The sequence below is a fragment of the Sminthopsis crassicaudata genome, chromosome 5 (genome assembly GCF_048593235.1).
Source record: "Sminthopsis crassicaudata isolate SCR6 chromosome 5, ASM4859323v1, whole genome shotgun sequence".
In the NCBI taxonomy this organism is placed as follows: Eukaryota; Metazoa; Chordata; class Mammalia; order Dasyuromorphia; family Dasyuridae; genus Sminthopsis; species Sminthopsis crassicaudata.
The window spans coordinates 204,888,780-205,032,958 of record NC_133621.1 but is presented as its reverse complement, the minus strand read 5'-3'; the positions used below and the strand labels follow the sequence as shown (position 1 = coordinate 205,032,958).

Here is a 144,179-nt window from a genome sequence, read left to right as displayed (position 1 = left end):
ACCTACTTTTAATTCTTCTTTAAGAATCAGTAAGTGGGGGCAGCTAGGTGTGCAGTGGACAGAGCAGCAGTCCTGAAATCAGGAGGACCTGAGTTCAAATTTGGTCTCAGACACTTAACACTTCCTGGCTGTGCAACCCTGGGCAAGTCACTTAACCCTAATTGTCTCAGCAAAAAAACAAAGAGTCCTTACTAGTGGTTTCATTATAGCTACAATGTCCCCAGAATTACTCTCTTTCCTAATCATGCCCTTATCCTCAATTGTTTCCATATTGATTTTAATGTATTTCTACATCAAATTGTGTGTACTCTATGCTCCTTTGTCTTTTTGATCAGAGTATGGTTCATCTGATTCCCAATGGACTCAACCTTTGTTTCATGTTTATATACTCTTTTGGGATAAGGGACTCTATGTGCATATATGTGTGTAAATATATATACACATACACACACAAACAGTTCTGTAAGTTTAGATTTGCAACTACTATTGTTGTGTTTGGTGGGGACAGTTAAGTGGCACAATGGAAGAGCACTAAACTGGAATCAAGAAGACCTGAGTTCAAATTTGGCCTTAAACACTTACTAGCTGTGTGATTCTGGGCAAGTCTCTTAACCCTGTTTGCCTTAGTTTCCTCTTCTATAAAATGAGGAGGAAATGGCAAAGCACTCAAGTATATTTTTGCCAAGAAAATACCAAATGGGATCATGAATAGTTGGACAGGACCGAAAAATGACTGAACAATAAACATAGTAATCACAACTAAAACAGAATGAAGCATTGAAAATCACAATAACCAATGTTTTTGTTTATATGGTGTTTCATGTATATAATATTGGCAAGATCAGATGTTAAGTATTCTATAAATAAGAACTTCTTACAGCATATTTGAATACTCTTCTCAACCCAATTATGAGAAATAATAAGTTCCTCTTCCCCTTCTTCCTCCTTTCTTTGCTAACATATTCCTCTTTTTACCTTCCCTTCTCTTTAGACCCTCAGAACAGAATCAATCTACCTCCAAGACCTGTGTTTTTTCATTTAACTTTCTAAATACCCTTTGAAGTAATTAAAGTTTCTAAGTAACACTTTTTCCTCCTATTATCATATTAGCATTACATCAAAGTGCCTAGCACAAAGTAGGTGCTTAATAATTGTTGATTGATTGACTGATAAATCTCCTTCCAATTGATCAAATAAATTTATTATCACCTTGCCCTTAGGTGGAACCAATGGGAAAACTCAACTCTGAAATCTTAATCTCACAGAGGTGTTTAAAATTAATTTTAAATCAATAAAATCTATTCACATCTGGTTAATGAATAGGATTTGTTCTTATAGGGGAAAATCTTCATTATCAATATAGCTATCATCAACTAAGAAACACCATAGAGAGATAATTTACAAATGCATGTCACTTAAACAAAAATTCCTAGATTCTGGAAGATTGGAACATACTGGTTTCACCTCTGAAAAATGTCAACTTATATCTATCTTCAGAGAAAGAACTAATAAGAGTCTGAATGCAGATTGTAGAATACTTTTTTAAAAGTTTCTTTTTAAAAATCTGTGTTCTCTTTTGCAACATGGCTAATATGTGAACATGTATTACATGACTGTACATTTATAATCTGTATCAAAGTACTTTGCCTTCTCAAGGAGGGGAAAGGGGACAAGAGGTATGGAACTTGGAATTCAAAAATTATAAAAAATGAATCAAAAATAATTTTTTACTTGTAATCCTAATAATGGAAGAAGCAGGAGCTACCAAAACATTTGAACAAAATATTGGACAACATATAATGGTTAGACAACCATTAGGCAAGAACCAGCACACCAGGAGTGCAGAATGAGTGGGGCAGAGGCATTGTTGTCTGTGGGCACTTGCAGGAAGATGGAGCTTTTGATTTGGGATTCCAGGTCAAAGGGGAGAGCTGAAGTAAAGCTAGAGGCACCATTCCTTCCCCATCCCAGGATTAAATATGCTTTTCCTAATACTTCTCATTAAAAAAAAAAAAAAAAAAAAAAAAAAAAAGAACCAGAACATAAGAACCCAATAATAGAAACTTACTATGGGAATAGAGAAGATGGGAGCTCATCTTCAAAGGAGGACACTAAAGTAAAAAAAAAAAAAAAAAAAAGCTTCTTCTACCCCAAAGAGTAATGCTAAATGGCTCCCTTCCAAGAGAGAATTTATGTAAGAACTCAAAAAAAGACTTTAAATATCAAATGAGAGAGACTGAGGAAAAACTAAAAAAACTAAATAAAAGCCAAGAAAAAACAAGAAGATTATGAAAAAAGTTAATCAACTAGAAAGAAGATACAGAATTTAAAGAAAATAATTCTTTGAAAATTAGAATTGGGCAAGGGGAAGTGTTAGGATTACTAAGTGAGAACTGAGGTTTTCTGGACAATTACAAGGTGAGAACTCAGGTTGACTTGATAGAGGGGGCAAGCTCATTGGCTGGGGTGGTTCTTCCCAGAAGCCCTTGCATTATCCCACGCCCATTCTCTGGGAGGATAAAAAGAGACAGCACTGGGCACAGAGAGCAGATCGGCCTGGAGAAGGATAAGAGCTGGAGGAGATTCAGAGCCAGGATTCAAGAAGAAGACTGTGAATTGCATCAGGCTTGACGGGGCTCTCTGCAGGAAGGGAAGTCACTTCTAAGGACAAGAGTTAACAGCAACTGCCTGGAGACAACGGTTCACTACAGGAAGAAGAATCTGTCTGAAAGATTTGAGTAGACACAGCAGATCTCTTCCCAGAGAGCGATCCAGCAGCTTCTAGAGACGACAGCTCGCTACATTTGGCGCCCAACGTGGGGCAAGGACATTTGCTTATCCTGACAAGAGGAGCTAGAACAGATCTTCGCAATTTGGCGCCTGAACAGGGACAGACACGGTCCTGATTCCAGTGGAAAAGCTTCCGATCTAGATCTCAGTCTCTCTGACCCAGAACCGTGAGTAACGAGGAAACTTTGTTAAAGATTAAGTGAGCGTGCTAATAGATAAATAAGGAATTTAACTTGTTACGGGCTAAACCAGGAATCTCTTATAGCTGAAATGGGGCAGATGTTAGCTATATTCAATCCCTGGACCTCAGCCGACTCATCCCCAGCCCCAGAAGCAACCTCAGCTCCACCCCCATTCAGGAGTGGTACTATAGAGAGTATAATCAACATAATTGAGGAGCAGAGTTTACTTGTAACCTGGGTACAGATTGCTAAACTCTTGGCTGCATTAAGACGCACATCCCCTTGGTTCTTAGAGGAAGAAAAGATAGATGTAGATAAATGGAAGCTAGTGGGATATGAAATGAAAGAATTTCAAGCAAAAAATGGGCCTCGTTCAATTTCTGCAGAAGTATTTTATATCTACAACATAGTTCAATTAGCCTTAAACTATCAAGCAAGTTGTAGGAGAAGGAAAAGTTCTAAAAATGAACAGAGGAGGAAGTGTGAGGAAAAAAGGAAAGATCAAGATCTTTCCCTAGAGCAAGAGGATTTAAATGAGGAATTATGGTATGATTCTCTTGAAGAAGCTTCAACCCTGCCTAGAGAACAGATTATTGACAGGCCCACATCAACCCCACCTTCAGAGATGGAGGAAGAAAGAGGGGAAGAGGCAGAAACACAAACAGAATTGCCTGTGAAGAAGCCTAAGCCTATGACAAGATTAGAAAAAGCATTGGTTAAAGCTAAGAGAGAAGGACAGGATATAAGTGATTTTATACATGCATATCCTGTGATTGAAAATACTGACTCTGTAGGTAAAAAAAGGAGAAGATATGCACCTTTAGATTTGAATACAATTAAGGATTTGAAAAAAGGTTGTACCCTTTATGGGGCTACATCAGCTTATGTCAAAATGTTACTAGATGGTTTGTCTTATGAAGTCCTAACCCCAAATGATTGGAAATCCATAGCAAGGATATGCCTGGAACCTGGAGAAAATTTATTATGGCTTTCAGAATTTCATGAATTATGTAAAATTCAAGTCAGATGCAATTTGGAAATAGGAGTTAACACACAATTCACTTTTGAGCACTTGGCTGGTGAAGGTCGGTATGGAGAGAATTCAGAACAGACTGATTATACCATGACAATATATGAACAAATTGCTAAGGCTGCAATAAAAGCTTGGGGTGTCCTTCCTGGACAGAAAGATGGTGGAGAGGCTTTCACTAAAATACAGCAAGGTCCCAATGAACCTTTTGCAGATTTTGTGGGACGTTTGCAAACTGCTGTCAAAAGAACTATTGGAGAAAATTCAGCTACAGAAATAATGACCAGACATCTGGCTAAGGAAAATGCCAACGAGATTTGCAAAAGAATTATATGGGGATTAGACAAAGATGCTCCTTTAGAGGAGATCATAAGACGCTGTGCTACAGTGGGAACAAATGCTTTTTACACCCGGACAATGATGAATGTGGAAAGACAGGGTCCCTCCTGGCAAGGGACTTCTAGAGAAACTCGGCGATGTTTTCAATGTGGAAAAATTGGACATCTAAGAGCTCAGTGTAGGTATGGAGATACAGTGAGAAGACAGGGTGAGAGAAGACCTAAAACCCCATGTCCAAAATGCAACAGAGGACTCCATTGGGCATCAGAGTGTAAACTAATTCAGGGAAATAGGATGAGGGGCCCAGATCCAGGGCCCCAGGCAAAAAAGACTTGGGGCATGATGGCAGCTGATGTTACACCTAAAGAGCCTTTAGAAGGTCAGGACTCTGATTTGATCAACCAGCAGAAAAGTAATCACATGGTAGAAAGGGATTACCTGATAAGTGAGCCAAAAGGCAATCAGATTGCAAAAATGGATTACACTTGGGGAGAATACAGGCCTTATAAACCAACAGGGCTGTGCCCAGTGCAAACAACTCCAATGTAATTGTCAGATGATGAGAAGATATTTAGAAAGTGGTAAATAGAAGGTAATTAGATAGGTTAACTGCCTGGGAGAGAGGGTTTGCTTGTATTTCTTCAGCAGGAGAAGGAATCAGATGGGTGCCAACGAGTCATATTCGCCTTGTCCATCAGAGAGAGACAGAAAAAGAGAAAGGCCTCAAAATAAAGGAGAAGATCTAAGAAACATCTGACACTGAAAGAGCATGGATAATAAGAAGACTGTTAAAGAACTTTAAAAACCAGCAGGAATCATTGGACTTCCTCACACAAGATGAGACTAATGGACAATGGACTTATGGACATTTATAAATTTTCAATTTATGATTATGTTATATACTTCTAGCATGTGTTACGTTACTATGTTACTATGTGCTTATGTAATTTATGTAATTATCTGTAATACTTCCCATATTGATGGATTTATGTTTCAAGGTCATGACTGTCCTATGTTCTAAATCAAAAGAAAGGGGGAGATGTTAGGATTACTAAGTGAGAACTGAGGTTTTCTGGACAATTACAAGGTGAGAACTCAGGTTGACTTGATAGAGGGGGCAAGCTCATTGGCTGGGGTGGTTCTTCCCAGAAGCCCTTGCATTATCCCACGCCCATTCTCTGGGAGGATAAAAAGAGACAGCACTGGGCGCAGAGAGCAGATCGGCCTGGAGAAGGATAAGAGCTGGAGGAGATTCAGAGCCAGGATTCAAGAAGAAGACTGTGAATTGCATCAGGCTTGACGGGGCTCTCTGCAGGAAGGGAAGTCACTTCTTTGGACAAGAGTTAACAGCAACTGCCTGGAGACAACGGTTCATTACAGGAAGAAGAATCTGTCGGAGAGATTTGAGTAGAAGACACAGCAGATCTCTTCCCAGAGAGCGATCCAGCAGCTTCTAGAGACAACAGCTCACTACAGGGAAGCCAGTGAAGATATGAGACCAAGAAATAACAAAACAAAATATAAAGAATGAAAAAAATAGAAAAGTGAAACATCTTATAAGAAAAACAACAGATCTGGAGAACAGGTCTAAAAGAGACCTTATATTTATAAGAATACTTGGACCAGTTGAAAGCTGTGACCAAAAAGAGAATCTTGACACAAAGATACAAGAAATAATCCAAGAAAATTGTTTTGGAGTGATAGAACATGAGAGGAAAGTAGAGATAGAAAAAATTCACTGATTACCACTTCAAAGAGATCCTTTGTGGAAAACACATAGGAATAATATTGCCAAATTTCAAAACCCCCAGAGCAAAGAGAAAATTTTACAAGAAACAAGAAAAAAAAGCAATTCAAATATAGTGGGAGTTACAAATAGAATGGTACAGAAATTATCAGTAACCACAATAAAAGACTGCAGATCTTGGAATCATATCTACCAGCAATAAAAAGAATTTTGGCCTGTGGTCAAAAATATCATATCCAGCAAAATTACTTTATGTTAAATGAAAAAAAAAAAGACATTCAACAAATTTGAAGGTTTTCAGGACTTTCTCTCAACCAAACTTAAACTTAATAGAAAATTTAACATACAAGATCAATATCAAAGATTATTTTCAAGGAACTAAACATGGACAAATTATGTTTTTCAGATGGAAATGTATATTATACATTTAAGATTGACATCAGCAATTGGTTAGCTCAAAAGAAAGGATTGGGCCAGAGTTATGTATGATCTGACTCTGAAAAGTAAACTCAGTAAAAATAGTAATTATGTTATACAATTGAGGTGCAGAGAAAGAATAGATAGAGCCTTTAGAGGAGAGAGGAAGGCTAGTAGTTCTAAAAACTTGCATCATGAATGGGATAAATAGGCAGTATTACATACATACCACAAAGGGCATGGAATCTTCCAAAAGCTATAAAGTAATGAGGGCAAGGATAGGATGAAGAGGAAGCAAAAGGTGGGGGAAGAAGACAAGGGAGGGATCCATAGGTAGGGGAGACTAATAGCAAGGCCAAGGTAAGGAGCAGAATTAAAGTAGAAGAGTTAGCAGGAATAGTAAAGAAGAGGTACATACAAACACTATCAAAGATCTAGAGTAAAAATTATTAGAAGAAAAAAAAGTAGGGCTAGTAATCACTAATCATAGACAAAGTCAAACTTAAAGATTCAATCAAGAGACATCTACCTTTTATATCAGCCATAATAAATATTGTTTTAGATGTATATGGGTAAATGTATATGTCTCTTTGGAGATATATATGCAAGTAGCTCTATATATGTGTGTATACAAATATATGTATATGGGTATGGGTCAGGATGGATGTGAATGTATGTATGTATCTATATATGTATACATAAATATTTCTGTGCTTAACTATAACCTGCTTGGAGATGGTGGAGGGGAAGGGGATGAAAAAGGAAAAAAAGAATAAAGTTTAAAAAAAGTGTATAGTAGAAATTTAAATAACAACTTACAAGGAAGCAAAGATTTCTTTCATGATTATAATTTCTATTACATATTCTTTCTTGAAATGAAAATTTATTGTTATATATTTTGAATTCTCCCTGATGTTGTTGGGCACATGCCAATATTTTATTTTGTTTTTCATTTTCATTTTTTTTTTATTTGTATTTAGTGAAATAAATCATAAAAATTAAAAAACCAAAACAAAATGTATTCATCATTCTTTATTTAAAATCCATGATACCCCTTTGGCAAGACATGGAGAGTAATATGCTTTACCTTCTTTGTTCTAGTCCTTTGTCATTGTATTGATCAGAGTTCTCAAATTTTATAAAACCCTTTTTCTTTGTGATATTGTCATTAACTTGTTTTTCTTGATTATGCTCACTTCACTTTGATTCATAGTTTAGAGAGATCTTCTTAGTTTACTATGAAACTATCCCATCTTTTTGGACTGTCTTTAGGAAATTTCACTGTTCTTTTTATGACTTCAAATTTCTTCTTGAACAAAGGCTTATCTTTTTAGCACTATTATGTTTCCCATAATTCTACATGGGTGCATGTCAAAGAATACCCGTCTCCAAAAAAATTAAGTTGAAGAGTGGCAGATAATGAGTATGAGTGGACAACATTATATACTGCAAATGGGGAACTTAAAAGGAAAAAGGATGTAAATCATCAGAAAAATTTATGACCATAAAAAAATTCTTAATGAGAATTAGTGCTGTCTAATGGAAAGACCATATATTCAGTTGGTATTTGTGCAATATCTAGAAATCTAAAGTAAGGCTCAATGGACAAGAGTTGCAAAGATATGGATGGTTTGAGACTTGTACCACTGCAGGAAATAACCACATTGATAAGGTTACAGACAATTGAAAATATTCTTCAGAAAGTCAAAAAAAATTCTGAGTAAGTTGAAAAGGCTGTAGAGTTTGTGATCTATGTTGTTTATGGACTAGGCTTAGTTCTTCTAGTTTAAGTACTCTTATAAAATCTTGATTATGATAGTGCTCCCACAAAACAAGAAATATGAAGACAATTCAAATTTACTTAAGATTCTACAACTACTGAAAATTTTCCTTTAAAATAAATTACTCACACCTTGTTATTTCAATGGTTATAATGGAATGTGGGTCATCTTAGGAATTTTTATCTTTGATTACAATGGAAAATGTATTGCAAAACATTTTGTCCCCTCCCAGATAAACTTTGTTTCTTACCATTCAATAAAGATTAGTCAGTTATCACAAATTAAGCCAGATGTAAAGATGTCTTTGGACTGTAATGAAAGTGTCCATTCTGGATGTGTTTGAGTAGCTGAGTTAATAAGTATTACAAAAAAACTTGAAGTTTGTTTTGAAGCAAAACAATGTTTCTAGAAATTGTGCAATAAATAAGAAGTTCATCTCGGAAAAGTACTAATGTGTTAAAGCCCGACTTTAAGCCCATTGCCTAACATACATAACATAGCTGTGGAATGCTGGGGAACAACAGCTGCTGATAGACCAGCTAAGTACGTATCAATAGAAATGTGACTTTTTTTTAGTAGTTCAAGAAAACTGATAGAACTAAAATACTTAAACTGGCAATAAACCGCAAAATAAATTGCACCTATCTCAGACAAACAGGATTTTAGTAGAGGTGACTGTCATACATATACTGCTGGATAATGACCAAAACCTAAAGAAACTGACAACACTCCTGCTTCAGCTGGTTGTGCTCTCCTTCCCAAATTACTCTGTACTTACCTGCTTTGTGTTTATTTGAATTTATTCACTTATTTATTCTGTATATACTTATATATGTGCTCATTGTCTTCTTCATTAAAATGATTTGAAGAGAGATGGTTCCATACTCTGTACTTGTATTGCCAGAACCTTACAAGAATGCTTGGAACATAGTAGGTACTTGACAAATGCTTGTCAGTCAATTGTAATTGATTGAAAAAAATTATATGCAAAACTACATTTGAAATTCCATGGCTAACGAAGGGTCAGGGTGACAAGTATTAGATGTACAAAGCAGAGATTCCTCATCAGCTCTCTAGTGAATTTTGGAGGGCATCTTTCCAGAGTAAAAGGGAGAAATTATTTCTTTTTTCCCCCTATGGTTATGGCACTATAATTTCTGACTGTAATAACATTTATGGAGTGCCTATTTTGTATCTCCTCCTGAAGACCAAAACAAAAGACATGACCCCTTGCCTCATAAAGCGTATACATTAATAATTATGATATAATATAGAATATGCCCTAAGAGAAGCACAAAGTCCATATGGTAGTTCAGAGAAAGGAGAGATTACTCTGGGTTCAGGGAATAAGGGAAGGCTTCATGAAGCAGACATTTGAGATGCCCATTAAGGAAGTAGGAAGAATTGGCCAACTAAACTGGAGGTGGATATGATGGCAGGAAGAACCAAGGATTGATAATAAGCAAAGGCATGAAGTACATCAAGTCCCCAATGGAAGATAAAGGTAGAAAGCTAAGTTGGAGTAAAATACTGAAAGAACATGAGTGTTAGGTTAAAGAATTTGCCCTTTATTTGGTAGGTAATAGGGAGCCATTTTTTTGTTTTTAGGAAAAGGGACATGATTAATTAAGCAATCTTTCTAGATCACAAGAGACTAGAAGCAGAATTAGTGGAAGACGATGGGGTCGGTCATTAAACCTGAGCCTCAGTTTCTTTTATAAAATAAGGCTATTAATAATTTCACATTAAACTTTTTAGGATATTTTTAGGGACAGCACTTTGTAAAACTGAAAAGGCTATACAAATTTGAATTGCTGTTGTTAAATATCTTCACTTGGATGTCATTTTTGCCTTCCTTCTCTCCCCTCAAATATAAACATGTGCATAAAATCAAACTCATCATGTTTGGAATTAAAACAAACTTTTCCACTTTTGTTATTGTCAGGAGTTGTTTTTTTCAATTTTTTTTTTCTCTCTTCCTTTCTCACTGAGCAGTTGAGGGAATGGGTGTTTGGTTGAGGTAGTAAATATGCATTTATTAAGCACTTTATATATTCCAGTCTTTACGCTAAGCACTAGGGATACAAAGAAAGGCAACAACAACAAAAAAGTCCTCAAGAAGCTCGCATTTTAAAGGGGGTTACAACATTATGTGCAAAAAAGATATAGATAGGACAAATTGGAAATATTAAGGACAGAGATAAAGGCAGAAAAGAGCTACTCTCTTTTACATGAACTTCTCATATATGAAGTAATATTTTCCTACAGCTCTTCCTTTCTTTACTTCTCTAGGGGTAGAATAAGAGGTGATTATAAGATTCCTGAAGTGACTATTTCAGAACAGTTAACCCTGTTCTGTTACAAATCTCATCAACCCTGCTAACTCTTAATGCCTAGCAGAATCCAATTCATTTATTATTTCTTGCTTTGGGGAAGCTATTAAAATATTAATCAACAGAATTTCATTTTATACTCCCAACTGAGGTCTCAGTGATTAAACTAAGAATTTTCCCCACCATTGTAAAAAATATATCACAATATAAAATCTCCTTCTCCTGTTATACCTTAACATATATCATCTTTGTAGGTTGCATTTATTTACCCTAAAAAACAGACACAAATGAGTAATGTAGTGAAAATTCTCTAAGAATATTGTGTTAAAGAATTAGTTTCTTTTTTAAACAATAAGTAAAACGAACTTTTAAGAATCATGCATTGGGATATAAGCTCAGTTCTGTTCATTAACTGGGGTTCAAAAGACAAAAGACAAAAACAGAGCCACCAAATGTGTTTTTAGCAATGGGAATAGCTGAAGGAGCAGCATTATCCATGGTGGTCTTAGAAAGCAAGCTCCAATAACTGGGTCATCCTTTGTAGCTATAGAAAAAGAACCCAGCTCTTGAAAGGAATCATTCTTTACTTTTTCCCTAGAACCTCTTCTAAAGCCCACAGGAGTATTTCTCTTCTTTCCTCATTGGCAATGGCATTTTAGATTAAAACAATTTGGGAAATGCTGCACCCAGTAAAGAGCAGGTACAGAGAATCCAGCTGGAGTGTTAGGTTGTGATGATTAGGTCTGAGGGGCCCAAAAGAGCAATCTGTCCAGTAGGTCTGACTTGTCCAAGGGGAAAAATGTGAGATCATGAGAAAAGATATAGGGACACTGCAATGAATGAAGCATGTGCTCCAATAGCTCCCCGCATTCAATCAGTCAACATTTATTAAGCATCTATGTGTCAAGCACCGTGACAAGTGCTAGGGATACTAAAAGAGGCAAAAGATAGTCTGTCTTCAAGGAACTTACATTCTCATGAGGGAGACAACATGCAAACAAATATATACAAAAATAATTCAAAGAGGGAAAAGCATTAAGATGAAATTTTGGATGGGACTAAAAAGGATGTGAATAAATAACTTTAGTTACATAATTCCAAATTGTGCTCCAGAATGTCTGGATCTTAGTTTTGTTGATAGCTGTCTATTGCGAGAGATGAAGTAGCTAAAGACCAAATCAAGTTTTTTTTTTTTTTTTTTTTTTTTTTTTTTTTTAGTGACCTGGTTATATGAAGTGTACATATAGCTTTTTGCTGCTTCTATAATCTAATATATATATATATATATATATATATATATTTTTTTTTTTTTTTTTACCTTGGAGACTTCAGACCTTGAAGGCCTACTTAAACCATCCCCCAAATAGCTATTGTATTTATCTTTATCATAAGTCAATTTGGTAGTGTGGTGAAAGTGAATGCTTTTTATAGCATAACACTGGGTTTCCTCCACTGAAGACTATGGGCTCTTCCTCTGTAACTTTTGGAGGAACAGAGCTAAGACGGGTTCTTGAAAACTATGCCTGCAAATTCTGTTCAAGGCAAATAGGTTACAAATACAACAAACTGTGTCTACCTCACAGATCATGAGACTCATTCACAGTAGGTGGCTTGGCCAAGATTACTTTTGTGCTCCCAGGAACTCATTAAACTTTCTGTGGAGGACTAGCTGGGTTTTGATTTTTGTACTGAAAGAATACCCATGATTTTTTTAAGCACTGAATTGTTATTAGATTTATTTTTATTGTTTTATGGCTTTGTATCTTCCTCCTCTGGACAGGTATTAACAACAAAATGAGGGAAAGTCCAGCTTCCTCTAGAAAGCATCAAGAGAAATAATACATTAAATGATCATTTTTTTTTTTTTTCTGAGGCTAGGGGTTGCCCAGGGTCACACAGCTAGGAAGTATTAAGTGTCTGAGCCCAGATTAGAACTCGGGTGGCCCTGAATTCACGGCTGGTGCCACCTAGCTGCCCCATAATACATTAAATAATCAGTAGCATATGGATAAAAGAGGAGCGTAAGGTAAAGTTTTTAGGCTTGTATAAAGGAGCAGGCTGATTTCAGAAAAACCTGGACTTAAAACATGATCCGATGCTGAGTGAAGTGAGCAGAATCAGGAGAGCACTGTAGACAGTAAACAGCACGATTGTGTGATGATCAACTCGGTGGCAGTACTGTGATGATCCAAGATCATTCCAATAGACGTGGGATGGAAAACTCAGAAGATAATGCAAATGGATGCGTACTATTTTTACTCCCCCCCCCCCATCTTTCCCTTTTGTTTTTCTTTCACACCATGAATAAAATGGAAATATGTTTAAAATGATTATAGAGATATAACATATCAAATTGTTTACTATCTTGGGGAGAGGAAGACGGAAAAAATCTGGAACTCAAAAATCTTACAAAAGTAAATGTTGAGAATTATTTTAACATGTAATCAGAAAAAATGAAATACTAAGGGAAGTGGGGGAGTAAGTAAACTGTTACAAATAATCAAAAAATGTATAAAGATTATTTATTGCAGGTCTTCAAGGAACTCCCACGGATTTAATTCCTTCCAACTGGCAGATTAGCAAATGGGCAATAATTTATATCAGGGGTTCTCAAACTACAGCCAGCCTGCTGAGGACGTTTATGCAGCCCTCTGGGTTACGGCTTAGGGGCGGAGACAGAGTGTGAGGTTTTGTTTTTACTATAGTCCGGCCCTCCCACAGTCTGAGGGACAGTGAACTGGCCCCCATTTAAAAGTGTGAGGACCGCTGCTTTATCGGTTCAGACAGGGACCGAGGACATAGAGAGGTAGCTATAAAGCGCTGTATAACTATTACTGAGAAAGCAAGATTGGGACCCATCGTGCTGACAATAAAGCACGTAAGAGGGAAAAATCTGCCGTGTGGCCTTCTGCCCTTATTCTCACTTTCAGACCAAACAAATTCCCTGCGGTCCCTCTACTATGGACGCTTTCTCTAAACTTCAGCTTGGTCTCTGTTTTTAATCGTTCTTACACAGGGTCATTGTGGATTTTTTTTAATAATTATTCTTAGCAAGGCTGCGAAGTTCGTTGCTCTCCCGCTCTACTTACGAGGAGCTGTGTATAAATACAAATAACGACGTTCGACGGGATTCCAGCCGCCCCGCCGCCCCGCCTGCGCGTGTACTATTCTGGGACGCGCGCAGGACCCCGCAGAATGTAGCAGCGGCTTCTGGCGGGCGGGTGAGGGTGAAAGGCGTGCGCGTGCGAGATCCGTGCGGCTTCCGGCGCGGGTCCACTTGGTCCCTAGGTAGCCGAAGGGGGAGGGGCACGCGCCTAGCGCGCGGCTTCCGGCGCGGGCCGTTGGAGGAAGAAGGGCGCGCGCCCGCTGCCGACGCCCGGCAGCGCGCACGAAGACTGTGCGGCTTCCAGCGCGGGCCCGCTCGGGGCTTCCCTAGGCGCGCGGACGCCGCCGAGGTCTTTCTCTCCCTCCCCCCCACAGCCCTCCTAGGGTCCACGAAGCTGGGCATGGCGCCAGAAACCCCCATCCGAGGGCTGTAGGGCCCCGTTCCGCCAGGGGAGCGGGCCGTCGCCAGCACGGCCAGAAGCTCCCCTCAGCTCTGGAGCCGGAGGTGAGCCTGGGGCCCTGGGTCACTAGGATTAGGTAGACTCGGTGCCTCGCCTGGCTTGGCGGGTCGAGGGGCGCCCAACTTTTCTGGGGCTTCTGGGATTCGAGCCATGAGGGTGGGGGCAAAGGGGCGGGTTTGAAGCCACCGGCGGGAAGGGGAAGGACGAACCGGACGGGATTGGGGAGGGGGTCTCCGCGTCCGGGGCAAAGGTAACCGGAAGTCAGGGCCGGCGAAGGGGCGGGCTCTCCCGCCTGGCTGGGGGACAGCGAGAACAGGTGCGGGTTCCCCTGCAAGCCCGAACAAGCGCCCCGGTCCGTGGGGCTGGGCCGGCCCGCCCGTTGAGTCAGCTTTTTCTCTTTTGGTTGGTCATGTTTGGACACGTCAGGAGGCGGACGTCCCGGGGAGCTAAGTCCCGACTTGTCTGCTCGCTGTGGGTATTTAAACTGGAGCCCGAGTGACGCCGTTACTTGCCGGCTTTTGTGTTTTCTAGGAGCTGTGGTCTCCTGTCAGATCCCAGAGAGTTCCTCCCGCCCTCATCCAGGTAAGCGCTGTTCGCTCCCCGCAAGCCGCGGCTGCCGCATTCTCTCCTGCCCTTTTCTGGGTCGTTTACTCCTGTTCACTTGTAGCCCTGCTTCGTCTTATTTCGTGTCTTTCTTAAACGATTTAGGTTTTCTTACATTTGTGTCATTTGTGTTTTTTCTTTTCCTGATTTTAGGCAAATGTGCAATACCAAAATGTCTTCTGACACAGAGGGTGCCTTAAGCACCTCCCAAATTCCGGCTTCGGAACAAGAGGCTCTGGTTAGTATATTTATCCAAAGTACTCTGTTTCCCTCCGTCCTTCTGTGCATGGGGCTTTCCAGTAAAAGCAAAAAACAAAAAAAATCATCATTTGGTCTTTCTCTTCTAAATACATTAATTGATAAAATTGCCCCTCAAAGAACTCTGTGCTGAAAAACCAGAATCCTAATTTTGACGTTTAGCCTATTTCTGATAGCATTTACGGAGTAAGGATCCTCCCTCCCTCCCTCCGCAATAAAAACTAGCAAAGGAATTGACATTTATACTTTAGATTTGTGCCTCAAGTCTTTCTCTTTCTCCACCACTTTTAGCTGTTTTGGGAAGTCTTACAATTTTTAGGTTAAAATGACTAATATGACTGGTCAAGATGTACTTCATGATAATTTTGCATAGCATGAAATTAAAGATTTTTGGGAGCAATTTTTTCTTTTTCAGTCTACTGGGTTTATTACATTTTAAATTAGAGAAGTCTTTTTTTCCTTCTTACTTAAGGGGTCAGTCCTTTAACTTGTATATTTTATTGTATATTGTATATGTTATCTATACTTGTAGTAGAGCTTATAGTAGACACTTGCTGACTGGCATAAAAAAGTTGATAAAAAGTTCAGAGGTTTGTGATCAGGAATTGATTGATTCTATTATTATTATTATCTGTTTTGTCTGTTAAAAAGGATTATAGATAACTTTTTACAAAAGTTGATGTTTGTTTACATTTATTATATTTTTATATTTTAAAGTTGCTTCTTAAATTAACATTTGTTTAGTATTTGAATATGAACTTATTTCCATAAGCACAGGTTTTATGGGTTTGTTCTCAAGTTGTGATCTCATAGCTCCACAAGTTAAACACTGTAATTGTTAGTATTTGAATGGAAAAAACCCATAACAGTGTGCCTATTGTTGTCTAATTATGATCCAGTAGGTTGGTAAGAACTAGAAAAAAATTTTCTTTTAACTTGAACTACTTTCTGAAAAATCCTGAAGTTAGTTCGTTCCTTCCTTCCTTCCTTCCTTCCTTCCTTCCTTCCTTCCTTCCTTCCTTCCTTCCTTCCTTCCTTCCTTCCTTCCTTCCTTCCTTCCTTCCTTCCTTCCTTCCTTCCTTCCTTCCTTCCTTCCTTCCTTCCTCCCTCCCTCCCTCCCTCCCTCCCTCCCTCCCTTCCTTCCTTCCTTCCTCCCTTCCTCTCTCCCTCCCTCCCTCCCTCCCTCTCTCTCTCCCTTCTTCCCTCCCTCCCTTCCTCCCTTCTTCCCTCCCTCCCTTCCCTCCCTCCCTCCCTCCATTTCCTCCCTCCCTCCCTCCATCCCTTCCTTCCTTCCTCCCTTCCTCCCTTCCTCCCTCCCTTCCTCCCTTCCTCCCTCCCTTCATTTCCTCCCTCCCTCTCCTCCCTCCCTCCCTCCCTTCATTTCCTTCCTCCCTCCCTTCATTTCCTTCCTCCCTCCCTTCCTAGCAATTGGGGTTAAGTGACTTGCCCAGGGTCACACAGCTAAGAAGTATTAAGTGTCTGAGGCCAGATTTGAACTGAGGTCCTCCTTATTTGCAAATAAAATCTAGTTAGGTGCTGTGAAGAATACTAAATATAAAAAAGAAGTCTCCAGTCCTTATAATTTACTATCTACTAGAAATTAATAAACCGAGTAATTTCACACCTTAAAGAATAACATAAAAAGTTTTACAAGTTATTATGATGGGTTAAGATAAATCACAGGTTTTTTGTTTTTTTTTTTTTTCCTAAATTTTTGACTTGAGAGTTGCAGGAGTTTGTCACACATTTATTTAGTAGTTTATAGACAAATATCTCTGGAGATACAAAGGAGTTTTTACATTCCTATCTATAATCCAACCTTCTCATTTTATAGGTGAAGAAACTGAGACCCACAGAAGTATGTGACATGCCCTAGGTTAAACTGTAGTAACTTGTGGAGCAGGTATTTGAACTCAAGTCCTGTAACTCCCAAGTTTTGTGTTCTCTGTAAGCAAAGTACCCAGGCTCTAAAGAAGCAGCATAGCTGATAGAAAGAGCATTGAGTGAGGAGAGAAGAGCTAGGTTCTAGTTTGAATTCTGTTATCAGCTCATCTTATAACCATAAATGCAGGATGCTTTGCTTCTCTGGACCTCATTTTCTTCATCTGTGAAATTCTAGATACTGTGATTCTTTTATAGACTTCTATGATAGTCCATAAAGTGTCTGGATAGAGAATAGATTAGGAACTAATAGGGAACTTAGAAAGATTATCTGGTCCTATTCCCTCATTTTGCAGATGAATAAGGTGTGAGCCCCAGAAGTTGCAGATCAAAGTTTTGAATCTGAGTCCTATGCCTCCAAATCCAGTACTACCATACCATATTTTATAATTTCATTTATTTTGATTATTGTTTTCAAGTATTAAGAAAATTGTGGTTATAGAAATATTTTGTAAGTATTATGGATCATTTTTTACTTTATAGGTTCGACCAAAACCATTGCTATTGAAGTTGTTGAAGTTTGCTGGCGCACAGAAAGACACATTCACAATGAAGGAGGTAAGTTATATTTAGAGACTATAAAGGAGGTAAATTGTATTTCGAGATGAAATACAGATAAATTTCTTTTGTTCAACCTAATGTAGAATGCAGTAATGGTGAAATAGTTGCATTGTGGAGAAATTTTTTCAGCAGCTAGAGAGATGAGATAATGGAAGGAATTTGACTCTTCTTATAGGTGTGTAACACTTTAATATACTGCTTTTATTACTAATTGGAAAATACTAGTATCAGGTTTCAAGTGGAAGAGACAGGGAGGTCATAGGGAAGATAATGTTTGTAGCTTGAGTACTATTGAGGTGATTTACCTATGGACACTTTGTATAATATGAATAGCATTTTAACTCATGGATTATTCTTCTATTTACAGTGATATCACATCCAAAGTTGTGGTCTTCTTCCCAAATTCTCTTCTGTGGAATTATCTTTTCCTTTTCCAAGTCAGAAATTTTATTCTCATCATGTTATTTAAAAATAATTTTACACTGCTATGGTCATTATACTACTCTCCTTCCTTGGGGTAATTATAATTTTCTTTAAAAAGATCTTTTTAGTCCAAAAGAATCTCTGTTGGAATTTTGATGGGTAAAAGAGAAGGAAGGAGACTTAGCAGAAGTCTTTGGTTTTACTGTATACCTATTGTGGGTTTCACTACTTTTGCCTTGATTCAGTGATCATATAGTTGGGTAAGCAGGAGTTAGGGTGCTTTTTTCCCTTGAGCTTGATCTATCAGAAGAGATGTGTCACTTAGTTGTTCACCAGGAAGAAGAAAGAGGAAGATTATCTTATAAGATTTTTATCATTTTCACCTTCCCAATCAGGGAAGTTCTTATGTAGTATGTGTTTCTAGCTTATATGCTTCTTTAGAATTCATCAAGTTAAATAGCTTTAAGACCAATAATTTAGGTTTTACTCACCCTCCCCCCATTTCATATTCTGCCTCGAAAGAAATGTTAGATTTCAATTTATTGTACATTTATGAAGCGCCTAGTACATGCAAAGGTTTCAGAGACAATGAAAATAGTTTTGGTGTCGAAGAGCATGCTTTCTATTGGGAGATTGGAAATACAGCGTTTAATTAACTATTTGCAAAAGGGATTAGGAAAAATTGTAAGGCTTTCAGAAGATGACACTAAGATTGTGTCTGGAAGGAATCTAAGATTTCTGAGCTTTAGCTAAATTTAGAGAACCAGAATTAGGCCAGATTGGGTGGAAAAGAGAGTACATGAATGAAAGGATGTGTGAGATGTTTGGAAGGAGAAGCAGCAGTTAGAAAGGATTTTAGATTCCATGTTCTCAGGAGTTCATTTTTTACTCTAGAGCAAATAATACTGAAGTAATATGACTGAACTTCTGTGTTAGGAAAACTATTTGGCAGTTGTATGGAGGATGGATTGGAAAGGGAAGATTAGAACTTAAAAACAAAAAAACAGGAAGTTATTAGAATAATCCAGGTAGTAGATAAGGGTCTAAGGTAAGTGGTGCTTATGTTAATCTGAAAGAAGGGGATTTAATGAAAATAGAGTTGAGAAAACTTGACAACAGTGTGGAATTAGAGAGGGGGTCAAAATTAAGGTTGTCTTGAGTTTGTGCATCTGGGGTGACTAGAAAGGGGGATGGTGTTCAGCAGAAAGAGAGATGTTTGGAATAGGGACAGATTCAAGAGAAAAGATGAGTTCTTTTGGCATTTGGATATCATTCATTGGAAATGTACTGTAACCCAAGAGATTATTTTTGATAATACTGATTTTGTAATTATCTGCATAAAGATAATAACTGAACCCACGGGAGATTGAGATAACTGAGGACAGTCTAAGAGAGAGAGAGAGAGGAGAAAAACAAGACAGAACTTTGGGGATTTCATTTTATTAGTGAATGAGGAAATTGACAATATTTAGAACCATCACAGAGTAGGAGCAGAAGGAGAGGAAGGGAAAGGGGAGATTCCATAAGAGCAGGGGGTGTCAATAGTTGAAAGTAAAAAACAGAGGGAAGAGAGGGATTAATCTACTAGTATATATGTAGCAGTGACATGTGGCCAGTCTAGTGAGACTCTTAGATCTTAGGGTGTATATTCAGGGTTGTATTGGGAAAGTAGAGAGGGAGAGAGCAGAACCCACACTTATTTAGGAATTTAAGTGTATGATATAACTAGAATGAGAGGAGACAGTAGGGGAGTACTTGGTAAAGTTTTTAGGTTTTTAGTTTTGGCATTTATGAAAACAAATATCCTTGAGTATAGATAAAATTTAACTTGCCCTTTCAATGAGATCCCTGAGAGGTTGTTTTGTGTTGTTAGTGAGCTGATAGTTTCTCTCATGGTGATGTGCTCACAGGCTCTTGAGCTTTGTGACTGCAATGAACAGAAACTATATGCTAAATCCGTGTAGTTAGAAAGTTCTTGCAATTTAATCACTTTTGATGGACGTATCATCTCTCAGTTATCTGAAACAATTCTGTGAAAAGTCCGGATTTTAGAGGAAGGCAAAAGCTGCACTGCTCTCGCTTCATCAGACTTACTTTAAATGAATCATACTCAATTATTAGTAATCTCAAGGACAGTGTGATAAGTTGGAGAGTATGCAGAGAATTTTGAGTTCATGACTGATGAGGTTCAGTAGAAAGAATGGGATATGTTTAACCAGGAGAAGAGACCACTTGGGAGACATGACAGTGAGGTTCAAGCACTGAAAGGGCACTGGACTTGTTTCACACAGGGCAGAATTAGTGCAGGGGTGGAAATTGCACAGAGGCATTTAAGCTTTAAGAAAAAAGTTTCTAATAGCTGTGTCAAGCTGGAATGGGCTGGCTTGAGAGGTGGCAGACTACCTTTTCATGGAGGCCTTCAAGCATGGGCTGAATGATTGCTTGTGGGTATGTTACATTGGGGATTCCTTTTGTCTTTGACTTAAATTATAGAATTGCTCTTTTTGCTCCCACTTTTCCAAATCTACCCCTGGTGGGAAGGCTATCTTTTAATACACAGACTGCTTATACTTTCTTATGTGCGCACTTCTCTCTCTCTCTCTCTCTCTCTCTCTCTCTCTCTCGCTCTCGCTCTCGCTCTCGCTCTCGCTCTCTCTCTCTCGCTCTCGCTCTCGCTCTCGCTCTCCTTGCATGTATTTTAGATTATAGCGTTGGTTTCTCAGTATTTATAAATTTCATTTCTATTTCAGGTTTTATTCTATCTTGGCCAGTATATTATGTCAAAACAGTTATATGACAAAAAGCAACAGCACATTGTTTATTGTTCAGATGACCTTCTTGGAGATCTATTTGGGGTACCAAGCTTCTCTGTGAAAGAACATAGGTAGGCTGTTTCTGTTGATTCACTCCATTTAAAAATCTGGCTATGACTTTAGGTTCATTTTTTTAAACTTATAAGGTCATCTTTGTTTAGTGAAAGGTTTTTATAATTATATATCATGCTAAGTGTCATGAGAGTCTTAATTAGAAACTTTATGTTGTTTTATGAAAAGTTCTGAAATTTAATTCTTCAGCTTTGCCTTACTATATCCTTACTGAACCATTATAGGTTTCACTACTGCTATATAAAGAGCCTATATCTTAGCAACTTTCAAAAGTACCTATTTCCTTTTTTGACATGTTGTCATGAAACTTTGTTTTGATATTTAAATGGAACCTAGAGACCAAGTATTTTCTTTACATCTGGAATTCATTATTTTGCTTGTACGTGACATATTAATTTGATAATATAGCTTCTGTTGTGTATGGTTTACTTTTTAAATGATTTTTTAATGGAAGTTTTATACATTCTGTTTATTTCCATTTTCCCATTCAGTAATTTTATTGAAACACTAGCAGGCACATAGATGATAATGTTAGTTTTTCTCTTCTTTTGAGAACTAGAAATATGATGACATGTATGGTAATCTCCAAATATATTTTTCATGTCTGGTTACTTAAGTGATTTTTTTTGTAGATGTTAAACAAATAGAAAAAGAGCATGAAGTGACTAGCTTAAAATTAATATTAAAGTAGAAACAAAATTGAATAATTCTTTATGAGAAAGGTAGAAATTTTTTTCCTGTTTTGACAAATTCAGAAGAAACTGCTAAGAAGAATATAGTTTTCTAAATCCTCAGACTAAAAAGGCTGTCTTTATTAGCTTACTTTAACACTCATTAAAATAAATCAGTTCTTTATGTAGCTTTGAATCCTATTGGTAGTATGCTAGATTGGCCCTAATATGTCAATTCAGTTTGAAACTTGTTTAATAGCAAAACCCTTTTAATTTTTTTTTTTCAATAGCATTTTATTTTTCCAGTTACATGTAGTTTTCAACATTGGTTTTTGTAAGATTTTGAGTTCCAAATTTTTTTCTCCCTTCTTCTCTTACCTCCTCCCTTCCCAAGACAGCAAGCAATCTTATATGTTATACATGTGCAATCATTTTAAACATATTTCCATATTAGTAATGTTGTGAAAGAAAAAAAAATCAGATAAAAAGAGAAAAACCGTGAGAAAGAAAAAACAAGAAAATAAAGGTGAAAATAGTATGTTTCCATCTTCATGCAGTCTCCATAGTTTTCTCTCTGGATCCATATGGCGTTTTTCATCCCAAATCTATTGAAATTGTCTTGAATCAGTGTATTGCTGAGAAGAACTAAGTCTGTCATACTTGATCATCATATAATCTTGCTGTTATTATGTACAATGTTCTGGTAGCATAACTGTTTTAAAATGTTTGGTTGTATTAATTTGAATTCAGTCACTATGCAGATTTTCCATTACAGTTGTATTTTTTTTTTTTTTTATCCCCCCCATCTAATTCCCCTCCAAGGAGATTATATGCAATGATATCTAGAAACTTGATAGCAGTCAATCAACAGGGTAAGTTGATTTTGAAAGAATTCCAAAGCATTTTTTTTATTGTTGTTTACACTCCAGCATTTCATAACTAGTTTTCATTAAATACTGCATTAATGATGTGGAATTGTAGATTTTAATTTATTTTCATAATATATGAATTTTCATATTCCTCATATATATAAATTTAACTTCATTAAGTTGGAAATTATTGATTTATTTTGAAAGTTGGGTAATTTACAAGTCCTCAGTTTGTAGAAGTAATCAGGATAGCCAGAACTTAAACACTGATGAGTGGATTTCATGTCCTGATTAGTGATGCATTACTTTTTATTAGGGGTCCTAGTAGCACCATTGAATAAATATTTACATGTTTTGGAATACTAACAATACCACATGGATCATTGTGTCTGGGAAAATGATAATTTGCTTCTCTATCCCCAGTGTGTGGTTCTGTTTCAGTATAGATAATTCAAGATTTTGCCTTGTCTAACCGGCTTCACTTATCCTAAGAATACTTCTGGAGGCAAGATTGGTTTTAACATTGACTTGAATTAGCCATTACTAAGCTTGAATGTCTGCCTTATACCTGTTCCCTAACTTCTGACTGAAATCTTTCTCCAGAAGACACCAAAGCCCATTCCATAGATTATTACAAGACACAGATGCAAGATAAGACATACTCTTTGTGTTAAAATCAAGTTAAATTAAAATCAACAAGCTCTGGAATGCAGAGATGATAATAGTAATTGACATCTTTATATAATGCTTGTGATTAAAAACTATCTTAAATAATAATGTCATTCAGAGCTCCCAGCACTCAGTATAGGTCTGGGGTAGTCTGGCTATTGTCCATGATTACCACTAAATAGTGGAAGAAGAAAAATGTAAATTTACGTTTCCTGACTCTAGTTCCAGTAAATTATTTGTTGTGCCAAGCTGCCTATGCCTTTGAAGCTTATAGGTTGCCCAGGCATTACTTGTGGTTGGGTCTGTTCATTTCGTTTGGGCTAGAACTAGACTTAATTATTTTTGCATATGTATTTGTCTCTTGCTACCAGACTCTTTGCAGCTGTAATATAAAAGAAGCTAAGTGAATCCTTCTTATAACTATTAATGACTTTATAGCTATTAATTTTATTTTTCATCTCAGGAGAAAAAAGTAGGTTGGTAGTACTACCTTCTAATGTTGGCAAATTGGGCAAAAAGTTAGAGTACTATGTGAAGGTCAAAGAAATTAAATGGAACTTTGGACTTATGATATCTCAGATTTGAGGGGAATCTGTCATTTCCTGAAGCAAACAGAATTTATATTAAGTCCTTAAGTCTTGTGTTATGAATTGAAATTACCTAAATTGATCTTTTTGAGAGGAAGGATTTTTTTTTTGGGGGGGGGGAACGGGACACCAATGAAATTGGTGTGAGCTTCACAATAAAATGTGGAGTTCCTATCAGTGTTGTGTCCTCCCAAAAAAAGCAGGCTAATTTCTTGCTCCAGACCCCAGATGCTATTGAGTCCCTCTCATTTTATAAATGGGAAACCTCAGGCCCAAGGAGGTACAGTAATTCCTTGTGTCACAGTGGCACAGCCAGTATTGGTACCAGAGTCCTCTGACTTTAAACTTGCCTCTCTTCACTGTATACATTTCTTTATCTGTTAACTTCATTCCTGCCTTATACTTAATAGCTTCATACTTAGCTTTGAAAAGCTTCAGTAAAATAATTTGTCACTCAAAAAAAACTTGATAGTTACCTGTGCATATCTTATTGTTAAAATACCAGAAAATTTACTTTAAAATTAGAAAATTAAGATACTAATTTATTTTGAATTATGAGAGTTAATGAATTCCTGGATTTCCACAGATATCATATCTTCTCTTTTGTTTGTTTTAAGTTAGACCCTGATTATTATTTCCAAGTTCTTTTCTTTGAAACAACCTGGACCTCTAGTTGCCACTGTCCCCTTTGCCCAGAATTTCTGCTACTTTCTGACTTCTTTGCAGCCCAAGCTCTCTCCCCATATCCTCTGATTTCTGTCCTTGATGAAAGATCTAGTATTATCTATATATGGGTAAAATAGCCATCCATCTATCCCCACCCTTCAGTTATCTAAAAGAAAGTTACTCATAATAGAGATTTGTGGCACTATTTCCTAATGCCACATTTAAAAATAATTATTATATTGTATAATAAAAATTTTGGAGCCTTAAATCTATCAAACCAAAATATATTTAACCCATTAAGTTGGAATGGTGATATTCTTGTTTTGGGGTATGGAGATATAATTAATAATTTTTAAAGTCTTTATAAATATAGAAATTGTATTTTCAGATATTATTTTCTATGTTCTAAATGTTCTTTTCCCCCCCAAAACAATAATCTGTAAAATTATGCTAATATAGTGGGCTATTTCACTCTCTGTGTTAATAATGATAATGACTGACACTTAAAATATGTCATGTATAATATCAATTAACCTTTCAACATTTATGAGACAGGGTACAGTTATATACCTTATTCAATAGAGGAAGAAACAGGTTTAAAGATGTTAAATAACTCCTATGATCATACAGCCTCCCAAACTTAGCCAAAAGCATAAATTCTTAATTTTTAAATTTTAATGGGGAAAATACTATTTTAAAGAAATGCTTTTGTGCCACCTATTAGGAACATATTTGACAAAGATTTCAACTGCATAAGAGGTTCATGTCTTGCTGTTTTTGTTTAAATTATCTTTTCGAAACACCTTATTTATATTTCTTTTCTTTAGAATTTTCTAGTCCAAACACATCTTCAAATGAAACCAGGTGTCAGCTTGAAATCAGAAGTGGTCAAAAGGTGATCTTTAAACTTTAATATTTTACGCAGTAATTCTTTTACACTGGAAAGTGTATGACTTGTACCTGAATTGTATTCTTAAGCTTAGTATTTATTTAGTACCTTTGTGTTGAATACTTAGGAATCTATGCAAGAAATGCAGGAAGAGAAATCATCACCAAATTTTAATTCTAGACCAACTACCTCATCCAGAAGGAGAACACATAGTGAAACAGGTATATAATAAGTAATATTTAACTTAATTTAAAAATTTTGTTTCATTCATTCCTACCTTGAAATTGTTTTACATTGATAGTAGTTGATTTAATAATCATTGCTGAAAGGATTACTTGTTTGGTAGGCTGATGAATCTTTTGAGTTTTTTTTCCTTTTCATTTTTATATATAATAAATGCTTATTTATTTAACTCTCACTAATTATTTAAATTATTTCCAATTTCTTTCTTATTAATGCATTTTAATCTTACTGAAGTGTGTTTTAAGATTTTTTTTTTTTAAAGCCACTGATAAGGTAACTTCATTTGAGAAAATAAAAATGAAGATATCTTTGGATAGAAATGTAAAAGGATACTATTATTTAGAAATGTGTAAAATTACATATATGTTCTCACTATACTGTACTTTTCTTAATAAAACAAAAAATTAAGCACACACCCTCATAATACATTGACATATAAATTGCTTACATGAACTATTGTACTAATATGTTACATACATTATAAGAACACAAGAATAGAAGTGAAAGTATGACAGATAAAAAAACAATAGTTAAGTTTTTTTAATGGTACATAAAATAGTAATATTTTTGGTGAAAGCAATTGAATATACTTCTTTATCTTTGAAAATCCTGATAATTTAAGGTACATCATTAACATCATTAGTAAAAATGGGTAGAAATGAATATTTTAAAGAATTTTAGTAACATCAAATTATTTTGGTTGACTTTCTGCCTGATTTAATTTCATTTCATTGTATTGTTATGTTTATCTTTTAATATGACTGATAAAAAGCTACTGCTAGCAGTAAGAAATGACAGCTCTTCCAGTTTGTCCATTGTGCCCATGCATTATTAACATTATCTTCAATCCATAGTTTCTTTCTGGGAATCTTTTTTAAGCTACTTGTCTATTTTGTGAGGGTTAGTCTAGATAAACCCAGATAATACTGTAAATCCATTTAACCAGCTACAATATGTTATATGCTGAAAGCAAATAAAGGAATGAAGGTGCCAGTCTCAATCCTTTTGTGTGCTGTTTCTCCCACTATTCCCTTAGAATACCTCAGATGTTAGTCATAATAAGTGACCCATCTTAAGTAAGGATATTGGTACTAAGCTTTATTAAATATTAATAAAGCTTAGTTTTGCTTTTTTTTTTAAAGTCATAGAAGTAAAATCTTTTTAAAAGTAGCTCTTGAGGCAGCTAGGTGATGCAGTGGATAGAGCATCTGTGTTAATATCTGCTCTCATCAGATACTTAGTACTTCTTAACTGTGTAACCTTGGGCAAGTCACTTAACCCCAGTTGCCATGGGGGAGGAGGGAGGAGTAGCTCTTACTTATTTTGATTAAATTAAATTTAGATTAATTTAGAAATTAAATGATTAAAGCCACTTTTGCAATAAACTTGTTTTGTTCTTTTTTTTGAGATAACCAACAATAAAAATTCATATTCTAGAAATATGGTATTTGTCAACATAGAGGATTTTATTTTTTTTTAATTAAAAAAAATTTAATTTTTATTCTCCTGTAACATGTAAAACAGTTTTTAACATTTGTTTTAAAAACTTTTGAGTTCCAGTTTCTCTCTCTTACTCCTCACCCTCACCCTCCTCCCATTGAGAAGGCACATGTGGAGTTATGTAAAACATTTCCATAAAAGTATATTGTAACAGAAAACCGATTTCTTGCCTTCCTTTTCCCTCAAAAGAAGAAACCTTTAAGAAAAATAAAGTTTAAAAAAAGTATGCTTCAGTCTATATTCAGACATAATGTCAGTTCTTTCTTGGGTAGGAATAGCATTTTTCATCATCATTTTAGAGCAGTCTTGAATCATTGTATTGTTGAGAATAGCAGTCATTCACAGCTGATCATTTCCCAACATTGCTATTACTTTGTGCATGACACATTTCACTTTGCTTGAGTTCATGGAGGACTTTGCAGATTTTTCTTAGAGCACTGTGCTCATCATTTCCCAGAGAATAATATTCCATTATAATCACATACCATAGTTTATTTAGCTATTCTCCAATTGATGGGTATTTCCCATCTTTGCTTATTTTTATATTTTATATTGTGTGTGTTGTGTATGTATGTGTGTATACATATGTAATAATATGTATATATTATACATTATAATATTTTTATACATAAGTCAATATACATACAGATACATACATTTTACATTTAAATACATACGTACACACTATATATATACACACACACATATATATATATGTATTATACCTATATTGGTCAAAAGAAATATATGATATTATAGCCCTTTGGGCATAGATCATATCTTTTGATCATTTGTCAATTGGAGAATGGCTATTTTTTATTAATTTGATTCAGTTTCCAATCATTTGAGAAATTAGGAATTCATCAGAGAAACTTGCTTTAAAATTCTTTTCACAATTACTATTGCTAATTGCATTTCTTCTTGTATATTTCTGTCTTTTCACCCTGTTCTTTCTCAAAAGTGTTTTGCTTCTGTCTACTTCCTTACTCAATATGGCCTCTTCTGTCCCCTTCTTCCCTTCTTGTATCCCTTTCCTCTGCTATTTTCCCATAGGATAAGATAGATTTCTATATCATATTGGGTGTAACATACAGTAGATTTTTTTTTTAATTAAAGATTTTTATTTTCAAAACCTTACAGAGGATCTTAAAGATGAAAACCTCTTTATGAATTTTATAAATTGTTACTTATGGAGAAACAGTTCTGTAAAAGATATAATATTAGATGGTTTTTTAAAAGATTGAGAAGTTTCAGTAGAGCTATTTTTTTTCTTTTCAAACATTTTTGTGTTGCCTTTTAGTTCATTATGCCTATAATTTTTGATGAAAAAAGTTTCAATATAAATGTACATGAAGCATGGTTTTTAGCTAATAATTATATAAATTAACACATTTTCTCTTATTTTCTTACAAAGAAGAAAATTCGGATGAATTGCCTGGTGAAAGACACAGAAAACGGCATAAATCAGATAGTATTTCCCTTACATTTGATGAAAGCTGTGCTCTGTGTGTCATAAGTGAGATATGCTGTGAAAGAAGCAATAGCAGTGACTCAACAGAAATCCCTTCAAGTCCGGTAATCATTGCTTATTAAAATAGATTAGATAACTTGTTAGCAAAAATGTAGGTAAAGGTGGTTTGAAAGAACTTTTTCAAAGATAGGTGTGAGCTTTTAAACTTGAAATAATATTTTCTGTTTAAGGAAAGCAGCTGTATAAGATTATTTAGGGATATGATTTGATGATAAAATTATTAAACTTGATGAAAGACATTTAAAAGAATCAAACTTAAATAGATTTTAGGAACTTGTAGCAATTTCATTCTAATGATTGGAAAAGTTTAAAAATCAAGGGCAGAACACTCCCTCCCATCCTCCAATTTGAACTTAGATATCTATTGTTCTTATGGGTCTGAGCATTGTAGCTGGTTTTAACTACTAGGATTTGCATGTTTTTTTGGAAATCTTAGTTACAACTTAAGGCAATGCCTTATGTTTCAGCTACCAGCAAGTAAGTCATTGTTAGTTATATTCACCACCTACTCACCTATCACATATAGTGTGATAGCTTTGAAAATGAGAAAAGTTCAGATTTAGCTGGATGGAAGAAAATACTGATGTGACATTATTATGTATGGCAAGACAGTATATTGATTTCCATGTAAATTTAAGAGACATTTTATTTAGTACCTACTGTGTTCAATACTGTGGGAGATGTTGATGGAAAATTAAATCATGGCTTTGGTTTCCAATTTGTCCGTCTAGCTGTCTCATATCTTTGAAGTTAACTATTATTTCAGCTGTGTTCCTAGCTATTTCACTATGTAACTGGTTGTAAGTATCCTTGATACAATGTCTTTTAATCAGAGAACCATAGATTGAGACATCCTCTTGATTAATTCTTTCCCAGTTTAATTCCAGGATGTCTAATCATTGATCATTCAACCTAAGTGAAGATTTTCTCTGGGCCATTGAATACTCTCAGTTTTAGGAGATTTTTTTTTTTTTTCTTTTAGTTTGAGCTAAAATTACTCCTCTTTAATTTTTATCAGTTGGATACCAGTCAAAACAATTATGATGTTGCCTCCATATGGCAGTGCTTTATATGTTTGAAGATTACAGTATCCCCTACTAAATGTTATTTTTTTCTAGGCTAAACATTCCTGTTTCTTTTAATGAAACCTGTAGTGATATAGAGTATTTCTCCCATCATAGTCATATTCATACTCCAAGTTGAATATTAACTTTTCACCATTTCTTCAAACAATGTAGTACCCAGAATTAGATATAATACTCCTCAAATGCTTGTCATCGTATAATGTAATTCTCAGCACCTTGTGGTAGAACACTTTTTTTTTTTTTGTAATCTTACCATGTGAGTTTATTGATTCCAAATGAGTCCCAGATGAGGAGGCATCCTCTCTAGTCATGCAAATTAGCAGCTATTCTGTAATTTAAAGTCTTACAGAATTGCTTGGAGCACTGAGTTCTGAGACCAGCTCTATTTACTATTTGTTCTTGAGTTGGTATCCATGGACCCATCCATGTATAGATTTCAGGTTGCCCATGATAAGATTTAAATGAGAAAAAATTACATCTTTATTTTCATCAAATTTCTAAATGAAATTTAACATTTCCTTCAATTACTTTAAAATAGTCTTCTGAGGAGGGGGTCCATGGGTTTCACTAGACTGCATGATACAAAAAGGTTAAGGACTTCTTCATTGTAACATGCTGCCTCTCATTGGATACTTTTAGTTCCTTCACTGATAGTAGGTAACTTTTATGAATTTTTTTTTCTGTTCTTTAACTGATTTAGAGCCTTGATCAGTCTGTGGGAATCTGGAGTACCTTTTGCTCCGTTAAAACTTAGGCTACTTTCATCAGACTCTTTGGAACTGGGCTCAAAATTTACTCATTCAAACTTGGATCCCAAAATTCTACCCCTACTTCGAGGGGCAGGCCTTATGAGAGAGAGAGGAAAGGCTAGTAGATTACTAGTATAGATTGAGTCTGGCCAAAGTCCTTTTTTAGATTTTTTTTCTCCTATATTTATGGATGAGGAGAATACAGGAAGAATGGGGGAGTTTTGCTGGGTCAGAATTGAAAGATTTGGGTTTGCTATCAAAGTCTGAGAATATAATAAAGGAATTGTGAAAACAGTATTAGGAGGAAAAGGGATTTGGTAGGCTATTTGGAGAAAAGAGGTGGCAACTGAGGGAAGAATCGATTTATAATAATAAAGGGATGAATCAGATCCCTTGACTTGAGATCAAAGTGGTACAGCTGAATTGTTACGAATAATTTTATTAATTCTTTGTTTTACATTGCCACTCTTTCAGTTTATATTTTCTCTTCCCTCCCAACATACATATATACATATATATATATATATATATATATATATATATATATATATATATATATATATATATATATATATATATATATATATATATATATATATATATAGTAACAAAGAAAAGTAAACAATACCAACTGTCAGCAGTTGTGTTTGACAGTATTCTACAGCATTCTAAACACACAGTTCCTTATTTTCTCAGAAAGAAGAGAAGTATATTTTCTCCTGGGGAGGGACCAGTATTGGTCATTAGATTTTAAGTGTTTGCCTTTAAGTGTAGCTTCAATTCACTTTGTTTATCATTTGTATATGTTGTTTTTTGAGCAGCTATATGGCACAGTGGATAGGGTGACAGGCCTGGAGTTAGGAAGATTCATCTTCCTGAATTCAAACCTGGCCCAGAACGCGTGCTAACTATGTGGTTTTGGGCAAGTTATTTAACCCTGTTTGCCTCGGTTCCCTCATCTGTAAAATGAGCTGGAGAAGGAAATGGCAAATCATTCCATTATCTTTGCCGAGAAAACCCCAAATGGAGTCATGAAGATTAGGACACGACTGAACAACAACAACAATAAATTGTTTTTCTGCTTCTGCTTACTTCATATTTTGCATTCATATTAGTCGTGTTTTTTTTTTCCTAAATTTCTCATTGTTTTTCATGTTACAATGATATTTTATGTTCATATTCCACAATTTGTTTAACTATTTCCCCAGTTAATGGACACTCATTTTGTTTCTAGTTTTTGTAACTGCATAAAGTGTTGCTATGATTGTTTTTCTGTATTTGAGAGTTACTTGTATTTTTTTTTTTTTCTCCCCTGGAGCTATGCTGTCAGCATTGGGATCTCTGAGTCAAAGATTATGAATGACTTAGGGGTTCCACATTGTTTTGCAGAATGGTTGGACCAGTTTATAGGTTCACCAATAGTGTATTCATCTGTTTGTTTTCTCCATATATCCTTCAGCATTGACTTTTCATTTTTTATTATGATTTGCTGAGTATGAGATGAAACTGCAGACTTGTAACTTTGTATTTCTGTTATTAATAGTGATTTGGAGTATATTGTATGCTTATTCACAGTTTGTAATTCTTTTGAAAAATTGATATCCTTTACCACTTAACCATTGAGGAATAGTTTTTTATAGTTAATTTGTGGTGGTGATGATGATGATAGCCATTAGCATTTATATGGTGTTTTAAGGTTTGCAAAGCATTTTACAGACATCTCATTTTTATGAAGTATTTAATACAGTGAATTTCCCCATTGATAACTTACTTTCTTATTCCTGACAATCATTGTTTCATGATTGAGAATCATTTAGTATCTATCACTGGTGTTAAAATAGGTTTTTGCATCATCAAGCAATTTAGAATCATTGAATCCATGATCTTATTTTCTGAATGTAATCCATCCCTACTTAATCTCATCTCCACTTCATCCATATCCAAATTCACTTTCCCTCTGGAACACCTATCCTACAAATATTGGCAAACTTATTTGATTGGCCATCTGGCCAATCTGGCATTGTCTAGGTAATATTTTAATCCGTTATTTTTTCCTGTTACGGATGGTTAGACCATTCTCACATTGCTGTGAGTTTATTTGAAATTTTGTGTAGTGTTCCAGGGGATGATGCAAATCGTAAATAGTCTATTTGATTAGAAGCATTTGGATAGGCTTGTAATTGATAAGGAATTCTTTGTTCAGACTTTGTGTAATAGTACATTTTCTATTATGTGTTATTTGCCATTAGTAATCAATGAATATTATCCTTATAGTTATATTTACTTTGGAGCCTTATGTGATGTGATTTTGATATGTGCCTCCCTTCTTCAAGTCTGTGTTTTGTTTTATTAAGTCAAATTCTTTTTTTAAATCACTGAATAATAGCCAGGCATGATGGTGTACATCTATAATTCTTGCTACTGGGGTAGGCTGACGGATCTTCTTGAGTTCGGGAGTTCTGAGCTGCAGTATGGCTGAAGCTATTTGTGTGAGCTAAGTCCAGCACCAGTGTGGTCAGACTTTGGGAGTGGAAGACCACCAGGCTACCTAAGGAGGAACAAACTGTCCCAGATCCATAGACGGAGCAAACTGAAGTCAGTTTTGGATCAGGCTTGTTTAGTGGATGCTGTATGTTCTTCATCTTGGACTGGTTGAGGAGACCCACTCTCCAAAGAAGAAAAATCAGTGAATAATAAATAGTGGGGGTATTGTGTTGTTTGTATCTTTGAGGCTTTAGAGTTGACTAAAGTTGTGGTTTTTTGTAGAAAATTGTCTAAGAAAATAACCATTTTGTGGTTTTTGTTGAGGTTACTATGGATATGAGCATGTGGGCTATTTGCATATAAAAGGAGTGTAAGTTGCTATCTTCTCAATTCCTTCCTATTCCTCTCCCCACATATTTTTGTTTTGGTGGGGGAGGGGGGTTGGAAGGTGGAGAAAAGCAAGATCAACAACTTTTTCAATCTTTAGGAATCTTTACCTCTTGGTTATCTTGTTATAATTGATCCTTGAGAGCTTTAGAAATTGTTTCCCATAGCACAGATTTCTTGTATATCTAATTGGCCAATTCCAGTAGCTCCCAACTTTCTGATTTTAGTATAATTGCCACTTCTTTACAAATTTTATTGTATATGAAGTCTGTGGCGATTTCATATCTTGGGAATGATATACTTACCATAAAAATTCTCACAATTCTGCTATTTTATGTCGCTCTGATTTCCATCTGGTTTTATCTGGAAGTTCGTTCAGGATGAGCTGGTTTGATCTGGATCTCAAAGCAGCTTTGTTGGATTGTTTTCTTAACAGCTTTTCATTGTTTTTGAGGTAATACTGCTTGTAGTCTTACAGCATTTTTCTGTAGTTTTACAATTGAGCTTGTATTCAATTGGTGTTGCCTTTGACTGCCATATGTGCCAACTTGCCAATGAGGTAGTGTTTGTTGGTTGAGGCGATTTCTGGGTTTTTTGTTTCTTTCACTACTTTGTTGTGATGACTATTTTACAAGAGTCAAAATTCTAAGAAATGGGATTAGTGAACGTCTGTGAAGATGGAAGAGTAAAAGTTCAATGGAGAACCTTCCTTCTAAAGATCCCAAATGATCCAAAAATCTTCTGTCAACAAATGCCCCCAAAAGAGAGAGAAATAAACTACTATCATTTTTTTTGAAGAGAAAAATTTTAGGGAAAAAATATCCAAGGCTTGAACAAACAAGAGAAAAGGTTCTAATACAGTCAAAATGAATTTGAGAATAGAAGCATAAGCACCAGATAGAGAAGTATATATATTGCAAAACAAAAACAAAACTTTTAGGACACAGTGGATATTGGAAGAGTGGATGTAGTGAAGAATTTAAGAAAAAATACCAGAAGGAAAAAAGAACTGAATGAGAACTTTGGATACCTTTCCTGAGATTTCTGAAACAACAGCTTAGAAATATCTGAAGAAAAGGTAAAATTTTAAAAATAGAATTATTTCCTTGGGGGACAAAACTGAAGAAACAGAAAGAGAAGCATAGTCAAAAAATTTCACAACTGGATAAAGATACAGAACAATTGGATAAATTGAATCCAGAGGAAAAAAGAATTTTAATGTTGTCAAAGTTTGTGGAAACAGAAGAAAAAAGTCCTTGAAAAGCATATAGGGAAATTTAAATATATTGAAAAAAGAGGGACAGATTATAAATCAGCGGAAGAGTTAATCCTAATCAGTTCACCTAGGTACATCATTGTCAAGCTTCATGACTGCTATAAGAAGAAGATGGTTTTGCAAGTAATTTAAGAAAAGCATCTTATACTAAAAAACATCAGTTTGAATTATATATTTTTCTACTAGAACAAAGGAGAAAGGACAAAATCTGAAATATTTTATTTCTAAAAATTAAAACTATAAAATTTCATCCCAGAACCAGTTTAGTTTCCCATTTTGTGCTGAGTCTCTAATACAATCTTTTTGAAGACAAAAAGATGGGCATTATGAGTCTACAGGAATTTCAAGGATTTGTGGAGGAGAGAGCCAGTCTTAAGGCAGCTTTCCAACAAGAAGGAAGATCATCATCAAGGTATGAAAACCAAAGTGAATTTTACAATTTAACTCAATGTAATCACCATAGGAAGATAGTAAGTCATATAATTACATAAATATTTTGAGTTTTAAGGGTGAGGGAGAAGGGAGGAGGGAAGAAGAAAAATTGATTATAAGCATCAAAGGTGAAGAAAGTGGAGAATTAACAGCAAAAAAATAGGAATGGAGAAAGGAAAAGCAGTTTTAATTCATGTCTAAATGGGAGGGATAGAGAATTTGAATTTTTAAGAAACTAGTAGAATTTAAAGAGACCCGTGTTTATTTAGTGTGATTACTGTGTATTAAGATTGGAATTGGATTAAAATGAAGTAAGGACATTTTTGTTCCTTTTACCAAAATGGTAAAAATAAAATATGATTAAGGATAGGCCAGAATTAAGATGAGAGGTTGGGCTAGAAATGGTGATAATGGTGCTAGCCAGTTTCTTAAGTCTGTTTCCTATGTTTTGGATTTGATAAGATTTGTAGGAGCTACTGTTATATGCAGTGTCTGTACTTTTATTCTTCTTATTTGTTGCTTATTTCAATCTCTTATCTGGTTAACTGATTCCACAGACAGCTGATTTGATGTGATTTGTTTCCTGTCTGTTGAGAAATGGCAAATTTAAATTTTTAATGTTGTTTCTTACTTGCCCTGTTTAGTGCCTTTCAGCTCTTCCAAACTATATTTATCATTTGATTTATATATGGGATTCTTAGGAGTCCACTTTGACTTTGGCTTTTGATTTCTTGATCCTAAGCCATATTTACCAGTATAATTTTCACTCTATACCCTATGATAACTTGTATTTTGAAGTTGTTGCATTTCAAAGTATATACTGATTTAGCTTGACAAGAATGTTGTCAAGTTCTTTAGTAGAATTTATCTACTACTCTCTGTAATAGATATTGAGACATAAGCTAGTTATCTTAATGGTGGTACATTTGCTTATGTTTATTTTGAGTGCTAATGGATAAGATGACCGAGTCTCTTTTGAAATGATTTTGAGTATATTGTGAATCCCACACAGCCAGCTTTTTTATTCATTGCCTCCAGAGTAAAACCTATAAGCTGCTCACCCATTTAGATGTGTGACATCTTTTACTATGCTATTCATATTTATGAGAATATCAAAATGGATGTATTAATTTTCTATTTGATGTCAATTTGTTGGGCATTGAACATAAAGTGTAAATTTTTCTTGCCAGATTGAGATTCTACCCTTTCTGAACAGCTATGCCTAAAGAAGTCATATAGGTTTAATTAGAAATAGGAAATGTTTATCTGTTTTCAGATAGTTAATTAAATGCATGTCTTTTCAAACCTTTCCTTAAAATGCTTTATGAATTGTAAAAACTGAGTTGCAGCAAAATATTTGAGAAGTAATATTCAGAAGCTCAGTTAATTATGTTAGCTTAATCTCTTTGAATAAAAAGATGTTCTTTCCTTCTGGTTCTTTGTTACTAAAATAGTGCTATAAATATATATATTTTTTAAAATATGGGGCATTTGGAAACTTAATTCCTGTCAGTATTATTGACATATGTAGTACCCACTTTGTGACTGAGATACTATACTTCAGCCAGCATAGAAAAAAAAATGCATGGTCTTTATAACTCTGGCAGTGATTAAGTATGATAATTCAGTTTCCAACTTGATACTTTTATGTGCTAATTAAAATTTTTTTTCAATCTTAGGTAAAATAGGTCTGTACTTAATGCTTATCTGTCCAAGTGGGTGCTAGCTGTGGAGATACAACAAACTCATCTTAGTTTGAGTTTGGTTACTATTTATTCTCCTTTAAGAAGCAATCACCTGTAAGTCAGATATGCAGGATAGTCTCTAGTGAAGCTCTTCTGTGATTTAAGATTTTTTAATTTCAAGATTCAAGATTTCTTTCTCTTGGAGAACTTAGGAAATAATAGCAAATGTTCTGCTGCTCAGCTTCATCTGTATCCTCTGGATAAATGACCAATTAGAACATAGTGGCATTCTTTCCTTGTCATGCATTTAAACCTTCTTTTCTACTCCCCAAAATTTGCAATGTAGAAAGTGGACTAGGATTAAATTGCCTAAAACTCTTTTATTCTCTTAATGAATAAAGTGTTAAAGTTTTCTCAGTATTCAAAAAGCTTTAAAAAATTATTTCTCAAGCTCTTTGTATGCATGCACATGATGCATACAGAAAATTTGTAAACCATTTTTTTTTTTCAGGGAAAAGTTGGAAGTGAATTTTAATTCAGCTGCATAACAGATAAATCATAGTGATTAAAAAGGGCATGGGGAAAAGAGGAGTAAAATTTGAGGAAGGGATGATAAGTTTATTATGGAATTCTCCATGCTAGAGAAATATGGCATCAAACACATTGGCTACTAACTTGGCTGTACTTAGGACTGGAGCGCTACAAACTGGTGATTGTTGTTTGTCCTTCGTTTTTGAAGAGGACCATGATATTAGGGAGGTGATTCCATGACCTGCAAGTGAATTGGATTTAAGTGAAGGAGGGCTGGGCAAGGTCACCTGCTGTACTTTATCTTCCAAAGCCTTGTGGGTCCAGTGGTCATATATAGATCAGGACCATTGGAGATGGCCCTGGAGGTATAATTACTGGTGACATAAACAACTTATGTTACAAATGGAGAATGTGGACTTCTAGTAGAAAAACTAGACATATATGTATGTAATTATAATGAATTATAATTGGAGTCTCTCCAATCATATCTGGATGATGGACCAAAGAAGTGGTTTGTTGAAAACCCCTTCCACCTCTATCTTCTCTGGGATATAGATTATCAGGTAGGGGCTGATTACTTCATTAAAGTATTTTCTTTAATTTTGATCTTTGCATTTTTCTGTGCAAAGATCCAAAGTCCATAGAAGTTGCAGTTAAACTGTCATATAGTTTCCATTGATCTCTTTAGTGAGATATTACTTGTTTTTTTCATAGTTGATAGAATTTAGAAGTAGGAAGGCACTTTAAAAATATTTTAGTAGACCTCATATTACAGATAGGGAGACTGAAATCTAAGCAGTTAAGTCACTCAGATACTGATGACTGAAGTAAGATTCAAATCTAAATTTTTTTTTAATCCTAAATCCATTGTTCTTTACATTAAACCATGGGACTAGATCTCATTCCACCATAGGATCTTTGTCACACCTGTCTTGATTAACAAATTTAATAGATCTGGGGCTCAGAGTCTTAAAAAAACCCATCTTTAAACCTTATCTTGTACAAGACACATAATACTGGTGAACATTAATCTTTCCTGATTCCTGAAAGTCTTAGAAATAACTCAGAATGGGAATTGTCTCAAAATTGAGGATTTTAAGAGGGTTTTTTTTTATTTTATGAATAATCTCAATCTAGATTAACATGAATAATAGAATAGAATAATATGACCAATTATTTGAATTTGAATGGGCAAGCTCTCTGGTAAGTGCTAGAATTTTGTGAATTGGACCATTCTTTTACCTCTCCAAATTCAACCTGAAATTCTATTTATTAAACTGTTCATGTTTTCAAGTCTACAGATTAAACACCAAGTATGCACAAGTTTTGTGCTAGGTTTTGTACGGGAAGCAAGATAATGTGGAGATTAGTCCTTGTCCACAAATATGTAATTTACTGGGAAAATAAGATGCACCTGTGATAAGTATAGGGAAGTAGAATATTGAGGCCAAATGGATAATTCAGACAATGAGTCACAAACATTCACAGCAAACAGATCATTTTCAAATGTGTGATTGGAAAAACTTCCCAGGAACATGCAACTTGAGCTGATCCTCAAGAACTAGAGAAGAACGGGATATGACTGGGAAGGGAGCAAGGTTAAGAAGAAAGGTTAGAGCTAAAATTTGGAGATAGGGACAGGCTCGCTGGAATTGGATTTTGAGGTTGAAAGTGTTTTAAACATTTACATTATAGAATGCCAGGATAAGGAGTATAGGTTTAGACCTATTTTGTACAAGGAAAATATTTTAGGAAGAATTAGTCTGATGTGCTGTGATTGGATTTGAAGGTGGGAAGGGAATTGGACAAGCAAGGGGGGGGGAATTAGGAAGTTATGGGTCATTTTTTTTTTCTCGAGTTAAAATTCCTTTTCTTTTGTTTAGGATATTGATACTGGTGTATTAAGTGAAAATTCAGATGATTCAGTTTCAGACCAATTCAGTGTTGAGTTTGAAGTTGAGTCTATTGATTCAGAAGATTATAGTCACAATGAAGAAGGACAAGAACTCACAGATGACGATGATGAGGTAGGCAAATTGAAATTTTAATTCCAACTTTTGAATGTAATGAATGAGTTACTTAAAATCCCTGAAATTTCTTTCTTCCTTCCTTCCTTCCTTCCTTCCTTCCTTCCTTCCTTCCTTCCTTCCTTCCTTCCTTCCTTCCTTCCTTCCTTCCTTCCTTCCTTCCTTCCTTCCTTCCTCCCTCCCTCCCTCCCTCCCTCCCTCCCTCCCTCCCTCCCTGCCTCCCTGCCTCCCTGCCTCCCTCACCTCTCATGAATAGAAGAAAACCTCACATTTATTGTATTTGAAAGCATACAGTTTGTTTACCTTATAACTGAGAAGCAGGTAGCAAAGCATTGTCGTTCCCATTTTATAGTTAAAATTTAAAAAGGTGAAATTGCTTGCCCTTTACTCCATGTGGCAGAGTTGATCTGGACTCTGCTTTGCTCCAAAGCCATGTTTCTGTTTGGTTGTGGGTCAATTCGTCATTGTCAGAACACAACTTGTACTAAATCTAAGAAACTAGATCTAGGAAACTATGGGTAAAGTGAAGTAAAAATTTGTATTAATGGAATCGTTGGGCCTTGTTTTAGATATACCAGGTAACCGTATATCAGGCAGAGGAAAGTGACACTGACTCGTTTGATGAAGACCCTGAAATATCCTTAGCCGTAAGTATAAAATTTTCATTTTCTGTGATACCAAAAAAAAAAAAAATTTGGCAACGAGGTATGAATTTGGGGTTAGGATTAGGAAAATGTATCTAATGTTTTAAGAGGTAAGAAATTTTTAAAATTTACTTTATTTTTAACATTATAGTACGTATTAATGACTTAAAGCTGACATTTCTTACTACATATTATTGAAGCACAATTAAAATTTTTTTCTTAAATGTTCATTTTTATATTACAAACTTATAAGATTTCCTCTTCATTAATTAACTGATGTTGAGGAAGATTTTGTTCATGAAACTATATGATGTTAACTTCTTGTTTAATATTGCTAATTAGTTTTTCCTTATAAGAGTAATTTAGTAAGAAAATGGATTTTCTTATGCTAAATAAATTGTGACAGGTATTCCTGTTATAGAGAATGTCCAAATCATTGACATAACAGACCTGTTTGAGAATTGTAAAAACACAATCATAATGTATGACTTGAAAAGATTTATTTTAATTTTATTTTAATGTTGTAAAACAAAATTAAAAATTAAGATGACTTCTTAATATTGATATATTGAGATCAAGTTGATTGAAAAGTTTTAGATAATGTCCTATATATAAATATTTTGAAGTACATAATCTACATAAACCTATCAGTAGTTTTATCTCATCATGCTAACAGAGACTTTAATATTATATACTCATGATTTTAGAAGTACTTATACATGATTTTATAACTTTATGATTTCATTTTAATATTAAAAGATAACATAGACACTAGGCAAGCTTAGTTTTGTTTAGATGATGTAATCATTTTTGTTTTTAGTTGTCCATTGATGTCAAACTAAAAACGGGTCACTGAGCTGTACATCAGGATCTCTGTGGGCTGCATATTGACTTAGCTTATGTTTTTTGTTTTATTGCATTTATTTATTTTGTAACATTTCCCAGTTACATTTTAGTCTGGTTCAGGGAGTACTTGGGAGTGTTGTGCATCTGTGAGATGTGTGTTTAACGTTTCTGGTCTAATCTCTAAACTCTGTTAGTCAGAGAATTTTGCTTTTAGCTATCCATTATTTGCTTCATTCTTTCCTACACTCCTGCTTCTCTTCAGACTGAACCATATTGGTTTGTTAGTGAATCGAGGTTCATCTTTTTCTTGTTCTTTTAATTTACACTGTTGTTGTATATATGGTTCCACTTATCTTTGCCTCATTTCATGCAGTTCTTCCCAAGTTATTCTCAAAGTTACTGTTTCTTATTGTGCAACCCTATTTTGTTACATTTGTATACTACAATTTGATGACTACACATTCTATTCTTTGTCACTGAATATGAATATATGTATTGATCACTTTGCTTTTCTACCTGTGTCTCTCACTATTTTCTTTCATGGACTCAGTGCTCCAGCTAAACTGGATTATTTGGTGTCTCTTGAATGTGTCTTGTATCTCATTACTTTTGTTCAAGTCATTTCCTGTTCCTCGCATGTCTATCCGGCTAAGTGATACAGGGAATAGAGCGCTGGGCCTGGAGGATCTGAGTTCACATCCAGTTTTGGACACTTGCTAGTTGTGTGACGCTGGGCAAGTCACATATTCTCTTCCTGCCTCAATTTTCCTCACTATAAAATGGGAATAATAATAGCACTTATTTTGCGGGGTAATTGTGAGGATCAAGGTAATATTTGCAAAGTACTTAGTCTTTTACCAAAAATATTTTTCTCTATTCTTGTTTCTTGTAAGGTATTAATGAGAGATCTTCACTGAAGTCTTAGCCTTGTTATAATATTATACAGTGATCCTGAATTCTCAAAAGTTATTCCACTGAGACTCAGGCTCTAGCAGAGTCTTACTAAGATGAGAAGTCTAGGCCTAAGTGTGTTCTCTCAGGACCAACCCAACTAAATTTAGAGAAGTTTATCACCAGAAGTGATAAATTTGGGAGACCTAATAGTAACTCATTAAACTTTGTGGTGTGGTAGAGTTATATTTATGTTTATATTTATTATTTATATTTAGCGAGATTTTGCTATGTGGGTGAAATCATAGATTACTGAAGTAAAAGAGACATTAAAGTTAGGCCTTAGTATTCAATAGGAAGAGATTGCTTACATTATTTATCCGTGTAAGTGTAGGTAGAGCTAAGCAGTTGATAAACTTACAGACAATCAACTGTTTAGTAGTTCCCAAACCTATTTCAAAATATTTTCTCTTCCAAACATTCACTTTCTTAATGTTTCCATTTCACTTTGTCCCCGAAATAACTAAGGATTTATTTTAATTTGCCAGACTTGTTTTAAAAAAATGCAGATATTACTTGGGGAGGTTTCCAGAGCTCAGGGTCATTACATTGCTTTTATTCAGGCTTTCTTCCTAACACATCTTGATACTTAGAATAAGAGTTTAGTTTCAGGTGAAAATATAATTAATTTGGGGACATGAAGAACATTGGAGGCCACATATGAGTGAAACACCAAGATGGATCACATTAGAACATACAGGGAGATTTACCAAGAGAGATGAAAGAAAAATTCTCAATGGTAATGAAGATGTCAAACACAAGCTTTACCACTAGGGCTAGCCTCAATAGTGCAAAGGAACCAGACTATCCACTAGATGATTTTTATTCATAATTCTAGCCATCCTCTCAGCCTTTTCCACTTTGACATTGTTTGGTGCCTAGTATTATTAATTAGACTGTATTATATAAAAATAAAGTAGACTTTTCTGAATTGGGCCTGGAAACCTTGTTTCCATTTCTAGCATTATTTCTATTCTAACATTTATTCTTTTCAAAAAAATTGGTTTATAGCAATTAGCACAAACTATTTGTAAAGTGGGAATTATCTATGAATATAATTTGACTAGTTTGCTATAAATTACTTTAATCTCTATTTTATCAAAGACAGGGGGAAGTAGAAGGGGGAAAATGGTTGCTAACAGATTCTTCTGAACACTGCACAATAAAAATAGACATGATGGCTGATGGATATTAGGAGATCCTGCCAGAATTAAACAGGGATGAATCCCTATGAAAAAAAGATCTACAACTAACAGAATTTAGAATGTCTTACCATAGAATCTCTAAAAGGTAAAACAACTAGTTAACCACAATTTCAGTTTTTAGAAGTTAGTTGCTAAGAGTTAAGGGTGAGGTAGAATATGAGATATTGCAAAATAAGCTACAAATTCTTTTCACTTTTTTTTTTTTTTTTTTTTTTTTAAAGCTTTTTACCCTCAAAACATATGCACGAATAATTCCTCAACATTGACCCTTGCATAGCCCTGTGTTTCAGACTTTCCTCTACTTTTCCCTCCTTCCCCCAGATGGCAAACAATCCAATACATGTAACACAGGCCAAAATATATGCCAAATCTAGCATATTCAGCACTCTATTTATTATACCACTTAGCCAGATAGACATGCAAAGAACAGGAAATGGCCTGAACAAAAGTAATAAGAATTACACAATTCTCTTGCTGCACAAGAAAAACCAGATCAAAAAGGAAAGAAAGTGAATAAAAAAAACAAAATGCCAGTGAACAACAATAGAAAGAGTGAAAATGCAAAATCTTTTTTCTATGGCAAAGCAAACCTATTATTATTAATATTAATAGATTGACTAAATTGTTATAACTAGCATTGTTATTCGTAGCTGTTTTAAGAACTATCAAGATTAATTCTACTTCTTATTTCATTGCAGGATTATTGGAAGTGTACTTCCTGTGATAAAATGAACCCTCCACTTCCTCCACATTGCCACAGATGTTGGGCTTTGCGAGAAAATTGGCTTCCTGAGGAGAAAGGTGAAATTTTGGATAAAGACAAACTAGAAAGTCCCATACAAGGGGAAGAAGAGGGCTTTGATGTTCCAGATTGTAAGAAAAATAAAATGAATGACTCTCAAGATTTATGTGTTGAGGAAAGTGATGAAAAGATAGTACAGACATCAGACTCTCAAGAAAGTGAGGATTATTCCCAGCCATCAACATCTAAAAGTATCATTTGTAGTAGTCAGGAAGATAATGGAGAATTTGAGAGAGAAGAAGCACACGATAAAGAAAAAAATATGGAATCTCTTCTACCCCCTAGCACAGTAGAGCCCTGTGTGATCTGTCAGAGCCGACCTAAAAATGGTTGCATTGTCCATGGAAGGACAGGACATCTTATGGCATGTTTCACATGTGCTAAGAAATTGAAAAAGAGAAATAAGCCTTGTCCAGTGTGCAGGCAGCCAATTCAAATGATTGTGTTAACTTATTTTCTCTAAATGTACTAAAAGTAGAACCATAGAATCCTGTATATGAAATGCTCTTAAGAATGTTCACATATGACTTACAAAATTTATTTAAAATTTTATTTTTGTACATTTTTTTTCTGAGAAAATGAATATTTTAATCCATTTTAGTCATCTCTAGTGCAGTTTGCTTTTTGGAAAGAATTTTTTTATTCTTTTAGGGAAAAAAAACATTTTGGTTACTGTTTTTTTTTTTTTTTTTTTTTTTTTTTTTTTTTTTTTTTTTTTTGCATTATTTTTATTAGTTTTCATTTGTATTACTTATAGAGGCAGCAGGGTATAGTGGATAGAGTACTAGTCTGGACAGATCTAAGTCCAAATAACCACATTGGACAATTGAAACTAATTTGATCCAGGATGAATCATTTAGCCTCTTTGTGCCTTAGTCGATTCTTAAGATTTATCTTCTAAGTCAGATAATTTGGGAGTAAGTCATAAACACTCATATTGGGTTTGTGGAAACTAGCTCATTTACTGTGTGCATCATTAAAAATTACTAGTTAGAAGACTGACTGTTTCTATTTGTTAAATAGTTTTTAGAGTCTTATGTAGTTGGGACTATCAGAATTTTTGAAAATTTTGTGTAAATTATAAATTTAATAAATATTATTTAAGTTTAATATTGTTGCCAGAAGGTAGCGATGAAAATGCTTGTTTTTGAGTTGCAAATAAGATACTCTTCATAGTTTTGATTCTTTGAAGCTTTTATCTGTTTTGAGTTCCAAGAATCTAGAAAATATCTGTTGATAAAAACCTGATAGTCCATTTATTACTTCGAGATCTTTTGCTATTGTGTATATAAACACAATCTTTTGTAAAGTCCATTTTAATTAATTCTTTTTACATTCCTTTGCCACCAGAAGGACCATACTGGGCAGATATTTTTAAGGGCCTCCAGTGCAATTTAGTGTTGACCTTTTGACTGAATACTAGCTTACCCTAGACCTCACTTAGTTAGAATTTGAGTTGGAAAGTGTTTGTTTTTACCAAGTTGAAAATAATTCAGATGTGACTAAATATATTATCTTGGTCTGGATATATGGCCCCGGGTAGAAGGTCTGAGTTTTAACATAATCAAATCCAGTTTTAAACTTAACAAATTGGAAGCAGCACACATAAAAGCACATTCTTATAATAGAATTTTTTTTTTTTTTTTTAATTTTTATTTCCTGGCTAAATGCCAATTAAATGTTAGGTTAATATTATTGTTAAACCATTTGCGATATGCTTGATTTTAATGTGTTAATATTTGGAGAAATCAGTAACGATTATTTAAAACAGATAATTAACGTGAATTTCTACTTTTCCATGCCATTGAAGGTGAGCTTTGATCCACTTTTACGATTTTGGATATGGGCACTTCCAACATAAATACATTATGACTTGTCTTTTTGGGAGCAAATTTACCTTCATAATTATTGTTGCTTAGTCTGTGGATTCTCTGAGCCACAGACTAATTTGCTGACTGGAAAGCTAATTTAAATTTGGAAATTTGTCACAAAAATTCATGTAGCTAATTGAAAGTTCATTATAAATGTGTTTGTGAAAATTAATAAAGAAAATAAAATACACAAAAGCTGGTTTCTTCTGTTTGAATTGAAGACTGGTAATGAACCAGATTGCTAAAGACTCAGATCATTTCCGTAGAATGTGTGTTCCAGGGGTGTGTGTGTGTGTGTGTGTGTGTGTGTGTGAGAGAGAGAGAGAGAGAGAGAGACATACACACACACACACACACAGATACAGTGCCATTGAGTACAAATAGGGCAGGACTGGGGATGACCTAAAAGGAGATTTCAGGGCAGCTAGGTATCTCAGTGGATAGAACACCAGCCCTGAAGTCTGGAGGGCTTGAGTTCAAATGTGGCCTCAGACGCTTAACACTGCCTAGCTGTATGACCCTGGACAAGTCACTTAACCCCGATTGCCTCAGGGAAAAAAAAAAAGAATTACAGATTTCCACTTAATATAAAGGAAAATGTCTTGACACTAGAATTATTTAAAAGACAGACCTGACTGCTTTGAGTGGTAGTGAGTTTTTCATTGCTGGAGGATACTGTAAATAGCATTCTTGAGTTCTGTACTAGGACTGCAATATAAAATGGCTAAAAGGAAAGCAAAGAAACAAAGCAATTAGAACATTAGTATAAATACTATAGCTTTGAATAGCTGTGAAACAGATTTGTATAGATGTATATACACAGAATATCGGCACTGGTTTTTTGTTTTTGTTTTAGAAATAAAATGAATTGGGGGAAAATGGAACTGTAATGGGTTTGAAGTTCACAAAGCATGCTTTAAAATTTTAAAATTATTTTTCCTCTCATGGGGGGAAAAAAAAGGTAAAACAAAACATGCATAGTCAAGCATAACTGATTCTTAAATTGGCCAAGTCTAATAAATAAGATTCAGGCTGCACCCTAAGTCTATCACCTTTGTGCCAGGACTTAGGTCACAGTTTCATCACAAATTTTCTGTGTAGTGTTCTCTTTGTTCGGTTTTCTTGGGGTCTCTGGGAGCAGCCTTTGTTTCAGTTCAGAGCAATTACCACAAGAACAGCCAGGTGTTAAAGTCCAAATCCTTTATTATTTCAAAGTCCTCTCTCCTTTCCTGGGGCCTGGTTAGCTTTCATAGAGGCCTTCTGGAGTCTTGATTTCAGTGGAGAAAATGCAGGAGGAGAGCCTGCCATCAAGGTGGTGAGAGATGGGATGAATGTGTCCAAGTCCAAGGGCTTGTGCTTCAGCCTCCAGTCTGCTTATTGTCTCTAGCTCTCTCTCTGAGCCTCCTCAGTCTCCCAGGAGCCTGAGTGAAGATTGAATGAATCTCTCTCCTTAGTTCTGAGAGCTTAAGCTCCTGCCTCCAGTTCTCTTGTCTTCTCTGCCTCTGAATGAACCTGGCTGAGGCTCTAGCTTATGTGCTCTACATTGAGTATAAACCAATCATTATATGACTAGGAAACCATTATTTGTTGTAAGATTAAATCAATCATACTGAACTTAGAGAACTTAAGCACCATGCTAAACTAGATAACCATTTGTCTCATCAATTCCACTTAGTACCTTGTAAGAATCCTTATTTCAAGTTCAGAGTTCTGGCCCATAACACTTCTGCAAGTGTGTTTCGCCATTGTGGAACTCTTTTTTAAGTTTTTCAGACTTGTCTTTACAATGTTAAAAATACATAGGTTTTTTTCCTTGGTACTCAACACTTAACTTTGTATTAGATCAAAGAAATCTTCCTAAGTTTCTTCTAATCATATCTTTTATCATCCTTTTTATATTTCTTATAGCACAATGGCAATTCCTTTATATGTTCATATACCATAATTTGTTCAGTCATTCTCCATTTGGTCAGTATTCCCTTAGTTCCCATTACTTTGCCAACAAAGAAATTGTTATTTTTTATTTTTTGTTATTTTATAACAAAAGAAATTATTATATTTTTGGACATTTGGATTCTTTCTTTTAACAGTATATATTTCTAATATTAGAATTGCCATATGTAGAACCAGAAAAGTTTACTTCTCTTAAAAAGATAAAAACCCACAGCTTTCAAAATACTTAAATTTCTATTATGTACACATGTAGACAAAATACTTAATCACTTTTTTTTTTTAGGCAAAAACATGTAATTAAACAAAACAAGGAAAATTGCCAAAAAGGTTTCCTTCATTTACACAAGGGTAAATTCACAGGTTACCACCCTCCTACCAGGGAGGAGGGGATACTCACATAGGAAACACATATAACAATTCAAGGATCTCTCTAAAGGAGATGGTAGAGCTACTGAAGTCCTCTGAGTAATCAGAATCTTTTTGGCTGAGCTGAGTGGACAACAATTTACTTTTAAAATAATTTAAGATTTTTTCCCAATTAAACATATAAAAGAAATTTTAATATATTTTAAAAAATGAGTTCCAAATTCTCTTCCCTCTTTCCCCTCATTGAGAAAGCAAGCAATTTAATATAGGTTATACTTGTGCAGTCAAACAAAGTATATTTCCATATTAGTCACGTGAAAAAAAGCAGGCTCCTCAAAAAAGAAAGTTAAAAGAAAAAAACATCCATTGTACCATGTTCAGACTCCCAATTCTTTTCCTGGAGATGTATAGCCCTTTTTTACCTTAATTTCTTTGGAATTGTCTTGGATTATTGTATTGCTAAAGATAGCTAAATCATTCATAGTTGATTATTGTACACTATTGCTGTCTCATGGTTCTACCCATTTCACTTTGTATCAGTTCATGTCATTTCAGGTTTTTCTGGATATATTTCACAATAATATTCCATCACAATCACAAACCACAACTTGAATAGCCTTTTTGCAGTTGATGGTTACATTCTCAATTTCCGATTCTTTGCTGCTATAAATATATTTATACATATAGGTCCTTTTTTTTTTAATCTCTGGGATACAGATCTAGTAGTGGTACTTTTGAGTCAATTTTATAGTTTATAATTATAGTTTGTAATATAATTAAATCATAATAATATAATTTATAATTTAAAATTGCATAATTTTATAGTCTTTTAGGCATAGATCTAAATTTCCAGAATAGTTGAATCAGTGTTTCAGTTTTTCCACATTCTTGTCAACATGTATGATTTTTCTTTTCTGTCATATTAAGCCAATCTTATAGGTATCAGGTGATACCTCAGAGTTGTTTTAATTTGCATGTCTCTATTCAGTGCTCTAGGATAGGCCGAGCGAATATAATTAAGATGACAATACTCCCTAAACTAATCTATTTATTTAGTGCTATACCAATCAGACTTCCAAGAAACTATTTAAATAACCTAGAAAAAATAACAACAGAATTCATATGGAACAACAAAAGGTCGAGAATTTCAAGGGAAGCAATGAAAAAAAAATTAAGTGAAGGTGGTCTAGCTGTACCTGAACTAGAACTATATTATAAAGCAACAGTCACCAAAACCATTTGGTATTGGCTAAGAAATAGACTAGTTGATCAGTGGCATAGGTTAGGTTCACAGGGCAAGATAGTGAATAAAAATAGCAACCTAGTATTTGGTAAACCCAAAGATCCCAAATTTTGGGATAAGAATTCATTATTTGACACAAAATGCTGGGAAAACTGGAAATTAGTATGGCAGAAACTAGGCATGGACCCACATTTAACACCACATACTAAGATTAGATCAAAATGGATCCAAGATTTAGGCATAAAGAACGAAATCATAAATAAATTGGAGGAACATGGGATGGTTTACCTCTCAGACTTGTGGAGGAGGAAGAAGTTTGTATCCAAGGGAGAACTAGAGACCATTATTGATCACAAAATAGAACATTTTGATTACACCCAATTAAAAAGTTTCTGCACAAACAAAACTAATGGAAACAAGATTAGAAGGGAAGTAACAAATTGGGAAAACATTTTTACAGTTAAAGGTTCTGATAAAGGCCTCATCTCCAAAATATACAGAGAATTGACTTTAATTTATAAGAAATCAAGCCATTCTCCAATTGATAAATGGTCAAAGGATATGAACAGACAATTTTCAGATAATGAAATTAAAACTATTTCCACTCATATGAAAGAGTGTTCCAAATCACTATTGATCAGAGAAATGCAAATTAAGACAACTCTGAGATATCATTACACACCTGTCAGATTGGCTAAGATGACAGGAGCAAATAAAGATGAATGTTGGAGGGGCTGTGGGAAAACTGGGACACTGATGCATTGTTGGTGGAGTTGTGAAAGAATCCAACCATTCTGGAGAGCAATCTGGAATTATGCCCAAAAAGTTATCAAAATGTGCATACCCTTTGACCCAGCCATACTACTACTGGGCTTATATCCCAAGGAAATCCTAAAGAAGGGAAAGGGACCTGTATGTGCCAAAATATTTGTGGCAGCCCTTTTCATAGTGGCTAGAAGCTGGAAGATGAATGGATGTCCATCAATTGGAGAATGGTTGGGTAAATTATGGTATATGAATGTTATGGAATATTATTGTTCTATAAGAAATGACCAACAGGAGAAATACAGAGAGGCTTGGAGAGACATCAACTGATGCTGAGTGAAACGAGCAGAACTAGGAGATCATTATACACTTCAACAATGATACTGTATGAGGATGTATGCTGATGGAAGTGGATATCTTTAACATAGAGAAGAGCTAATCCAATTCCAATTGATTAATGATGGACAGAATCAGCTGCATCCAGAAAAGGAACACTGGGAAATGAGTGTAAACTGTTATTTTTACCTTCTGAATCCAATTCTTCCTGTGCAACAAGAAATTCAGTTCTACACACATATATTGTATCTAGAATATACTGTAATATATTTAACATATATAAGACTGCTTGCCATCTGGGGGAGGGGGTTGGGGGAGGAAGGGAAAAAATCTGAATAGAAGTAAGTGCAAGGGATAATATTGTAAAAAATTACCCATGCATATGTACTGTCAAAAAAAAAGTTATAAAATGAAATAAAAATTAAATTAAAAAAAATTTGCATGTCTCTAATCAGTAATGATTTTTGAGCATTTTTTCATATTATAGCTTTATTTCATTTGAAAACTGCCTGCTCTATCCTCTGACCTTTTGTCAATTAGGGAATGGTTCTTATTTTTACAAATTTGACTCAGTGCTCTATATATTGAAGAAATGAAGCCTTTATCAGAGAAACTTGCTATATAGATTTTTTATACTTATAATTACTTTTTCCCTTAACATTTCTTTCCATCCCATTTATCTTATTCTTTCTCCTTTCACTTGAGCCTTGTGTTTGAATATTAAATTTTCTATTCAGCTCTGTTCTTTTCATCAAGAATGCTGGAAAGTCCTCTATTTCATGAAATATCCAATTTTCCCTGATGCATTATATTCAGTTTTGACTTGGTTGTAATGCCAGCTTTTTTGCCCTCTAAATATTTAAAAACAAACAAATCTTTTTTTTTTTTTTTTTTTTTTTAAAGCACCTTCATTTCCCTTCCTGTTTTGACAAAAGACATTATTTGTTTTTTCTGCACAGGATTTTAATTTTTATCCTCTAAATTGGGGCCTTGCCTATAAGGGAAACTACTCTTTTTAAACCACAAGGTGGAAGCACTAACTTGGGAAAATTCTAATTTAATGATGCACATTGGCTCAAGTAACCCATGTGGTAGTTGTACACCAACCACTTTGATACTGAGAAACTGTAAAAGAAAAAAGAAATATTCCTGGAGTGGAAAACCAAAGACGGGAAAAAAAAAGATTATCAAGATCAGATTTTAATATGTTCATTTTCTCTAGGAGTTTATACAAATGGAACTTTTAAAAAATCCCTTAGAATTTAAAATCTTTAAGCCAATTATGAGCTAGGTTCAGTAACAGGCATAAAATGGACACATATAATTTCCAATTTTGCAAATAAAGAAACTGGTACTTCTAAGATCTGCTTATTTAGATATTGATAGGTAATACTCATTTTCTTATGTGAGTAGAAAGCTGGTATAAGGCCTGTAAAAAATCTACTTTGATAAATGAACATAACCATTTTTTCCATTAAGTATCTGGATCTATTATTTTATTGGTGTGAAAACTAACTTGGTGATTTGAAAACACTCTACTAATGGTCTTTCTTTCCTAGATCTCCTGTCATAGTTACAACAAGGATTCTTAGTAGAAAAGATACTTCTTTTCTAACTATCCAGTAACTGAATGTATCTCTAGTATACTCTGGATATTGAATATCTGGATGTTGTTCAAAATCAACTTGCATTGTACCTAGAATAACATTTGTGTTTTATATATATATATATATATATATATATATATATATATATATATATATATATATATATATATATATATATATATATATATGTATATATATGTATATACATATATATATATGTATATATCTATGCATATAGATATATACATATAGATAGATAGATATATATATACACACACACACAAGTCCCTTCAAAGCTAATCTAATTGGAAACTAAAATTACTTTTTTTATACTTGCACAAATGTTGAAATTTATTGAGAATCAGAATTACAATACATCCTGCCACCAAATTGCAGTTCTTATGGCTCCTGCCTCATGGGCTTATCATTTAGGAGTATATTTGATTAAATTCTTAGCTTCAGAACAGAAACAATACCCTCAAAACAACAATTTATATTCTTCTATATAATATTTTATATAGAATTTATATATTATTTTATTTTTCCAATTTCATGTAAAAACAATTCTTAATATTTCTTTTTAATAAAATTTTGAGTTCCAAAATTTTCCCTTTCTTCCTTATTCTCCCACCTCCCTAAGATGGTATGCAATTGATATAGATTGCATATGTGCAGTCACATAAAAACTTTCCATATTAGTCATGTTGTGAAAGAAGAAATGGTTAAGTCTAATCATAGTTGATCATTGCACAATGATACTGTTATTGTGTATTGGTTCTGCTCATTTAATTTTGCAACAGTTCATGTAAGCCTTTCCAAATTTTTCTGAAGTCTGCCTGGCACTCATTTTTTTTTTAAATACTTCTCTTGAGCCTTGTATTTGAAACTTGCCTTTACTGTTTAGTTCTAGTTTTTTTTTTTTTTTTTTTACCAGAAATGTTTCAAAGTCCCTTATTTCATTACCTATCCATTTTTCCCCCTAAAAGATTATGCTCAGTTTTGCTGGGTAGTTGATCCTGTAGGAATCATTTAAATGGAGATAGCTAGATAGTTTGTTTCTTGAACTTTGATTAAGAGGTTTGTATTAGAATACTGTTTTTCTAATTTCATGTAAAAGCAACTTTTAATATTCAGTTTTATAAAATTTTGAGTTCAAAGTAGTGTGCAATGGAAAAGGGACTTGATTTTTAAATCTCTCTTCTAAGGAGCTTTAGCCTTCATTCATACTAGAATTAGGAAGGTGCAGCTGAAGCCTTCCAATCAGAAGACCACTATTGGTTTCTTTTCTCTGATCAGTTCATTCCTTTCAGTGGGCCAACTCGGAGCCTCCTTCTAATTTACCTTTCCCTCCAGCTCAACAACAAATAACAAAAAACCATTCACAAATATTTGTTCTGTTAGTTGTAAAACAAATAGTTCTTATTCCATCATCTTTCAATCTTTAAACATTTATCATGTTATTTTTTAAACTTTTCAAGCCTTAAAACCAGTTACATCCAAATGAAGTGAGAAACCACAATGTCTTGTGACCTGAGTCCTCAAACTGGTCTGTTTTATATTCTGTGTCTCTCAAACCTTTCTTTGACACTTGTATTTTATTAAATTCTTAGTAAATAAATTTGTTTTCCTGCTCCTTTAGCTACCAAACTATTCACATACAAAAGGAGCACAAGATCTATAAGGAGATCTAAGTAGTAGGAAGATTCTAAGTAGTAAGATCTACAAATAGATCTAAGATCTATAAATGCAAAAAAAATCCATTTTCTATCCCCTTTGACAACCAACTTTGTCTTCTTACACATTTTTTCAGCAGCTTTTGTTAGTAGACAAATTCTTTGTCCTTTTCAGCCACCAAATTATTTACCTGATATTTGTTTTTCTTTATGCAAAAGCTTTTTTCTGCTCTTCTCAGCAAATAAAAGTAGAATATGTTGAAAAGTCATTACATAACATTAAGATCTTGGAGTTAGAAGGAATCTCTTTAGTCTAAATCCTAATCAAATCAGGAGTTTCATCCAAAACACTCCTAACATATCCAGCTTCTAATTATCATTAGTGATGAATATTATAAAGTTTATATGAAACATTTTAAAATGGATGAGATAAGGAAGTAATAGTTGACCTTATGATTGATAGGCTCATGAATAAAGCAGGATAACTCGGTCAAGCCTGTGCTGTTGAAAAATCCCTTCGACAATTCTGGGGATGATGCATTGGAGAGAGGAGAGATTGAAATAAGAAAACTAAGAGACTATTGCAATAACCGAGAAGTGTTGGGGGCCTAAACTAGGGTGGTTGTGTTATGAGAGAAAGTAGAAGGATTTGAGAGGTAGAGGTAGAATTGACAGGACTTAGATACTAGCAGGAGTGAAAGTGAGTAGAGAATGACTGAATTTGTAAACCTAGGTGACTGGATTTATAGTCCCCCAAACTCCTGGATTATTTTCTACAAACCATTATCTACTTGATATAACCATGTGATACCTCTAGTATGTTCTAATTCCATGAACTAAAGTATAGGAACTTAAGATTTATTCCAACTCAATTTTCATCATCTTAGATTCTAAGCTTATTGTGATCTTTTTGGATCTTGAATGATCATTAAAAATATTAGCTATTTCGAGAGGGCGGAGCCAAGATGGCGGAGAAGAAACACACGACTCAGTGAACGTCCTCACTCCCTCACAACCAATTAGATAAATTAAGTCTCAAAATTAGCTCAGGACTGATAGATACCACAAGGACTGGAAGCACGACTTACCAGCTGAAGAGAATCTGGAGTTTCAACAGGAAAGGTCAGTTCTCAGGGGAGGAATAAGAAAGACCAGCACAGACGGTGGGGTAGGGGCACACTGCGCCCATTGCGCTGGGAAGGGCTCTGGGATCAGAGAAGCCACTGAGGTAAAGGAATCTGGCACAGGCTGTTAGCTCTTCTCTGCTAATTATTTAGCAGTTCAGAAGAGAAAGCCAAAATATTTTAAAACTCAGATTAGATTCCCCCCCCCCCCCCACCCTGGGGGTGACTCGGCAGACTCGGCACCAGGGGGTGTGGCCTCAGCTACCTCCTGAGAATAGTTAAGAGACTGACAAGTGGGTGGATACGGCCCAAGGCAACACACACTGCCTAGCTTAGCTGGAGGGAGTGGAACTCAGCTCCAGGAAGTCCCAGAGAAGCGGAACCTTTGAACTAGGGACCGCGGTTTCTGGCAGACACTTCCAGTCTGAGCGCAGGGGCTTCTCACGTCACCTGCTGCAGACGTCCACTCCCCACCCGGACACATAGGCTGAGCTTCTTGCTGTCTTCACTATTCTACGCCCTCAAAGCACAGCAGTGCTAATCACCTCTGAGGCACTTCCAGGGAGGGGGTGGGGAACTCTCTCCCAGAGCTCTCTCTTAGCGCGGGCGCAGGGGCCGCTGCATCCATCCGGTCTGGGAGGAAGCTGGTAAAGAAGTAAATAATTTCCTACCCCAGGGACAGACCCCAAAACATTTTTTAAGTATGAGCAAAAAAGCTAGAAAAACTATAGATTCCTTCTATACAGAGAAAGAGCGGGTATCCAACCCCGAGGAAGTTAACAGCAAAGATTCAGAAGATAACAACCTAAAGGGGAACGATTCCTGCCCCCCATCACATAACTCTCTCCTAGAAGAAGCTCTTAAGAAATTGAGGGAGATCGAAGAAAAATGGGGCAAGGAAAGGGAAGTTATGATAGAGAATAACAACGTCCTGAAATTGGAGTTGGAAAAAATAAAGAATTCACAGGAGATGCAGGGAAACAAAATTAGTGAATTAGAAAAGGTTAAAAAAACACAGGAAAGTAGGATTTCTGAATTGGAAAAGATAAAAAAGTCTCAAGAAAATAGAATTTCTGAATTGGAAAAAGAAAATAATTCTCAAAAAAAAAAAATTAGGGAAATGGAAAAAAATTCAATAGAGCAAAACAATTCATTTAAAAACGAAATTGGGCATTTACAAAAAGAACTAAAAACTGTGAAAGAAGAAAATAACTCCTTAAAAGTCAGGATGGAACAAATAGAAATGAATGATTCACAGAGAACCCAAGAATCAGTCAAACAAAACAAAAAAAATGAGAAGCTGGAGAACAACGTCAAATACTTACTGGGAAAATCTATAGACCTGGAAAATAGATCTAGGAGAGATAATCTGCGGATTATTGGACTTCCAGAAAACTATGACCAAAAAAAGAGCCTAGATTCTATTTTACAGGAAATTATCAAAGAGAACTGTCCAGAGATAATAGAAACAGAAGGGAAAGTAGATGTGGAAAGAATTCATCGAACTCCTTCTGAAATAGACCCTAAAAAAAGAACACCACGGAATATTGTGGCTAAGCTGCAGAATTACCACACAAAGGAGAAAATCCTGCAAGCAGCTAGAAAAAAACAATTTAAATACCAAGGTGCCACAATAAGGGTCACCCAAGATCTGGCTGCCTCCACATTAAAAGATAGAAGGGCCTGGAACCTGATATTCCGAAAGGCAAAAGATCAAGGACTGCAACCAAGAATGAACTACCCAGCTAAGTTTAGCATCTTTTTCCACGGAAGAAGATGGTCATTCAATGAAACAGAGGAATTCTATATGTTTCTAAGAAAAAAACCAGACTTAAACAAAAAATTTGATCTACATCCACAAGACTGAAGAGAAACAGAAAAAGGTACACAGAACCCTTGAGAACTGTAACTCTGTTGTGGGTATATAAAAAATACTCAAGGATAATTTGATTTTACTGATATAAAAGAAAAAAAGGGGGGTGTAGTAAAGGGAAGGAGGTCGGTTCAGAAAAAGGGGAAGAAGTGATAAAAAGAGGGAAACTACATCCCAGGAAGAGACATAGAAAATACACCATATCTGAGGGAACTTAGTGAGGGGGAGAATCATTGTGAGAATCTTACTCTCATCAGAAGAGGCTCAAAGAGTAAATAATTAACATATTTGTTTTTCAGAGAATTTTCTCTCACCTCATTAAAAGGGGGGAGAGGAAAAGGGAAAAGGAAAAGGGGAATAAGTGAAGGGACTTGGAGGGAGGGGGGAGGGATCCTAAAAAAAAAAAAAAAAAAAGAGGGAGGGTTGCGCGTCACAAGGGGGGTCTGTAAATTAAATATCGGGGAGGGGGATCAGGGGGGTCAAGGGAAAAAAGCATAATCTGGGGATAATACGATGGCAGGAAATACGGAATTAGTAATTTTAACTGTAAATGTAAATGGGATGAACGATCCCATCAAACGGAGACGGATAGTAGATTGGATCAAAAAGCAGAACCCTACAATATGTTGCCTACAGGAAACACACTTAAAGCAGGGAGATACATACAGAGTAAAGGTAAAAGGTTGGAACAGAGCCTATTATGCTTCAGGTAAAGCCAAAAAAGCAGGGGTAGCTATCCTTATCTCAGATCAAGCAAAAGCAGAAGTAGATCTCGTTAAAAAAGATAAGGAAGGAAACTATATCCTGCTGAAAGGTAGCATAAATAATGAAGCCATATCAATACTAAACATATATGCACCAAGTGGTATAGCATCTAACTTTCTAAAGGAAAAGTTAAGAGAACTGCAAGAAGAAATAGACAGTAAAACTATAATAGTGGGAGATCTCAACCTTGCACTCTCAGATTTAGACAAATCAAACCACAAAACAAACAAGAAAGAAATTAAAAAAGTAAATAGAACATTAGAAAAACTAGGTATGATAGACCTTTGGAGAAAACTGAATGGCAATAGGAAGGAATATACTTTCTTCTCAGCAGTTCATGGATCCTATACAAAAATTGACCATATACTAGGACATAAAGATCTCAAAATTAAATGTAGGAAGGCAGAAATAATAAATGCCTTCTTCTCAGATCACAATGCAATAAAAGCTACATTCAGTAAAAAGTTAGGGGTAAATAGACCAAAAAGTAATTGGAAACTGAATAATCTCATCTTAAAGAATGACTGGGTGAAAGAGCAAATTATAGAAACAATTAACAATTTCACCCAAGATAATGATAATGATGAGACATCATATCAAAATCTTTGGGATGCAGCTAAAGCGGTAATAAGGGGAAATTTTATATCTTTAGAGGCTTATTTGAAGAAAATTGAGAAAGAGAAGATTAACGAATTGGGCTTACAACTTAAAAGGCTAGAAAAAGACCAAATTATAAACCCCCAACCAAAAATTAAACTCGAAATACAAAAATTAAAAGGAGAAATCAATAAAATTGAAAGTAAAAAAACTATTGAATTAATAAATAAAACCAAGAGTTGGTTTTATGAAAAAGCCAATAAAATAGATAAACCTTTGGTAAATTTGATCAAAAAAAAGAAAGAGGAAAATCAAATTGATAGTCTTACAAATGAAAAGGGGGATCTTTCCACCAATGAAGAGGAAATTAGAGAAATAATAAGGAGTTACTTTGCCCAACTTTATGCCAATAAATTTGATAACTTAAGTGAAATGGATGACTTCCTCCAAAAATATAGGCTCCCTAGATTAACAGAGGAGGAGATAAATTGCTTAAATAGTCCCATTTCAGAAAAAGAAATAGAACAAGCTATTAATCAACTCCCCAGGAAAAAATCCCCAGGGCCAGATGGATTCACATGTGAATTCTACCAAACACAATTAGCCCCAATGTTATATAAATTATTTGAAAAAATAGGGGATGAAGGAGTCCTACCAAATTCCTTTTATGACACAGACATGGTACTGATACCTAAACCTGGTAGATCGAAAACTGAGAAAGAAAATTATAGACCAATCTCCTTAATGAATATTGATGCTAAAATCTTAAATAAGATATTAGCAAAAAGACTTCAGAAAATCATCTCCAAGATAATACACTATGATCAAGTAGGATTTATTCCAGGAATGCAGGGCTGGTTTAATATTAGGAAAACTATTAATATAATTGACCATATTAATAATCAAATTAATAAGAACCATATGATCATCTCAATAGATGCAGAAAAAGCATTTGACAAAATCCAACATCCATTCCTACTAAAAACTCTTGAGAGTATAGGAATAAATGGATTATTCCTTAGAATAATCAGGAGTATATATTTAAGACCGTCAGTAAGCATAATATGCAATAGAAATAAACTGCAACCTTTCCCAGTAAGATCAGGAGTGAAACAAGGTTGCCCACTATCACCATTACTATTCAATATAGTACTAGAAACGCTAGCCTCGGCAATAAGAGCCGAGAAAGAGATTCAAGGAATTAGAGTAGGAAATGAGGAAATTAAACTATCACTTTTTGCAGATGACATGATGGTATACTTAGAGAACCCCAAAGACTCTGCTAAAAAGCTACTAGAAATAATTCAAAATTTCAGCAAAGTGGCAGGATACAAAATAAATCCACATAAATCCTCGGCATTTTTATATATCACTAACAAAATGCAACAGCAAGAGATACAAAGAGAAATTCCATTCCAAACAAATGTTGATAGTATAAAATATTTGGGAATCCATCTACCAAAGAAAAGTCAGGAATTATATCAGAAAAATTACAAAACACTTGCCACAAAAATAAAATCAGATTTAAATAATTGGAAAGACATTCAGTGCTCTTGGATAGGCCGAGCGAATATAATAAAGATGACAATACTCCCCAAACTAATCTATTTATTTAGTGCTATACCAATCAGACTCCCAAGAAACTATTTTAATGACCTAGAAAAAATAACAACAAAATTCATATGGAAGAATAAAAGGTCAAGAATTGCAAGGGAACTAATGAAAAAAAACTCAGAGGAAGGTGGTCTAAGTGTACCTGATCTAAAGCTATATTATATAGCAGCAATCACCAAAACCATTTGGTATTGGCTAAGAAATAGACCGGTAGATCAGTGGAACAGATTAGATACAAAGGACAAAAAAGGGTACATCTATAGCAATCTAATCTTTGACAAACCCAAAGATTCCAACATTAGGGATAAAAATTCATTATTCGGAAAAAACTGTTGGGAAAACTGGAAATTAGTATGGCAGAAATTAGATATGGATCCACACTTAACACCATATACCAAGATAAGATCAAAATGGGTCCATGATTTAGGCATAAAGAGGGAGATAATAAATAGATTAGAGGAACAGAGGATAATCTACCTCTCAGACTTGTGGAGGAGGAAGGAATTTATGACCAGAGGAGAACTAGAGATCATTATTGATCACAAAATAGAAGATTTTGATTACATCAAACTAAAAAGTTTCTGTACAAATAATACTAATGCAAACAAGATTAGAAGGGAAGTAACAAATTGGGAAAATATTTTTAAAAACAAAGGTTCTGACAAAGGTCTCATTTCCAAAATATATAGAGAACTGACCATAATTTATAAGAAACCAAACCATTCTCCAATTGATAAATGGTCAAAGGATATGAACAGACAATTCTCAGAGGAAGAAATTGAAACTATATCCACTCACATGAAAGAGTGTTCCAAATCACTACTGATCAGAGAAATGCAAATTAAGACCACTCTGAGATACCACTACACACCTGTCAGATTGGCTAAGATGACAGGAACAAATAATGACAAATGTTGGAGGGGATGTGGGGAAATTGGGACACTAATACATTGCTGGTGGAGTTGTGAAAGAATCCAGCCATTCTGGAGAGCAATCTGGAATTATGCCCAAAAAGTTATCAAACTGTGCATACCCTTTGACCCAGCAGCGCTACTACTGGGATTATATCCCAAAGAAATACTAAAGAGCGGAAAGAGACATATATGTGCCAAAATGTTTGTGGCAGCTCTTTTTGTTGTAGCTAGAAACTGGAAGATGAATGGATGTCCATCAGTTGGAGAATGGTTGGGTAAATTGTGGTATATGAAAGTTATGGAATATTATTGCTCAGTAAGAAATGACCAGCAGGAGGAATACAGAGAGGGTTGGAAAGACTTAAATCAACTGATGCTGAGTGAAATGAGCAGAACCAGAAGATCACTGTATACTTCAACAACGATACTGTATGAGGATGTATTCTGATGGAAGTGGAAATCTTCAACATAAAGAAGATCCAACTCACTTCCAGTTGATCAATGATGGACAGAGGTAGATACACCCAGAGAAGAAACACTGGGAGGGGAATGTAAATTGTTAGCACTAATATCTGTCTGCCCAGGTTGCATGTACCTTCGGATTCTAATGTTTATTGTGCAACAAGAAAATGATATTCACACACATGTATTGTACTTAGACTATATTGTAACACATGTAAAATGTATGGTATTGCCTGTCGTCGGGGGGAGGGAATAAGGGAGGGGGGGTAATTTGGAAAAATGAATACAAGGGATAATATTATAAAATATATATATATATAATAAAAAAAATTAAAAAAAAATATTAGCTATTTCTTGAAGCTTTATACTATCTTCTTTAATATCTTCACACTTTGAGAAGCACAGTACCATTCCAGCAATTCCTTTATTCAGGTGGCTGTTTGTTGAAGAGCATAAAATCAAAGATAGCTCAAGATAGCTCCTTGGACAACTGTGCTAAATAACCTCTCAGTTTGATACAATTCATTACTACTTTGGGTTTAGTCATTCAATCAGTTCTGAAAATCTGTCTTTTTGTCATTTAGCCCATCTATCTCTTCATTTTAGAATAGATAGCATTTATAAGGTTTGCAAAATAATTATCATGCACAAGGCCAGGTGGAGGTATAAATATGGACTTTCTTATCTGTACCTATCTAGAAAACTATGTGACTCTCTAGGTTATGAACCTGGGCCATTCTGCATAAAAGATATTAATTATGCTTATTGAAGACTTGGATTCATTTGAGTCAAAAATGTTGGAAAGGTTTCTTGTCATGGAATGGATTAGCAGGATCTTTAATGGGGCTTCCTATAACTGCTGCAAATATGAGCTTTAGTTGTTGTTTGGTCATTTAGCTGTGTCTGACTCTTTATGAACTCATTTGGGGTTTTCTAATCATTTTTTTTTCTCCAGCTCATTTTATAGATGAGGAAACAGAAGCAAAGAGTTAAGTAACTATCTCAGGGTCACAAAGACCTTTTCTAAGACCTGAGGCCAGATTTTCATTCAAGATTAAAGTATTACTCCAAACCCTGTGCTCTATGACACTGTACTATTGAGCTACTAAAAAATTTTTTATTTTATTTATTTATTTATTTATTTATTTTTTACTATACTGTGGTCCTCCTTGTCTTTGTGTTACCATTATTTGAATCCAGGACCTCTGTTATATATAGGGATATTTGCTGGGTCCAAGTGTAATTGTTTTTGCTGTGTCCTGATTTATTAGATCAGTAACCATATTTTTATTTTTATTTAAAAACAATGATATTGGCTTAACATAATTGAGTAATTGGTGAAATCAAAGTAGCTCTCTGCTTCTGTCACTAATATTTTATTGGATCCAGGTTTCATAGGTACGAGTTCTAACACTATCAATACAATGTGCAACCTACTCATACTTGCTCATTTTTTGATGATTCTTGTTCTTTTTTCCCCTACAAAGGATCGACCCAACATGCTAAAGGCTCCATTTCCTCTATGGTTTTTTCCAGATTATATAAGTACCAATATAGCACATAGGCTGTTTTCTTGCTTTCATTGCATTACAAGTTCCCTCTTCCTTTGCCCACTTCTAATCATTCCCACTTAATGAAATCTTGGTCCATCAATGTATATACTCCTTTTGGTCTGCCTGCATTTTTTTTTTCATTTTACAGTGTAGTGTTTCCAGATTTATCTCCATAAAGCATCCCCAAGAAAATACCACTATTATAAAAATTGCATGTTTTGTCAGGTTATCCTCTTAGAATCATTAAAAACACTATATTAATTTCCTAAGTTTGGTCTAGTCTGTTCTAATTTTGGGCATAGAGTAGCTTATTATCTTGGGTTGTATATGAAACAATGATACCTTCAAGGGCTAAGTCATTGGCTTTTTTACTTCATAGGAATATATATTTAGAAATGGAAAATGCCTTTGAGGCCACTTAGTCCAATGCCTTCATTTATTCTTAAGGAAACTAAAGCTTGGAATATTTAAAAGTTGCTTGCCTAAAGTTAAAGTAGGGTTGGAATTTGGTCCAAAGGCCTCTCATTCCAAATGCATAATCTTCCCAGTACATATTTCTGTTGTCTTTTTCTAGTTCTTTTCCCTTTTATGTCAGTTTTACTTCTAGAGGTTAGGAAGATTTTCTAAACTATTGTCTGTTTTTATAGTTCAGTATTATTCGGAACTCTTTGTGACCCTATTTGAGGTTTCCTTGGCAAAGCTGCTGGAGTGGTTTGCCATTTTCTCCTCCAGCTCATTTTACAGATGAGCAAACTGGTATCTGAGGCCAGAATTGAAGATGAGTCTTCTTGACTCCAGTTCAGCATACTCCATCTACCTTCCTGTGTTTTTTAATACACAAGTTTAAATCAATGAGCTTGAAAGTGAAATCTTGACTCAGCTTACAACCCTCAACCCTGTTCATAACTATATTGTAAATACTTAAGATGACCAGAAATTAAAAAATATTCAAATGAAAATTTAGTAATATTTTATGTAATTGCATGACCAGTTTAATCAAACAGTCTTTCTTATGCAATGTACTTTTCAAGATACATGTAAAGACAAAATATCAAAACATTTAGTTAATTCAGCCAGAGCATATAAGAATACTTCATAAACTGTGTACATTGACACATTACATTATAAATACAGATATAAGGCTTTAAGACAGTTTTGCTATATATATTTCCATCCTATTGGTTTAAACAAATGGGAGGAAAATGGAGACATTAGGAGGTGCCCCCCCATGCTGATTAACTATGGCATAGTACCCTTAAATAAAGTGCTAATAGCAGTAGGGAAAGCTGGGGAAAAATTAGTCCTGTTGGACAAAACTTGAATCTTCATGATTCATCTCCCAGTGAACCATAATGACTAATTTGTTTTCAGAATATAGTGATGTACAATTATATATTCCTTCTGTTAGAAGATTAGATAATTTGGTTCCTTTCCATGTGGTCCCCTTTTTGTTTTTCTACACTTTATGCACCTACCAGTTTCAAGGCACAGACTCAACATGGTCTATATACCTTGTGACCACTTCAATATGACAAGAAAAATTAAATCAATTCACCTCTTTGGGTGAATTTTTCAGAGGATGTTTGGCTCACCAGAAATGGATGGTATTTTTCTCATTTCTTATATAGGTCAAATCCCATTAAAGTAGAAAATTACATGACTAAGGAAAATGACCAAATTTTCCCATTTTGGTCCATACATGGACCAGAGCTCTGAAATTAGATTTCCTTGAAGAGATACTGGTGTGCAATAAAAAACAACATCAATTATGGCCCATACCCACATTTTATTTATACAAACCTATATTCAGAATACTTTTTTGGTATTCATATTTTATTGTATTTTGAATATTGCTTGAAGTACGAGAAGAGAGATTTTACTTATATGACTATCCTTTACAATCATATTAACTGTAATGGTACTTATAGTAACATACTATTTAAAAAGCACCAATAATAACAATAACAATAGCAATAATATTTGGCTCAGTAAAACCATTGTTTCTGTATTTATTTACTGACTAACGCTCTACAACCGGGTTGCTTGTGAATGGAGACAGCATTGCTCCAGGACATGTCTCCATAAGAAGATCCAGGATCCTACACAGCTTCTGAGTAGGGGCCCCTAGTATTGTACTCCTGAAATCCTACTCCCATGGTTCCATTTGCTCCTGTAGCCCTTTGCCAACTCATGGGTGAATCCACCATATTTCTTATAGAAGCAGCAATGGCATTAATTCCTAAGACAGTTTTTAATCTCTTATATCTTCCATATGACCTCTCATCTTCTGTCAGAATTTCTGACCTTTATAATTTTAGCATGACAGACAAATAGGAGAAGTAGGTCCAAACTGGAAGGACAGAAGAAAAATCTGCTGGAAGCATTAAGGATAGAGAAGAAAGGAGAAAAGACTATTTAAAAAAAATCCATTGTTTTAACTTTAGTGAGACAATGTCTAGCCTTATCCTGATGTAGTGATTGGTCATCAAAGCATGTTTCCATATTTTACTGTGGTCTAGCCAGCCCAAGTGAATTTTGATCAATAACTCTAGCATTCATTTCTCTAAACCCTACCAACAAAACCCCAAACAACTTTGTTTCCCTTTACCACCAGCCTCCATTCCTTAGCAAAGGCCTTACAAGCAACCTTAAATGTTAATTGATTGATTTTGATCTCATTCTTATGAATTTATTTGAAAATTCCCATTTATTATGCAAAGCAGGTTCCATTTTTCTCCTTAAAAGAACTACTTTGTACTTTTTAATTCTTAGGTTTCCCAAGATGGCTTCAAGTCTAGCAGCAGTGCTAATTGAGAAAAAGTAGTGGAAGCAGCTAGCACTATGTGCTTTCTATTTCATCTCTTCCTTTATTTCTGATAGGTATACTCTCCACAAAGTATTTTTGGGGCTTAATTCAGCTCCACTAAGAATTTCAGGACTCTTATAAGTACCCGTTAACCTTCCCAAATTAAAGATTTTCCTTCCCAAGTATACTCCTCAAAGAATAATAGAGGTGAAGAGTAGCAGAGTTAAGATTTTGATGGTTTGAGCTGCTAAAGCTGATTGTTCTAAAGAAGGTCCAATGTGCTTTGGACCATTTTTGCAGTTAGGTGAGACGTATATGACCCTCCTCAGAATAATATAAGTTTAAAAAATAATAATTGAAGTAAACACTAAATTTCATTTAGAGTTTGAAGAAAAAAATTTGATCCCTCTCCCAATTCTCCATCTCAAATTTATGGTCCTGAAATCAATCTTAAGAAGTCCTATTCTAAAGGCTGAAAAATGAGTGTTTCAGAGGTCAGAGCTCCCAAGTGACAAGGTGAAAATACACTTTGATGGTCTAGATGACAGATGTTTAAGACCGAAGGCAGGTTTGATAGACCGGAAGATGATTCCACTCTCCCCAAAACTCCCATAGCAATGATGGTCTGAGCTGGTTCTGTTGGTGAAAGTCCAGCAAAGACTTACATGTTCTCTGATCCACCTTAACTGACCTCCATTTTGCAATTTCTGAGCAGCATCATTTTGGGCATGATTTTGGCATGGCTTTATGGATATCCTACCACTATTACTGAGGCTGAACTGGGCTATTCCACCTAGTTTGATTCAGGAATATCCAGCTCTGTGGGAAATAAATTCCCCCCCTGAGGGGAAAATCCAAGGAGACCAGGCAGCTAACAAGACAGAGAGTGAGCAAGACTGAGGTGGTCTGGCTTGAAGGGAGGTAATTCTTGATACATCTTGGAATGGGGGTGGGACGGGGTGGGGTGGGGGTGGGGAGAGAGTGCAGTTCTCACGGTTTATTTTAGGTGAAAGATAGATACAAAAGTCAATAAAATCAAGGTGATAAAATGTGACTTCGGTCTACCAGAATGGCTCTTAAAATACATGTAAAGAGGAACCTCAGAACACGAAATCCGGGTGTTCACAGAATAATTCACTTGGAAAGGGAAATGAAAGTCCACCCTAAGCGCATTGAAGTTCTCAGTGTTTTCTGGTATGGTCACTTGCTTTAGGACTGATGTATATCCAGGAACTGTAGCCTGAAAAGGAAAAAAAAAAAAATCATTTGACCCCATTCAGATGCCTTACCTTGCTAGCATGTCCTGTATGAATGATGAAGACAGCATTTTGGTATAATTCCTGAAAATATTTGTTGGACACCTCCCCAGAATCCTTCCTGAGCTTTCCAGACCCTGAATAGGAATCAAGGCTGACAAAGAACTATAAAATGGAACAATGTCCAGACATGTGGCTGAGAAGTAGAAAACAAGAGATTAATTATAATTCTACCCTGATCTTCTTCTGGGGATGGTGACCTGAGCCCTCAGTAAAGGCAAAAAAATGGGCTCCAAATTTGCACCAAAGAGAATAAGTGTTCCTGGCTTCCTCCCAGGAAATGTCAAAATATTTGTAAACAAAAATAAGCAGAGAGTCAACTTCCTAGCAATTTACCCTTTCTGCAGAATTAATCTAAGCTTGGGGCTTGAATGCCTTCCAAAAGAACTTTAAACAGGTCTCTATGTTCATCTTGGGTAATTGGGATCAGGGTTTGATTTCTGACACTGAGGACCGTCACAGGCAGGATTGTAACCTATCCTGGCGTGCGAGGGCACTGACTCCAGCACCCCAGAATTGCTCTTTCCCCCAGCTTCACAGGGGAGCTATTCATCAGCATCCTTTAGATTCAGCATACATACCCCTGCATACAGAGGGTGGCCTATGATCTTCGGATTGTTTAATTAGCAGAGGGGAAAGAAGCCCTGTCACTAGCTGGCTGAACCAGTGATCACCTTATATGAGCCAGAGTTAAGGAATAACCAATTAAAATGATCCTTGGCTGTTCTATTGCAGATTGATAGCTCATTCAGCCAATGATTGGTCAAAAGGTGGGGAGGTAATCAGAACTCTTGGCTGATTGACAGCTCATTCAGTCAGGACAATGGTGAAAAGAGAGAGAGAGAGAGAGAGGTGGGGAAGCCGGAATCAGATCTTTACGTAAAGCACTACACTTGTACAAGTTTATTGATTTGGGGGGCTCCGAAGTAGATAAGATCCCTGTCAGTGTCTTTATTAGGATCTTTGTATTGATCATTTAAAAATTTATCCCTCCCTTACCCAACAAACCATCCCTTGTCACAAAGGGGAAAATAAAAGCAGTTTAGCAAAACCAACAGCTAGCCCATAGAACATTTGGTTCTGATAATGTACATAATTTCGTACTTATTGTCAGTCTCCCACCTTTGCAAAGAAAGGAGGGAGGCAACACTAACATTTTTTTCTCTTTTTTAAAATATATGCAGATAGTTTTCAAAATTCACCCTTGCAAAACCTTGTGTTCCAAATTTCTCCCTCCCTTCCCTTCCATCCCTCCAATATATGTTAAACATGTGCAATTCTTCTATACACATTTCCACAATGACTCACATCAGATCCAAAAAAGAGAGAAAATAAAATCAGATCCAAATCTGATCCAAAAGAGAGAGAAAATAAAAAGCAAGCAAGCAACAACAAAAAAATGGCAAAAATACTAACACCAGTATTTCTTAAGAGGAAAAAATGGATCAGAAAAAAGCCTGCAATTACATTCTCATAACCCAAAATACTGTATGTTCATAACCTATGCTAAATGTAGCCTGAGGCAGGGGGGAGAAATCCCAGAATGTCAGCAGGAAGAGATCTTGGACATCCTTTAGTATAACTTGTATCTGACCAAGAATGCCTTACAACAGCCCCAAGTGGTCCAGACTACCTTTGGAAGCAGCATCTTTCAATTCTTGTAGAGCTCACACTAGTTCCCTTCATATCAACTCTAAATCTGTATCCTGGGGCTCCTAATTCTGCTCTCAGGGCTAAGTAGTTCTTTTCCAGATGACAATCCTTCAAATATCTAAAGACAATTACTTGTGGTTCTTTCCTCCCTCCTCCATTTTTTCTTCCAGGAGGTAAACATCTTGAGTCCTTTCAACTGATTCTTAAATTATATGGATTTGAAACCTGCCTTTCACCATCTTACTTTGATTTAAAGGGTAATTTACTTTATCAATGTTCTTTCTTAAAATATAGTACTCAAAATGGAATGCAATATTCTATATATCTTGCTAGAAATTCATATCTAATAAAATTCTTATTTCTGATCTTCAAGGTTTTACTGGCCAAACATTTTATAAGAGCTGTAGTAACCATAGGCAATTTGTTTTTTAAGGAAGGCTGGTTAGTGGGGCATAAATAATTCAATACCTGGTATGTATGAGTGGCTCCTTATATAGTAGGCTACATGATAATTTTTTGATTTCCAATGAGGACTCATAATCTAATAGTTAAAATGTTTGCATAGATTTTTAATATTCAAAGAACCTAGAATGAAAAATCCAAAGCAGCAAGCTTAATGTTTATTAAATGGGCAAATAATTTGGTATAAGTTATGCAGAATCCCTTGAGGTACTGGCATATCTTTATATTCAAGGAAGTTTATACATTTAAAGTTGCCTCTGGTATCACAGAGAACAATTCATTACATTTATTAGATTTACTCTACTGGGATGTATGGGTTCTAGCCAAGAGGAAACATCACAGTGAAATCTAATGTATACAGAAGGGACCATCTCATTACTTTGGGGAAAAGGAGACCAAATTATTAAGAGTCTATGTATCACAGGTAGAAGAGATCTTTTGTGTAAGAGGAAATTGAGGTTTAACAAGTATAAGTGATTTGCCCAAGTTCCCTCTCTTAGCTGATAAATGTCAGAGCTGGGATTTGAACTCAGGTCCTCTTTTCCACTATATCCTACTGCTTGCTTCTCTAATCACAAACAGCATGAAGATCCACTATCTTCTGATCCAAAAAAAGGAGGAGGAAGATCTCTTTTGAAAGGGTAAAAACCCCTTTCCCTACCTCCTATTCCCTTCAAATGAATGCAAAAATCCTATTTTGACAGCATATAGTGGAGATAGTAGGCAGCTAAGTAGCGCAGGGGATAAAGCGCTGGGATTAGAATCAAGATCTATCTTTCTGAATTCAAATCTGATCTCAGATAATTACAACCTGGATGACTCTGAGCAAGTCACTTAACCCTGTTTGCCCTAATTCCTTATGTGTAAAATGATTCGAAGAAAGAAATGGAAAATCACACCAGTATCTTTGCCAAGAAAACTCTAAATGAGGTCACAAAGAGTTAGACATGGCTGAAATGACTACTGAACAACAAAACAACTCCTTATTGTTGTTGTGGTCATCTCTTGACCTTCAAGCCACTGCTCAAACCTTCTCAATGGTTTGAGTCCACAATATTTCATTTTTTTCTCTCCATTTCATTCTCTTCTATCATCCTAGGAATCATTAGTGTCCATGATAACAACCCTTCTTATAATCTGACCACACCATTTCTCAACCTAAAGACCCTTTCCTTGTGTTCCAAATTCCACCCCTCTTCCCTCCACCCTTTCCCCTAGATGGCAAGTAATCCAATATATGTTAAACATGGTAAAAATATATTTTATTGTCTCTTGAAAATGCAATACCCCAGATCTTGAACTTTGAAATTTCTCTCTGATTGTGACCTTCTATTCTTCTACGTCTTTTACCCTCCCTAAATCTAATCTGGATTTTTACTTATGGCTTATTATTAGTCTCCTAATTTATATTTCACATTTTGGCTTTATTTATCTAATCATTTTATTAGGCTTTTTTTTAATCTACCTTGGAATCACTTGACACCTTGTGTAAGGTTTCAAACATCCCTAAGTGAGTCAGACTTCTGGTTTCTGCTTCAAGGTGTATTGCTGGTAAATGCCACAAAATGAAAATGAACTTTCACCTACTATATAAAACCTCCCTCTCAACTGTTAGATAACTTTTCTATCTTGACCTTAATTACTCCTTACCTGGCTCCCTACAGAGATTGTTCTATTCTAAACCTTATTTTTTCCCTTCTTCTATCCAACTAAACCCCACACTGAGAAAACAGAGATTATCTGAAAGGAGCTCTATTATCTCTCTTCCTAAAAACCTTTCAACATCATCTCTCCTCTGGCTACAGAAAGAAAGGTTCCACAGTCTTAAATAAAGCTAACTACCTTCCTCTGTGCTCTTAAACTTACTTACTCAAGTACCTAAATATTCCTCTCATACTTCTTTAAGAATTGTCTTTTTAGCTGGTCTTTCTCATTTGCTGATAAACATATTCAAGTCTTCCTAATTCCAAATATACCTTGATTTACTATTCTACTCTATTATCCAATGTTTCTTCCCTGTCACTTGCCAAATTTTTTTGGGAAAAACCCCCACAAACTACTATATCTAATTATATGATTTCCCAGGCTTTATTCTCCAGCTCTGATCTCCAATTCTCAGCTGCAGACCTGCATCTTCAATGGCCTCTATTTCCCCCAGAATGTCCCACTTAAAATTTACTATGTCCAAAATGGAGTTAATCATTTTCCCCAATATATTTGCTCCTTCTTTATACTTCATACTGTCTATGGCAGGGTTCTCAAACTACAGGCCAAGGGCCACATGCGGCCCACCGGGTTATGGCAAATGGGCTGAGGGGCGGAGACAGAGTGTGAGTTTTTGTTTTTACTATAGTCTGGCCCTCCAACAGTCTCAGGGACAGTGAACTGGCCCCCTATTTAAAAAGTTTGAGGACCACTGGTCTATGGGAACACAATTCTCATAATCTCCCAAGTTTGAAATACTGATGTTATTCTTATCTTTCTTACTGCTTCCATTTTATCAGTTAACAAGCCCATCTTTGCAATATCTCTTGAGTCTCTTTCCACTTCTCTAGTTCCATTGATAACTACCCTACTTCAGGTCACCAGTTTAGACTATTGCAAAAATCTTTTTTGGCCTTTCTTCTCGCCCTTTTCTAATCCATTTTTAAAAATCCTGCTGCTAGACTAATCTATGAGGATCCATGAGTAGAAGTAGATTTGGGCTGGATCTAGGATGAAAAATATCTTCTAGCAATTAACTGACTAAAAGTGGAAGAGGCTGCTTGATGAAGCTTTGGGGAAAAAAAAAAGATCTCGAGTTTCCAGTCACTGGAGAGCATCCATCAGACACTAGATGAAAATTTTGTTAAGGAGGGTTTCGATTAGGTTACCTAGAAGACCCCTTCAGTGCTGAGCTTCTTAAATTCTAAATATTTGCGATATAGTATGTCTTTTTCCCAAATAAAAATGCCAACTGTTCAATATTTCATGTGACTTTCTATCTCAGGCTTTTTAGAAAAATCACTCTTTGTTGCATTATGTCAACTTTATCATAATCCCTTCTATTTTGAGGCATCTCTAATTTTTTGGACTTTCCTGGTTTACTTTTAGTTGCCATCACTGCCTCTGTCCAAATTGCATCTCTATAAGGACAAGTCTCATCCCAGAAAGTTAGTTACTGTTTTCTATAGTTTTTTTTCCCTTTTTTTTTTTTTTTTTTTTTTAAGGTTCCAGGAACATTGTTTTAGAGCCAAGTACTCCTTCTTAATAATAGTGTCTCTGATGTCAAGATCATTGAAATCTGTTTGGGGAAAAGCTGTCTTTCCAAAGTGAGTTTGAACCACATCACATTAAATGCTTACATTTATTGTATAGGATCCAGGCAGAAGAAGAAGATAATATTCTCCAAATTTGTTGGTTCTGTAGGGGCAAATATGGTTCCTGCCACTAGATTCCACTATTGCGTTTGGTATTGGATTATTGTTCACATCAAAAACTTGACCTTTAACACCTGCAAAAAAAAAAAGAAAAAAAAAGATAAGGAATGAAAATCTCCAAATTTTTATAATCTATGAGAATTTTTTTTCATTTAAAATATTGAGCCAACTCCTATTAGAAGCTGTTTAGATGAGATAGCATTTTGTAGAAGAAAAATCCCAGCAATTTTAACTTTGAATAGGAAACTAGGGAAATGTCTTTGATTTAGAACTTGCTAAGACCCAATTGGTCCTGGCATCTGTAGGTGGTTAAAGGTAAGAGGGGAAAATTTTAGAGGAAGAGCAAAGCTATCCAATGGTTCAAGTTATGCCCAAGGAGAGAAATCCAAAGACCATGAGAGTTGAAGATGGAGGTTACTGGAGATTACTCCTTAGCTCACCTCCCTCCACCCTTAATTCATCTGGAAATGATCCTCCCCCCCAGCCTCGAATCGACATAAACTCCTTAGTCTTAAGCATAGAAGCCAGGATAAAGGCTCTGTCTCTCAATGCTTTGCTGCTATTTCAATCAGGAATTCAGCCCACTGAGAATTCTCAGTATCAAAATAAACCCTTTTTTTTGCCAACTTAAAAAAAAAAAAAAAGGTGGATGTCTCTAGGATACCAATCCAAAACTCAAACTAGGAGGTAGGAGATAGGAATGGAGATCACCTTAGGCAGTTCAAAAGCTGTGGACTGAGCACCATTATGTATGTTACAAAGTTGGAGCAGTAGTTGCTGATGAGATGACAACTTTCCTATCCAAAGTGATGCTAGTGATGGGATGATGGCCATACTTCCACCTTGCTCTCTTGAATCTTATTGTCAGACTAAAACACTGCGAAGATACTATTTTACAACCCATAGCTTTCCTTTTTCTTCCTCCCTCTCTCTCCCCCTTCCCCCAACAAAGAACTTGATACAAGGTATACACGTATAACCAGATTGCATATTTCTTAATAAGTCCTTTGGAATTGTGGTCTGTTATTTTGTTGATCAGAGTTCTTAAGTCTTTCAGAGTTGATTATATACTGTTGATATTATGTAAACTGTTCTGCTTCTGCTCACATCACTTAGCATCAGTTCATCTAAGTCTTTCTGAAACCATCTCCCTTCTTTTCTTACAACAGAATACTATTTCATCACATTCAGGTATCAGAAATTGCTCACCCATTCCCCAATTGATGGGCATCCCCTCAATTCCTAATTCTTTGCTATCACAAAAAGTTGCTATAAATGCATTTGCACATATGGGTCCTTTTCCTCTTATTAACAGCATGTGAAAATATGGAAGATAAAGAAAGTTGGGGAATGAGGTATTAGCTATCAGCATCATCATCATAACTAGCATTTTGTATAGCACTTTAAATTAAGGTCTGTAAAGGTGTCTTATAAAATCTCATTTTATCCTCACAATAACTAAAGTATTTTTAAAATTATCATCCAATCTAACAGATAATGTTCACCTCTCTGAGACAGAGAGGTTAAGTAACTTTCTCAGGTCAAAGGGTCTCTGAATGGGACCCAGTGGAGATTTCTCAAAAAGTCTATGAGACAGAGTAAGTCAGATCTTAGGCCTAAGTCACATGATCCTTGTTCCTAGAGCGTGAAGATCCTTGGGCCTCAGGTTGCAGGAAGTCATATGGTCTCTGGGCCTAGAGGTCTCTAAAAGGTTAAGGCCCTAGGTCAGCTATAGGAAGTGACAAAATTGGTGATCATTAGGATGGAAAAAGTCCAGACTGTATCTACTGGTGAACTAAGCTTCTCCCAGGTTTTTATAGTCCATTTTTTTTTAGATTACTGGGTAGCTTTGGATCACAACTTGAATGTCAGTTTTTGTTTTTTTGTTTGTTTGTTTTTAATGGGAAATCTAAGGGCTCAGTATGGTTTCAATTTAAGATTTCTTACAATTCTGAGATACCACTTCACACTTCTCAGTTTGGCTAAGATAACAGGAAAAGATAATGATAAATGTTGGAGGGGATTGAGACACCAATACATTGTTGGTGGAGTTATGAACTGATCCAAACATTCTGGAGAGCAATTTGGAACTATGCCCAAGGGCTATAAAACTGTACATACCTTTTGTCTAGCATCGTCTCTACTAAACCTGCATCCCAAAGAGATCACAAAAGAGGGGAAAGGGACCACCATGTGCAAAAATGTTTGTGGCAGCCTTTTTGTAGTGGCAAGAAACTAGAAAATGATTGGATGCCCATCAACTGGAGAATGGTTGAATAAGTTACAGTATATGAATGTTATGGAAATTATTGTTCTGTAAGAAATGATCAGCAGGATGATTTCAGAGAGGCCTGGAGAGACTTACATGAACTGACGCTGAGTGAAATGAGCAGGACCAGAAGATCATTATACACGACAACAAGATTATGTGACGATCAACTGTGATAGACTTGGCTCTTTTCAACAATGAGGTGATTCAGGCCAGTTCCAATAGATTTGTGATGGAGCGGGCCATCTTCATCTAGGACTATGGGGATTGAATGCAAATCACAACATAGTATTTTCACTTTTTTTGATGTTTGCTTGCTTGTTTTTTTCCTCTCACTTTTTTCTTTTTGATCTGATTTTTCTTGTGTAGAACAATAAATGTGGAACTATATTTAGAAGAATAACACGTTTAACCTATATTAGGTTGCTTGCTATCTAGGGGAGGGGAAATGGAGGGAGGTAAAAAGAAAAATTTGGAACACAAAGTTTTGCAAGGGTAGATGTTGAAAACTATCTTTGCATATATTTTGAAAAATGGAAAGTTATTATTAGAAAAAATTTAAGACTTCTTAAAAATGACTGAAGATTGCTAAATAGCTCCATAAATTATCTGAAATCTCTTTAGGCTATAGACCCTATCACCTCTAATCTTCTTCTAGTCCCAGAAATGACATTTCCTAATAGATGAAGAGATTTCTCATCTTAATTGAAGTTTCAGCAGTAGGGAGCAAAGAATATAAAAATGAGGGATTAGGTTAGATACATTCTAAAGCCCCTTTTAACTCTAAGTCCTATGAGAACTTTCAAAGAAGGCAGAACCTGGCTCTAGTACCTGTACTAATTCACACTGTGGGACATCAGCAAAACTAAGCTCTCCTTTCTCAGTATCCAATGATCTAAGACAATTCCAAAAGACACCTGATGAAAAATGCTATCCACATACAAATAAAGAACTGTGGAGTTTTTTTTCTTCTCTTGGTTTTCCCCTTTTCTCTGATTCTTTCAATCATGACTAACGTGGAAATATGTTTAATATGATATTTATAATCTAAATCAGATTGCTTTCTATCTTTGGAAGATGGGAGGGAAAAAATGGAAATCAAAATTTTATAAAAATAAATGTTAAAAAAAAGGAAAAAGAAAGAAGGAAAAGGCATTCTAAGAAAGACCCTGAAATCAAAGCACCAGAAAAAAGTCCTGACATTGGTTGCAGTTACAGTGGGAAGTATTAGTCTAAAACCACAAGAGGGCAGAATTGCTGCACCAATCCATGCAGTCATTTTATTCATTTGTTAATTTTTTTCAGCAATAAGCCAGAAACTGGAAACCTTCAACAAGAATCTGGGAGAAATATGTCCCTTCTCCTCCAACCCTGACTGTAGGATACCATAAAAATATTACAGTTAGCTTGCAAGGACTCTATTTCAAGATTCTTGAAGGATAAAACACAAACTATGATTTTTTTCCCCAAAAAAACAGGCTTCTTTCTATATAAAAGGAAATTATGAAATCTTGAGCAAAAATGCTTCCCTTGTTCTTACTGAAAGTTGGAAGGGGAAAATGCACTAGTGATTATATCTTTCTACTTGACATGATCTTCATTTATTGATTTACTTAATTCAAGGGATCTTTGTCTCATTTCTATGTTAGTGTTTTCTCATTCAATAAAACCCTAGAATGGTCAGCATAGCAAATATAGTCGGCTAGTCCCTCTTGCAAGCAAGAAATGACTCCATAGGTTAGATTTTGTACCAATCACATTCTGTGTGGATAAACTACACCTCCCAAACTGAGGCCCAGAGAAATAAAGTGATCTGTCTAACGACTCAAATGGAAATAAGTAAAAGAGCTGGGATTGAAACTCATCTTTTGGCTCCTCTATCGACTATTGGTTGGCTGAGAGTAAATCTATGAATTAGAGAAAAGACGAAGGATTTATTTGGTATGGTATAGGCCCAGAGAGATCATTTGCCTTTTCCATAGCCCACTTCCTTACAAAGAGGAAGCAAAATGAAGACATACTTTTTTTTGGACATGGACACCATGGTACATTTGTTTTGCTGTCCTATTTTTGCTTGTAACAAGGGTTTACAGGGCATGAAGGAAAAAAAATAGGGAGAAAAGTTTTAAAGAGGAAATCCATAGGATGAAGAGAAAAGAAATGAAGTGACTGGATATGAAAGATTAATGAATTTTAGAGTCATGATAGATTGGTTGATTGAGGGAAGAAAGATTATATATGTTTCATAGTGAAACCCTTTTAGTGAAACTTATATCTTGTATTTTATGACTTTAGAAAGCAAGCTTAGAGGTCAATTAGCCTAGGAATTAGGTAATTTTTTTCTTTTATATACATTTCTTATTTTATTTCTTATTATTATATTATTTACTGTATGTCCTCCTGCTTCTGAACATATATTAGACAGTACATTTGTGTGACATAATTCACGTGAGAGACAATAGTATAGGAGGAAGGGGAGTGGATACCCAAAGCAGAAGAAGAAGCCACATACCCATGTCCAAATCCAGGGAGTCAAACAGACCCTGGGGATTAAAGTCTGGAGGCTCGGCACTAGGCACCAGAGATCAATTAAAGCTCAGAAATTAGTGTAGGAAAAAAGTTTCAGATGATGGAAAAAAAACATAGAACTTACATAATACATATTATATTTCATAAATATTTTCATAAATGTATTTATATATACATATATAAATATATAGCACATATTTATTGAAATAACGATATAATAAATAAGAGAAGTGATCCCTTCTCCAAAAAAGGGATGACACAAAAAAATGGTTGTTGTTGAAGCTAAGGCAAGAGCTTGGCAAAAACAAAATAAAAAACAACCCTTCTCTTTACTTGACACTACAACAGAAAAACATTTGCCAATTTCTGATCTTTCTTCTGGGAGGACATTTTAAATAGAAGCAGATGACATCAACATTTGACAAAGTCAAAGAGCTTTACAAATCCCATACAAATAATGACTGAGTGACAGCTGGAACTCTGAACTGTAGATGATCCCAGTTAATATATTGCTCTTTTGTTCATTGTATTTGACTAGCAGCTGTGGGAAATACTGGCAAAGGACTTTCCGGAAGCAGGCTGGTTAAAGCCCCATGATACCAGCTTGGATGCATTTGGCAGGATTTGCAGGGGGACAGGGGTGCTGGAACCACTTGCTGGTCCCTTTCTACCTTGGGAAAAAATATGGACAAAATGTCACCAGGAAGGTGTCCGGTTACCCCCTTGGATTGTTCTGGTTCTCAAAAACCTGGTTTTGTCACTCACCATCTATAACCTTAAGCAAGGGATTTGAACTCTTAGCATCAGGTTTCCCAACTATGAAATGGGGAAAAGAAGATTTGTATTAGGGAAATTAAAGTGACATATGGACTGTTGTAAAGGTCAAATAAGAGACTATATATACTAATATATAATTATAATTATAAAGTATTATATATATACAAGTGAATTCTTATTTTTTTTTCTATAATGGATAATAATGGGTTGCCATTAAGTTATAGTAGGATGGAAGTTCAGGGCGATAGGACAGTATCACCTTTTTAACTTTGTTATTGTAATGTCTACTAGAGTCTTACACACCAGAGACTTTTAATAAATATTTGTTGAGTGAAAGTCATCTCTTTCACTAAAAAAGACTCTTAATACTTATCATAAGTATTCTTGTCTTGGGACCAATTTCCAAATGGCTTGATATTTGAACTTAAAGCCTGCTGGAAATCGGTAATTTTTTGTCTTTTCTTTTACCCCAACTGGCTGACATAGTACTTCCCAAATATGGCAGGACCCCTTCTGAACCAAAAAAATCTTCACTTTTAGTTAATGTCTATTAGGAAAAACTATGATATATGAAGAAAATACCACTTGACAAGTTCACAATCACAAACACAAATCCACAAACACCCACAGGTTTTGCTAGAATTACACTTGGTGTTAACAAGGAATTCATTTGAAAATTTTAAAGACCATAAGAAATGACCAGCAGGATGAATACAGAGAGACTTGGAGAAGTTGAACTGATGCTGAGTGAAATGAGCAGAACCAGGAGATCATTATACACTTCAACAACAGCACTATCTGAGGATCAATTCTGATGGAAGTGGATATCTTTGGCAATGAGAGGATCCAAATTAATTCCAATTGATCAGTGATGAACAGAACCAGCTACACCCAGCGAAAGAAATGAGTATGGACTACAACATAGCATTTGCACTCTTTCTGTTGTTCTTTCCTTGTATTTTTGTTTTTCTTACCAGGTTATTTTTACCTTTTTTCTAAATCCGATTTTTCTTGTGCAACAAGATAACTGTATAAATGTGTATAATATACTGTATTTAACATAAATACTTTAACATGTTTAACATGTATGGAACTACCTGCCATTTAGGGGAGGAGGTAGAAGGAAGGAGGGGAAAAGTTGGAACAGAAGTGTTTGCAAAGGTCAAATGTTCAAAAATTACCCATGCATATGTTTTGTTAATAAAAAGATATAACAATAAAAAAATAAAGAAAATCTTACAGACCTAGATGAACCTGCTTTATGTAGTCAATTAGTGAGTTTTGGTTACTCTTCCAGAAGTCTGCGAGTGTTTCTTCAGGTGGATATTTACAGCATGATACCTCCAATGTAATTTCAAAACACTGGGCCCAGATGTAATTGTAATCTTGCATTCCACCTAAACAAAAGCATTCAGAAATGGGTGAATTAGGCAGCTGCAAATGCCTGTGTTAAAGGAAAAGAAAAGAGTCTTATTTTCCTGCCATATTGATGGCAGAGGACATGGGTTGAATTCTGGGTTTTGTGCTGAATTCCTAGCAAGTCTCTTGAACTCTCTGGGCTTCAGATTCCTATCTCTAAAATGGGAAGGAGGGTTGCAAGTCAAGACAAGTGGCAATGGCTTGGCTGGGGATGCAGTACATAACCTTTGTATCTTTGATGTCTGACCAAATGCTCCATAGCATCTGCGTCATTTGTCTTCGTAGCTGTTAGAAAAAAATTGTTCACATCTGCCCATTCCAATGGAGTCTTCACATGCTTGGGATGTGTAACTCTATGTCTATCCCTAGCTCGTTGATGGGTTTGAGACCTGTTGGTTTAACTTGGGAGGCAGCCACTGCACATACTATAGCTTCTTGGGGCCACAAGTTGAGAAGTAGATCCCTGAACACCCCCATATACCTCATCAACTAGAATACAGCGACAAAACTTGACAACACAATAACTAAGGGCACAGGAAATACTCCATTATGGTTCTTAGACCAGTCTGCTGAAATATATTCACAAATGACTTCATTTTACATAATTCTCATTACCAAAAGGATTCCTGCCTTAAAAATGATTCATTGTAAGGTCCTTTTTAAAAGAGGTCTGCCTGAAATGCACTGGAAACAGAATTAAGTGACAAACATTGCACGTGTTTTTTAAACAATTTTTGTGGGGGGAAAATATCTCTTCTTAGACATCTCAGGGTAAATCAGCACCAGAGTAGCCTTCTGTGAGAAAAGCAAGACACAAGTTCTGCCGCTACCCATGGAAACTGAGATGCTATTGTTCCAGACAATGATGATCTTTTGCCTCTCATTCCTGCATATATTTTTAAAAGGACTATAAATTCAAAGTGCATCATTTTTATTTGATTTTAACTTAGAATCCTAAAAGAGTTAGAAAGTCTGAATGTCAAATATCTTCTATTTGAAGAGATTTTTAATCTGGGACCCCATGAATGCTCTAAAGTTTTCTGTAGATAGAAACCACAAGGTCCATGAATTCTGGATGGAAAATGATAACCTCATTTCAATATAATTGAATTCAATATAATTGGTTTCCTTTGTAATCTAATGAATTTTATGCATTTAAAAACAGACTGTCAAGTAAGTTCATGAAGAAAAGATTAAGAACCTCCCCTGGACTAATCTAAACTCTACTTGAAGAATGAATGCCATCTAACAATCTTCCTGACAAGGTTTGTATGAGAAGGGTTCCTGCTCTGATTTACACACAGTCTTGTGGGATAGGAAACTTTTATGTTGAACTGAATCTGCTTCCCTAGTACTCCTTTTGTGGCTAGGCAGGACAAATGTAATTCCTCCTTCCCACATGTTAGCCTTTCAAACATTTGAACACAACACACTTCCTGCCAAACTCCCCATTCATCAGTGTGAAAGATACAACCCATCGAGAGACACACATGGGAATGAATCCCAGAATAACTGTTGTGTGTCTATGTTTCCAACCAATCCCACGCAATATGGGTTTGTTCTTATACACAAGAAGTAAGTTTGCCTTTAGGCCAGAGAAGATTTTTCTTCTAGGTGTAAGGAGAAAAGTTTATATCAATAGTGGGGAGGGAGGTGACAGAATCCTGGAAACAGAGGGAGCAAAGGAGGTGAAACTCATAGAAAGACATGCTCAAGACATGTATTGATCTGGCTAGGTTATCAATCATATGTCTGCTTGTTTTGTATTCTTTCACATAGCTGGCCCAGAGCCATCCTGCTATAAAAAGTACCAACTGCTGTGTCTGTTCTCTGACCAAATGAATGGGGAGGGAGCTATGAAAAAATGGCTAGCAAGGGCTATATTTTGGACCATCAGCACCTTGAATTTGAATGAATTAACATCCAGGCTGTTATTTGCACAATCAGACTTCTAGAGGAAGGGACTTTTTTCTATAGAGTCTGAGATACCAAAAGATGTTTCCATTTTCACATTTCTGTCTGGATCCCTGATGAGAAGAAACATTTTATTTTCTAGGTCAAACACAAAACCATCTATACTCTGTTAGCAGGGGATTTTCATTAGTCTCAAAGGCCTGGGAGGAAAGGGGAAGTATGTGTCTCTGCATAGGCTTAGAGAAAAGAATACATCATCTTTGGATTAAAGAGATAAGAAAAGAATAGAGAAAAACTAACCTTTGAGTGGGTACCACGTATACCCATTTGTGATACCATTGCGGAAACTCGCACCATTTTTGCAGGAGTTTCCTTTGCTCATTTCAGGATTCCTTGAAGAGTAGGTATATGCAAGATATTCGAATACATCATTATCTGGGGTTAAGCTATGGCCCTGTTTTGTCCCGGTTTCTGTAAATGCAAGATAGACACATACATAGCAATAAAATCCAACTTAAGCTGAGGAAGGCTACAACCTAGTCTTGACAAATCCCTGCGGCAGCAATGCAATCATCCCATGTACAGAATGACATTAATGGGTGTGTTATCTTCAGGCAAAGCAACACATGACAAGATAAACCTATGATCAGACTAGGAGCAGGACTAAATTCACTAAGCATTTACTGGGCAGAGAAAAGGCAAGAGCTAAATGAAATTCCTAAAGTATGGAGAACACTGTCTGCCTATATCTCACTCCAGGGAATGCAATGGCTCTTTGTTGTCAGAAAATTTTGAGCACGTGGACAGTTGTGTTGGGGTTTAACTACTTTGCCACCCAATCAAAGCCAGAGATTGACAAAAGCTTTGGATTCTGAGCCCAATCCAAAGCCAGGAGAGTTTTTCTGCATTCAAAGAAAGAAGTCGAGTTGTTTTTTGTTTGTTTTAAAGCAGCAAGGGACAAGTATCTTCAAACTCAAATTTCCTGTTTGTTTTAAGTTTTATGGCATTACAATTACCTGGATCATTATTTCTCCTTGCCCAAACTAGTCAATTGGAACATTGAATAACATTTCTTCAATGGGCTGCTGGATCTTAGACATCCTTTGTTTAGGTCATTAGGGTTATGGGAGCTTACAGAAGGATCTCCAAGGTTTCTCTGGAAACACTCCAAAGAGAAAAGGAGCATCTAAATATGGGGTCAGGGTGTATATCAGGCAGATGGAAATTTTGGTGATGAGAAGCCATCTTCCCTTTCCGCTTTTAACCCCTGCCATTTGGAAGAAGGGAGAAAGTATTATGGTGGCTGAGAAGGTGTCCTGTCCCTTCCCTTCCCCTCCTTTGGGTTCTCACAGCTGCCCCTCACCCAGTGAGTCTGTCTTCAGTCAACTGCAAGAAGATCTATATAATGTAAACATAACTAAGTTATATAAGAAGTTTTATGGAGAAGTATCTTCAAAAGAATTTACTGAAAATTCAAAGGGCCAAGATGAAATTGTTGAGTACTACTTAGCAATCCATTTATCAATTGACTGAATCTCTCTCCAATTTTTTTCATTAATCTATATCTTAGGCAACATATTGCTTTGCTCACTTTGCCTTTTCATGGGCTATAAATTGACATCCATTTTTTAGGAGTTTATTTCAATAGGAGATTTTGTTTCCCCTCCACTTTGGAGGAACGAGTGGAAATAATTTCCCTTTCCATAGCTTCTGTGAAATGCCTGGTTACACTCTGTAGAGGGAACAGGGGAAAGAATGGATTTTCTTACCTGGGACACCATTATCAAATGGGTAACTGGCCACCAAGGCTCCACCATGTAAATTAGCTGAAAGAACGAATGTCTCCGATTTCAGCCAGTTCTTTATTACTTGAGTCTCAGGCTGTATTGGCTCAGAATTATTTTCAAAACCATCTGGGAAATTCCTGTTCAGATCATATTCATTTTTATTGAACCTTGAAAAGAAAATACAAGAGTTTTGGAACACATTTCTATATATTAAAAAAAATTGTTATAATACCTGGAGTAACATTATAAAGGGATCTCTCCTATGAATTTCAGGTCCTAGAAGTAACAGTGACTGTAAACTGGGTCAAGGGCATTGAGCCTTACTTCCCATAGACAGAGATTAGATGAAATAATGAGTGTGAGACCAATTACTTAAAATACTGATACAAATAATCAGCTGGTTGGTATCCCAGCTTCAAGTCTCCCCCCCATTCTAAACCACCCTTCACTTAGCTGTCAATGACTTTCTTAAAGCACAGTCTTATCAAGTCACTCCACCCTGCTCTTCCTTTACTCAGTAAACTGCAAAAGCTCCCCATTATTGCCAGGTTTTATATAAACCTTCATATTGGCTTTTAAGACCCTTCACCAAGTCCTTTTCTACCTTTCAGATCTTACATTTTACCCCCTCTCACATTTTCTAGGATCCAGCGACATTCACTTTGCTATTTTCCATACATTCCCAAAGGACACTTCCACCTCCTAAATCACTGGCTGTGATACCACGCTTTGGATCCTCATCTCTCTCTTGGTTTTCCTGACTTCCTTCAAGTCTCAATTCAAATCTCCCTCCTATTCCTAATGCTTTATTTCCTTTCTAGATTTCTCTTAAAAAAACAATGAAGAATAGAAAGGGAGCACAATTGTCTGTTGATGATTCCTCACCCTCACCATGTGATCAGCCCATTTCTTCCATTCTAACATTTCTTTGAGGGTATCTTTGAATCTAATTCTTCATAGTTCAATATCTGCTGCCACATTATGTTCATATCAACCATAGACCTGTCTATTGCCTTTTGTGTGAAAACCATTTTAACTTTTTTAGAGATTATTAATGACCAGCAATCATACAATGGCACTGAAGTCATTATGGTAATAAAAAGAAAAGTCTTTGTTTCTGGAAGAAGCTAGGAAGTCATTAAAGGAGCTTTGCCATTTTCCCAAAGACAATCAAACTTATTTTCTTCCTCTTGTTCATTTGTACTAAGAGAGATTACACTAATGGTCAAGTTCTATAAGCTGTTCATCTAACTACATGTCATAAATTGGCTAACAGATATTCTTCATTCATTCATCTGACATTTCCTGTATGGCCAAACTCTTCTGAGTGGTTACTAACACTATCCAGGGGGCTCTGCAGTATTCTAGGGCTTGAGAGAAGCTGAAGAAAGTTGCCCACAAATAGATCCATTGAAAGGATTCCATGCCATCAATATGGAATCCCTCTTCAACTTGATCTTGGCTCTGTATCTTTTTTATGACTCAAGACAAATATTCTTAGGTAAGCATGAATCAACTCCTCATTTTCTGCCTTATTTGAGATCAATGATAAGTGTCTGTCCCATCAAGAAAGGTTCTCAGCTGTCAATAGCAATCTTGTATAATCTTAATTTATGTTTTGCCTTACTAAGTTGAAACACATTCCTTGCCTTCTTAATGAGTGAGAGAAAAGCTGGAAAAAAGAATTGAGTACTTAAAATTTTAAAAAAATGAATGCTAAGATTATTTTTATATATATGGCAAGGCATAGAGGAACCAACAGATTTGTGACACTGCACAAACTACTGAATTTTTCAGTGCTTCCAAAACAAAAATGTCAGATCATCCTAGCTCTTATTTGGGTATTTTTTGTTATTGTTTAGTTATTTCAGTCACTACCAACTTTTCATGATCCCATTTAACATTTCCTTAGCAAAGATACTGAAGTGGTTTGTCATTTCCTTCTAGAACTTATTTTACAGATAAGGAAACTGAGACAAACAAGGTTAAGTGATTTGCTTAAGGGTCACACAGTAAGTATCTGAGATCAGATTTGAATTCAGAAAGATGAATCCTGATTCAAAGCCTGGCACTCTTTTGGGTGATATCCAGTTGCCCCAGATGCTGTTTACCACATTAAGAAAAGGTAGATAATATGATCTTATGTTCATAATTATCCTAATATTGAACCAATTCTCAATTCCTAGTACTAATCCAATGCAGTTATAGTGTATGATTTTTAATGTTATTGTAGTCTGCATATATTTAATTCAATATTGCCATCAATTTTTATTGGAGACATTAATTTTCAGGGTTCTTTTTTTCTACCTTTTTTTTTTTTTGCCCATTTTAAGTATCAGACAACATCAATCTCAAGCAATGAGGCCATTTTTCCCAATTCTTGGAACCAAATTTACAAAATTCAAATTTTCCTGATTACAGGAAAGAATTTCTTTGAATGCTTGAAAGAATTCACCTAAAAAAACCATCTGATCTGGATTTTTTCACTTTGATTTATGATTTATTCAATTTCTTTTTTTTCTTGTTCTGGCAATGTGGATAATTTATATTTTAAAATATTCATCTATTTTGTGATTTTTGTTCACATGTAATTGAGCACAGTATTCCTAATAATTTTCTTTATTTCATTTATTATGTCTTCCTTTTTCATTTCTGATATTGTTAATTTTATTTTCCTTGTGTCATTTAATCAGATTAACAATAGATTATCTATTTTAGTCTTATTGTTATTAAAAGGGCACCTGATTATACTTATCAAGTAAGTCTTTTTTTATTTCAAAATGTCTATTATGTTTGTTTTTTGTAAATTTGTTGATTTTCTGGTTCTTTACTTGCATGTCAAATACCCTGATCTGTTCTCTTTTTCGTTGATGAAAGGGTTTAAAGAGATAGATTTTCCTTTAACAACTACTTTGGCTGCATTCCAAAAGTGCTGGTATGCTGTCTCATTGTTTTCCTTCTCTTTATTGAAATTATCTACTGTTTCTATGATTTAGTCTTTGATCCACAACCTCTTAAGGATTAAACTATTTAGTTTCCATTAAGTCAACTCTTTCCTAAAATGTCCATTATTGATTATAATTTTTATTTTGTTGAAGTCCAAAAGATTCTGATCTAAACTAGAAATCTATAACCTAAGTGGTCTATTTCTAATCCTAGCTGAATTTGTCCTTTTTTTTTTTTTTTTTTTAAACTAAGGCTTCCCTTGCAACCATTGCCTTCAAAGTAAAAAGTTTTTTTTTAAACTTATGATTATTCCTTCCCCAATCATAATTTCCCTTTTGTACTCCCATTTTTTCTTTTCCCTACTTGTTTTCCTGTTGAACAAACCAGATATATATAGGATAAAGACATTTTCATTAGAAAGAAGGCAGTGGTAGTATGAAGGGGGAGATTTTAGTAAAAGATGGGTTTTTAACTGGGATTTAACAAACTAAGAAAACCAGGAGACAGAGAATGAGGAGGGAGAATATTACACATATGGGGGACAGCCAATGAAAAAAGTTTTTTAGTTTTGAGTCTTGAATACTGGGTTGACAGCATCCATAAATGAAAAACCTGTAATGAAATAGTCAGCAAAGATAATTCTGAATTTGTTTCCTGTTTTTTGCTCCCAGTATGAATTAGAAAAATATGATTTCATCAGTTAAAAAAAGTTTGATTTTCAAAATACTACCTCAACCTCCATTTCTCCCTTTAATGATCTTTATTTTTCCCTCCACAGCAAACTCTTAATTTCCAAATTTTCATAGTCTGTCCTTCTCTTGTCCCTTTCTTCTTGCTTGCCTCTCACTATGCCTTTGTGATAAGTATTGTGTGTGGGAAACAATACTGATCTTCATCAAATCCTGGATGTACCAACTATTTGGGCACATTCTTTAGAATTTTCCTCACTTATAAAATGAGGATATTGGGCTTGATGGCTTCTGTCCTGCCTTCCAGCTTTAGAACATCCAGCATCCTATGAATTCTCCTTTCCATTTTTTTGAGTCACTGGTTAAAAAAAGCAATGCTAGGCAGAAAATACTGCTTCCCTATAGCAAAGCCAATGCAGGATGTACAAACACTCAAAAATTTACGTTCATGGACTTAGACCTGAAAGAAACCTCAGACATAAATATGTATGAGTATGTTATTATTATTATTATTATTTTGCAAAGCAGTTGGGGTTAGGTGACCTGCCCAGAGTCACACAGCTAATAAGTGTTAAATATCTGAGGCTGGATTTGCTCAGTCCTTCTTACTCCAGGTCTGGTGCTCTATCTCTTGTGCCATCCAGCTGCCCATCAATGTCCTCTCTAATAGAGTAGGACCCGAAAAACTGATTTGCTTGCGGCTGTTCAGGAATAGCATTGTCTTTAAATCTTTAAAATCAAATTCCTAATGCTAAATCTAATGCTTTCTCCGCCCACCACCTTCTTTTTCAGAGTTATGCTGATGTTCAACAAACAGTCAGTTGTTCTGCCCACAAGAGTCAGGCTTACTGACAATGCCCTAGACGTGCCAGGAATTTGGTTGTATTGGGGTGACATGAGAGAACTCTTGATATAAGTGACTCCATTCTGAATTTGTAATGAATGGAATATGTATACCCCAAGCACTTAACTGCGCACATTGTGCAGGTATGAGAAATGTGGGAAAATTTTATTGCATGGCTAGGAAAATGGACTATTTGCATATGCGTTTAAGAGATCCTTAACCAAGGATCTAAGTTACTTACACTGATGAGAAACTCAGATACAAAGAGTTTTCTCACAATTGTCTGAGGGCCTTTACCAGACTCTTCTGACTACTCCTACAGCTGTCAAACTTGTGGGTGTGTGCTCCTGGATTATCTGAAGAAAGCCCCTGCTCCTGAGAGGATGGCAGAACCCTCCACGGACCTCAGAGTTTGACATCCAGATGAGATAGCTGCCCCAAGCTTCAGGACAAGGGCCGTGTACACTGTTCTAGTTTTTTACTCTTTTATTTTGTTATATGCCCAACCACCAAAGCCTAATTCAGGTTTTCTTCCTCTACATTCTTGACGCCCCCCCACTTTTCAAGTGAACAATGACTAGACAAGACCTATTCAACTCAATAACTTGTCCTGGCTTCTTATGGAATCTTGGTGCACACCTGTCTGTCCTTTATTGGCCAGAAGGGTAGGGTACTTTCAGATCCCCTCCCTTTGTCTGAAAGGGGGAAATGTCAAGATATTAGGAAATATCCCGTTTTCTAGAGATAAGACCCAGCTAGCAAACTGCCCCGAGTTAACCGATGGTTCCTGAGCTTGAGGAAGCATCAACAGGTCCAGACATGAAGCCTTGCTACATACAAATTTTTTTGTTACTAGATAACCTCACCTACTGTTGCTACATTACACTGTTTGACTCTGTCTAGTCACAAATATATAAATCAAGGTTCAGTTACACTAAAGCAGGTATTGCCACTAGGGGTGGAACCCCAGTACATAGGTCCCTCCTTGCTTGCAAGTGATTTCCCTTATTTTAAAATTAAACTTCTGTTTGATTCCTGACTCTCCTGTCTCTAGCCTGCTCTGTTTGGCTGTGGCCATCTCCATCTTAAGAAGTTAGTTGAGACCAGTTGACACATTCAAATTTAGGATAAAAAAATAAATAAAAATGCTAATTGGTCAAATTCCTCTTAAAAGTGGATGAAAGTGAGATAATTCTTGATCATCACAGAATGGCCCAGGGGTGCTGTGTGGTTTGAGTCCAGGCAAAAGCTAATCAAAGCCAGAAAACCTACATAAGCATCTATGGTCCACTGTTGTGATTTCTGTCATTCTGGTGGTACTAACAATGTTTTGGGCATCCTGAATGTAATGGTGATCTGAGGACATTCCCTATTACAGAGTTCAGGAAATTTAGGAGATTTCTATTTGATGATATGAAATTCTTTGTATGATCTTTTTCCTTCACATTGAAGTCAACTGAATGGCTTAAGCAAATAGGAGTATATATCTTGACTGAAGTAAATAAAAATAATTTGACCAACTCCTTAAGTGATTTCTCTCCTTAAAGGATAGGTTTTTGGGTTTTTTGGCCACTTGTTTGCAATAAACCCCCAGAACATGTTCTCAAGAAGTCAGTGAAAGAACCTCAATTTAATCTCTCTATCTCTCCCTCTGCTCTACACACATGTACACATATACAAGCTCTCTCTCTCTCTCTCTCACTCACTCACACACACACATACAACCCTAGGAGAGAGAAAGTATTTTTTTAACTGCATCATTTATTCTTTTGGCAATCTCAAGAAACCTGTGGACTTCTTAGAATAATGGTTTTAGGATAAATTAAAAAAAGAAAGAAATGTGAAATTTTAGTGGAGATTGAATGAAAAGAAGATTTTTCCCCCCTTCCAAGTTAACAAATTTCCCTCCAACAGGTGTATAGATCCTAGGAAAACCTGATATACATAGAGAACCCAGCCCACCTTTACCTGCCATTTGAGAAATAACAGTCTGGTATTTCAACAGATTCAAATCCATCTGGATTCATAGTAGGCATGATGTGTATCCGAGTGTTATTAATCAGGCGGGTGATTTCAGGGTCCTTTCCATCATTCTTAACCAAGTGGTCTATCAGATGGAGGAGTAACTCCCGTCCTACAGTCTACAAAGAAGAAAAATTGAGTTGAATGAAACCATCCCCCAAATTCCAAGAGATTAAGTACCACCCAGGGACATAGATTTTCTCCTTCATAAAGATCAAATGGACCAATTACTGCCAAGAATTTATAAGTGTGCCATTCATAAGTATTTATTAAGTGCTCACTATGTTCTAGGCACTATGCTAAGTACTAGAAATAAAAAAAAAAAATTACAAAAATACAAAAAAAAAAAAAAAAAAAAAAAAAGGCAAAAGATAATCCCTGCCTTTGAGGAGCTCTTACACACACACACACACACACACACACACACACACACACACACACACACTTTTTTGAGAGAGGAGAAAACATGCATACTACCATGGATAAACAAACTATATACAAGATAAATAGGGTATAAACAAGAGAAGAAAGGCACTAGAATGAAGGAGGACTTGAAAAGGCTTCTTATAGTAGGTGAGATTTAAACTGGTAATGGGAAGGAAGTCCATGAAGCCAAGAGTCAAAGATGAGGAAGCATTTCAGATATGGAGAAAATGCCTGGAGATGGAAGATGGAATGTTTTGTATGAGCAAGGAAGTCAGTGTCAAGAACATATCTCTTGGAATTACTGGGGATATAAACACAGAGAAAAAAAAATCTCTGCCCACAGAGAGTTTGCCTTTCATGAATGTAAAGGCATATATAATTGCAAAATATAAAATAAATATACTGAGTCATTAAGTAACCTATATTCAATTAGTTTTAGCTCAATTCAGACACAGAGGAGAGGAAAAAAAAGACATGTTCCAGTTCTAAAAAAAAAAAAAAAAAAAAGAGAGGGGCACATAATTGGTGCAGTGGACAGAGCACCAGCCCAGAAGTCAGGAGCATCTGGGTTCAAATCTGACCTCAAACATTTAACACTTCCCGGCTGTGTAACCTTGGGCAAGTCACTTAACCCCAATTTCCTCAAGAAAAAAAAAAAAAACACAAACAAGCAAACAAAGGGCTGGACTGGAAAGAATATAGGGACTGAAACTGGAGGTCCTAGATCTGCAAATGACCATCTTTGAGATCTTGGGAAAGTTATTTATACCCTTTGAACCTCAGTTTTCTCATCTGTAAAATGAGTTTAAATTAGGCGGCCTCTTAAGTCCTTTTCAGCTCTAACTCTAGGGTCTCATGAATTTCCTAAAATGAAAAAAAAGTTTAAAAACACACCAAAAATAAACAAGATACTTGTAGCATGTATGAAAGAAGTACTCAGATTTTAAATGCTTGGAATGAAATGAAATGGAAGAACCAATCTGTCAGTTCTTGTAACCCACACAAATGAGCTTTGATTTACAGCAATGCCATGGAGTGTAAGTGAAAAGATGATGTGTACTATTTATTCCAAGGAAAAGTCTTCCTGAAAAATGCAAAAATTAAAGGAAACAAGCTCTGATATTGTTTTTTTTTAACTTACGGCAATTAGGTTGTCAAGGAGGAAAAGTTAAACCTACTACCTCATAAGATTTTTGAAGATATTGAATAGAATTGGGCACCACATATCAGGAAGGATGTGGATAAGCTGGAGGGGTCCAGAGGGAAACATCAGGATGCTGAAGGCCTTAAGATCATGCCATATAAAGCTCAGTTAGTCTTTAGCCCCCCCAAAGGGAAGACAAGGTAGAAATGGGAGCATGATAGATAACTGTCTTCAACAAAGGGTTTGCTTAAATTTAGGTTGTTAAATGTGTTTACCAGTCTGGTTCTGCTTGACTCAGGAGGCAGAATTAGGAAGAATGGGAAGAAGTCAGGAAAAATACTGTTAACAATTAAAGCTATCAAAAAGTGGAACTCCCCCCCTCCAGATATGATGAACCCAAGACTCTGGTCTCTTTTCCCTCATTACTTCATCTCTTGACTCCCAGCTTTTATATGGGCTGTCTCCCTTGCCTGGAATACTCTTGTTCCTCATTTCTTCCATTTGGTTTCGATAAAGTTCTAGTTAAAAACCTGTGTTCTAAAACAGGAGTAGGGAATATATAAGGCTTCTGAAGTCAGTTGCATAATCAATCTTGGATGATGATGAGCTGAAAGCCAGGTACAACTACTTCCCACCGCTTGAGTTGTATAAGTTGATGATTTTGTATGGCTAGCAAATGATAATATAAATATCCAAATGACCCTTGGCAGAAAAAAAAGTTCCCCATACCTAAAGGATGCATTTCTTGATTTCCCCCCTTAAGTATAGTATCTTTACTCTGTTGATTCAAATTGACATTCTCTATATGTTGCTTGTCCATAGTTGTTGGAAGATCTACTCCATTAAACTGTGAACGCCTTGAGGGCAGAATCTGTTTTTTGTCTTTTTTTGTGTTTTCAGTGTGTTGTACACTACCTGGAACTTAATAAATACTTGTTGACTGGACTTGGATAAATAGCTTCAAGAGGCAGTGGGATTTTTCTCATCGGAGGTTTCAAAGTAAGAATTGTATAAGCATTGGATGTGCATATTCTAAAAAGAATTATTATCAGCAAGTATAAGCTGGCTCAAACTCTATGAAAAATACTTAAAATAAAATTTAAAGAGGTCCTGCTAATCCCAAAGGTTCAGGATATTTGGTAACTGTAGCCTGGAGGTGATTAACACAAAAAGAACATAAGCACAAAAAGTAATTTTAAGAAATGAATTGACAGTTTAAGTAAATTGGGCACTTTGCCCAGAATAAAGATAGACTGTCTAATTGCCCTGTAGGATCGTATAAAATCTAGAGAATGAACATAAATAATTTCTTGGGAAAATGTCCCTGTTTATCTAAAAGTCAGTGTATTTTGACTATTTTTTTCCTACATTTAACTTATTATTTTTGGCGTTTGGAGAGAGTATGTAGAAAAGTTAATATATGGATCTCTTTTCCATATACTTCAGCTGGAAATATTCAAAGCCCTCAATTGCTCTATGATCTCCACCCTGTAAGCTTTGTCTGCCAGTGAGTATTGTGACCCAGCCACACCTTTCTCATCCTGTGTGGTTCTTGTAAATGTCTCTTTCGGAGGATCAATCCCAATGGACTGTCAAGAAACCAGCCAACACTATGTAAAAATGATTGAGGAGTTTGCTGTTTTGCTGCTGAACTTTGAAAGATTTGAGAATGGGGAAAAAAGACAGGAAGAAGGGCTCCTAGTCACTCAGTCCATGTCTGTCCCTGATAGTCATTCTGGCTAACCTGAATGTTCATTAAATAATGAGAAAGGAAGATTGTTTTGAAATAATTCCTGGGGAAAAGACGAGAAGCTATCAACAAAAGATACTTTAGGATGACATTCCATTTTCTATCTCCATGGCTTTCATCATCTTTGCTTCTTAGAATACTCAGCTCCTTTCAAAGGTCAGCTTTAGTGTTCCTGCCTATATAAGGTCTTTCTGATTTCCCAACCATTTTATTTGTATGTATCGTGTATAAGTTTTTAAAAAAAATTTACATACATGGGCATGTTATTTTCTTCTATAGAATCAATGGCAAAAAACAATGTTGTTAATGTTTACAGCATACAGCACAGCATCTGACATCTTTCCTGCTGACTTTTACACTGACTTTTAGATAAACAGGGACATTTTCCCAAGAAATTATTTATGTTCATTCTCTAGATTTTAGTCATTTGAAGTAAGCTCATTTGAAGTTTTCTTGATAAAGATACTGGAGTGATTTGCCATTTCCTTCTTTAGCTCATTTTACAGATGAGGAAACCAAGGCAAACAAGGATAAGTGACTTGCCCAGGGTCATATAGTAAGTGAGGCCAGATTTGAACTTAAATCTTGCTGACTCAGGCCCAATCCTCTTGGCCACCTAATTATTCTTTGATGTCTAAGAGGTGCTTTAAAAATTCTTGTTGATGAACATCTACTATGATGACAGAGCTAGAATTCATACCATAGAGAGACTTAGAAATAAGAATCTCTCAGAAATAGGGGTGGGGGTGGGAAAAGTCATGATACCTGTGTTCAAATATCTGATTATCACATAGAAGAGAGATTTAAATTTGTTTTATTTGATATTCAATGACAGAACTAGGTTGGTTCAATGGGTGGAAATTATAGAGGCAGATTTGAAGTCAATAAAAGGGAAACATTACTTGTAAAATGGAGAAACCTGCCTTCTTATTAAGATTTGTCATTGGGTGATTGTGGTCGTAGTGGGGGGCCTGCCATTTTATAATTTCCATTTATAGCCTACTCCCCTTCCCCATAATTCTATTTTCAAAATTTATTTTCCTTTCCCTCAACAGAGCAGACAAGGAATCAGAAAAGAACCAAGAGCAAGGCCTGTTTTAAGAAGAGATGGGGTTGGGGTAGGGTGATTCTCAGACTTCTTGTGAGCTCACAAGAATATCTGATTTCAGGACAGAGAGATAGATAGGTCCCTCATATTAAGAAAGATGGTCTGGAGAAGTCATTGAAAAGAAAGGCATCCTTGATAGCAAAATATAATAATGATTCCTTTTCTGACCCCCAAAGGCATTTTCTTTCTTTGCTAGAGGATGTTCATATGCAAACCAAGGCCCAAATTAACTAGGGAAAAACCCTGTCCACACTTTGTTGACTTAATGTTTGAAAAAGGAAGTATAAGTTTCATCTTAGAAATAATTTGTCCTCCTTGCTTTCAGAAGGGCTACCTTCTCAGGTGACAATGCTTTTATAAAGAAACTCTCTCACCCTTAACTCCCAATATCAACAGATTCCATAACAAACATAAGAGGAGATTGTAGAAAGAAGAGGAGAGAGGTCCTACTGATAATGGGCACTCTGATTAGGCAAAGAGTTGTCTCTTAGGGTTTATTAATTTTCTATACTGTAAATAACCTCAGATCACCAAAAATGTCCACTTGCAAACTACTTTAAGAACAGCACCAATAAGCTATTATCTGGAGATCAGAGAGTATTCAACACTATCTAACCCTTATCATAGCTTAAACAGTAAGTCATTTGAATGAGAAGTTAGGGGGAAAACCACAGCACCAATTTCCCTTTTAAAGGCAACAACCATTTAGAATGATGGCCAATTCTGGCCATCTCAGTTTCTCAGACACAGACAAAAAAAAAAAAAAAAATCCCTCTCCCCAATAATAGATAGGACAGCAGCAATAATAGATAGAAATAGTAGCTAATTAGCAAAATGCTGTTAAGAAGTATCTCATAGATTATTAGCCCAATCTTTTCTTCCCTCCAACTTTTTACTGCCTCCTATTTGTAGATTGTGGTATCTGCCCCAAATAGGTAGCAAAATAGTGAGTGAACCCATTTATACAATACTGTCACTGAGATGCACACATTTTGTAACCCCATTGACCAGTGGCTTGATAGAAAAACACTAATTTTTAGAAGGAGTGAGTCTATTGGGCCTATACTCCAAAAAGATCATAAGAGAAGAGAAAGAACCCATATGTGCAAAAATGTTTGTAGCAGCATTTTTTATAGTGGGAAGGAATTGGAAACTGAGTGGATGTCTCTCAATTGGGGAATGGTTGAATAAGTTATGGTGTATAAAGGTAATGAAATGTTACTGTTCTATAAAAAAAGATGATTTCAGAAAAGCCTGGAAAAACTTACATAAACTGATGATCCTGAGTGAAGTAAGCAGAACCAGGAGAACACCATATATAGCAACAGCAAGATAGACTTAATTTTTCTTGGCAATGCAGTGACCCAAGACAATTCCAATAGGCTAGGAGTGGAAAATGCCATCCATATAGAGAGCTATGGAGATTGAATGTAGTCCGAACCATAGTTTTTTACATTTTTTTTTTGGTTTGTTTGCTTTTTCTTCCTCATGATTTTGTCCCTTTTGATCCAATTTTCCTTGCACAACAAATATGGAAATATCTTTAAAAGAATTATACATGTATAACATATTTGCTTGCTGTCTTGGGGAGAAGGGAAATAAGGGAGATCGAAAAAATTTAGAACACAAAATCTTACAAAAATGAATGTTGAAAACTATCTTTACATGTATTTAGAATAATAAAATACTATTGAAATAAAAAAAAGAGGAGTGAGAGAACCATGACACAATGAAGGGGAAGTGGCCAAGGCTTCTAGCTTCAAATTTGTTCTCTCACTGTGTTGAGAAAGAGTAGAAAAATGTATATACACATGAGTTTATTTCTTTTTTTTTTTTTTTTTTTGCAATATTGTGTGATATGTAGTCAAGGAACTCAAGTTTAGAACAGGGGTATCTGAGGGAGGAATTTTAAATGAGGTCTTCCTGGCACATGGCCAAGAACTGTATCCACCACATTACCTGTTGCCTCAAGTAAAAATTATAGACATAACCAAAGACTGTTTCATGAGACTCCAGAGGCACTACCATCAGATATAATGTAAATACCTACGGCATGTTCAGAATATGTGGGACAACAATGAAAATTGTCTGTTAGGACATTTAAAAGAATTTCATTTTTCTAAGCTCCAGAGCTGAAATCCCAGCCCCAAACTATGCTTTAGTCAAAGAACAATGAATTGCAGCCAGAGCATAGGGATCCCAATGCTGACTCTTGTGTTTACATGGACCTTCAGGCTCTAAGTCAGCATACTTCACCTTTATTGGGGATCATGGATTCCTTTGGCAGTGTGGTGAAATCTAATACAACTGTGGCTCATTGTTTACCTTGGTAATGGAAGGAAATGCTAAATTTCATTTGAAGATTAGTAAAAATAAGATGTATCTTTTTTTCCCTCCAAACAAGTCATGGGCTCTCTTGAAATCTATCCACAGACTCCAGTTATGGAACTTCTGTAGAACTCTATCTGGGGCAACTAGTGACAGCTTGGGCAGTGAGTCAAGAAAAGATGGCAGGATTTTATGGGGATACTTCAATGTCCAAAAGAAGGCATCTCCAATAATGTATATGCTTCTGTAACTTCCAATACTGCAGGCCCTGTTTGAATGTTATATTCTTCCTTGGCTCCTATTACTGGTACACAGTTCCTGGAAACCTCCCGAACAAGGTACATAGGATTTTTACACAAGTTCTGTTTATTCTAATACACTGCTACTAACTAGGAAAGACAAGTCAATGTTTGTTGTCTGGTTTCAAAATCTCACCTAAAGATAGACAGGGGAGTTTCTCAGACTCAGACAGGATTTCCTTAGAAGTGCTGATCTAAAGTGGCATAAAAAACATCAGAGAATAGTCACAAGCTGCTGAAAGGTGGAAGATGTTTGTGTGAGGGCAGGGGGAGGGGAAGGGAAAGATAACCTAACTTGTTTTGCTTTCAGATTTTGAGTTCAGAGGGTTAACTTCTCAGTAGCAGGCTGATACCTCTGAACCAGTGGGAATTCTGGGCTAAGTGGAAAAACATATGTCTTCTCTTTAACAGAGATTCAGGAGGTCCATGTTCATCCAATGTTAGGTAGTAAAAAGGAAAATTTGGTTGCAATCTGTAATGTTTATGATCATCCCAACAGCTTTGCTGAAATAATTTTTTTTGGGAGGGGGAAGGTTAAAGATGGTAATTTTTTACTTTAAGTATATTTTTATTTTGAACTTAAATACCAGTTAAAGAACACACATATACACCAAACATAAAAGGAGATTGCATGATACCATGGATTATCATTTCATATTATTTACTTAAAAAAAAAAAAACAAAACAATCTTATATAATAAATTGTTTTAATGGACAGCAAAAAGATAGTCATTTGACTAAAATGCTTTTCTCTTGCCCAGACCAATGATGTCAGCTCATAAGAAACAGCATGGCAAATTTGGCAAAATTTCCACTGTGGATTGCAACTTCCAGCTTTCCTGAATAGAGAATCTATCTTGCTATAGTTGGAGAAATTGGTATCGGAACTCCATCAATAAAGAGAACCATGTTGAGCTGCATGCTTAAGAAAAAGAGGTAGATTGTGTCATAAGGGATGGGTCTGTTTATATAATATAGAGTCTTGCATTTTTTTAGGGGAAAAGGGTAAGGGAAGAGTTAAGCCCAAAACAGGAAATAATATCAAAGCAACTCAACTCTACTGCAAAGGCAGGTGTTGGAATATGTCTGCAATTTAACATTTCTTGAAAATCAGTATATTTTGTAGGGTATTATATGTTGGATAATAGTTTTTTCCTGTTTATATTTGTTTTTGGGAATTACCTTTTCCCTGCCTGTGGATGACTGATGTTGGCAATATAAATCCACCCACTTCAGTCTGATAAACAGAAAACATGCAAGTTGCCACATATTTAAAATATTGCAAAGGAAATAGGGGATAACTACAGGGAGGCACCTTCAATCCATTGCAAAAGATTCAGTTGGGAAAGATAAAGAATGATGAAATGATGACTGTTTTGTAATAGATCCTATTGGCAAACCAGAAAAGATGCCAGATACTTTGGATTATAAGCCCATGGAAGCATTAAACATCCTTTATTTAAAGGACATAAAAAACATTTCACGTTGGGTTAGAAAATTTTGCTTTCTCTAAGGCATTCATTTGATTATTTTGCTCCTAAGACTCTTGATTTCAAGCATAAGATAATTATAACTCCATATGGCAGATTTGGAAAATTCCCATGAGCCACTGAGCAGATTTCTAGGGCTTGGTGTATGGAAACCATGAGTCCTTTCCTCCCAAAAGTATTAAAAGTGGAATGTTGCCTCAGGAGATTTTAGATTGCTTGAGGAATGACTGTGACCTTCAGTATAATGAAAATGATGTACAAGCAACTGTTGTGTCTCTTTCTACTAGCCAAGTCAATAAGCATTTATTAAATACCTATGAGCACTGTAACATGTGCTAAGAAAACAAAGAAAAGCAAAATTAATCCCTGCTCACAAGAACACAATTTATAAAACAGAACTACCTATATACAAGATACATATGGGATGTATAAGAAGTAATCTTCGAGGCAAGGCACTAACATTAAAAAGAACTGGAAAAGGCTTTTTGGACAAGATCAATGACAAAATAAGAGTGCAAGGAATTTGAAAGAAGAGGATATTGTAAAGTTGAATTGGTTTATCAAGTGTTATAGAAGAGGAAGGGATTAAAGTATAATTGGTATAGAGATCAACCAATAAACATCTACTGTGTGTGCTGGACACAGTGCTAAGTGCTAGGGTGGTATCCTGGAAAAAGCTAATCGATAAGAGCATTAGAAATTATGGTATGTATTTAGAATAGTTAAAAGATGAATAAAAGATTATAATCACATCAGAGTTGATGAATGTGGAAATAGAGCTCTTGTGAGTGATAGCAAGATCAGAGATATAACATATACATATGAGTAGGGTAGAAGGATGGGTCATGGAAGTAAATAAGTTGAATAACTGAGAAGTTAGAGAGCTTGAGAATATATTAATATGTACGTTGAAGTTTCCTAGTATGAGAGTAGAAGTTGGAAAAGAAAGCCTCAGAACCAGAAACTAAACTTATTAAGGAAGAAGAAATACCTGGTAGATTAGAGCTACCAGAATCTTGGATTGGGTGACAAATATGTATTGAATGAATCTCAAAGAATATAATTGAGTGATCAATGTAGAGGAAGATCATGAAGGGGCCATGTTGAGCCAGGACTATATCAGCATCTCCATAGTGGTCAGTGAATTAGGAAAATGAATAAAAATGCAACCAGTGATGGAAAGAGTGGTTGGATAGCGATGACATATCAGAACTGTTCACTTTCCCTGCTTCTTCTTTGGAATTCAACTTCTTTGTGATTTAAGACCTTAGCAATCCCAAATATAAGCCAGTTAGAGCAACGCACACAAAAGATGATTCTCTTAGAGATGCAGTGGAAATCTAGATCTCATACATACCTCATCACCATGCATGTTAGCGATGTATTTAAACTCTGGAATCCCAATTTTGTGTTCTCTTGGAGATCTTCCCACAACAAGAACCCATAGATTTCTGCCTTTATAGGGGAAAAAAAGAAATTAAGAATAAGTGATCTTTAAAGAAACAGTTGATATATAATGAAAATAGCACAAGGAACAGGAAATAGAGGGGAAAACAACTTTGTCTCACTAGAATATATTCTGTCCTTTTCTACTGTTAGGTTCTAACACTTTAATGTTTACATTACATATGCAAGGCAAAAGCCTTCCATTTTTAAACACAATTTTTTAGTTTTTCCAGGATGAATGTTTTAAAAAGCATAAGAATTATAAGGATTCATGGTTAATTTTCAGAAATATTTAGACATTTTATAGTCTTAAGCCAGATCTCATAAATTATACAAATAATATTCCTTTATACAGTTTGTAGAAAGGTCAAATGCTTTTTTCAAAACCATCAGTTGGTTGTAGAAGACAGATGGCTGTTGGAGAGGCTATAAACAACTTTAGTCAGAAATTCTCAACAGAAAGAATGTGAAAAGACAACATCAATAACATCGATTCCAGGAGAGGATTTTTTTCCTCCAAGTAAACACATCCAAAATCTTATTCAAATGTTTACAAGACTCCATCTTTGCCTGATCTTGACCACACAGTTTTTACAGAATAATAAAGAATCAGAAGCTGGCATGCATCTCATTTGATCCTCATCACGGCCCTAGAAGGTGGATAGTCCAAGGAATAGAAAGCTGAATTTGCAGATGAGGAAATAGAGAGGTTAGGACTTGTCCAAAGTCATGCAGAATTCAGCAGCTATAAATGGAGTCAGTGAATAGAGCACTGGGCCTGAGACACTAATTAGCTATGTGACCTTGGGCAAGTCACTTTACCTTGTTTGCCTCAGTTTTCTCATTTCTAAAATGGGTTGGAGAAGGAAACCGCAACATCACTCCAGTATCTTTACCAAGAAACCCCCAAATAGGGTCATGAACAAATGGTCATGACTGAACGACAACAAAAATGACTCCTTGTTAGTATTCTTTCCATTATAAAACACTACTCCTCTTCCAAAACAAACATCACTGAGCAATTTGGGATCAGTATTAGGATTAGTTACCAATATATTCTAATGCCTTAATTCCAAAGTATCATTTAAAAAATAGCTTTTAAAAAAATTATTATTCTAGCTTTTTATTGACAGAACATATGCAAGGATAATTTTTTAACACTGACCCTTGCAAAAACTTCTGTTCCTGCTTTTCCCTTCCTTCCCTCCACCCCCTCCCCTAGATGGCAGGTAGTTCAAAGTGTCATTTTTTAAAAATCGGGGGTTAAGGACTAGATCTGGAATCTGAGTGACAGAGAACTCCAGGGTAAAGAAACTTCTTCCACTCTAATGCAGGCCAGCATATTCTGTGTAGTCTAAGAGTCTCATACATAAGCATCCCCATGAACAACCACGTTAACGTTTATCTGTTTTGTTGCATTTTTATTTGTATCGTTCAATAATTTCCAATGCCATTTCCATTTGATTCTGCCTCACTGGGGAGTACTCCTGACTGCAATGTAGCCCATATATTGGACCCCTCTGGCTTAGGGAATGGAAAATTACATCCTCTGTCCATGGTTAGTAGCATCTAGCCCTATGCTTAGGGAAGTAGGAATTTAATTTAATAAATGCTTATTAAACTGTGTAGAATGTTATAGACTCAGGGAGGAGAGTTTGATAGCTTACTGAGTCAGTTTGTATAGGGTTGGGGATCTCATTTTTCTAATTGCTGCACTCCAGGGTGGAATGTACCTTTAGGTTATTATTTATTACTAATCTTATTTAGCATTTGATCCCTAGTTTGTTTTTTGTTCGCCTTGGGAAATTACTTAAAGAGTCTGAAAAACTTTTATCCACAGGAGATAATAAATTATTACTTATTTATTAAGTAAATTAACTATTAGTTACTGGAGGGAAAGAGTAGCTACCCAAGGCCTATCCACTCGACCAGCGACAAACTCTCTCCAAAAGGAGCTCTGTGTATAATGAAAAGATTGTTGAACTTGACATGAAGAGAGAGCTGGATTTGAACCCTACCTTTGGGAAATGACAATTTTTCTGAACCTGTTATATTTTTTAAAATATTCTTCTAAAAGATGATATAACAACACAGGGGCAGGTAGGTAGTGCAATGGATAGAGCACCAGCCCTGAGTTCAGGAGGACCTGAATTCAAATCTCACCTCAGACACTTAACACTTCCTAGCTGTGTGACCCTGGGCAAGTCATTTAACCCCAATTGCCTCAGCAAAAAAAAAAAAAAAAAGAATATAACAACCCTTGTAATGCTGGCTCAAATTATAATGTATATAAACAAACTTGTAGCTCTATTAGTGACTTGGGGTTGGGCTGGGGTTATGTAACTCTTTAGTTAACCAGAAACACTGCCTTCCCTTATCCATACAACATAACAGAGGATACTGTAGTTAAAGGATAGCATATTCACTATTTCCGTGGCAGATGTTAAACATTAACATTTGCTTTCATATAATCTCCTTTCTAGGAGGTCATTAAAAAATGGAATAGTTACCAACTGAAAACTTTTCACTTTTTAGAACTCCTTTTCTTCATGTGAAAAATCAGGGGAGTTGGTAAATGATGGTGAAGATATTTTCTGGCTATGACCTCCCATGACCCTATAATCTAGGAGGACAGTTGAATTTCTCTCATATTTTGCACCAAATTCTCCACCCCCAAGTGCCAAGGGATTAATAAACGTTTGTTGAACTAAATTGAAATCGATAGAACTTCAGGGACAAGACAGCAGGCGCCAATTTTATCATCACTGGCCCTAAATGAATTGCAAGATGAGAATTTTATTTTGCATAACCCCAATGGCAGCAAGCCGAAGGCTGGGGGGAAAAAATCCAATAAAAGAGATAAGTGTATAAACCTGACAAGCAACCCTTCTTGGTAAGAGAAACCACTTTAAGGATGCCCCCCTCCCCCTTACTTTTCCTCTGTCCTTCTGAGAGCCAGGCCATTCTTGGCCCATTCAACATATTTTCAAAGGTCAAGAGCAGGTTAGCAGGGTGGGGACTTCAAATATGAAAGAAAGCAATGTTGGAAGGCACTTCCTTCTCTAAAAAGGTCTTGCTGATAACAGGTGTGCTGAAAAGTTCTCAAGGACTTTTGCTCTCTTCTCTCTACAAAATAAGCTAAAATTTTGAATACTCTCATTAACTCAGTTCTGCTCAGATCCAATTACTCTCTCAGGGTTTTTTTCCATGAGCAGCGAGTGACTAAATTCAAAACAATGCATATTGATTGGGACAGTTGAGAATAACAAAAGCACCCTTGAAACCCTGAGAATATTCATTCATGTAGTCAACAAATATTTATATATGTGAGGCAATGTAAGAGTGTGATAGCAGAATATAAGGGACTGAATATATTCTATTAGTCCTACTATTATTTTAGTGGAAAGAGCATGAGACTTGGGAGTCTGATGCTTATGAACTCAGTGATCACTAAACTTCAACTTCCTCATCAATAAAAGCAGGGGTGCCATGGTGGATATAGAACTACACTTAAAGCTTGGAATACTGGAGTCCAAATCTCAATGTAGACATTGACTAGCTAGGTGACTGTAAACAAATTATAAAACTTTTCTTAGCCTGTGTCCCCATGTGTAAAATGGGTATAATAACAGCATCTATATGATAGGTTATTGTGAAGACCAAATAATATGGTATATGGAAATTATATATAAATGCTATTATTACTTCTAGTAGTAATTACAGTTCTTCACTCCCATGTTGCTATAAATTTCAAATGAGATCTGTGTAAAATGCAATATAAATGTCTGCTATTACCTCTGGCTTAGAAACTTAGGATTTTGTCTTTATATCATGTTTGGTACCTAGCCCAGTGCATTCCAAGGTAGATTCTTACAAGAAATGTTTAATGATTGAACAAATGGCCTTATGCAATAATGTGTTGACGCAACACATTACTAAGAATTACTACAGTTCTGTAGTGTTAGAGTGACACTCTTCAAGACTCCATATGGGATTTTCTTGGCAAAGATACTGGAGTGGTTTGCCATTTCCTTCTTCAGGAAATTAAGGCAACATTAAGTGATTTGCCTATGGTCACACAGTAAGTATATCTGAGGCCATATTTGAACTCAGTTCTTCCTGATTTTTAGCCCATTTCTCTTCATTGGGACATTTAGCTGCTTTTAAGAGTTGACAGGATAAGGGTTTATACCACCACAGTAGGTGTTAGGAGTTCAAAGGAAGAACAAATTGAGAACAAGTAGGATAATCAGGAAAGGTTTCATTATGGAGGTGAGATATGATTGAAGCCTTACAGGATCCTAGTAAAAAGCCCAAAAAAGAGAAGACAGTTGTGGACAGCTAGGTGCCATGTTGGATAGAGTGACAAGTCAGGAAGGCTCAACTTTCAAGAGTTCAAATCTGGCTTCAGACACTTTGGAGTTGTGTAAACCTGAACAAATCAGTTGGCCTTATTTGCCTCAGTTTCCTCATCTGTAAAAATGAGTTGGAGAAGGAAATGGCAAATCACTCCAATATCTTTTCCAGAAACCCCAAATGGAGTCACCAAGACTTGGTCAAGAGTGAAAAACAACAACAACAGAAGACAGCATTCTAGATGAGGGGAAAGTCACATGTGAAACCAGACACCAGTATCTGAGATTTAATATTGGTTGAAGCCCAGAAGGTACAGAGCTTTGAATACTTTAGGGATGAATGTAAGGGATTTGGCTTGTAACCTAAAGGCAGAGGGAAGCCACTGAAGGATTTTCAGGATGGAAGCATGGCTATGATGATCATGGTAGTAGGATTTTACTCAGAAGAGATCTGAATGGAGGGGGGAGAAAGGGGTAAGGTTATGAAGGCCTGAATAAAAACAATGGGGACTGATAGTAGGCATGATAAATACTCAATGGAATTTGGTGACCAACATTAATCACCTGGGAGGTGGTTGACATGGAGAGATTACAGGAGTCCATATATTTTTTTCTACAAAATTTCACAAACTACAACAGGGTCAATTAAAAGAAAATTTATCCTCAAATCAACTTTTAGGGACAAATTCAGTTGGGGAGAGGGATGTCTGTGAATGGGATAAACTGAGTAAAGACCTCTCATGGGAATGTGGCCTTGAATTATGACTTGAGACTTTGAATTTTCTCATCCAAAAATATCCGCTTCTATGGCAGTTCTCTAGGGAAATTTAAATTAAGAATTTGTTATTTACTAATATTCTTTTGTTTCTGGAATAGATTTCCTGGATTCTCCCAGATAATGGGAGAAAAGATCAAGGGTGGGATGGGGTAAGGGCTTCTGCATTTTAAAGTCTATTTAATCTTGTGTTTTGCAGTTTGTGCTTTGCACCCCTCTACTGACACCTTGTCTCTTGGGAGTTGCCCTTTCTCATGAGATCCCTTTTTTATTTTTTTTATTTTTTTATTTTGAGAGTCTCTGGTTTTAAATGAGGTAAGGGTCAGTGTTCCACACCCCTGAGAGATCTAAGTTTGGGTATGGAAATCAGGGAGAGGAACCTACCAGTAGCTTATATTAACTAATTATTCTTGCTAATTTGGTGATTTTTTAGATTATTGAAGGAGTTAAGGTATCTGAAAGCTTGTTGCATGAATATAAAGTCAGCTAAATTCAACGCTCTGAGGCAAAACTCTGGTTGCCTAGACTTTATTCTAGCAAGGGGAAGGGAAGGACCAAGTCCTTACTAAAACCACTTACAAAACCATTCTTTAGATCGAACACTAGTGTTTGAGAAATAAGATTGGCTGTGTCAGCTACAGCCTTGCTTAGGACTAGAAATGGGATCTAGGTGTATCCATTTTAAGTAAGGCTAGGGAAGGAAATTCCTATGTATCTTCATTAATGACACAGTTGCCTTTAAACTATCAAAAGTTTGGTAATAAGTAGCTGAATTAGTCAGATGGTCTCATACTCTCTGCCATCTGAGGCACAAACAGAGTAACATTGACAACATACTGAGCATAACACTGCTCAAATATGGATCAGGTTTTGGAGCTCAAAAATCTCAACTGCTCAATGTTCAAATAAGAGTTAATAGGTATCCACAACATGCAAAGCACTGGGAAGGCTGTGTTCTCAAGGAAGTGGGAGATAGGGCCTCAGGAGAGCAAGTCAGCATGGAAGGAGGGAGAAGAAGGGAAAGTGAGGAATGAGTAAAAGCATGGAGATAGGAGAGAAAAAACTGAAAATAAGGAATGGAGTTCAAATTCAGCCTCAGACACTTACTAATTGTGACTCTGAACAAGTCATCTTATCTCTGCCTAAAATCCACACAAGGAAATGACAAACTACTTCAGTCTCTTTGCCAGGAAAACCCCTAAGGAGACAAGTAGAGTAGGACGTGACTGACTGACTGAACAAAAACCATTCAAAATTCATTTTTGTCCTTGCCTTGCCTTGCCTAACAACTCAAGGTAAAAGGAAGAAAATAAATTCTCATCAAGTCGTCCTTTCTCAAAGAACTCAGAGACGAGCAGACATCACTCCTACAAATCATTTGCCATTCTCTAAGGCCTGCCAGCATGAGGGGTCAGTGATGAATGTCTATCTGTAAAAATATGGACAATCAGATAACAGATGACACAGCTGTAAAAAGAGGCCCAAGTTTGAGTTCAATGTGTGATTTAAGTCATGTGATTAGTTAATTATTATAGATCAACATGTGAATATGTTTTTGGCAAGCTTCTGCAGTAACTTTATTTCCCTCTTGAATATAATAATAATTTACATAATAAATTTTCAGATAACAATAAAGTCTAAATATTTTCATTATAATTTAATATTATCAACATTTTAAATAATATTAAGGCAGCCACAGAATGATATGCATAGGACAATGAACTTGAGTTCAAATCCTGCCTTTGATATTAAGTAGTTGGGAATTCATGAAAAGAACAAAGGAAAAATGAAGGATATTTTTTAAGGAACAATATTAGAAAATCCTGGTGACCCTCAAGAGTTAGCCCTAGAACCTTCATGGCAATAATAGGTAGCCTCCCTTCCTCAAGGGTACTCAAGGAGAGGGAGGGGAGACACTACACATATAGAGTAGCAGCCAGGTGAGCACCAGGTCTGGCACTGAGTATCTGTGTGATTCTAGGCAAGTCCTTTCACTCTGTTTGCCTCAGTTTCCTCATCAGTTAAATGAACTAGAGAAAGCAATCAAAAACTACTTCCAGGATCTTTGCCAGGAAAACTCCAAATGAGGTCATTATGTATCAGAAATAATAGAGAAATATCAAATATACATACATACACAAGCAATGACTTGGGGGGCAGGGATTGAACCAGGGGAAAATGATTCAGAAAGGAAGAGGAAACAGAGAAGAAATAATCTACTTTACCTATCTGTCCCAGGGCTAATCATTTCTGACATGAATAAAGTGGTATTATTACCATAGTTGGTTAAAGCATTTTATCAAAGGATAACATCTAAAGTTTAATTCCTGTAAAGCCAGTTTGCTTGAGACTAAGGAAAGCTCAGATCCCCAGCAGAAAACTTCATGCCTGCCAACAAATTCATGCCAATGGTGACAACAAATCCATGGTGAAAAAGAGTATTTGGTTAGTATGATATTTTTAGCGCACAACTCATCCTCCACTCCCCCCACCCCACCCCCCAAGCACCAGGGTAGCCAGGTAGCACGGTGAACAGACCTAAGTTCAAATCTAACCTCAAACACTTCCTAACTATCTGAACCTGGACAAGCCCCTTCGCTTTGTTTGCCTCCATTTCCTCATCTGTCAAATGATCTGAAGAAGGAAATGTGAAACCATTGTTTTTGCCAAGAAAATCCCAAATGGGCTCACCAAAAAACTAAACAACAACAATCTCCCCCCCATACACATTTTTTATTTCACTATAGATCAGCACAACATTTAATATTAGTTCATTTGACCTTCATGCTACCCTGCAAAAGTAAATAGTTTTAATAATGGCCTCCATTTTAAGAATAAAAAAATTTAGGCTCAGATAAAATGATTGGTTCATTTGGTCATATGGTTAATTAACTAATGAGGACAACAAACTCAGGTCTTTGTGACTTCAATTCTAAAAAAGTATGAAACTTTTTTGCCTCCTCTGTGAAGCTATCCCTTCCCTGTCTGACCATCTCAGCCCAATGGGATCGCTCTACCCTCTAACCTTTTACAACATGAATAATCATGACTGCTGACATTTATGTATCACTCTAGAGTTTACAAAGCACTGTATATATCTTCTCTCATTTGACATGGAGAGTTGGACATCATTGAACAATGAAAATGGTAATAACACCTATCCCTCATGAAATCCTTCCTGAGAATTAAATGAGATGGCACATGTCAAGCACTTTGGAAACCTTAGAGGACTATTTAAATGTTAGTTATTACTATGATGGAAAGAACATAGACTCTGTAGTCAGAAAACCTGAAGTCAAATCTGAATTGGGAAGCTGACTGACTGGTAAGTCACTTTCCCCTTGGCTGCTGTTTCTACACCTCTAAAATAAAGAGAAAGGTCCCCTAGATGGTCTGAGTTCCTTTCTAGTTCTAAATTTATGGTGTTATAAATCCTGAGTCACACCATTATTCCACTTTTTGGTACTCTTTCTTTTCTTGAATCTAAAGTGTTAGCAGCCTGCTTTTAATAGCCCCTGGCAGCTAGGACTTAGGGGAGTATGCACAGTAATTAATTCAATGTTTGTTTATTCAAAAATAGCCCAGAAATTCAAAACAACTACCTCTATAGTCCAAATAGGGACTCAACTCTCTTTGCCTTTTCCCTCCCCCAATCTGGCACATATACAACCTCTGAATTTGGCCCATAATCATATTCTTAGTACCGCAGACACAGCTTTGGTGTCCCAGGGCTGTACAGTAGCAGCAGGAGGAGTTTTCCCACAAAAACAGAGGATACCCCTGATGGCCGAGTTTTGCCTGTGGACTTCAGTATCCCTAAACTAAGTTCCTTAGAGAGAAGGCTTTTACTTTAAAATCCAACCACCCATCTACCCATCCATTCATCCACCTATCTCTGTCCCTCTTTATTACACATTCTCCCAAATCTGGAAGAGTTTCTTCTGCTCCTATTTCTACCTTTTGAAATTTTTGTTCTCCTTTGAGGTCCAGCTCAAATACCAACTCCTATGGATCCCTCTGTCCTTCCCTCCTCCCCGCCCCCAATGGGAATGAGAGGCAGAAGAGCCCTCCCCTAAAAACAAAAAACAAAAAACAAAAAACAAAAACCTATCTGTACAAAAATATTGTGGTGGCTAAGAACTGGAAATTGAATGGACGTCCATCAATTGGGGAATGGCTAACAAGTTGTGGTTTATGATTGTAATGGAATATTATTGTGCCATTAAAAAATGACAAGCAGGAAGATTTCAGAAAAACCAGTAAAGACTTACATGAACTGATACAAAGTAAAATGAGCATAACCAAGAGAATATTATACATAGTTACAGCAAAATTGTTAGTAAAGAATGTAAATGATTTAGGTGTTCTCAGAAATACAACAATTTAAGTCAATCCCAAAGAACTAATGATGAAATATACAATCTACCTCCAGAAATAACTTATTTTTCATTTATTTTCTCTTTTATCAAAGTCTTCTTATACAAAATGACTTAATACAAAATTACATAATTACATATGTAACATGTATCTGATTATTTACTATCTCAGAGAAAGAGGAGTATGAGAAAAGGAAGAATAGAATTTAGAACTCAAAATGTTTTTAAAAATTTTAAGAGCCCTCAGCTTTACATTCTTATGCATAGTTGATAGAATTATAAAGTTAGAGCTATTAAGGAATTCAGAAATTCCTTCATTTTACAGATAACTGAAAGGTTAAGTAAATTGTTCAGAGTCAAAGAGATAGCAAATGTCTGAGGCAGAACTTTTTGATTCTAAGTCTGATATTCTATCCATTCACTATACCAGTGAAATACATGGACACTTTAATCTGGGGAACGTGGCTGATCTGTTTTGAGCTCCCTTCAGTGAGTTAACTAAGTAGCGCAGTAGACAGAATACTGGACCTGGAATTAGGAAGACTCAGTTCAGAGTTCAAATATGGCTTTAGACAATTATTAGCTGTGTGACTGTTTGCCTCAGTTTCTTCAACTATAAAATGAGATAAAGACAGAAATAGCAAACTACTCCACTATCTATGCCAAGAAAATCCCAAATAGGATTCTGAATATATGACTGAAAAAAAATTGAACAAAACCCACCACATTGATATTAAGAAAAAAAAGTCACATTGCAATCCTGTCACCACTACAAAATTCAAATCATTAGTTTGTTGGGGCTTTTTGGGGGGGGAGATAAGGCAATTGGGGTTAAATGAATGGGTTACACAGCAAGTGTTAAGTAGTGTTAAGGCTGCATTTGAACTCAGGTTTTTCTGACTTCAGAGCTGGTGCTCTGTCTACTGTGCCATCTAGATATCCTGAAAATCATCACTTTTAACATGTAAAAAGTTTATATAACTATGAAGGGAAATAATTGGTTTATAGTAAAACTGGACAATTTTAGACTAATGGGAGAGAGGGAGTAGGAAAGTAAAAAAAAGAACTTGACCAGTTGAAGTCCTAAAACAATCCAAGCTAATTTTCTTCTATTTCTGTCTGATCAAGGGATATTTGTAATCAGTACTTTTATCATTAGATAGCAAAAGTACATTGAAGTTCATATTTGCATTTGAAATAAGCCAGAGTCCTATAATTTTGTTTCAAATAACTTTTCTTTTTTATACCTAGTAGAAATTTCAGCCAAGTTTAGGTCACATTATCCTAGGATTCCACATTAGCATAGTTATTGGGTGATTATTTTATTTCCTTTACTAGATTATGAACTCTGAAGGAAGTTCTTAGATTGTCATCTTTGAATCTCCAGCATGCAGCACAATCCCTTGCACATAAATGAATATTTATTAAATGAATGGATAAAAAAATTTATTAAATCCCTTTTTTATGACAAGCAATGTGCTAAGTGCAATGTAATAAGATATCCCTCCCCACCCCAAAAAACAAATATGTGAGAGGAGAATTAGTACTCCTAAGGAGAAGGAGAAAACACATAAAAAGAGAATTTCAACTGCAGGGCAAATGGAAATGTGAGGATCTCAAACCAGATAACAGTGAGAATATGAAAAGTGCACAGAATACAGGGCATATGATTAAGGCCAAGATAACATTAGGAATGACAGGTATTTAAGATGGGCCCCCATCTCATCAGAAGCATTAGAACTTATCTAAATCATATGAGCAACCAACTACCTGCCTGGAGATGGGGGGGGGGGGGAGAAGCATGACCTAGTGGCAACTCAGCAGTGGAATTAGCACTCCTTACATGTGGTGAACCTTGCAGAGCACTTTATAACCCTTAAAGAGTCACTTCTGGAAGAGGGGGGAATAGGAAGGGATACATTGGTCCTTAAAAGGAAATGCCAAAAGGGAACAGACAATTAGACAAACCATCAAAGATCACTCCTCCCAGTGTCTCTTAAAATAGACAGTTGATATAATTTTGACACAATTCTGGAAGGAGTCAACAGTGGAAGAACCAAGAGTGATGAGAGGAAGCTGGCAGTACTCATAATCATTCTTCTGGAGCAAGCTTCTTTTGGGGAAAGAGGGTGAAATACATGAACATTTTAATCTGAGGAATGTGGCTGATCTGTTTTGAGCTCCCTTATATTTCAATGACTTAATGAATGTAAAATGTGTTTTAAGAGAGCTGGAGAAGCAAGAGGATGATATAATTTTAGAAAAATCAACATTTTAAAAAATTGTACCTATGTAAGCTGTATGTGGTCAACAGGAGATGGAAAGATTAAACAGTGACACCTTCAGTGTAAGTGAACTTAAATAGTTGGGAATAAATGGATTTAATTCAGGTCACCATTACATACGCTAATATAAGGGCAAGAATCCTTTAGAAGAAATGGAGCAGCCCTCATATTCAATAAAAGGGTGAGAAAAGAAATGCTTGGGTATAATCTCAAAAATGACCAAATAATATCTGTTTGAATCAAAGGCAAACCATAGTAATACAAGTTTATGCTCTAACTACAGATGCTGCACTACAGATTATATAACACCAAAAAATGAAATATGGTAGAGACTAAAAGAGTTTTGTTAAGATAACTTGCTAGTCTTAACATTCTTTTTCAACAATCCAAAAGGTGACTCTACATAATACACAAGATGGTCAACAGCAAAATCAGACTAATTATATGCTTTGCAGCCAAAGGTGGAGAAACTCTATGTAGTCACTTAAAATAAGCCTGGAGGTGACAATGCCTCAGATCATGAGCTTCTTATTGCAAAATACAGAAGTAGGGAAAACCATCAGATTGTGTAGGTATGACCTAAATGACATCCCTTATGAATATGAAGTGAAAGTGGCAACAATTTAAGAAGTAGATCTGGTAGATAAGAGGTGAAGGAGAAAGAAAAAAAAAAAATACCCAATTGATTGCAAAATTCCAAACATTAGAAAGGAGAGAGAAGCTGTTCCTAAATGAGAAACACACACACACACACAAAAAAAAAAAAAATCAGAAGAAAACAACAGAATGGGAAAGACAAGAGATCTCTTCAAAAAAGTTAATGATATGAAAGGAATTTGTCATGAAAAAAATGGTCATGATAAGAGACAAAAATGGTAGGGACTTACTAGAAATAGAAGAGGTAGAAGAGAATAAGAAGAGGTAGCAAGAATATACAGAGAACTATATTGTTACCTTATTTATTTAATTTATATGCAGAGGATATTATATGAAATGACAGTATGGATGAATCAAAATCTGGAATTAAGACTGCCAACAGAAATTTTTTAAAATCTTACATATGCAGACAATAGTACTAAGATGTCAGAAAGGGAAGAATTATGAGGCCTCTTGATGAGGATGAAAGAGGAAAGAGTAAAAGCTGACTTAAGGTTTAATATTTTAAAAAGCTAAGATCATGGCAATGGGCCCCTCATTATTTCCTGACAAATAGAGGGAAAAGGAAGCATTGTCAGATTTCATATTCTTGCACACAATGCACTGAAGCCATAAAATTAAAAGACACATGTTCCTTGGAAAGAAAGCTGTGGCAAATCTGGACATCAGATTAAAAGCAGGGGCATCACCTTGCTAACATAGGTCTAAACAGTCAAAATTATATAGTTTTTCCAGTAGCAATGTATGGCTACAAGAGTTGGACTATAAGGGAAGTTTAGCACTGTGGAAGTATACACTTTCTAATTGTGCTGCAAAAGAAAATTTTTGAGAATCCCTTGGACCTCAATGAAATCAAATCAATAGTTAAAGAAAATAATTCAGACTATTCTTTGGAAGTACAAATACCGAAGCTGAAGCTTAAATACTTTGACTATGTCATGAGAAAGAAGGATTCATTGGAGAAGACCCTGATGCTGGGAAAGACTGAAAGCAAAAGGAAAAAGGGATGGCAATGGATGAAATGGAGTATCATGGAAGCAATGAACATGAACTTGGACAGTCTTCAGAAAGTGATGGAGGATGGAAGTGCCTGGTGTGTTATGGTCCATAGTCCAAAATAAAAAACAACTGAATGATCACAACAATTATTTATTTACAAATAAATAAACATAATATTTGCTGGTTATACTTAGAATCACCATCAACACGTAAAAAGTAAAGGAGAAAAAAAAAAAAAAGACGAGTTAATATCATTAGTTTTTGAGAACAATAGAAAAAAATTTCAGTGACAAAGACAGGAAGGAGCTGTTTCTATGTAAGTGTTTTACCTACATTTAACTAATGGTAAAATGTCAAATCATTTTTGAAATTTCAAAAGTTGAAGTTAGTTGTAACAACTAATTGGACAAATGATGAAAAACCACTTTCTCCTGAAATGCCTCTTAAAACAGAATTTGCTTATTTTGAATCAATTCTGGCAAGAATCAATGGTCCCTGAAAGGGGGTGCAGGTGGAGAGAGGAGATTTCTATTCCCTCTTGCCTCAATAGAATGAAGACACTTGATCCAACAAATGGAAAGCCAGTTGGAGGTACGGTTGAGGAAGAGGAGACACTCCAGGCAGACAGATAAAGGGAGCCAATCATCTGAAGCCAGAGCAGTTTTAAGGAATGTGACTTGTAATAATAGCAAGGCAGAAAGTCAGCTGAGGACTTGAGAGCTCTCCTGGCAATAGAGTTGAATTGTAGAGAATTCCACAAAGAGATAAAAAGTTTTGGGGCTTCACATTACCAGAAGAGAACCCTTGATTGACCACATTGTATTTGAGAACAAATACAATGTCAACAGTTTACTCAACTTAAACAGACTACTCTACCCCAAAAGAGTCAGTATTCAATTACTCTACAAGTTTCTATTAATTATCTAGAAAAAGTTAATTTCAAACAGAGTACTTATATCTCCAAAGATGTATTCTAATCATAGGTTAAAATGAGTAATAAGCCCTTTTGTCTTCCTTCAAAATTTGTATATAATTTTTTTTCTTGGTAGGGTGGTCATTTCAAATTTTAAAGAATATTTTTCATTCTTTTCCCTTTCTCATGCCATCCCAGGATAAAAAAAAAAATACAAGCTAGAAAAGATTTTGAAATTCATTTAGTTCAATTTAAGGATATCCTATTTGAATTGCCAAAGGGAAATTCAGTTTAAAATCTCCAAACACATTGGTGGTGGCTGAAGCTTGGGAAAGAAACTAGGTATATAGTTATAAAAATCTTAAAGTCATTTGCATAGAGATAATAACTTAAACCATGGGAACTTATCTGGTTACTGTGTGAGTCTTCCAATGTTTCCCTGCCAAATTGATGGCAATGCATTAAGAAGTTTCTTAATCCTTATCAAATATGCATTTGTTAAGCAATCTTTTGCCTAATTTCATAGCTTTGCATTTTTCAAGTTATTAATTTAAAAAACTTGATTTACACCTATGTTTTCTCCTGAGAAGCATCACCCCAAAGATATGTCACACAGAAATTAAGATAGGAAAGAATGATTCACAGATGGCCATAAGAAAGACACAATTATCAAGAGACTATAGGAATTAGCTTTTTTGTTAGTGACACTGAGATGATTTGAATGTCAAAATTAGATGCTTCTAAATTTACCCAGGATGAAAATATAAAAATGAAGAAAGTAGACAACATGTTTTCAAAATTCCCATAATCCCAGAGTACAACATACTTATTAAATTGTATTGTTTTTGGGGAAAAAAAAAACATGATGAAAGTTCTCTCTCTCCCTTTGTCTGTCTGTCTGTCTCATTCAGGTTTGAGGGGCGATTGGGATTAAGTGACTTGTGCAGGCTCACACAGTAAGTAACTGAAGTCAGATTTGACTCCAGAGGTCCCCCTGACTTTAGAGACAGTGCTCTATCTACTGTGCCATCTAGTTGCTCTGGAAATTTCTCTTAAAAGTCATTGTAAATCTTTAAAGGAATCTGAATCTCATTTAAACAGGCATTCCTTTCAGTGGCTACCCTTAGGCTTTCAGGCTAAAGAGGCAGTTACCCTCCAAGGTCTTTTTCTAAGTTTTGGGACATCAGGCAGAAGAAGCCAATGCAGCATTAGTGCTAGCCACCATCTTTATATGATTGACTCATTTCCTCTTATGGGCAGACTCCATTGAAGATATCCTTTCTGGTGTTTTTTTTTGGGGGGGGGATACACAGTTCATCTTTTCTGTTCTTTGTGGGGACCTCAATTTTGATATATTAGAAGCTATGGTATTTCATGATGCATAGCAATATAGCTTTCCTAAAGAATGCTAGAGTTAAAAACTTGTTTCAGAGAGAAGCTTAGGATCATTGAAAAAAATTACATTTTCCAAAGGCAAATGGACTCATTCTATTTTGCCTAGTTAATTCTGGGCTCACTGTCCACATGCAGTGTTTATTCAAAATGTATGTACTGCTGAACTAGCTCTTTGGAATATCTAACATCTGGACAAATTGCATTTTTCTTCCACTTGATTTCTCCTGGTAGATTGTCACATATGCCAAGGTTCAACATGTGTTTGGCACTAGCAAGAGTAAATGTTGAAAACTATCTTTGCATATATTTTGAAAATAAAATGCTATTATTTAAAAAAAAAAAAAGAAAAGAAAGTAGCAATAAACAAGTTGCTGAAAGAAGTTACAAAATTTTGCCTCTAAGAACCAGCACAAATAGTATAATTCACAGTTCAAAATGAAATATCGTTCATGGTAGAACCGAAAAGGACAAATCATTTGTCTCTCATCCTTCATTTTGTAGATAAGGAAACTAAAACCAGTTGTTCTTTGTCCAAGGTCATATACCCAGTGAGAAAAAGAATGGGAATTGTATCTCTGTATCTTTTATGTACTAGAAGAATTGTACTTTTTGACCAAAAAAAAAAAAAAAAAAAAAAATGACGGTTAATCTCTTATCATTTTTCATTATAATCAAGCTATTTTTCCCCAAAGAAAATTTGGCAGAAACAGTAAGAAAATACAAACTCATCAAGATGAGAACAAATCATCAGAATTTTAAAAGTGGTATATGAAATGAGTAGCATAAAGTAATCTCTCCCACCAAAACAAAAGTTGTATGAGCACATTCTAAGAAATGTTTTTCCTTACTTTGTAATCTCCACAAGATTCATACTATCCTCACAACAGTGATACAGTGAAATAGATTTTTTCATACACTTTCAGAAGGTTATTGTGAATGTCAAGCTCACACATGAGTCACTAAAAGCACCCAGAATCCTAAAGCCAACAAGTATGTAAGAGCTGTCTAGAAGCAGGTACTTTAGATTTAAAATTAACTTCAGAGTACTATGTGGATTCTTTATTAACAGGCATTTTAATCCCTTATGTACTTTTGGCAAGATGGTACAAGAAGAAAAGGGATGAAGATCAAAGGAAAGAGAGAGACAGGGAAAGAGACAGTGATAGAAAGAAGAGACAGACTTTATGCTCTATGAATTTTGTGTGCCATAGAATTAAGTTTAGGGACTCCTAGTTTTAAAAATCACTTAGATTTCTAGGATCAAACTTAGGTTATAGATGACATAGTAGATAGAATTTTGGACTTGGAATCAAGGAAGTTCTGATTTCAGATCTTGCCTTGGCCACTTCATAATGGAATGATCCTAGGCAAGGCACTTAACCTCTGTCAGCCTCAGTTTTTTCTTCTGTAAAATAAGAAGACACAATAGCATCCATCTAATGGAACTATTTTGAGTATCAAATAAGATAACATGTTTGAAGTGCCTTGAAAATCTTAAATAGTAACTACTACCACTATTACTAGTAATAATACTATAGCTTCTAGAATTATAAACTATTGTTACTAACTACTGATACCATTACTACTAGCATTAGTCCTATTAATAATAGTTTTATTTCAAACTATGACTAACGTAGTAATAGTAATAGTTATTCTTTTCACATTTGTGATTTCCACTATTGTGGTTTTGACACATCAGCATAAGAAATTAAGTGGGAATTTTGGGAGAGTTTTTTTTGAAGCTGAAGATGAAAAGAAAAAAAAGTATTTTCCCCTAACTTTGACCTACATATAGCTTATGACCAAATACTTAACTCAAATTTTACAATAAGGTACTGAAAGTACTGCATAAAAGAAAAAAATTTACACTTTTTCTCTGGTATGAAGAGAAGGCCCAAAAATTTTACACTAATTTTCCAAATTCAGTGGGCACTGCACTCCTAATCCCCACCATGTGCATGGGATAAATGTAGTACCACTAGTATTAATACTGTTACTAGTAATTGCAACAATGGTCATCACTACTATTAGTAGTTTGAAAAAAACCTACTATTAATAGTACTAGTTTATAGTATTAGCATTAGTACTGGTCCTAGTACTAGTATTAATACTAGTAGTAGCACTAGTTTTTAGTACTGTGCTACTAGTGATATTTCTACTGCTATTGCTACTCTATTGCTATTGCTGCTGTTATAGAGAAAAGGAATGAACATATACATTAACATACTCTATTTTAAATTAGATACAATGAAGTAAAGCTACTTGTAACACCACTACTCTGGAAGATGTATTTAATTTAAGCAGGAGGGGTTCTGTATCTTTTTGTGTTATGGACCCTATTAGTTGTATGTCAAACATAAAAAACAAAGACTGTGCTCAGAGTAAAATTTTTAAATGCACAAAACAGATTTTTTTTTCTTATTTAAATTCATGATTTCTTGGTAATCGATCACAGGACCAATTTTTGGGATCAAAGAAACCAGCTTAAGAGACGCTGATTTAGAGGTCTGAGTTCTCTTGATAGGGGAAAATGCTCTACAAATAAGATACTTATTAAAAAATTGAGGTGATATTGTTCAAATAATAGAAACAAGGTTAAAGAAATTTGTGTCCATCACTTTTTTTTCCAAGTGACTATTCTTCAACTTGAAAAACTTTAAGAAGTCAAACAGTAAGTCCAATAATAGTTCTTCTAAGATGACCTTTCGAAGGTCAAGTGAAAAGTAGAGAACATTTGGACTTCATTCATAACTTGGGTTACTCCTCTGCTTCCATTTCCTTTATATGTACTTTCAGAATTTTGAAAAAGAATGGAATGAAATGTTTTGGGCCCACTTATCCACTGAAATGGACAAATGAAATAGAAATAATGTATTGTTCACAGAAAAGATTTATAGAAACAAAAATGCTTCATTAGCACATTCCATCCAGTGTTAATCTTTTATTCTCACCACAATCCACAAATTTTCATAATTCACACCCTGATTTTTTTTAAATGGATTTTTAAAGTCCATCTCTCCTTCCCCCCAAAATCAAATTATTTTATTTCATTAACACAAACTGAAACCATACCACACCTTTTTTTTTTTTTTTTTTTTTTTTTTTTTTTTTTAAACCATGCATTTCTTGACCATACTTCCTCAAGCAGTCTCTCTAAATGGGAGTTGAGGGTCAGGATACATATAAAATATTTTGCAACTACTGATAATCATACTTTCACATCACACATTGTAATGTTTTGTAATCAAAGATGAAGATAGATATGTGAAAATAAGTACCCAGTGACCAAAATATAGGATCAAAGATTTAGAAGCTGGAAGGGACCTTAGAATTATTTCATCCAACATCCTCCTACTGTGGAGGAAACTGAAGATGAAAGAATTAAATGATTCAACTAAAATCATAAAGACTAAGTGGCAAAGTTGAGATTTGAACCCAAGCCCTTTCGATAAAAAGGGAAGTATTCAGAACTCCAAAATACAATTAAGTTTTGGTTTTTTTGTTTATTTCTTATATTAAGCTGGTCACAATTTCCCTTATTAATAAAATGATCTTGTTATTGCTTTGATAGTTCACATCAATTAACACTGAATTTTACATGGATTCTTCAGGACAAGTATAATTATGCCTGTTTTAAAGATGAAGAAATTGAAGTTTAAAGACTAATAATAACAGTTAATTCTTTTCTGTAATACTTGAAGATTTGCAAAAGGCTTTATTCAATAATATTGAAGTATTTTGTATAACCTCACATGGAATTTCTCAGTGGAGGTGTGTGTGGAGGAAAGGGAGAATCTGGAACTCAAAATTTTAAAAACAAATGTAAAAAAAAATTATTTTACATGTAACTGCAGGGAAATATGTGTATATATACATGTGTGTGTGTATGTGTGTGTGTATGTATAATATTATATTTTCCTCCCTCCCCACAGTAACCAACCTGTGAGGTAGGTATAAAATGATTCCCATTTTATAAATCTGGGGAAACTGAGGCAAATATTAGAGTCACATAGCCAATAAGTGTCTGAAACTGAATTTGATATCAGGTTCCATTCTAATTCTAACGAGGGGAGAGAACATGCTTTGGATTCAAAATTATGTACAGACAATTTCAAAGGAAAGCCCTGGCAGTGGGAGGATGGGGGAGGGTTAATGATTTTAGATAGGACAGTTACACACACATGCACAACACACAGGATTATTTAGATCATTCTGTCAGATGAATGGAGGATAAAATGTAAGGAAATGTGCATATTCTTTGATCCAACAGTGTCTCTATTGGCCCTGTATCCCAAAGAATATAAAAAAAGGGAAAGGGACCCATATGTGCAAAAATGTTTGTGGCAATCCTTTTTGTAGTGGCAAGAAACTGGAAACTGAGTGGATGCCCATCAGTAGGGGAATGACTGAATAAATTTTGGTATATGAATGTTATGGAATATTATTGTTCTATAAGAAATGATCAACAGGTTGATTATAGAAAGGCCTGGAGGGACTTACCTGAACTGATGCTAAGAGAAGTGAGTAGAACCAAGAAAACATTATACATAGAAACAAGATTATATGATAATGAATTCAGATGGACCTGGTTCTTTTCAACAGTGAGGAAATTTGGGCCAGTTCCAATAGACTTTGATGGAGAACGTCATCTGCACCCAGAGAGAGGACTAAGAAGACTGAATATGAATCACAACATAGTATTTTCACTTTTTTTTGTTTTTGTTTGCTTTTTGTTGCCTTTTTCATTTTTTTTTCCTTTTTGATCTAATTTTTCTTGTGCAGGATGATAAATGTGGAAATATGTGTAAAAGAATTCCACAACTTTAACCTATATTGGATTGTTTGCTGTCTAGGGGAAGGGGGAAGGGGAAAGGAAGGAGAGAAATTTGTAACAGGTTTTTGCAGGGATGGATGTTGGGATTATCTTTGCATGTGTTTTGAAAATAAAAAGCTATTTTTTTTAAATGTAAGGAGAGATTGTAATGTGAGTCTCCTCACAGACTCTCAGTCATTCTGCCCCAAATCTCAGGCTATCATACTACCCTTCCCTCTTGATCATCAGAGCAATTGATAAGGATAAAAGATCTTATGTCTTAGAATATCATCCCACCCCAATCTATTAGAATATCAAATACTTTCCCCAAAAGAATCAGATAACCTTCCTATGTCCTTTCCATTATGTCATCTCCATCTGCTCCCCATTAAATCACTGTTTCTGTCTTCCTATAAAGAATCTCTATACCCCACATTGGGGACTGAATACTTGGAGATGAGAGTCTGATCCAGTCAATTGATTTACTCTCCCATAAATTAAATTGTTATAACTCTCTAACCTCTATCTTGCCTCAGTTTCTCCAGCACTACAAGGCAGAGAAACCAACCAAAGGCTTATTAAAATCCTTTCTCTCATTAGTATAAGGTAATGAAGTCCTGCATTATTAGGATGCAAGGTAGTGAGGAGAGGAGACATTTATGAAATACTGGAAAAGTAGTCATGACAGAATTTGGCAATAGATTAAATGTAGGAGATGAGAGGAATAGAGAATGACCAAGAGTTTGTAAGGATGGAGGTGTACTCAACACTCATTGGGAAGTTTGGCAGAAAGGTAATATTCTCTTTTGGACATGTTATTTTTGAGACATGTTTGAGAAGTCTAACAAAGAAGTTGGAGTATTGAGACAAATTAGGAAAGAAGTTAGAGCTGAATAAATAGAAATTATAATTGAATTCAAGGAATCTGATCAACCAGTCAGATAGAGAGAGAAGAGGTCTGTTGGAGTCCAGCAAATAACCAAGAGTGTTAATGAGTATCCAAGGCCAGGTGGAAGATAGGCTTTGCAGTCTCCATTTATTAATCTGAGAGCCAGCATTTATACACTTTTTAGATTAGTGTTACAAAATTACTAGCTACCTTCCTTACAATTCTTTCCAGGACATTTCCTTAACCAAGAAGCTTATCAACACAGAATTGTAAATAGCATAGTTGTGATACTCATCAACAGAACCGTAAATAGTTGTAATATTTATCGATACAGAGCAGAAATTATCGTACTAACGTATTTATCTCAATACATTCATTGTATAGTTAAAATGCCTAGTACCTGTCACAGGCATTCTCCATCAAGATTATCCTGAATTTACCAAGTATGTCTTAGATTCACTGTATAGTTAAAATGCCATGTTCCTGTCACATGCATTCTGCATCAAGATTATCCTGAATTTACCAAGTATGTCTTAGATTCACTGTATAGTTAAAATGCCATGTTCCTGTCACATGCATTCTGCATCAAGATTATCCTGAATTTACCAAGTTATGTATTTACAGTTAGAGAGATGGTGAGCCAATATGGTTTGAATAGTTTGCCCTAAGGGAGAGTAGGCCTCAAGTAATACCTGGACTAGACTTCTGTTGTTCATGGATGTATTGACTCTCTACAGAGGTCCAAAGACATTGTTATAGATCAATGTTATTTAGTATCTTGATATATTTAATAATTATTACATTATTTATATATAATATTTTTATGTTGATATGAATTATTATTAAAAATAAAAAGGATTGGAAAAAATAGGTTAGAAATAGGTTCTCTTTGCATACATTGTAATCACCCTATTTGTTTCAAGCAAAGATCATAGCTTACTTAGCTTGCTCTTCCTCTCAGAGCTAAGTACATAGTAGGTACTCAGGAAATGTTGGCTGGATTTGTTAAATGTCTTCCATTTTCCATAAAGTGAGGACTTGAACCAAGTTTCCTTTTTAGTTCTAACAGTTTATGATTCCAGAAGTTTGAGGAAAGAGTATTCTATACTCTGAGTCCCTTGCATTGCCCTCCTACCTCAATAGTCTTGACATTGAGAATTTTGGAACTAGCTCCATATACTAATTATTCAGTTCATGAATAATGAAGAAAAAGTACTTTCCTAGGTAAGATTTTGATCAACCTGTTGGAGATAGCTGGTGGCTTACTAATTAGGGCACTTGGCCTGAAGTAAGAAGATCTGAGTTCAAATCAGGCCTCAGACACTCACTAGCTAGGTGATTAGGAAAGACTCTACTCCGTTTGCCTCAGTTTCCTCATCTAAAAAATGAGCTAGAGAAGCAAACAGAAAATCATTCCAGTATCTTCCCCCCCCCAAAAAAAAAAAAAAAAATCAAACCAAACCCAAATGAAGTCACAAAGAACAGGATACAACTGAAGAACTTACTCAAGAAAAAAATCGCACTTTTCTAGGACTGTTGTGAGCATCAAATAAATAATAATTGTATAATACCTCAATACCTCAACACAATGCCTGGCACAAAGTAACTGCTATATAAAAGTTAGCTATCCAGGATGATTTCAGAAAAGCCTGAAAAGACTTACATGAACTGATGCTAAATGAAGTGAGCAGAACCAAGAGAATATCCTGCACAGTAACAACGACTGAGCCAATCAATTATTATGGACTTGGCTCTTTTCAATAATGTGGCAATTCCAATAAATTTGTGATGGAATATGCCATCTGCATTTCAAAGAGAACTATGGAGATTGAATGTGGATTAAAACATAGTTTTTTTCACCATTTTTTGTTGTTTGCCTTCTCCCCCCCTTTCTCAAGTTTTTTTGTTCTTTTTTTAATTTGGGTTTTTTTCATGCATAGCATGATGAATATGAAAATATATTTAGAAGAACTGCACATGTTTAAACTATATTAGACTGAAATTTGGAACACAAGGTTTTGCAAAGGTGAATGTTAAAAACCATCTTTGTATTTGGAAAAATAAAAGACTTAAAAAAATAAAAATTAGCTATCACTTAAGGCATCAGTTTCTTAAATTATAAAATGGGGATAATAATAGTACCCAGTTCCCAGGTTTATTGTGAGGATCAAATGAGATAATATTTGTAAAAAGCATTTAGCACAGTATCTGGCACAAAGAAGGTATTTAATTAATAAATATTTATTCCCTTCCCTCTTCAGAGGAAAGTATAGGATCCTACTTTGACTCAACATGAGGTTTGGGGTGAGGGGAAATACTATCACAAAGGCCTACTCATAGTCTGATAGAAGTAATAAACAGTCCTTGAGCTCCTGAGGAAAGGAAATAATTCAGAAATTTTAAATCTTGAGGTTTGGTTTATTTAAGAGTATTTAAGTTGTCTCAAAGATTTTTAAACAGTTTGAATTGTTATAAAACACCTAATAACTTAAGGGATTATCATGAATGTGAAGTACATGATTAGAGAGGAATGTTTAAATATGTAAAATTTCACATCACCACATTATCAGAGGTTTTTTCATAAATTCCAGTGCTAAAAGATTCTTCTAAAGCCAGATTCTAACTAATATGGAATAATTAACTAGAGATTAAAAAAGAACTAGGTTCACTTAACCCCTGGAGCCTCAGTTTTTCCATTTATTAAGTGGGATAAAATGGCTATAGTACCTGCCTCACAGATCAAATGATTTTAGTAAGTTTATTAAGTTTCTACTATATATGCCAGGCACTGAACTTAGTGCTTATAAATGTCCTTAAAACATTGTAAATATTATTGGCAATCTCGTTATCAGCATTATTCTTCACATATATTGCACATTGGACTATACATGATGGTATATGTGACCAAATATTTAACCCAAACTTTACAGTTAGGTACATTATATATGGTATATAAAGAAAAAATTCAGGTTTTTTTTTTTTCTTGGAGGCCCAACTTATTTCAGAGTGCTTGCTGCCTAGGAGAGAGGAGAGAAATTAGAGGGAGAAAAATTTGGAACATAAGGTTTTTGCAAAAGTGAATGTTGAAAACTATTTTTACATGTATTTGAAAAAACATTTTTTTTCTATAATTATTTTAAAAATTTTTTATTAAAGCTTCTTATTTAAATAACATATGCATGGGTAATTTTTCAAGGTTAACCCTTGTAAAATCTTATGTTCCAAATTTTCCCCTCCTTCCCCCTACCCCCTCCCCTAGATGGCAGGGAATCCACTATGTTAAATATGTTAAAATATATGTTAAATCCCATATACGGATATATATATATATATGGTTATTTTGCTGCACAAGAAAAAATCAGATCCAGAAGGCAAAAAATACTGAGAATAAAAACAAAATGCAAGCAAACCACAATAAAGAGAATGAAAATGCTATGGTATGATGCACACTCAGTCTCCCACCATCCTCTCTCTGGGTGTAAATGGCTCTTTTCATCACAATTACTGGAATTGATCTGAATCACCTCATTGTTGGAAAGAGCCATGTCCATCATGATTGATGGATAGAATTGATCAATATATAATCTTCTTGTTGCCATGTACTTTATCTCTAGTATTAAGGGAAAGCAAAAAAAAATTTATGTGGATTTTCAGATCAACGGGAGCAGGGAGGGAGGAGGCAACCTGCAAATTTTATAAAGTCTAACTATACATACACACATATGCATACATATATCTATGAAATGTTGTGAATTTAGTGCCTTTCTCCAACTCCTGGCTCATCACTTTAATGAGATTCTATTCATAGATTTGTCTGACTTTCTAAGCTAACAGAATTTCAAATTACAAAGTACAATTACTTTATTTGATAGGCGACATGATATTCTATCCATTTTCCAGATTAAGGGAACTGAATCTCTGAGAAGTCAATTGACTTCTTTATGATCTACATAGCTAGGAAGTTATCTGTGCAGGGATTTGAACTTTGTCTCTCCAAGTCCAGTGAAACTTTATACATATCTTCCTGTCAGATGATATAATTTTTAGTATAGTAAAGTATTTACTTATTATAGTAAATTGCCTGGAACCACTGATAAGTTCATTGATTTGCCCAGCATGCTAAAGGCAGGATTTGAATCCATTCTGTTCACTAATTTTCCTTTATTTTTTGGGAGGAGGAAGAAGAGAATCAAGGTTGAGTGACTTTTCCAAGGTTAGTAAGTCTCTGAGAACAGATTTGTGACTCATGTCCTCCTGACTCCAAGGATGTCCTTTATTCCTTCTGCCACTTGGCTGCCCTAAAGATGAAGAAACTGAGATTCAGGGCGAATAAGGGAGTTACTTCCCAAGGTCACATGGATAATACACATTTGAGGAAATCAGATCCCTCAACTCCAGAGTCAGCACATATGTCATCACAATCTACTGGATGAGTTGACCCAGCCATACTACTACTGGGCTTATATCCCAAGGAAATACTAAAGAAGGGAAAGGGACCTGTATGTGCCAAAATGTTTGTGGCAGCCCTTTTCATAGTGGCCAGAAGCTGGAAGATGAATGGATGTCCATCAATTGGAGAGTGGTTGGGTAAATTGTGGTATATGAATGTTATGGAATACTATTGTTCTGTAAGAAATGACCAACAGGAGAAATACAGAGAGGCTTGGAGAGACTTACATCAACTGATGCTAAGTGAAATGAGCAGAACCAGAAGATCATTATACACTTCAACAATGACACTGTACGAGGATGTATTCTGATGGAAGTGGATATCTTCAACATAGAGAAGAGCTAATCCAATTCCAATTGATCAATGATGGACAGAATCAGCTACATCCAGAAAAGGAACACTGGGAACTGAGTGTAAACTGTTATTTTTACCTTCTGAATCCAATTCTTCCTGTGCAACAAGAAATTCGGTTCTACACACATATAATGCATCTAGAATATATTGTAATATATTTAACATGTATAAGACTGCTTGCCATCTGGGGGAGGGGGTTGGGGGAGGAAGGGAAAAAATCTGAACAGAAGTAAGTGCAAGGGATAATGTTGTAAAAAATTACCCATGCATATGTACTGTCAAAAAAAAGTTATAATTATAAAATTAAATAAAAATTAAATAAAACAAACAAAAAAAAAAAACAAAAGAAAAAAAAACAAACAAACAATCTACTGGATGAAAATCCATGGTTATTTTATTCCCAGTTTAAGGGACTTCTTTTGACTACAAATTAAATAATTGTATTAAATTATAATAGTATCCAGTTTGGTTCATTCTTAACCGTGCCATGCTATCCACTTGAATGTACATTGCTATGCATTCTTAACCTACATAGAATGCCAGTAAAAAACACTTAACCTAGTGTAAAGTATTAGCATGAAGGGACACTCATGTGAAAACTCAGGGACAACTTGGCAATTCCATCATCATTGCTATCGTTACTAATATTTATTTTTCCACAACAAAATGACTTGAGAAAAGGATCATGGATCTGGATTTTCTTTCTTTAACCACATTTGAAAGTGTCAGTTGTTTTTCCCTTTTACATGATAACCTTGTCCTATGACCAACCACAAGGATATATACAAGCCAAAAAAAGTGTGAATGTGGTTTGATGTCAAGCCAGTTATTAGAAGTGCCAGTTTACTAAAGGAAAGGAATCCCCAGCTTTTATCTCACACTCACACCAGTACTTTTCTATTGAAAACAAAACAAAAACCCCAAGTTTTTTTCATTACTTCAAAAACAAATAGCACTGGTTAATCCTTGCTAATGTTCCCTTTTGTAGTCAAAAAAGTTTGGAGTATTTTTATGGTTATTTAAGCTCTGGAGTTGGGGGAGAGGGAAAAGATTTAATCAGTCAAATGGTTTCTTAGGAATCCAACTATCATAATTTCATACTATGCTAGAGAATAATCCCAACATAGATTATTTGATAACAATGCTACTGAAACAAGCAGCTAACAATAAACAATATGTTTAACAAGATAAGTTTATCTTTAAAAATGTTTGTAGAATTATAAGACTCTCAAATGCAAAAAATCCAAATACAAATTGTATGCATCTAGAATTTAAAGCTAACAGGGACCTTAACTCCAAATCTCTCATTTTATATATAAAGAACTGAAGTCCAGCACTCAGATGACAAGTAACAGAAGCAAGCCTGGCAGGTAGGTGGCGCAGTAGATATAGTGCAGGCCCTGTGGCAAGAGAAACTGAGTTCAAATTCAGTCTCTGGCTTACTAGCTATGACCCTGAGAAAGTTCATTAAATCCACTTTGCCTCTGTAAAATGAACTGGAATAGGAAATGGAAAACCACTCCAATATCACTGCCAAGAAAACCCCTCCTAGGGGTATAGAGTCAGATGCCACAATAAGCAAAAGCAGAATTTGAACCCAGGTTTTCGATTCTAAATCTAAGGTTTATTCTGCTATACCATATCTTCCTCTACAGCGTAAAGAACTCATGAAAAAAAATTTTAATAAGAAATTTGGTTTTAACATTAAACTATGGCTATCTTTTATTCTTAGGGTAATTAAGAGCATTAATTGGGTTAAAGCCTATTATTATTTAATACAATTATCTGATTTGTAGTCAAGGGAAATTTCTTTTTTTTTTTAATTAATTTTATAATTATAACTTTTTTTTAGACAGTACATATACATGGGTAATTTTTTTTTTTACAACATTATCCCTTGCACTCCCTTCTGATCCCAATTTTCCCCTCCTTCCCTCCACCCCCTCCCCTAGATGGCAGACATTCTCATACAAGTTAAATATGTTATAGTACATCCCGGATACAATATATGTGTGCAGAACCGAATTTTTTGGGAAATTTGTTGAGAGACCTGGATTCAAATCCTGCATCAGATATGTAATGTCCATATGATTAAGGCAAGTAAATCCTTTAACTCCCAGCAACTCAGTAACTAGGTGGCATATTTATTAATAGAATACTGCCTTGGGTTAAGGGGAACCAGAGTTCAGATCTAGCTGTGTGACCCTGGGCAAGTCACTTAGCCCTGACTGTCAAAAAAAAAAAAAAAAAAAAAAAAAAAAAAAAAAAGAACTACCAGATGGCCTCTGAGATTCTTTCCAGTTCTAGTTCAGTGTTGCCTTTAACTTCAAAACCTTGGTCAGTCTTTGGTCACTCTTGGTCACTCTTTGTGATGATCAAATTTCCCTTACGTTGATCCCATAGAATTAAGGATGTTAACTTACTGAAAGTCTGTTTCGAAAACAGATCTGTGGAAAGAGCACCATTTTGGAGTTAGAACTCACTTTTCCACTATGGGATTTTAAGTGAGTTAACCTTCATTAAGTTTGGGTTTTCTTATTTATAAAATGAGGGAGTTGGAATAGATAGCTTGAATTCTCTTCCAGCTTTGTCAGTAATCCTGACAGAAAAAAGCAAAACTCCCCAAACTCTATAAACGCAAGGTACAGATCATTATGTGGCCCTTGCCTTTATAAATAGGCTATTTTAAAAACAGAATTTGTGGAGCACTTTGTCGCTATAACTTCCCATCCAGCTTCCTTGAATAATTTTTAGGACATCAGTCTAATTAAGCAATAGAAACAGGAAGACTGCTGACATTAATTAATCTAATACTCTAAATTTAAACAAGAACTGAAACATCCTTTTCATAGTAAGTTAACATCAAGGGTTCCATTAAAATAAGCCAACGGAAACAGAAAAGAAAATTTATATTCTACTCAGAGAATTTCCGCAAAAGAACTCGAGGCATTCCGATTAGAACGGGAGCGGTAAAAGGTACTGACACTAACTGAGCTGCTAACATCTTTCCCCTAGACAAGGAGCTAGGAACATTTTACAAGTTAATACAAACAAATATTTTCATTTGCATATTTATTCTCATATTGAACAAGACCAATCCCCCCCCCCCTTTTTGACGAGGGTGGGCAAGGTTTGGAACGGAGAGAGTTTAAAAGAACGAGAGAGAAGGATGAGAACGAAGGATCCCTACCTGACACTGATTTCCCAATACTGTGTAAATAAGTTATAGAATCGTAGGTTTGGGCCACCTCCTTCAAAAAAGCTTCCATTGCATCTTGGTGATGATATTTGAAGTCCAACGCGGCCACCAAAGGTACCCAGAGTCCCACGCACAGGTACAAGGGAAGTTCCATGTTTTAGGATGAAATTGCTACAATGAATTTAAAAAAAAAAGTCAGTCTAGAAGAAACCGGGGAAGAGGGGAAAAGTTACTAGCCCTTTGCAAAGGGTTACGCGGGGAGCATCATTCCACAATTCCGTTCCGTTCAATTCAGATGGGGTCAATTCAGTTCAGTTGGGGTCAGTTCAATCTCATCGATCCAAATTCAGTTCAGTTCAATGAGCATTTAACCGCGACCTTCCTCCCAAGTTTGGTTCGAGAACATCCTCCCTCGGCGAGGGAGCGTGGGGAGCTTGCAGGCGCTGTCCCAGCAGTCTGGTGCTCCCGGACCCCCGCTGCCTCCCGCGGTGCCTCAACAGCTGCAGCAGCTGCGCCCTCAGCCCGGCTCCGGAGCTCGCCGCCCCGTGAGCAGCAGCTGCTCCGGGACACCTCTTGTAGCCCTGGGACTGGGCTCGTGGGCCGGCTGGCCCCGCCCCGCCGGCTCTGAGCGACGTCTCCATAGTCCAGTCAGGAGCTCCGCCGCCAGAAGCTGCTCCTCCCCCTTTCCTCAGTCCTTCCTCCTAGCACATCCCTCCTTTCTCGGGCCCGTGGGCGCCGGCTGTCTCACCTGTGCAAGTTTCTGCAGGAGCCGGGGGAGGAGGAGGAAAGGCAGCCGAAGGCTGTCGTGCACAAGCTGCCCGGCCCAGCCCTCCGCCCGGCTTGCGCCGTCCCGGACGCTCCGCGGAGATGGGGCCTCCTACGGGTTTTTTAAAAGTGCGTGTTTTTGCCGGCACGGATTGTGGACCTCGCAAGCCCCACCGCCATCATCCTCTCTGCTTCTAGTGACTGGTGGGGACAGGAGCGGGGGCGGGGGGGACCGAACTTGGGTGGGGGCTCCATGAACTCAACCAGCTTCCCAGTGACTCGTGAAAACATCAGCGCATGTTCCTGACTTACTTTAAAAGTGGGCCGACGCAGTCGCTGTATCCAGAATTTCCTTCTATCTGTCTGTCTCCTAGAGGGAGCACGGATAAAACCCATGCTAGCGAATTACTGCAATCCGAGAGCCCGGTTCCGCTTCCCCAAGTTTCTTGGAAGTTTTTTTTAAGTCTAACCGAAACAAAAGTCCTCCCCTCCCCTCATCTCCTCGCCCCCCTTCTCAGTTGTATATTGTTGCACAGCCCAGCGTTATAAAATTCTGCGGGTAGGATTTAACAAACTAAGAAATCTTCCAAAGCTGCAAAACGTGATTAAATTAATTAAAAATTAATTTTCCCTTAATTTTGCTATAATCTATACACAAAATGCTTTGCACGTTTGGAAAGGTTTTTTTTTTTTTTTTTTTTTTAATTGGTAGCGCATGCCAAAGAACTAGTACTTGGGGAACTTTAGAGGAGAAGTTGAGTTAGTTCGTTCGCAGCTTTGGGAATTACCTGGAGAGTGCACGGTCTAGAAATGGGGATCCGGTAGGCGCATTCTCTGCATTCCGGGATTCTCCATTTGAATTTGAATAGCGCCAACCTATACTCTCCTCTTCCCCCACCCCTCACCCCTGCACTCAGACTCTTCACTTTTATTGAGCCACGTGGGGTGCGGAGACACCCTGAAGAGGAGGGAGGGTTGGGGTGTGGGGCTGCGAAAATACGTGGGTTCCACCCCCACCCCAATTTTGCACCTGAGCGGAGTAGTTTGGAAGTGAGGAAAGATAGTACCCAAAGTGACCGATCAGAAAGCCAAACATTGTATATGTGGGCCAGAGTGCACTAAGTAGAGATTCTCCTGGATTCGCAAGTAAGTTTGGCGAGACAGCCGGCTGGATCCCTCACAATTTAGTGTCAATTGCTTTAATGAGATCAGAACCATTTATTTAAGGGGAAGATCAGTGTTAGGTGGAGGCAAAAGGAAGGGGGGGGGGGGGGAACGACGAAGAAGAGATTCCGGCTTCCTTGCCCAGCAGGCGGATTACTCTCCATCCTTCTTATACGGACCCGGAGAGCCCTGACTCCTTGAAAGTTAGAGTCACAGATCATCTGGCAATGAGACTGCACCATAGGATGGCCCACAAGCAGGTTTTATAGGGAAATTTTAGTCAGGGACATTACTGGGATTTCTGCAGAAGAATTGTGCGACCTGGGGACAGAAGTCCAGTCAGACGAGGATGGACCCCAGTAGCTAAAAAGGACAAGTCGGGTTCAGAGGGATTGGAGAAAACAAAATGATTCAGGAAATTTATTAAGAATAGTGTGAGAGGTCTTCAAGTGATAATAAAGAGGAGGAATTGTGTAGGATTCATTGAGCGAAGACCCTCTCATGGGAATATGAGCTAATGATGATTTCAGACTTTATAATAACAAGTTGAGATATAGCTAATAAGCTGCAAGTGTTGAATTGTCTGGATTGAACATCCCCCTCTTGTTTCCCACCACCTCCTAATTAGTATTTAGGTACTTTTTTTCCCTAAGGTAATTGGGGTTAAATGACTTCACCAGGGTCACACAGTTGTGTCAAGTATCTGAGGGCAGATTTGAACTCAGGTCCTCCTGGCTTCAAGGCTAGTGTTCTATCTTCTACACCACCTAGCTACCCCTAAGTACTTCTTTTAAAGATGATGATGACTTTGAATTCTCTCAACCGAAGATCTCTGAGTGTATAGCAGTTCTCTAGGGAAATATAAATTGTTTGCTATTATTGACTTGAATTATTTTATTTCTGGAATAGATTTCCCCGTTTAGCCTGGACTCTCTCAAACAATGGAAGAAAAGGTCAAGGAGGGGCTTGTGTTCTATTTAAACTTGTGTTTTGCAGTTTATGTTTTGCACTCCTTTTACTAACAAACATCTTGTCATATGGGATATGTCCTTTCTCACAAGCTCATAATAAACCTCCTTTTTTGCTTTTTCTTACTTTGAGAGTCTTTGATTGTTTTTGTGGTTACTACTGTCCCACACAAATTTATTTTACATTCTTGCAAGAATGGGTGCCTAGGTTAGTAGACACACTAATAGAAAAAGTAGTATTTTATTTCCTATCCAGAAGAGCAAGTCCTTCCCCCAATTTTCCATTAATTGAGTATTACAGAAATTATAGAATGTGAATCTTCATCTTTTATTACATAGCCAGTTCCTAACCCCCCAATGTGCTTACATTCTTTTGGAGACAACGTTCTGAGGACTCCTGTTCAAATCTAAAACCTTCACCTATGATTATTCTTTGGTGTCCCTGTGGATTTCAATTTTCTAAATTGTTTCATTTCTCCTTAATTTTCATACCTCTGTAGAAACCAAGTAAGTTCCCATCCATTTCTCACACAGGCAAGACATAAGACTGATGAGGTTCTTGGTAGGTAGGTGGGTATTGACAGAGAAATTGACAGAATAAACCATTCGGAAGCTATCCCCTGAGCCAAAGATAGGGGGAAGGGGGGGCTGGAGGAAGCAGGAAGCATTGATGTGACTATCTCTTTAAGTGGACCTTTTGACTTTGATTAAGGCTTTTGTTAACCTAAGTAGGCCTTGGTTAAATTCCTTGTCCAGTTCCTAGACCATATCTAATCAGAAGTTCAAGTTATGATATTAACTCTCTAAATTATTTTTCCCTATAAAAGAACCTACCTGTACCTCAATCCCCATTAACTCTTTTTAGAGTTAACCCATTGGTGTAATCACCCAATTCTTTGCAGGTTCATTAAGAACTGCTCGACTTTTGGTTGTAATAAACTTTTCTTTTCCTCCTTTTCTTCTTTTCTCCTGTTCTGCCTCCTTTCTCTCTCTGTGTCTCTCTCTCTCCCTCATTAGAACAAAAGGGCCTTTTCCCAGGCATATCTTATCTGAGATTATCCAAATACAAGTATAACTTCTGCCAGCCTTATGGCATCTTCTCCTTTAATAATATCTTCCCCCTGGTTAATTCTGAGTTCCACTAGGGAACTTTAATCTTCTCCTTTTTGGAAATTAGTCCACTATTGGCAGCATAGTAATAGTCATTTCAAGATAGCAATGGAAACTCCTGGCTCCTAAAATTTCAAGCAAGATATTTCCATCTCTTTGGTCACATACAATTTTTTTCCGTTTGACCTTATGGCTAGAGTGGCTTTTCCTATTGATCTTATTAAGGTTTATAAATGTAGTTGGGTTGATAACAGAGATCTGACTAGCAGGGGTGAAGGGTGGGAGAGCTGAGAGGAGGTGAATGGTTTGAGAAGGTAGGTGGACCTGAGATTAAAGAGTTTCCCACAGCTCCTCTCTAAACTGCAGGGAAATAGTAGGGAAGGGAAAAAAATCATTGTGAAGAGTTAATATAGTATAAGGTGAATTTCAAGAATTTTTGTCATGCTGGTTCAAGAATAAACTGAATTAAATTCACAATCAACCAATGCTTGGGTGTAAGAGATGTGATGCTGGTGAGTTTTGCTTGTGTATGGCAGAACGTTATTGGATTTATAGGCCAGGTGACCATAGTTTCACAATCCCAATTTCAAACATTGAGTCTTTTTGTTATTGTTCTTTATTTATTTAATTTATTTATTTTAATGAACATTGCTTTATGAATCATGTTGGGAGAGAAAAATCAGAACAAAGGGGAGAAACCATGTGAAAGAAAAAAGAAGCAGAAAAAAGAAGTGAACCTAGCATATGTTGATTTACATTCAATCTCCATAGTTCTTTTTCTGGATGCAGATGGCATTTTCTGTTCAAAATCTTTTGGTATTGCTTCTTGCTGTTATAGTGTACAATTTATTCCTGGCTCTACTTGTTTCCCTCAGCATCAGTTCATGTAAATCATCCCAGGCCTTTTTTGATGGAATCTTTGCTGCTTGCCCCAGAATAATCTTCTCTCTCCCTCTCTTCCTCCATTCCCCCATTTCCCCCATTCCTTTTTCTTTATCAGTGGTAAATCAACTAATCAGTATCTAGTATGCACTTACTATATGCCAGGCACTGTGATAAAGTTTACTTTCTATAGAGTCATGATAATGTGAAATGGAGATGTCTCACACACTTTGGAGCATCCATGGATATTTTGTAAGGTTCTAATCAACTAAGCCCATAGTTAGGAAAAACTTTTTTCAACTGTCTGCAAAACTGGAATGGAGATTGTCTTCAAAAAGGCCTGAATTTGCCTTAGCCTGCTGGTTTTGACCATGCACCCTGTCTTCAGTGAGATTCCTTCTTTCTTAGTGAATGAAAATGCTATGGGGAGAAGTTTAGAGGCATCCAGTTTTAAAGTCCCAAAAAACGGACCAGAGTCTGTTGTTTCTGTTTGTTCATTTCTGTTCTGAGTAAAGGAAAGGGAGTCTTTTGTCCTATGAAATTCCAAAAGTCAGGAAAGTAGAATTTTAATGTTCTAGATTGCAGATTTATAGTTAGCTACAGCAATGTCACAAAGAAAAAGTTATAACTTTGGGAACCCAGCACAGTAGAAGCTGAGAAATATCCCCCAGCATTTTTACCTTTGGACGAACTTGGTAGAGACCAATGCTAAAGCACAAGTGTGTTAAGTTTGAGCCTATTTGCTCCCCACTTTTGTCCCCTCCCCCTAGGAGCCTGGGGGAGATTATGTCCCGGTGGTATTGGGGGAAATGTACTTTGCTGCTATCTCTTGAAAGTAAATATACTTTTAGATAAGCTGATTGATGTTAAGCAGTTAAATGCTATTGGATCCTATCCAATAAGGATTTTTATTTGATCCTAGAGATAATGAAAGGTTAAAGTTTATTGAGTGGCAGAAGGTCAGATCCACCCTAGAGCTTTAGGAGGATCATTTTGATAGTTGACTATGACTTCTACATACTATTTGAAGCTGGAGAAAAATCACGAAATTGTGCTAACTGGGTCCCTTGTCTTCTGGCTGCTTCTCTGATGTCTATAAACATGCCCTTGTCTCCTCTTATCTTCAAAAAAACTTCAGTTGATCTGTCCATTCCCATTAGCTTACATGTTATTGTTGAAAGGAAATTTCTTTATTTGGGCTTTTCACCCTGATTAACCAGGAATAACTCAGGAAAAAAGAGAATTAAAAGTTTGCTACATCAAAGTAAGAGCATGTGAACAGTTAACATACCTTGATGTACTTATAATAAATTTCTTTTAATTTTCTTTGTGCTGAGTTTTGCCTCTTCAGTCAAGGTGAAAAGTCCAAATAAAGAATTTTCCTTCCAGCACTACATATCTCTGCACTTTTGTGGCTAAACACCTTGAAAATGTTGCATGTGTAATCAACACTTCCATTTCTTCTCATTCTCTTTTTAACTCTACAATTTGGCTTCCAACTTTAGAATCAGTGAGTCTTCTCTTTCTCTTTTGATAGTTACCAATGGATCTTTTAATTGCCAAATCTTTTAAAAATCTTCAACCTTCTTGACCTTTCTTTGGCCTTTGATATTATCCATCACTTCCCTCCTTTTAGGGACACTATTCTCTCCTGGCTGGCCCCTTCTCGGCGTCCTTTGCTGGATTTTCTTCCAGGTCCACACACACTAAAAGTGACAAGGGCTTTTTCTTCTCTTCTCCTTCTATACTATTTAGTGATCTCTTTAGCTTGCATATTTTCAATTATTATCTCCATATTGATGATTCTCATTCAGGTCCACTTATCCAATCTGAATCACTTTCCTAAGTATCCCCAGATGAATATCTAATAGGTATCTTTAATTCACCATGTTATAAATTCAATATATTATTTTTTCTCCCAACCCTCTTCCCTTCCAAATTTTCCTACTACTGTTAAGGACACCATGATCCAGTAATCCTTATAACTTAGGTATCATCCTTGATTTCTTTCTCTTTCTCCCATGCCCTCCCTAAAGAAACAATCTATTGCCAATTGCCAACCATCTATTGTTGATTTTACTTTTATAATATCTCTTTGTATATGCACTTTTCTCCAGAGACACTTCCACTACCTGGAAGCAGGTCCTAATTACCTCAAGTAGTCTGCTAGTAGGCTTTTCTGCTTCATATTTCTCCCCATTCCTGTCCACTCTCTGTTCAAATTTCAAAGTAATCTGTGTGTGTGTGTGTATTACATAGTTTATTTATTTATTTTTCATAGCTTTTTATTTACAAGATATATGCACGGGTAATTTTTCAGCATTGACAGTTGCAAAACCTTTTGTTCCAATTTTTCCCCTCCTTTCCCCCACCCCCTCCCCCAGATGAAAGGTAGACCCATACATTTTAAATATGTTAAGGTATATATTAAAGTATATGCATATATATCCATACAATTATTTTGCTGTACAAAAAGAACCAGACTTTGAAATAGTGTACAATTAATCTGTGAAGGAAATCAAAAATGCAGGCAGACAAAAATAGAGGGATTGGGAATTCTATGTAGTGGTTCATAGTCATTTCCCAGAGTTCTTTCACTGGGTGTAGCTGGTTCAGTTCATTATTGCTCTATTGGAGCTGATTTGGTTCATCTCATTGTTGAAGAGGGCCACGTCCATCAGAATTGATCATACTACAGTATTGTTGTTGAAGTATATTATGATCTCCTTGTTCTGCTCCTTTCAGTTTATGCAAGTCTCTCCAGGCCTTACTTAAACCATCCTGCTGGTCATTTCTTACAGAACAATAATATTCCATAATATTCATATATCACAATTTACTCAGCCATTCTCCAATTGATGGGCATCCATTCATTTTCCAGTTACTGGCCACTACAAAGAGGGCTGCTACAAACATTCTTGCACATACAGGTCCCTTTCCCTTCTTTAAAATCTCTTTGGAAAATAAGCCCAGTAGTAACACTGCTGGATCAAAGGGTATGCACAGTTCAGATTTCAAAATAATCTTATTAAAACTGCAAGTCTGACCATGTCACCTCTTTATTCAGTAAACTCCAATAGCTTCCTATCATCTCTAAAATCAAATATAAAATGCATTCATAGCCAGAACCTCTCCTACCTTTCCTGTCTTCTTGTACTTTACAAACCCTCTTTCATCATCACTCACCTACTTTTACTCTGTGATCTACTAACACTGGTCTTCTTGCTGTGCTGGTCACACAATACTGCCATCGCTGGACCTTCCATCTTTTCGGAGGGCTTCCTCTGCCCATCTTTACTTCCTGGCTTCCTTCAAATCTCAGCTAAAATCCCATCTATAAGAAACCTTTCTTGATTTTCCTCAATGCTAATGTCTTCCCTGTATTGTCTCTATTTTATCCTGTTTATATTTTATTTTTACATAGTTGTTTTTCCTGTTATCTCCCTCATTAGACTGTAAGCTTTTTGGAAGCTTTGTTTTTGCCTTTTTGGTATCCTTAGGACTTAGCATAATGCCTGGCACATAGGAGGTGATTAGTAAGTGCTTGTTGATTGATTGACTGGCTTCCTTCTTGGATTTTGGAGAGGATTAGATTATTAAAAATTTTTACCATCTCTCTATCTATCTATAGAGAGAGATGATGTATATATGTGTGTGTGTATGTGCATATATCATCTATCTATCTATATTAATCTGAAGGGAGAGGAGCCAATGAAGCAGTAATCATTAAAAATCTTTACACTGGTTTTAGAAATTTTATCTGATAAGGATTTGCATGACTATAACTGTGGTAAGCCATGGGACAAGGTACTTAATTAAACTCTTACTCTTAAGCTTTCTATGTCTCATTTTCCTTATCTATAAATAGGGATAATAATAGAACCTATCTCTTGGGGTTGTTGTGAAGATCAACTAAGTTGACAAACCATTTGTAAACCTTAAGTGCTATATAAGTGCTGAATGATATATAACTATATTTAATATATAAATGTTAGACTATAGATACATATACATATATGGGTGTGTGTATATATAAATCTTAAGTGCTATGTAAATATTACTGGGTATATGTATTATATATAATATGTATATATATAAATATATGTGAACTTATTCATTATATATATAATATTATATAATATACATAATATATATAAAATAAATAAATAAGTTCAAGGAATTATTGACTTCTGACTTGATTTGAGGGAACATTAGAAGATGACTGGTCCAGGGGCAGCTAGGTGGCACACCAGCCTTGAATTCAGGAGGACCCGAGTTTAAATCTGGTCTCAGACACTTAACACTTCCTATCTGTGTGACCCTGCGCAAGTCACTTAACCCCAGCCTCAGGAAAAAAAAAAAGATGACTGGTCCAAACCTCTCAATGAAGAAATTGAAGGTTAGACAACTTAAAGAGTTTGGCCAAGTTCAGGCAAATAATAAATACTACAATTCAAACCAGAATCTTCTGACCTCAAATACAATTCTCTTCCCACTTCTCTTGTTTTTTATTTTAATCATTTCTAGATTACATTCTTCTGATCAAATTGAATCCTTTATTTAAAAAAAAACAACAAAAAACCGAAAAAGACAACGGAAGAGGGACTCATCCCCCAGAAGATGCAGCATTCTTTGATATGGGAGGTATCTGTTGTCTGAAACCAAAATTGGCAGTGAAAGTTATTCTAAGTTAGTTTTCCTTTTAGTGTTCTTTCCATTTACATTATTAAAGTCATTGTGTATATCTTAGTTATATTTATTTCACCGAATCAATGAATATGTTTTCCCCTGTTTTTCTGAATTTCTCATATTCACAATTCCCCTCCCCCCAATTCAATTAGAGTTAAGTGAGTGGCTCAGGTGACACAACTAATCAAGTGTTAAGTGTCTGAGGCTGGATTTGAACTCAGGTCCTGCTGATTCCAGGGCCAGTGTTCTATCTACTGCATCATATTGCAATCCTCCAAACTTTTTTTCCCCCAAGCATAATTTCTTCCCCCACTTTTTAAAAATTGAAACTTTATTTTTTAAATATATGCATAGATGATTTTCAACATTCAGCCTTGTTCCAAAACATTCCCTGTGTTCCAAAATTTTTCCCTTCTTTCTCCTGCCTCCTCCCTTAGATAGCAAGTAATCCAATATATGTTAAACATGTGCAATTCTTCTATACATATTCCCACAATTATCTTGCTGCACAAGAAAAATCAGATCAAAAAGGAAAAAATGAGAAAGAAAGCAAAATGCAAGCAGTCAACAACAAAAAGAGTGAAAATGCTCTGTTGGGTTCCACAGTCAGTTCCCATAGTCCTCTCTCTGGATGTAGATGGTTCTCTCTGGATGTAGATGGTTCTCATCATCACAAGATCATTTGAATTGGCCCGAATCATCTCATTGTTGAAGAGAGCCACATCCATCAGAATTGATCATCGTATAATCTTGTTATTGCCATGTACAGTGATTTGGTTCTGCTCATTTCACTTAGCATCAGTTCATGTAAATCTCTCCAGGCCTCTCAGAAATAGCATCTTATTGTACAATAATGTTCCATTACGTTTCCCTTGCCACTGTTTATTTAGACATGTTTGGTATCCACTTAAAAAAAAAAAAGTTTTATTGATGCCTTTTGTTTTGACATTACAAAGATTTTCAGATTGCTCCCACTTCATGGAAACATGGAAATTGTTAATTAAAACTAATAGTACAGCAACCTTTTCTGAAAATACATGCAATAGTTTGTCACATCTGTATCACCTTCCCCACCTCTCTATTTAAAAAAAAAAAAAGCAGAAACCTATCTTATTTTCTTCCCATCATCTCCATTAGAAAAAGAAAAGAAAAAATAATTTCTTGTAACAATAGATATAATTAAGGAAATGTCTCTACACAAAGATATGTGTCTTATTATGTACCTTTAATCCACCCTTTCTCTGTAATGGTTAGCATGTTTTATCTTTGGTCATCTAAAATCATGATGGTCATTGTATTGATCATCATTCTTATAGCTTTCAAAGTATTATGTTGTTTTTTTAAAGAGAGAAAAGGGCATTTCACTGTGCTAAGTTTTTTGTAAATATCTCAAATTGTTCTCCTGGTTCTATTTATTTCATTCTTCATTAGTTTATAAAAATCCTCAAAATTATTCACTTTTTGTAATATTGATCTTATAAATTGTTTTTGTATTGCTTCCCTCATTCTGCATTATTTAATATAAGTTTTTCCATATGTTTTTGAAATCCTCTATTTTCTCATTTCCTATATCACTCATTCATATACAATAACTTATTCAGCCATTCATCAATTGATTTCCCTGATTTCCAGCTTTTTGCCACTACAAAAAAAGAACTGCATAAAGGATAACCCTTTTGTTTCCATTTTTTTCCTGTGTCATAAGTAGTACTGATATAATACTTTGGCTTAAGTAGAACATCTCTGTTTTTGACTTCCTAGAGTATGTGATCAGTGTGGGGATCGCTGAATCAGAGTACAAACAAGTTAATGCTTTTCTTCAAATAATATCAAATTATTTTCCAAAACAATTGGAACAATTCAATTGAACAATTCAGTTCAACTAACTTTGTATTATTTTCCCAGACTTCCTAGGTCTTTCTAACATTTATTATTATTTTTTAATCAACTTTGTCAATTTTCTAGATCTGAGGTAATTTCTCAGAATTATTTTCATTTGTATTTCTCTTAATTATTTATGTTTTGCATTTGGATCAGAGCACTTTAAAAAATATAATTACTGACAGTTTGCAGTTCTTCTTTTGAAAGCTATTTTGTTCATATCCTTTATCTACCTTGGAGAATGAATCTTAGTCTTTTATAATTGTGTCAGTTTCCTGTATATATATTTAACTTCTTTGGATTTTTATCAATGTTATTTGATTTTGTTGATGTGAAAACCTTTTAAATGGAATGTTATTAAAATTGTCTGTTTTGTCTTTTGTAAATTATTTTGTACCTTGTTTTGTAGAGAATTCTTCCCTGGTCATAGTTGTGAAAGGTGTCAGTTTTTATTCTTTTTTTTTTTTTTTTTCTGAGGCTGGGATTAAGTGACTTGCCCAGGGTCCCACAGCTAGGAAGTGTTAAGTGTCTGAGATCAGATTTGAGCTCAGGTCCTCCTGAATTCAAGGCTGGTGCTCTATCCACTGCGCCACTTAGCTGCTCCAGTTTCTATTCTTTAACTTTAAAAAAATGTTATGGCTTTATATATTGAGGTGATAAATTCACTTGATATTGTTATGGTAGATGGTGTATAAAGCTGATCTAAATTTAATTTCTGCCAAAAAAAAGCTTTCTAGTTTTTCCAGAAGTTTTTGTCAAATATATAATCATTCCCCCAATAATTTATGGTTTTTCATTGATCAAACATTGAGCTACTATCTTCAATAGCAGCATAAATTTTTTGTTTATTGATTTTATAATTATAACTTTTTTTTGACAGTACATATGCATGGGTAATTTTTTACAACATTGTCCCTTGCACTCACTTCTGTTCCAAATTTTCTCCTCCTTCCCTCCACCCCCTCCCCTAGATGGCAGGCAGTCCCATACATGTTAAATATGTTATAGTATATCCTAGATATAATATATGTTTGCCAGAACCGAATTTCTTGTTGCACAGGAAGAATTGGATTCAGAAGGTAAAGATAAACTGGGACGAAAAACAAAAATGCAAACAGTTTATACTCATTTCCCAGTGTTCCTTCTCTGGATGTAGCTGATTCTGTCCATTATTGGTCAATTGGAACTGAATTAGATCTTTTTGTTGAAGATATCCACTTCCATCAGAATTGTTGTTGCAGTATATAATGTGTATAATGATCTCCTGGCTCTGCTCATTTCACTCAGCATCAGTTCATGTAAGTCTCTCCAAGCCTCTCTGTATTCATCCTGCTGGTCATTTCTTACAGAGCAATAATATTCCATAACATTCATATGCCATAATTTACCCAACCATTCTCCAATTGATGGGCATCCATTCATTTTCCAGTTTCTAGCTACTACAAAAAGAAAGCAGCATAAAATTAAAAAAAAAAAGTTTTATAATGGGTTTTTTTAAATTAAAGCTTTCTATTTTTCAAAACATATGCATGGATAATTTTTCAACAGTAACCCTTGCAAAATTTTGTGTTCCAAAATTCCCCTCTTTCCCCATCCTCTCCCCCTGATGGCAAGTAGATATGGTAGAAATGTATGTTAACTCCAACATATGCATACATATTTGTACAATTATCTTGCTGCACAAGAAAAATCAAATCAAAGCAGAAAAAAATGAGAAAGAAAATGAAATGCAAGCAAACAACAACAAAAAAAAGTGAAAAATCAGCATAATTTTAAAAACAATAATCTTAGAGATAAAAACAATTCTATAGAAAATAGGGCATTGAGACCCAAATGAACTATTTAATCACAAAAGCAATTTTGGATGAAACTGGCAGGAAGACAATAAAAAGAAACCAATTTGTTATTGGTTTTATAATAATATATTTTTCTTATCAGAGACAGGGGAAAGACTCCATTTGGACCCTAAGACCTTAGTATCCTTTTGTCTCTGGTATTCTATTTGAAGACAGGGAATTTAGGGATATGAAGCTGGAAAGTGTAATAGGTTTTAGATAGGGAAAATAAGTTAATAGGGTAGAATTTGATGAGGGCAGGATGGCAGGCCCAGGAAACTTACAATTATTCTTCTATCTGCTTCCTCCAAGATACCAACCATGCTTCCAATCCCAGCTCCCACAGCCATGTCAAGTTAAACAGCCCCTATGGGATGTGACCTAACAATTTGCTAGTGCTATAACTCTTGCCTCCTCAGTAGCAAAGCTTCTGAAGATCCAGAAAAGAAAGTTCATGACATTACCGTCCTTGACTTTGTCAAATAGCTCAACTTCAGAAATGTTTATAGTTTAATTAGTGAAAATGACATTAAAGATGTATTATCATGTTTTGCCTCTATGTTAAGAATTTCCATTTGAATCTCCTTTATGAGTTATTTCCCCCTTTAGAATGTGAGTTCCTTGAGAGCAGAGATTGTGAACTATTTGTATCCCAAGTACTTACTATAGTGCTTACACATAGTTAAGTGCTTAATAAATATTTTTTCATTAATTTATTTTTTAGTCATAGTAACCACACCCAATTAACCAAAGCCAGACTGAGTGACCCCAGGCTAGGATTAGGTCTTTCCTTTTCAAGTCCTGTGTCAGGGTGGAGATCAAAGTCCCCCATTAGAGATAGCTATCTAGGGTAAAAGAACTGCCAAGATTATCTCTGGTTTAGTTCTCAAAAGAATTTGAGTCAGAACCAAAGGCAAACTAAGGATTTTAGGTCAGTGTTCTCTACCCACTTACACTTATTTCTGTCTCTATAATGCATATCTTTTGGCAGCAAACTTTGGTTTGTTACCAAATTTTAGCCAGGGAGAATCCTCAGTCTTCCTCTAATTACAAAAAACAAAAACAAACAAAACCCCCCAAAATCTCTTTGATTTGGTAGAACTTTCCTTCACGAGGATCTATGGCTCCCAGGTTATTTATATAAAGAGAAGAATAAAACAGGGAGATAGATTTATTGTTACCAAAAATGTTCATTATTATCCTAGGATAATAGGGATTCAGTATAAGTGACAAGATCCTTTAGGATCTACTGTTTATATACAATATTGTGCTGATTGCATCAAGTCCTCAAATACTTAATCTTTCCCATGAACTACTTCTCTAACCCACCTCAGCCATACATGAAGATGGTCATACCCTTCATCTTGCCATCACCTGCAAAGACACCACTTCCATATTCAGAGTTCCACTAACTCTGAAATTCCCTTATCTGAGTACAATTTGTTGTCATTCTACCTCCCTCTGCCTTGCCTCCTTTATCTATAAAAGATCTCGTCCTGCCAAGCTTCAGCTTTGAACTATTCTTACCATCTGCTAATAACCTTTGCTCTTCCTACACAGGTGCTGCTGAATGAAGCTAGAGAAGATCATGATATTATATTGACTGGACCCATTACAAATTTATAACCTCAATTGGGCCCTCACTGCTGCAAGGCAATGCTTTTATACTGTGGTATATAGGTGGAATGAAATATTATTATACTACAAAATAGTTCACATATGAAGAATATAGAGTGTAATGTCATCCCATGGACTGCTAAACCTGAAATATAGGAAGATTTATATTAAGATACTGAGAATGGAAAAAAAGCTAACATAGTTGTGGGCTGCATTGGGAGAAGATCGTGTTTAGTTCTGGGCAATATGATTTAAGGACCTTGGTAATCTGGAGAGCAACAGTATACCAATAAGTGGAGAATGATAAAAGATCATGTTACATGGCCAATTTAGATTTGATGTTAGGAAAAACTTCCTGACAACCAAAGCTGATTAAAAGTAGAATGGATAGGGGCAGCTAGGTGGCTCAGTGAATAGAGAATCAACCCTGAAGTCAGGAAGACCTGAGTTCAAATTTTGTCTCAGACACTTAACACTTCCTAGCAGTGTGACCCTGGGCAAGTCACTTAAGCCTAATTGCCTCAGGAAAAAAAAAAAAGTGGAATGGATTACCTCAAGAGGTAATGGACTTCCCTTCCTTGGAAGTTTGCAAATAGAGTTTGGATGGCCACTTGTCAGAAACTCCTATTAGGGATTTTTTTTTTTTTTTTTGGTCTATGGTCAC

The 144,179-nt window shown here is 35.7% G+C and overlaps 2 protein-coding genes across 4 annotated transcripts; one reads left to right on the top strand and one right to left on the bottom strand.

The window, feature by feature from the left end:
• Nucleotides 1-13,972: 13,972 nt before the first annotated feature.
• Nucleotides 13,973-45,651, top strand: MDM2 (MDM2 proto-oncogene). 3 transcript variants are annotated; one of them, XM_074269686.1, is made up of 12 exons: nucleotides 13,973-14,229; nucleotides 14,717-14,767; nucleotides 14,942-15,026; nucleotides 17,471-17,545; nucleotides 20,722-20,855; nucleotides 22,350-22,399; nucleotides 25,146-25,213; nucleotides 25,335-25,428; nucleotides 28,368-28,525; nucleotides 38,994-39,137; nucleotides 39,707-39,784; nucleotides 43,482-45,651. In XM_074269686.1, exons 3-12 carry the CDS (start codon nucleotides 14,946-14,948, stop codon nucleotides 44,046-44,048), a joined length of 1,449 nt encoding a protein of 482 aa, XP_074125787.1. In that variant the 5' UTR covers nucleotides 13,973-14,229; nucleotides 14,717-14,767; nucleotides 14,942-14,945; the 3' UTR covers nucleotides 44,049-45,651. The 3 variants fall into 3 exon arrangements, with proteins under 3 accessions (XP_074125787.1, XP_074125786.1, XP_074125788.1); XM_074269685.1 differs by having other exon boundaries at nucleotides 28,365-28,525; XM_074269687.1 differs by lacking the exons at nucleotides 20,722-20,855; nucleotides 22,350-22,399; nucleotides 25,146-25,213; nucleotides 25,335-25,428; nucleotides 28,368-28,525.
• Nucleotides 45,652-63,270: 17,619 nt separating this feature from the next.
• CPM (carboxypeptidase M) lies at nucleotides 63,271-130,277 on the bottom strand. The gene is made up of 9 exons (XM_074269684.1): nucleotides 130,158-130,277; nucleotides 128,596-128,775; nucleotides 99,056-99,153; nucleotides 89,100-89,272; nucleotides 82,635-82,819; nucleotides 81,166-81,336; nucleotides 78,777-78,929; nucleotides 71,883-72,031; nucleotides 63,271-66,347 (listed from the first exon to the last, which is right to left on the bottom strand). Exons 2-9 carry the CDS (start codon nucleotides 128,756-128,758, stop codon nucleotides 66,105-66,107), a joined length of 1,335 nt encoding a protein of 444 aa, XP_074125785.1. The 5' UTR covers nucleotides 128,759-128,775; nucleotides 130,158-130,277; the 3' UTR covers nucleotides 63,271-66,104.
• Nucleotides 130,278-144,179: the final 13,902 nt, after the last annotated feature.

Excerpts from the sequence above, each read along its gene's own strand:
- MDM2 (XM_074269685.1), top strand. The coding sequence starts at position 14,946 with ATGTGCAATACCAAAATGTCTTCTGACACAGAGGGTGCCTTAAGCACC. Across the intron at positions 17,546-20,721 it reads ACACATTCACAATGAAGGAG|GTTTTATTCTATCTTGGCCA; the intron begins GTAAGTTATATT and ends TTTCTATTTCAG. Across the intron at positions 28,526-38,993 it reads CAGAAATCCCTTCAAGTCCG|GATATTGATACTGGTGTATT; the intron begins GTAATCATTGCT and ends TCTTTTGTTTAG.
- CPM (XM_074269684.1), bottom strand. The coding sequence starts at position 128,758 with ATGGAACTTCCCTTGTACCTGTGCGTGGGACTCTGGGTACCTTTGGTG. Across the intron at positions 72,032-78,776 it reads CATAAAGCAGGTTCATCTAG|GTGTTAAAGGTCAAGTTTTT; the intron begins GTCTGTAAGATT and ends TTTTTTTTGCAG. Across the intron at positions 66,348-71,882 it reads CTGGATCCTATACAATAAAT|GCTACAGTTCCTGGATATAC; the intron begins GTAAGCATTTAA and ends TTTCCTTTTCAG.